Source organism: Vicugna pacos, chromosome 7, assembly GCF_048564905.1.
Source record: "Vicugna pacos chromosome 7, VicPac4, whole genome shotgun sequence".
NCBI lineage: Eukaryota > Metazoa > Chordata > Mammalia > Artiodactyla > Camelidae > Vicugna > Vicugna pacos.
This window is the reverse complement of record NC_132993.1, coordinates 72,217,205-72,361,383: the sequence shown is the minus strand read 5'-3', so window position 1 is coordinate 72,361,383 and position 144,179 is coordinate 72,217,205. Positions and strand designations below refer to the sequence as shown.

The 144,179-nt window shown below is 37.7% G+C and overlaps 1 protein-coding gene and 1 long non-coding RNA gene across 2 annotated transcripts; one reads left to right on the top strand and one right to left on the bottom strand.

Moving 5' to 3' along the window:
- Positions 1-21,040: 21,040 nt before the first annotated feature.
- On the bottom strand, positions 21,041-51,166 carry LOC140697446 (uncharacterized). The gene is made up of 4 exons (XR_012074552.1): positions 51,031-51,166; positions 49,803-50,753; positions 21,919-21,992; positions 21,041-21,281 (listed from the first exon to the last, which is right to left on the bottom strand). It is a non-coding gene; the product is annotated as an uncharacterized lncRNA (long non-coding RNA).
- Positions 51,167-67,847: 16,681 nt separating this feature from the next.
- On the top strand, positions 67,848-138,707 carry GNAI1 (G protein subunit alpha i1). The gene is made up of 9 exons (XM_072965144.1): positions 67,848-68,259; positions 112,420-112,462; positions 112,557-112,698; positions 120,610-120,767; positions 124,258-124,386; positions 129,998-130,127; positions 131,015-131,168; positions 136,663-136,868; positions 138,504-138,707. Exons 1-8 carry the CDS (start codon positions 68,142-68,144, stop codon positions 136,851-136,853), a joined length of 1,065 nt encoding a protein of 354 aa, XP_072821245.1. The 5' UTR covers positions 67,848-68,141; the 3' UTR covers positions 136,854-136,868; positions 138,504-138,707.
- Positions 138,708-144,179: the final 5,472 nt, after the last annotated feature.

Genomic DNA, 144,179 nt, shown 5'->3' with positions numbered 1-144,179 from the left:
AAATGAAAAGATTCCTAGGTTCTTGATTTGTCTTTGGAAGGGTTTTCTTTCCCTCTGGGTATATAGTTTCATTTCACTGAGGGAAGAAAGCCTAAAAAAGTTTCTATCAGGGCCTAATATCAGTTCCCAATTTTAACAAGTCCTGACGATAGAGCTACTTTAAAAAGAAAAAATCCTTTCAAATATCTTGTCAGGTTTGAGTTGGTACAAATAGCAGACATTCCTGGCAGTATTGAATGACCCCGAGGATGAAAGAGGTGCACAAGATACTATCCTCCCAAGATCCAGAGCCCTTCTAAAGACAGCCAGAGGAAAGAAAGACTTAGTGCCCCCAAGAGCTGGCAACAGTCAATAGGACACTGGCTGCTTATGTAGTGCAACCCACATTTCTGTCTGGCTGTGTTTTGGGCAGGCGCAGTGAGAGCTGAGCTGCCTGCATGTGCAAGAACCAACAACCTGTATGCCTGGGGCAGGCAGAAAGCCAAGCCAAGTTCTCAGCACACAAATGAGACAAACAGGAAAACAATAGCCGTCCCCTGGATGGAAAGGATTGATAATGAATGGGCACCCCAAAACCAAGTTCACAAGAGCCTGGGTTTAGAATGGAAGGGACAATGTGAAATTCTACCTTCCATCAAATGACAAAACTAAAACAACTTAGTAACAAGTTTGATGTCCTTTTTTCAAGGGAAACAATCCATAGATTCAGGGAGTACAGTGTCTCACAAGCAGTGGAGCGCTCTTCCCCAGCGATTTTGCGCAAGAGCGAGTTTTCTAGAATGTTGGAGGAGGAAATGAGCAGCAGGACATGATTGGCCGGGAGGTCAGGCTTTTCTTTAGAAGACTAGCAGGGCGTATTTTCTAGGGTATGGTGAGCTAGCTGTTGGCCGCAGCCTGCAGGCCTGCAAGCCCTGTACTTGCCCAGACTCAAGATGGAAGAAAGAACCCAGGGTCAGCAACAGAGACATCAGCAGTTTAATAGATGAGGAAATCTTTCATGTCTGAAGGAAGGTCCTGGAGTGACATCCCGTCGTGTGTGACAAAGGGCAGGCAGAACAAGGCAATAGTCTCCACTCTGGGGGTGGGGGGAGGGAGGTTACCAGGTACAGAGGAAATCTGATGGTCAGATTGGCTTAGCAGTTACATGGGAAACCAGCAGAGAGGAGTGTCTCTCATAGCCCCTCAAGGTAATGACCTTTACCTCGAATGTGTCTTCCCTTTGATGAACTATCCTAGTGGAGTCATTTTGTGGGTCCTGATACACTAATTTTAGCACTTCCTTTCTCCACCAGGTACTGCAGAGATCTACCAGAAATGACTCTGGTAAGAATTTTCACCCTTTACTGGCTTCTGCCCATTTTTCCAGAATCCCATCTGTAGGCTTCCAAACAAGTGGCTTTAAAAGTAGAAAATGTCGCCCTGTTATCTACCAGAATCTGGCAAGGTTTTCCTTTTTTTTTTTTTTTCTGCATCTGACTTTAAAATTATTGTTACTTTTTTAAACACAATTTTATTGTGGTATAATTTCTGTACAACAAACTACACATATTTCAGACTTCCAATTTGATGAATTTTGATAGATGTATATATACACCTATGAAACTGCCGCCACAATTGAGATACCTAACATTTCCGTCATTCAAAACAAGATTTTACACTAATTTTAATTTTTGTTTCCCTTTGGCTGTGTCGACTGAAATAAATGCGCAGCCTAAAAGTTGAGAGTTCTGTTTTATTTGGCAGGAGGACTCCAGCCGGGATGACAGCCTCTCAGGTCGCTCTGAGGGACTGCTCCAAGGACATAGGGGAGAAGCTAGGATATATAGGAGCTTTACAACAAAGACCAGGTAGTTGAAACAAAAAAAAGATTACTTGTTAACTAAAGAAAACCAAGTTAAAGAATTTAGTGCTTTTCTGTGTATGGGAGGAAGCAAACATTTGGGCTCCTTGAATTCATTCCTTTGACAAGCACCTAGCTGTCTAGGGCCAGTATCCTGTCCTTTCTTATTCCGAGTCCCCTCAGGGTGCACCATTATTGTGAGTGGCTGCCGAGGCTGGGCTGCAGGCTTGTCTTCACTGTAGGGGGTGGCTGCTGATGACTTGGCGGTTTCAGCATTCTTTGCTTACTAATATGGTTTGCAGTATTTTTCGTTTACAGCTGTTTAAGGGATTAACTGGTAGCAGTTTATTGACAAATCCCTCAGAGCCTCATCAGTCCTGGGAGGGGCCCCATGGGCCCCTCTTTTGAGGGTAGATATGAGGGCATTTGAGATGGTATGAAAGAATTTGACCAAATCTTTGAGGAAGGTCTTTCTCCGAGTGTCCCAGTTGATTACAAATGAGACACCAGTTTCTGGGCTAGTGTTTTTCAACTGGGGAGGCCCAGGAGTTTTAGGTTTCTGGTCTTGGAGCTGTTGCAGTTGTCAGCCCACTAACTTGATGAACTTTTGTTTGTGGTTTCCGGAGAGGAAAGGAAATTCAGACAGAGAGTAAGCAGACTGTGGGCACTTCGGTAAAGGAGGATAGAGGGGACTAGTAGGAGTCACGACAGTGTTTTGTTGTAAATACCTGGGTCTTTAATTTTTCCTTAGCTTTTTGCAGTGAATCTTTGAGTGATGCTGTTTTGAAACAAGCTTTTTGGAGGCTTCTGCATACCAATTAAAATATGTTATGATTTCACTAATATATCAGCAGTGTATTTTCAAAGATAGGAATGCTTAGCTAATAAAATTGACTTACGTTTCAACAGATATTATGCCCACATGGTAAGCAGTGGACTCATTTGAGATATACTTTACGCACTAAGACTCTTATATTTTAAATTTTGTTTTGAACTCTACGTGTTTAAAAAGCATTTCAGAACACTAAACAAATATGATAGCTTTCCTCTTCTATTTAGTTTTTAAATTTTTTTACAATTATTGTATATTGTTTCCTTTAGAGAAGCAAAGCAAAGCAAAAAAAGACACCCAGTATTTCTAGATATCTTAATCCAGGGGAGGGAAAATAATGATTCCAAAACTGACATATGCTTATATTTTTTAAAAAATGCTTTGAGGCAGAGAAAGTATACACTCTAGTCCTCTTGCCTCTGATCACCTCACACACCCTTCCAGTTATCTTCCCCATACTCTGCTCCATTCAAACCACAAATTTCTTCAAAATTTAGTACTCTGTGCATGTTGGTTGACAGGGACCCAGTAAAACTAGACGCTCACACCAAAGCCTGTGTTCAATTTAGCAGAAATGAACGCTTAACACACCATTAAGATAGCCATCAAGGCTACCTGTGTTCCCTGCGTCCCCGCTGCCTCACATGCCAGGCGGAGATACTGAAGTGTTTCCAGGGAAGGACGCACATCCCAGCAGCTGAGCGACAAAGAGCAAAGACGAGCTTTGGACGGTGGTTGCTGGGTTGGAAGAGCAGTTGGCTGCCCTTAGTGTTCTCTGATTCTGTTTGAGAGTAAGGTTCAAAAAGAAAAATGTATGCGTAAGGGTGGCTCAATGAAAAGAAAGTAAATATTTAACTACATCTTTCCTTTTTCTTTGTGTTCAGAAGTGCTGTGTTTATGTTTTCTGTGCGATCAAGGACTTGAGCTGTAAATTCCCAACAAGCTGTATTTTGTGTATGAGTGATTGTGTGCGAAAATACACCCCAGCTGGGCTTTTTCCCCTATAGTCACTATAACACAGTCTACAATTATTTGATAAATAAGCAAGGAAATTAATAATGACAGTATTAAGTCACCTTCCTGACACTAGGCTAAGGTCTATAATCTGACTTTTTAAATGCTCACAAAAATTTTTTTTTTTACAGTTTCAAAAATGTTAAATAAGTTTATCTGAATTACCACAACTAATATGAACAGAATGGAGTTTTGAAATAAGATTTATCTGATATTATTTCTTAAAGCATCTATGATTCACTCAGCATCCCCTTATTTCTATTTAAAATGTGTTGTTTAATCTGATAGCTATGTATCAAGTTGCTTTGTCTGCTGAGATCAGATGCTAAATATCTACAAATATATCTAATTTGATATTGAGCTTTATTGATATACTTCATATCCCATACAGTTCACCCATTTAGAGTGTACCATTCAGTGGTGTTTACTATATTCATAGTGTTGTTCAACCGTCACCACAACCAATTTTAAAACATTTTGATCTCAACAAAAAGAAACCTCATGTCCTTTTGTAGTCACCCCATCATTTCCCACAGCTCCCCAAAACAGCCCAAGATAACCACCAATCTACTTTCAGTCTCTCTAAATTTGCCTATTGTGGATATTTCGTACAAATGGAATTTGAAACTATGTGGTCTTCTGTGGCTGGCTTCTGCCACTTGAACATAATGCTTTCAAGGTTCATGCCTGCCATGGCATACATCAGAACTTTATTTCTCTTTATTGCTGAGTACCTTATTCCATGATATTGTTGCTAAAAGATTGGTGCCCATCCCTGAAGAGCCAAATAACCCAGAGACAAGGTCTTGGAGTTTAGAAGAAAAGAGGCAATTTTATTGCTTTGCTGGGCAAAGGGGACTCACAGCAAGCTAGTGCCTTCAAAACTGTGAACCCCCCTTGGGGATAGGGTAGGGTGGTTATATAGCCATAGCTCAAACAACAAAGCATCCGTAACAATAAACAGAATCATTTTCTCATCAGAAGACAGAATGGCGTCATGATGCCTCCAAGAGACCAATTCTATAGAGGCCAGCTGTTAGATCTCTTTATCTCGTAAGCACTCAAGGTGTGGTCTTCTTGGTAATTCAGGCTATTTTGTAAGGTTATAGTCCTGTGACCTTCTCCTTGGAGAAGGACTCAGAGACCAAGCTTCATTATTACTTTCAATTACTGGAATAAAGTAGAATCAGTAAGATCAATAGCTTTAGTTTTAACAATAGGCCTGGAACTGAGTAGCAACTGGTCAGTCAGGTCAGTTGACCCTTTTAAGGATAAGCAATCCGTTAGCCTAAGTGTGGCCATTTTATTAATCCTCCTTCAATATGGATATGCCACATTTTGTTTTCCCATTCATCATTTGGACAATTGGATTGTTTCCACTTTGGGAGTAGAGGGAAGACTGCTGATATGAACGTCCATATATAGGAATTTATTTGAATACCTGTTTTCATTTCTCCTGAGTATGTATCTAGGAATGGAATGGCTGGGTCATGTGAACACTAAGTTTAACCTTTTGAGGAACTACCAGACTGCTTTCCAAAGCAACTGAGCTCCTCTTTCATTCCTGATTCTAGTCTTTCAGGTCTTGTCCCCTTTTTCCTTGATCAGTCCAGTTAAAAGTTTATCAGTTATTTTTTCTGAAGAATCAACTTTTGATTTTGTTGATTTTTCTTCTCTACTGTTTTTCTATACTCTAGTTCATCAGTCTTTTTCTTTTCCTTATTATCTCTTTCTGCTTGCTTTGAGTCTAGTTTGTGTCTTAAGATGGAAGGTCAATAAATATTTAGATTGTTTGCATGACTATCTTCTCATCATCTGGATTCAACCTTCCAGGAATTAGGAGCCATAACTATTCAACTTTGTCTCAAGGGTCTTATACAGACTTAGGTCCAAACTACTACTGAAAATATGGGTAAAATATTGAAAAGCCATTGTTAAGTGCTTTGAGAAATTAACAAGAAAATAAGGGATAATCAAGACCAAAATCTAAGTTAAAGTAGGAAATCAGAGACAGGTAAGCAACAGGCCATTTTCACCTTGAGAACACCAGCCAGGTAAACGTGGACTGGGCTCGAGTTTTCACTCTCCTAAGGAGTGAAGCAGAACACTGCCTAAGGTAGGGCGCCTGCCAGGTATCCAAGGTAGGTCAACAAATTGTATGTAAATCTGCTTCCCTAAGGTTCTATTAAGGAAGTTACCCTTTACTGAGGGGAAAACATACAGTACAAGTACACCTATATAACATTCCAAGCATGCTGAAGTGTTTACGTACATTTGGGCATACAAACATATGTGGCCAAACCACGAGGACAAACAAGGGCATGATGATCACTAAATTCACGGTAATATCGCCTCTGAGCAGGAAGAGAAGGGGGTGGGATCATGTAGGACACATGGTTCCTTTAAAGAATATGGTAAAAATATTTTCTCAGATTGGATGATATAATGCAGATATTCACCATTATATATTTTAAAGAAATATTCTTTGATATTTGTATAATACTTGATTTTAAGAATTAAAAAATATATATTCAAATGGAAGGAAACTTATAGATCATTTTTCAAATAAAGCCTCGAGAGAATGAATAACTAGCTCAAGGCCAAACAGCTTGTTATTCAAGTCAGGACTAAGCTATATTTTCTCTAAGTAACTATAAAACTTCTTAAGAGCCTTCTACAAAGTAATGTAACTCTTAACACTAGAAAAACAACTTAAAATATCAATAATGTAAGTATTCATAATCTGCTTAACAAAAGTTTTTACATTAATTATCTTTCTTATTAAATCTCCTGTAAAGTATGGCTACAATAATTTGCACTAAAATTTATTCATTGTGGCTCTTTTGCTGCAACTTTGTAACCTCAGGTTTCCTTTTCCTATGGAAAAAAACCACTCTTAAAAAGATGTACTCTCCTGTCTCGTATTGTCAAGGTACATAAGTAACATTTATGAATTTTTGCTATTTTTCTACTAGTAATAAATGTAATCCCTTTGTGTGGTTAAAACACACACACAAATGTGGGTACATGCACATATACTTTTTTATTTGTAAGGAATCACAAGAATCTGGTAAATTTCATGGTATTTTACCACTTTTTTTTTTTTAAGTGGTTTTAGTCAGCCTTGGGAGCTCAAAGAAACATCATAAAGGAAAATCAGACAAATCTGATTCTGGTATTGTTTAGATCAGTACTTCTCAAAGTGGGTTCCTGCAATAGCAGTACCATTGTCACCTGGGAACCTGTTAAAAATGCAGATTCAGCAATTGTGTTTTGATGAGCCCTGTAAGTGTTTCTGATACAGGCTTTGAGAATCACTAGTCTAATAATTAGCCAAGGTTTAGAACTATGGGCTCTAGACAAGGCTCTGAATCCCATGATACATTAGAATCACATGAAGAAACACTGTAGAGGAAGCTACTGTTGCCTCCATTTATATAATCATTTAACTATAAATGTGTCTATTGTTTGACTTCTCCCTTGAATTAGTTGTTATGTTTCACCAGTTTCATCATTAGGTTAAATAAAATGAATACTTGTTGATTTTTATATCTCTAAAGGAAATATGATTTTATCAGTCTCTAAAAGTTATTATTTTTAATAATATGAGGGTTTCTATTATTCTAATCCTTCAAATAAGAAGAGCTAGCAAGAGACATTTTTTCAAAGGAACATTTGAGCTGAAAATTTTAAATTGCAAACATCCTGTTTGATGTTGTTCAATAAAAACATTTTACATACTATATGTTTACCAAAATACAATACAAAATATAAACTGAATTATTCCCAAAATGTTTTCATCCTAAATATAAATGTAGTGATTATCTTGTGGTATAAATAGTGCATATTTCATATATTACTTTAAAAAGACTAATGAATTTTTTTTTCTGAAGAAAATGTCAGGATGAACCACTAGATGGCAAAGTAGCATTTGTTATGTCAAATACTAAGAAAGGTCTGAAATCTGTTGTTCAATTTATTGCAGTTAAAATAGAGATAGTCACTGGATTCTGATTTGTAACATTTAAAAATTTTTCCCTTATTAAAATGACACTATCTGTAGTTCATATACTCAAGGAAAACTGGTCTTTGCAATAAACCTTTAAAAACAGCTTGAAAAGTTAAAAAAACATTGGCTTGAATCATCTATTCTAAAATTAGAGCTAAACTTAAATTTAAGATGAGTTTTTATATATGATATAATGAAATTCTCAAGTTGAAAAATGAGCTTTGATGTCATATAGACTAAGCTTTCTATGCTAAAACTGATTTTTAAGTATTCTTGATCATTAATTATTCAAGCGCCTATTAAACATTTTCACTTACAGAAAATACACTGTCTTACAAGGCAGCATAATCACACTGTTTTCTATATTTTTAATTAGGTTTTGTATAAATAACAAAGAAAAATATAAGTAACCTTCATTTATACACTTCAAAAATTTGAAAAATATTAACCCTCAGAGCTGATTTTTAAAGTTTTATTTTTTTAGAAAATTATGATTTATGTGGAGTAGAACTGTTAGCTTCAAAACTTCAGAAGAAGGATAGCCCATGGCCTGAAATTCTAAAGGAGAAAACATTTCATGATCTTTCAAGGAAAAAAAAAGGAGAGGTATCCAAAAATGTCAGGACATCCTGTAAGTGTGTCTGTGATAAGTCAACACATTTTCCCTTCTCCGCCAGAAATAAACCAAAACAAAAAGAAAAATTAATCTACAAACTGTGGTTTCAGTGAAAGTATGGCTCCATATGGGTGAAGGCTCTCAAACCAGCTGAGATAAGTCAGAAACAACATAGAAAGAATGGAAGTGATAAAACACAGGGTAAAGTAAAAGGGTCCTGCTCTATCCTACACATCTATCTTTCTTTAATTGACATTATATCTTGAGGTTTTATTTTTCAATTTGTTTTTTATTTTTCATTTTCTTTCTCTTCATTTAAGTTTTGGAAAATATTTAATTTGTCTTCTATGTCATGTATTCTGTTTGACACACCATCAGTCTAAATCTATTATTCTTCATAATTGGGGAACTCTAGGAACATTTCCACTAAACACAGGGGCAAGATAGGATGTCCATTGTGTTAGTTATTTACTGCGTAGTAATAAATTACCACAAACTTTACAGCTTAAAACAACACACATTTATTATCACACAGGAGTCCAGGCGTGGCTTAGCTAGGGCTTCTGCATAGGGTTGCATAAGATTGCAATCCAAGTGTTTTGAGCATAGAAAGTTTAATTTGTTCAAAATGGTAGCAAAAATCACAAGCTTGTGATCCTTTTCTTTAATAATGGCAAAGAAAGTGGCTGCCAGGATCACTGAAACTGAGTTATAGTTAATCTAAAGGTATTATGTGTAAAGTTCCAAATCATATCTGAACTCAACCAATAAGAGACAAATTTCAATAAGTTTATTGGTTTAAAAATCCCTCTCCCCCCACCACTCTCTCTCTCTCTCACACACACACACACACACACACACACACACACAAACACATACACATACACATTATCTTGCCTGCTTTTGTGTGCATGATGTTTTCTTTTTGGTATTATTCACCTTACTAGAGCACATCGAACCCATCCTCCCTTGCTGCACTCCTAAAAACAGTGCCATTGCCCTGTGGTTATTTTTCTGGGGGCAAAGAACTAGAAATGAGACAAATGAAAACTGTTAACATTTGCTTCCTCTTTCCAACAATGTCCAGACTTTCTCTGCCATGAGCCTGCTGGAACGCAAGACATCAGCATTAGGTGAGAGGACCATCCAGTGTCAGCGAAGAGCATTTATTCATCAAAACTCGACAAAATTTACATTCACAGTAGCTGAATTTTATTATATGGAAGCATGCCTCAATATACCTGCTAAGAAAAAAGGCTAGATATTGGATACACAAATGCATAAAATGAATTCTTGAAAATACAAAAACTTGAGCATAGTAATAGATGTTAATTAAGAAAGCAAAAGTAAGCAAGGATAAAGAGCAAAAAACTATCCATGTGGGTATATAGCTCTTGTATCCTTGTTAACAATACCTGTAAATACTAAAATGTTTCTCTTACTCAGAGCAGTCATCTTCCTTTGTGTCTTCCATGGATGCTGCCACTTTGTCCACTGCATCCCTCATTTCTGTACTTCCTATTATATGCAAAATCCATCTCTGGGTCTGTATCTTCCCTTTACTCCTGTTTCATCCCTTTATCCTTTTCCTTTAAGCTCTTTGAAAATTTCTCATTCATACCTTCTACGTTTCTCTCATATCCAATATGATGTCTGTTGTCTCCAGTACACTTTTAAAGACAAATCTGGCTATTCTGATTTTCACAGACTTACTTCATTTCAGACTGAGTATTTGCTCTAATTCCTTATATAATTCTACCGTCATGAACAACAGCCTCTTTTTCAGTGTCTGTCAATTGGTTTTACTTTTTCTCACCTGGCATCAAGAGGTGTATGCTTGCTTCTCATTGGTATTTGTAGCCTGTCAGAGACTGGTCGGGGTCCCATTTGGCTCTCCAGGTCCATACAAAAGGAAAGGGAGAGGTGGTCCTTTGCCATCCTTGTTCAAAGAAAGAAGTAGCTGTAATCCGCAGCAAAGAATTTTGTCACTATTTCTTTCACAAGTTCAGTAAAGACGCCTAAAATTAGTCAGGGAAGTGATTTCAGTGTTTGCTTCGTACGGTTGTCCTCGTTCACAGCTGGTGTGACGTCCTCCCACTTTTACTTCACCACCTGTTCGGATACAGGTGTTTCCCTCATCAAAAGGTCTGCTATACTGCTGAGTTAGGTGTGTCTTAAGAATAAAGGTGTGGAGGGAAAGGAGATGAAAGCCCCTTCTTATTTCCTACTTAACCAGAGAGCTGCTAATGAATAGGTGCTTAAAAATGTTAAGAATGCTTAATTCGAGCAGCCCATAGTGCAGTTAAAGAAGCATGGGATAAATCCTCCTTCATACTGGGAGAGCTAAGCCCCTTCCATTTTGCTTCATAAGGACCTGGGTTGAAACTTTATAAACACTAGAGCAAAATCAGGCAGGGCAAAGGGCTCTTGGAGCCCAGTCAAAAGCCCGTGACTACACTGGGAACTGATTGTCCTCTGTAATCTGAACTGGGGTTGAATCAGAGTACATTGACATGTGCGGATTTCACATAACTTCCAGTAGTCTACCCAAAGACAGTCTTCACAGTTTATCAGATACTGTATTGCAGAGCCAGGGACCTGTCTGCCATGCCTCTCGCTGCCTCATCGAGAGGTCATTGTGAAATACTGACATAGTCAAAGAGGTATCTTCTAAGATTTTGATATCTGTAGGGAAAAAGTGACTTACATACAATTAGGAAGTAAGTAACTTTTCCACGTGGTCCTCACATCCCAAGATCATATGATCTTCTGATTTTTATTAGATTTATATTTAAAGAATTTAATTTTGTGTACCAAGTGATGAAATGTGCCTTAAATTGTGCACATTTAAAAACCTTAAGAAATATTTGTTAAATTACCCTTTGAAAACAGCTGTTTTCCATTTAAGCCCAGCACTTTATTCTCCTTCTCTCTTGTTCACTCATTCTTTTCACCTCATTCGTTCATTCTGTCTCTCTCTCCCACCTCCTCTTCTGTCTCTCTTTCTCTCTGGCTTGGAAAAATATCTCAGTGATAGACTTGTGGTAGAATTATGAAATATTCTGTCCCTGTATAAATCTATTGTAAATAAGAACAAATGCCAGGATTCTGCCCATCAGCTTCTATAACTTTTTAATTAAGAAAAAAATTTTTTAAATCGAAGTACAGTCAGTTACAGTGTGTCAGTTTTTGGTGTACAGCACAATGTTCCAGTCGTGTATATACATACATATATTCATTTTCATATTCTTTTCCATTAAAGGTTATTACAAGATATTGAACATAGTTCCCTGTGCCATACAGAAGAAACTTTTTTTTAAGAACTTCTGATACTTAAAACATGGCAACATTTTCGACGTAAATTACTGTCTGAAGATGGGTTAGAGATATTTTCTAAGGAAGTTCAGTAGGTCTACCTTAGTATGTAAACCAAGTATTGTAGGAATTATTTTAATAAACACTTCAAAAATAAAATCTCAAAATTCAAATCAGATAGATAATCGTGTCTCTGAAATGATAAGGCTGTAAAGATTGTAGATAGTTTTCTATACTGGAAAGCATTTTTAAAAATTCTTACATATTCCATTAATAGAGAATCAAACTCATCGTATACCAATAATTAACTCTCTCTGCTTATTAAAAAGTGACTGGATACTCTCAGCCGCCCATGTAGCTGTGATACCAATGTGCTTCCATTTGTAATTCTGTTTTTTGTTTGGTTTTGTTGTTATTGTGAATGTCCTTGCTGATACTGGAGTAGACAAATCAGCTTGTGCCTGTCTTAACCACTGTCCTTTCTAAACAAAACAGTGCCATCGACAGCCCCAGCTGAAATAAACCAGGTGGCACGTCCCCAGGTCTCCGGTGTATGTGGCAGGGTCCCATGGCATTTTCTCACAGAGAGCTGGGCCAAGTATATTCTCCTTCACAGAAATTTGAATTGAAAACATAGTGGGAAAATGAAGCCATTATTAGTGAGAACTAAAGCTGAAATAATGCCATGAAGTAGATTTGGAGTCATTAGAGGGGTGCTGAATTGAGAAAGAAACTCTCAATGGATGTACAATATTGAGAATATGAGTAAGCAGGAGGAAGGAGGTAGAGAAATATAGAGAAGAGCTGTGTTTTCGGCATTTCTCTAATCCAACATCCTTGAGGTCTGTGAAAACCTTTAAGGCTTAAGTCTCTATGGGGAGGGGTTGTGGGGAGACCTGCACCTTATATGTTTCTAGGGGGCCTAGATACTATGCAGGTCTCCCCAGGGAACTTCTGCTATTTGGCATCACCTCCACCATCATTACTGTTTTCAACTATCTCCCCTAACATGATAGCACTTTGTCTGTGTATTATGCTTATTAAGCTAAAACATCATTTTTCCTTATGCAATTGCTATTTTTAAAATGTCATTTCGAGGAGGACACTAAACAAGAGAAAGCTAGTCCAGCAAAGAGTGAAATAACTTTCCCAGCTGATTTCAGATTTTCTTTCACACACCATGAGAAGGAAGTAAAAAATAATCCCTATTCAAATGCTAGTTCTTCAGAGAATTGAGACTTGAATAGCCAGAGGAAATAAATTTTACATCCAAGGGCAGGGTGATTCAAGCAGAGGAAGCAATGAGTATCAAGTCCCTGATGCAAAAAATGAATTGAACACCTTCATCTTGAGAGGAGAAGCCAAGATCCTGGGAACTGAAGATCACATAGCATAGCTAGGATTCAAACTTAAGTATCTTTACTCAAAGTACATCTCTCTTCCTAAAAGGATGAAAAACCAAGAGATAATGAGCATTGATTACATGATCTATAGAAAATGAAATTTACCTACTCAAATATTGTCAATAATTCCCAGTGTAGGGAAAAAAGACATCCTATAAAAGATAGAGCATTAATAAAATGAAATATCATAAAAGTCATATAGTGGAAGGGCAGTTAAAAATACAGAAAGTGTTAATTATATATTGTAAAGAGTAGATTTACAAAGAGTATGTACTTGTCTTTTCCCTACAATTCTTCCCCAAACCTTCTAAATGAGTCTGAACTACATAGGCTTTGGCAGTGGGGAGGGGTAGGAGCCCCAGTGGGGTGTCAGTGGTGTATGTATGGAGGGCAATGGGCCAGTGTGGGGTATGGGAATCCAGTGAGGGGGCATCTGTGTTGGGAGGTGGCCTAACATTGAATGTGGGAATCTGAGCAGAGTAAGGAGGGCTTTTGCATAGGAAGGTGGTCCAGCTCAGCGTATCAGAGCCCAAGAGGGGCCATGAGGACTTGCATGCAGGAATTGGTGAAGAATGTCATATCCTGAGTGGGGAAAGGAGGCTGTCTGTACAGTGACAGTGGTGACAGTGGCAGGAAATTACCTAGAAAGACTGATAAACTCAAGGAGAGATACCAATATGAAAAAGGAGAAAACTAGAAAGAATGTTACGGTGTTAAACAGGAATTGGAGGTATCAGTGTTAACTCATGGTTTTGGATGAATAGATCAGTAGACATGCAGCTGTAAGTAGAAATGTATCTGTATACACACACACACATGCACACACACACATACACACACAGTGTGTGATATGTGTACGTGTGTGTGACTGTATGTGTACACATAGCACCCAGTTCTTGATTTCTAATATCATTCTCTACTAAAAGGAACCAGGACTCCTCATTAAAAAAATAATAATTTTTTTTTAAATGGCTCATTTCAAGGCTGGAGAAAAAAATGGGTTAAGTGATCCTGGAACATATTGCTGTGTCAGAAAGTAAGGAAATACTCAAAGAATAAATGGGGACGTGTCAAAAGGGAATAGAAGCCAGATGAAAGGACTCCCACCAGCTACATCTGGGACAGTTTGATCCTCAGAATAAATAACTGTATTAATGTAGTATAAGCCTCTGAATAAAGTAGGAACCCACGAGTCTATAGTAATTAATTATATAAATCAGAACTTTTGATAAGAAACAAGATATTTATGTTATTCATTATAAAACTTTCTCTCCCCTCAGATTTTGTTTCTTGGTTCTCTGCCTCCAAACCCTTCCTGTTTGTATTCCCTGATCTCTATCCTTGGCCTTGAGCATGTCTTATACTAAACTGTCAATGAACAAACTCAACCAACCTTGAGATTTAGGAATTCTCCTTGATTCTACTTTTCCCTAAACCCCTACATCCAAAAAATAATCATGTTTATTAATTTATTTTCTTACCATTTCTCAACTCTCTAATATCTGTTCCAGCCCACTGGATCACTGCCACCTTTCCAGCCTCCTTGCCTCTAGCTGGGTCATTATTTACATTCATTCATAAAATATATACTTAAATTCTATTATGCATTAGCATGACACAGATATAGTCACTGCTCTCCTGTAACTTACATTCCAGTGGTGATTAATGAACTAATCTACAAAATAATTACAAACTTGATCTTCATAGCAGAGTTGGGATAATTGATACAAAGGAGAACAATGGAAGTTGTGAGAAGGTACAATTGAGAAAAAAAAGATCTAATCCAGAGGATTATAAACATCATCATCAAAGAAATTTGTATTTGAGCTGTGGTCTGAAAATGAGTGATTTGCCACTGTGGGTTGAGCGGGATAGAAAATGTCAGGCAGTACATACTGCACATGCAAAATCTTTAAGGCAGGAATGTACATTCTAAAGAGCCAAATGAGCCAGTGTGTGTAAAGAATAATGAAGGAGGGAGAGAAAAGGTATGGATTTGAGAGATACTTGAAGAAAATGTCAACCTGAGTCTGAATGCACTGGATCTGGTGGTGCTCAGGAGAGAGAGGTATCAAGGATGACTCCTGAATTTCTGACTGTAGCAGCTAGTTGAATGATCATGTTATTTGCTTTGAAAAAGAACAGCAGAGTGATTCCTGGCTTACCATGGAGGAGGAGGGAAGACTTCACTTTTAGGTATAATAATTTTTGTTTACCTCTTGAAGCTCTTAGTGGTGACATTTGGAGCTCAGAGGAGACATGTGAGGGACATATAAATTTGAAGGTAGCTCTAGAGATCATGTTCAGATGCTAAGCAGTAAAAGAAGCTAAAGGAAGACTTTCTAGATGCAGGAAGTGATAAACAGCCTCAATTTCTTCTGACACATCAGATGGAATAATAACTGAAATACATCCATTGGAATTAACCATATGAAGGTCACTGGTGCACGTAGAATAAATTACTTCAAACTCTTACACATGCCAGTCAGTGGGTAGGGTGGTGTCCTGGGAACAACCACATCATAGGACTTTCCTGACTGACTCACCTCTACCTCAGGGCACATAAACACATTGTTCCTCACTGCCCCCACCTATCAGTGCCCCTCAGAAACATTCCCATTCTTTTAAGCCCCAGTCCAAATTCTTTCCCTCAATGAACCTTTTCACTTTCTGTCATAATTTACAACACCCACCACTTTTAATGTATTGAGGTCTCTGTACCTCCTTATCTCTCCCTATAAAAACAGCTGTCTGAGGGCAGTGATCATATTTTGTTTATCCTTGCTTCCCCAGTGACTTGCACCTGGGAAACCAATGTGTATGTGTTTACTTGTATTTTCTTAATTTTCTATTAGTCATGAGTTGCTTTTCAATGGATTTCTCATTATCCTGTTCCTCTTTTTTAATGTGCATTTCTGAAAGAAGCTGACAAGATGTTTCCGAGTGAGCTTTGCCAGGTGTTGGCACATTCGTGGAGTCACCATGGATACCAGTTCTGCTCCTCAATTTTTAAGTCAAGAATCTTAATTTCACAGTTATTTAGCAGTGGCCAAGGTCTATTCACAACAACCAAGTTTACCAACCAAGTATAGAGTATACGGGTGTACGTGCATACTTGAAAGATGACATCTATTCATACATAAAATATTCCTAGTTAAACAGTTTGCATGATTATGAAACAAAATAATAAACACATTCATATTCAGCTTTTACATGATTTCCATGTTTGATGTTTTTGACAAAGGGAAGAGAAATGAGAGAGAAGACAGAATCTGAGATACAGTGAGGCAGCATGATGAAGTGGGAAGAAGAACAGGGTGTTTTTGAAATCAAACAGGCCAGGGTACCAATTCCAACTGTGGTTCCTATAAGCTTCTTTATCTATGAGCCAAGAATGACAAAGCCTATCAAATAGAGTTATTATAAGAATGAATTAGTCAGTTTAATGAAAAGTTCCTAGAATGCTATCTATAATATTATATAAAATGTAATATAAATATTGATTCTCATTATTTCACCTTTGTTTATATCAATATATCATATATGTTGTTTTGTCCCAATTCATTTATATTAGGAAATATATATTTCCTCCTCTCTCCAAATTCTTTTCCAGCTGAAGTACTATTTTATTGATAAACATTTTCTGGAATCATTGAAGTAAGAGAGTCCAGAGACTCTGGAGTAACAGAAAAGCAAACATTACCTTCTACATTCAAAATCAAATGTAAATTCACAACCAACTGATCCTACCTGACCTCCAAGGTCAGCTCATCAGAGCATGTCAGAATATCCAGAGGTTAACTCTGCAGGGAAAGCTGTGTGTGCGAGTCAACGTTTAGACCTTTTTCCCCTAGAGAGGCAGAACTGGGAGCATATTGTTATAGAAGATGTGTTAACAAGCAGTCTCTCAGGCTCTGCGTTTTGCTCACCTACAGTGATAGTTAATTTTTTGTGTAGACCTCCGTGGGCCACAGGATGCACAGACATTTCATCAGATGTTATCTGAGGGTGTTCTGGATGAGATTAACATTTGAATTGGCAGGCTGAATAAAGGAAGTTGCCCTCCCTAATTTGGGCAGGTCTCAGTCAACTGAGAGCCTTGAACAAAAAGGCTGACTCTGCCTAGAGTGAGAGAGAATTAACCTTGCCTGATTTCCTTAGGCTGGGACATCAGTTCTTTCCTGCCTTCAGACTCAAACTGAAACATTGACTTTTCCTAGGTCTTCATCCTGCCACCCTTCAAACTGGAACTACACCATTATCTTTCCTGGGTCTCCAGCTTGCCAGCTGCAGATCTTGGGAGTTTTCAGTCTCTATAATTGCATAAGCCAATTCCTTATAACAAGTCTCCAGATACAGAGAGAAAGAAAGAGAGATGTGTATGTGTTTGTACTTGTATTTGTATATGTATATGTGTATCTGTATCTATATATAAATCCTCATGGTTCTGTTTCTCTGGACACCCCTGACTAAACCACCTATCTTGGAGAAATTGGCAGAAAGAAAGATCTTGGTGAGGGTCCTCCCTAGGCACAGCTAATGATCGAGCTCAGTGTAGATTGTCTTCAGTATTTACTAGTTTCAATGTCTCCAGCTATCCTGATTGTCATAGCATGGTAAAAGTTATAATGACTAGGAATATTTAGAAGCCTTGGACAGTTTTTGCATATTTTCTAAGATATTCAGGTAGACAGATTTCTGGGTTGTTTCTGCACAAATACACATTCCAGGTTTTTTCTCCTTGACATATTTAGTAGTAACTTGATTTTTTTTCGTGTACATTTGTTAAGAAATGTTTAATCCACTCTGAAAGCAGTTGTTAAAAACACTGTGGAAGATAATGCATGCTTTTTGAAATTCAGTTATTTTTCAAACGTCCCCTCATGCACTCTCACTGTCTGCACACATGGGCACACAAACACTTATACCTTCCAGAAATGTTTAGGTGAGAAAAGGACTATCATGTTTTATTTACAACTAACATTTATTAATCATATTTTATTGAAGAGAGTTTAAATTTTAGTCAACCAGCTGCTTTCAAAATCAGCACCACACCTACTTTTTTCAGGTAGCTTATTTACCGTGGAATTTTCTCTTTTCTGTAGAAGAAAATGAAATGCTATCCATAGTTCATTTTGCACAGTCTTTTGGAATTTTAGCAACAGGTGAGCCACAGTGTTAAATTTTTAATATAAAGGGACTCCAGGAGCAACATAAATTTGAGACAGCTATTCATTATTATATGTATAAGCTTCAGTCAATAACACAATCCTTATTACAGAATTAATTATGTGACGTGAATCTTCTAACAGAACTGGATAAATGACAAACTTAAAAATTCTTTTTCTCTCCCTTATGTCTAAAATAAAACAAGTTTCTTCATTTGTTCTTGTTAACAAATACATCTCAGAAAAGATAACATCACGATTCTCATACAGACGTAGAAATGAAAAAGTTTTAAGGATGTTATTTAACTCATAACCAATGGGAGAACCAGGTAGCTGTTATAATTTGTTCACAGGAGAACCAAAAGCTTAGACACATTTATAGATCAGGAGGATTGAAGTGAACATGCAGATGGATGCAAAACTGGTTTTCTACTAGGAAGGAAAGAGAAAGTAGAGTCAGGAAATAATCTACCCTGACAGGAAATAATCTGTCTGTAGACAAGAATTCTTTTGCATCGTTGTCAGTTGATTATGATTTACACAGTTGCAAAATAGCTTCATAGAATCAGAATAAGATAACCAAAAGAGGTATCCTAGATAATCCATAGTTGTCCATTAAAGCCTACATTTTTCTTTACTTTCAAAAATGGAAGTTTTGACTTGTACCCATAGCTGTTGATGAGCAAAAATATTGGCATTTCAATCTGTTTGGCTTTTCTGGCATATACCAACCAAACTTTTCATAGAGCTTCAGAGGACCCCTCATCTAAAGTCTCACTCCACCATTTCAGTCAGAAGCATGCACCAGATTAAGTGGGGGGAAAAAAAAGAGGAAAGAAGGAAGAAAGAGAGAGAGGAAGGAAGGAAGGATGAATTTCTGATTTGTGTAGACACGTAAGACTAAATATTTTCAGACTGGTGATCTCTTTTTCATGCCAAGCATGTATGCATATATTTCTTAGGTAGAGATACTTAGCTTCTTGAATTCTTCTGTTTCATAAAGAAAGAAAAGAAACCCAGCTCCTTAATGTTGTGAAGTCGGACTCGGAGAAGTGGGCAGGGGTAACTGATGAGAGCTGGTTGGCGAGAAACGGAAAGGAGGGAGGTGATGATACCTTCTCTCATTTCTGTACCCATCCTGAACGAATCCAGTATTTAAAAATTTTCAAAATAAATAAAGGGCCTTTATTATTCAGCAAAATTACATTTATATAGGAATCTATTGCTTCTACATCCAGTAATCTAATCTTTTAAATTGTACTAGAATATACATGACATACAATTGACCATTTCAAGCATGAAGTATACAGTCCAGGGGCAGTAAGCCCATTAACATCCATGTTTATCCTGGATGCTTATGGAACATTTCTAAGAGGAAACTGGGATGAGGTAGGAAGAGGAAGGAGCTATAATATGTTTGACATAAAGAAATCTTCTCCTTGTCAACACGTATATTTTAAAACATCTATCATTAATATACTTGCCATCTGTGAAATTTCCTATGTCCACTAAAATTGGCTCCCCAAAATGTGAAATTTTGATAAATTATGACAGACCTAGAATCGGAGGCGTATTTGCAAGTGAAAGTTCTTCTATAAGGCCACGTTTTAAAAGACTCTCCAACATGTCTTTTGTCTGCTTATGTAAAAGGATGAACTTATTGCTATATGATCACAAATAATAGCTGAGACTCCATAACAAAGAGCGTGTGTGTGGATGTCATTGGCCATAGTGATGTTTACTGCAGACTCAGCAGAGGCCCGGTTAGCACCTGCCGCCATGTCTATGGGGTCTCCTGCCTATAGTTTCCTCAGTATGAGTACATCCTTTTACTGGTTCCTGGATGCTTTCCCCAGTTTGAGTCTCTGTTACCTGATTGGAGCTCACTACTTCTTTATCTACCTCAAATCAGATTCATATCATTCATTTAAAACAACTAATAATAATAATAGCCCTTATTTATAATGTGCTAAGCGTTCTCACAACTTATCAAGAAGGTGGTACCATACTGAAAACGTATAGATGATAAAACTGAGCCTTTGGTTAAAACAATTGACCTTTGTCCTGAAGCTATTAAGGGACTGAACTTTAACTGATAGATAATTCTTTTGTTTATTCACTAAGGTTTTTATAAAAATATTGCAGCTAGGCACTGACGAGACTCGAGAACACAAAGATAAAAACTCAGAATTCAGGCCTTACGTGGCTCAGTTGAATGAGTGAAGCAGTGTTATTTACAGAGAGATGGCAGTAAGATGACATGAAATCAGCTAGAGGAGGAGAAGAAATCTTAACTTAAAACCAAGTTGGCTTAATTTTGGAATTGATATGGGAAAAGCCCATAGGGATTTTAATTACCAAAAACAAACTGAAGTCAAGTCATAGCTCAGTATGGGTTCACGTGCACGTTCAAGGAAGGACATAGTCCCACTGAGTAAATTTAAAGGGGTGGTAGGAGTCCCGATGATAAAGTTGCTTTATGATTACAGTGCATGAAGTAGGACCATTCACTGTGCTTATGATAAATAGGCATATGTGTGAGCAAAATAAATTCTCATCCCTCATATTATATCCTTAAGTCATGGGCCATGTTAATAATCATAATTAGTAGATACCATGAGCTAGGTGATTTAAGATGATACATCCATGTTTATGTTTAAAGAAAGGGACTTCTCAGGAGGCTTTCCACTACAACCACGAAATAGTAACTGTAAATCATTATTTCACTGTTTTAAAGAGTGGAAGTATATTGTAGCTGTTTTTATACTTTAAAACGAACTGAAAATACTTTGGTGTCTTAGTTCAGGCTGGAGTAAGAAAACAAAGCAAAAACAGACTCTGGGTGGCTTGTACGCTATAGGTATTTATTTCTCACATTTCTGAAGGTTGGAAGTCCAAGGTCAGAGTGCCATCATGATCAAGTTCTGGTGATGGCCTTCTTCTGGGCTGCAGACTTCTGACTTCTGCAGTATCTTCCCATGGAGGGCACAGTCCCATTTGTGAGCGCTCTACCCTCATGACCGAATCTCCTCCCAAACGTATCATCATCTTGGGGGTTAGAATTTCAACATATGAATCTGGGGGCTGACACAAACATACCATAGCACTCAGTTTTGTCAAAAATAGGAGGGTTGGAAAAGTAAAAAGAATTAGAGCAATTTAAAATAGTCACACTATTTCACAGCCCAGTGAAGAGCCTCCTTGATGTTTTCATCAGTAATAGAGTTAGTCAGCAAAATGCATCATCTGAGGCCAGTGCAAGGGTGCTTCACATGCCAGCAAGTTATCTCCCACTCTAAAACTACAGTTCTAAATTATAATGTGATTGTTTAACCTTGAAAGCTACTGATATAACAAATATATATTAATCTAGAATAAAGGTTTTTGCTTTGTTCCTTTTTCTTTAAAATCTAGCATTCTGAGTATTTGCATTATGGATTTAGTTGTCAGGATCTGAGGAGCAGCAGAGAAATCCATTTTAAAGTTACAAAAACGTGAATATGAAGATCAGGTCTTATCCTCTGATCTCCAAGGAGTTTCTGAAGAAAAGATAAATGTAAGGGAGTTAATATCGAGGGCATTTATTTCCCCGCTTCTTTAGTTCATCTTCATTGTTGGAGGCTGTCTGGTAAACTAAATGGAATGCAGAGGTTTCTGCTTCTTCAAATCCTGACACATCAGAGCTCTTCTGGAAATAGCATCTTTATTATCTTCATTTTACCTGTCTCTTTTTTTTTTCTTTTTCTCATGCTTGTTATCTCTCCAGTAATCAATGGTGCCTTCAAGCTCTGTAAGCTAAATCAAGAAATATGACTTGGTAGGTTGCTCAAATGGATTGTTTTGTGCAAGGTGGTAGCAAAAGTTTGCCACCCTCTCCCCACCCCCACTTAATAGATTTTTTCAGAAAATTCATCCCCAGAAAAGCACTTATCTTCTGTGGTTTAATCTTCTTATGGGTACTATCAACATTCTCAATAATTACCATATTCTAGTTCACTTGTTTGATTGCCTTTTGTGCTCTTTGAGGAAGAACAATATGGCCTGTTTTTTCTTAGTGTTTTCCAAGAGCAATTTTGTATCTTTAGAACAAGCTTCCAAATATCTTCTTGAATACAAAGAACTCTATTCTTTCATGCAGTATGAAAGAATGGTACAAATAACCACTCATACACATCACTGGATTGTGAGGAATAAATAGCACCCTTAAAATATCAAACACATCATTTCAAATTACTCACATCAATCATTTAAAATCAATTGTTACACTTCAAACATTTGAATTGGAAAAATGTAAGCATTAACATTACAAAATATTAATGAAATACCCAGTGTGAACCATTTCCCGCCTTGTAAAATTTAATATTAAGGTCTACAAATTTCTGGAAGACTTCACATTTTTCTCTAACAGTTTTAATTATGGCAGAATTTGTACTTTTAAAATTGAACTTGAAAACAGAAGCCTCAACAGAACCTGATCTCATTTGTGAATTTGTAACAATACTGCAAGAAACAAATGAATTAGGTCTGAAGAGATGTCTAGTCAGACATAATTTTATGCATTTCTAAACCTTCCTCCTAGGTCACCGACATATTGACAATATTATCATGGATTATGTACCTATATTCCATATTTTCTATTTTAGTCAATATGTAATTCAGTATTTACATTTATCAGACACTAAGTTTGACCATAATATTTTTCTATTTTTGTTCAAATGAGCTTGCTTACATTTAACTTTCTGTTAGTAGAAAGCTCGTGTTTGAATAATAGGGCAAATATTAGGCCAAATATTGTGTTTGATTTTCAATTATAGGGACTCATTTACAGCCATTTAAGGTTTTTAAATTTTTCTTTTTTAATCATAACTGTTTGGAAATTTATAAAAAGGCATTTTTAAGACATCTATGTGTGTGCTGAAAGCCCGACAGAATTTGCTGACTAAACATTTCTTTCGAAAGTAAAAGGGAGATGGGAAGAAAAGCACTTTTACAAATAAGACATCAACCCAGAAAGGAGGTTTCAGTGGAAAAGTACGTATCTTCTATAGTATATTCTTCTAGGCTATCAGATTCCAGCCCGGTTCATTGTCTTTGAGCTATTTTTCAATCCTTGATAAATTGTAGGTAATTGACAATTGTACGTTTTATCTCCTCCAGAAGTGATTTAATTGATTTTCTCCACCTTGTGGAAAAGCTAGTTTTGTCTCCATTTGCAGTTCATCCTGACACACCTCTATTCCATACTGCTTTGTATTGTTTTGACTTTTACTTTGAATCAGTTGTAGCGTCTGCCTCATTCCATGAGTAAAATAAGTTCTTTGCTATATGTTCACTTTCACATCTGTATCAGAGCCATGATTTTACCATTTTCTGGAAATTTATCTTGTGATAGAATTTTCCAAACCAAAATTAGTGCCACAAATTGGCAGAAGCAGATGCTGAGGCTGAGACTGGGATATAAAATGTTTATTAGAGATTAATAGCTGAAAGAGGAAGAAAGGAAGTAAAATTGGGCCAAAGGACACGTGGGATTACAAAGCAGGCTGGTGACTGCCTCTGCTAACCCGGTGTGTAGCCCATTAAAGAGCCCTTAGGGACCACCTACCGCCTCCTGCCTCGGTCACGGGTGCAGCCTGTCCCAAGGAGGGTGTCAGCCAAGGAGGCTCTCTGCCACTCAGGCAGACCCTGCACTGATCCTTCTTCCTCCTCCACATGCATAGACTTGACCAAAAGACGCCTGCATATCACCATGTAACTTCGGATCTGCGCTGTTGAGGCATTTCACAAGGCTGGGTAAGCCAGCACGGGAGGCAGCTGGAAGCCATTTCTGGAACTGTTGGGCCAGCAACAACACAGCTGTGTTTGGAAGTGATTAAAGCTGGGAAATACAGGCTACTAATCCCATACTCAACATATCCCCTTAGCCAGATTCCAGAAATGCCTGCAGGTTCCCCCAAACCATGGACACTAGAAAAATCCAAAGTAGAAGGTGGCGTGGAGGGAAATGTGACTTATGCAGTTCCAGTTTTTAAAATTCTTACATTTGCCAATTTCACAAAAACATATGTGGCAGGATCCTCACTATGGTTTGGGAGGGGCTCATCTTGAAACTTAAGCATCCTGTTCTCCACAGCCAGTCTGTTTCCAGGGGTATGTATGCAGTGTCACCAGGGAGCAGTGAAGAGAGTGACTAATCCTGCCGGAGGGGATAAGAGGAAAACTTTACCAAGGAGATACTTGATCTTGCAGACAGAGAGGAGGCAGCAGGTAGAGAGGAAATATTGGTCTTAAAAAATCAACAGGAAACACTTATTATGGGTGTAGCTTTATATATCTGGTGTGGATAAACATTCTGAATTTGACTGTTTATCTCAACTCTAGCTGTTTTCTGAAAACCAACTATGTTTAACAAATAGGAATGTAAATACTCTGAGAATAGACTCTTTAATTAGATTATTACTTCCTTTATGATCTGTTGCCTGAAGAGCACTTGCTTTGCTTGGTAAACTTAGTAAGGATGAAGCAAGTAGGTTAATTTTTTTAAATGAGACACAAATTACCAATAATACTCTGCAGAGAAATCAGTGTATCTTTAGTTCCTCTCCCAGACTCTTTCCTTTACTGAGCTTATTTCTTTACTTCTCATTCTTCACCTGTTTCCTCTCTTTTTTAATACACACCATTTGTTATAGACTGAATGTTTGTGTCCTTCCCAAATTTTATATGTTGAATTCTAATCCTCAGTGTGAAGGTATTTGGAGGAGGGGCCTATGGGAGGTGATTGCATTGTGAGGGTGGAGCCCTTATGAATAGGATTAGTGCCCGAATAAGAAGAGGCCCTGAGGTAACTCTTATGTTTCTACCTTCTGAGGACACAGGGGAAACTGGCAGTCTGCAGCCCAGAAGAGGGTTCTTACCAGAACCTAACCATTCTGGGGTGCCTTGATCTTGAACTTTCAGCCTTCAGAACTGGGAGAAATATATTTCTGTTGTGTATAAGCCGCTCAGTCTACAGTACCTTGTTATAGCAGCCTGACCTAAGACACTATTAAATAAGAATTTCAGTTCCCCTCCGTTCCAGTCCTTTCCTAATATGCCCTCTGGAAAACCTCCTCCGATAAAGAAACTTACCTCTGTCCTTTTTATCTCCCTCCCATAGTTTTGCCTTAACTGAGATCTGATTCATTTTCCTTTTGAGGGAGATCATTGTTTAGCTCCTAAGTTTACAGTTTTAACAAAAAAAGCTTCAAAGAATTTGACAAGGTGAAGTTTGGGGTTGGGGTCAGGTTATACCAGGGTGACTGGCATAAACTTGAACAGTCTGGGGCAAACAAGGATGTAAGTCATACTACCTCAACCCCAAACAACATGGAACTAGAGCTGGGTAAGAACAAAATGTAGAGTCTCTTAAATCTTCATTGTCACTTCCAAAATATGTTTTCACTATGACTGCATTGCCAGCCTGGAGCAAGGGTAGGCAAACTAGAGCTCTCAGCCACATCCATTCCACTGCCTGTCTTTGTAAGTTAAATTTGTGTCAGAACACAGGCACACTCTATATATGGTCTGGCTAACTTCAGAGTTAATAGCAGAGTTGAGGAGTTGCAACAAAAACAGAGTGGTTTGCAAAGCCTAAAATATTTACTATCTAACTATTTACGAAAAATGCTGCTGATCCCTGGACTTCATGAGCTTCATGAGGGCTGGTGATACTTATGTCTACAGGTCTTATTCACCATGAATATTTAAATATGCCAAGCATATAGTAAGTGCTCAATATTTGTTTTGTGGGTGAATCTCAAAATGCAGAATAAAGCCACTGTAACTAGTAAGTAGAGTGAGGTATGGTATATAAACAGATGGATCAATTGAATAGAATAGAAAACGCAAAATATTATAGATTCCTCTCCATAGCTCTTTTTATTTTCTTGCAATTTATTTGTTGGGCGAGGGGAGAAAAATAAAAAACAGATCAGTAGATCTGTATTTCTCACATTGTGGATTTTGCTGATTACATCACTGATGCCACTGAACAAGTTCCTCTGTCAGGTGTCTATCTTAGAAACAGGTACTTAGATCTAGAATTTTGCTCAAATTCAGGGTCTGTGTTTTGGCAATAATATCTCATAGGCAGTATGGTGTGCTGCCCTCAGGTGGTACATAATACTGGATTGTCTGTCTTTTTCTAATGTTAACAGCCATTGATGATCAATGTGTAGATCTATTAATCATCATTGTAAAATGGTGATAGTCTAATTGTAATAGTTTTGCTAATATAAATAGCATATAATAGCTAAAATCTCATAGCTCAGTATTTGTTCCCATCAATGTACATTTTTATATATATATAAGAACATTTTCTAAAAATTAAATATCTGAATCAAAGTAAATGTACATTTGGAAACTTGTATTACCATACACAGCCCAGCTAGCCTCCAGGAAAGTTGTACAAACTTGCATCCCAGTGTTGGGTTATTATTGTTTTAAACATTTCTGTTCATTTGTTTGCCAACAATGAGAAACTCATTGTGGTTTACTTTGTAATATTTTGCTCACCAGTAGGATCAAGTGTTCTCTCCTTAAATTTAAATTTGTATTTCTTGTTTTGTGAATTGTCGGCTTTTGTTCTTTGACCGTTTTCCTGTTGAGTGTTTCTATCTTTTCTTTTCCTTTTTTTCCTGGTTTCTTCAATATATTTAGTTAAATGTTACAGAAACATGATCTCTGACAAGGCAGTCCTACCGTCATATATAAAGTAGTCACATACCTGTAGCATCCAGTTGTTCTCCAGGCTGTGTTTACTCTTTTTGAAGAAGCAGTCCTAATAAATTCCAGTACTCTTTTTTTGCCTCCATCATCCCAATGAACTGCTTCTCACCAGAAGCAGATGACTTAATTTCCAATGCCAAGGGAAATATTTCATTTCTTACATTTCTTGAGCATACTGCTGCATTTTTCCCTGTGAACTATTAAATCCACTTGGAACTCTATTCTCTCTTACTATTTGTAAAAATAATTTATTTTCATTGTTCTTTGCCTCTTTGGTCTTGGTCCCCTTTGTGGATCTTTCTGCTTCTGTCAAAGACTGTTATTCTTCAAATTTCTGACTGGATTCTCTTATCATTCAGTTCCTTCTCACTGAAAACTTAGATAAATAACTCTAACTGTGTATCTGCATCCAGAGTATGTATCTTTTGATCTTTGGAGTTGCACGTACAAATGCCTTCTTTATATATCTAATTGTAAAAGTCACAGATGCCTCAAACTTATATGCACATGTCACTCTTTACTTCCATCCAATATTGCAAACTTTTATTAATGGTCCCACCATTTACCTAACTGGTCAAGACAGAGATCTGATAGTCCTATTGTTACTTTTGTAATTTTGGAGGAATTATGATATAATGGGGAAAGTCTGTATTTTGAAAGCAATCTGGCTTAATTCTAGCTCTCCCACTACTTAACAGGTAATCTTTGGCATGTAAAAATATTCTTTGATCTTCAAGTTCCTCTTTTGTCAGAGTGGGGGCAGCACTAGATCCTCAGGTTTGGGGTGTGAGTAAATGGTAGCATATGTAGAAGTACTTAGCATGAAACACATAGTAGACCTTCAACAATTACTAATTTGTCCTTCTCTCTTCATTCACCACACATCCAATTCATCATTTCCCCAATCTCCTTCCTGTATCTTTTCAAATCCATTCCTCCTTTTCCATGTCTGTTACCACTTTTGTAGATTAGTCCTTCATTTTTCCTTGCTTGGATGGCAATGTCTTCAACTGGTCTTCAGATTTCCAGTCTAAACATTCTCAAATTTATCCTTTTTTTTAAAAAAATCAGAATGTGCTTTTGAAAATTTATGCCTGATTATATCATGCCATTGTTTAAAATCATCAGTAGTTTTTGATAACCTTCAGAAAGGTCAGTCAAAGCCTTCTAACCATGCAGTTTAAGGGATATTGTATTTGGGTCTCTCTTTCTCCTATTCACTTCTTGCCACAACCCACTCCCAACCTGTGTCCCCCCACCTCCAGCTTTCCCTATTTTTTGCACTAACCATACCCCTGAAATGTGCTTTACTGATTGATTATAACTAAAATTGCTTATCCTACAAAGCAGTATTCTCACATGATGGAAGAAAATTATCTCCAGAAAAGAGGATACCCCTCTGAGAGGTGGACTCTTTTCCAACTATCTGTCCCCTCCCCACTTGAAGATTATGATCCATTGCCTATAGGATGACACATCATCCCACATGCTTAAATGAGAATCATTGTAATAGAAAGCCACTGCCATAGAAAGAGAATGTGTTGCATCCTTCAGATGAGCTGGGGCAGAAAATAGTGTGAAAACTTTCATTATAAAGATTCAAAAAAAATCTCAAATGAGTTACCTATCTTAACCTCTCCCCCTTATATCCTTTTACATACCTCCATGATGTTATAGGGGAAATGAAATTATCTTTCAAAGTATAATCTCTCATTAGACTGTGAATTCGTTGAGTGTATCCCACCCTGTGGACCAGTGACTAGTATATGATGGATACTTCATATCAATTTCAAAAGTGAAAATTGACTCCAATAGACATATTTATCAAAAGTCCAATTAAAACAATTGAAATTATAATACATCCTGATACAATAAATTTTAAAAGATATTGTGAATTTTCACTATATCATAATTTCATTGTAGATATATTGCTACAGTCATAATGAAGCTCTCCAGGGAATGAGAATAAAAGAGCTGTCGTCCTACTTTCTAGACTTTTGCAGATGAAAATAAAGACTGCCTGAAATAGAGAAAAAGGAGAGCTTGTTAAATTCATGACACAAACAAGTCCTGGTTCTCCTGTGAGTGCTGTGTTCTTTCCATGGGCCTCTTTCGGGAGTAGTCAACAGGAGCTCATGTGCTTGAAGACCATTTCCCTGTAGTTTGCCCTGGACAACAATCAAAGGGTGCTGGATCCCTGTGCTCAAGGTAGGACTGCTTCACTGCGTAGCAGCAGGCTTCCTTCTACAGATGTCAAGAGAGACATAGATTGCCATGGAAGGAAGACCCTAATCTCCAGACATCTGTGCTTCCATGGCAAGAGAAAAATGGGAGCCCCGAAGTAGCATAGTCCTCCTAAGACCTCTCACCCCTCCCACTCTGTCTGCTTACAGCTCGGCCACCACTCTGCCTTGGAAATATTAGGACTAGACTCATGGATTTTCTTCTACTAGTCGATGTCGATCACGAGAAGAAACCTAAGATTCCAAGATCATTTGGGTTGTAGTTCTGCCTGGTGCCTTTTCTGACCCCATCTTCCACTCTTCACATCTCTTCTGGCTGTGATCACTGAAACTCATGGTGGGTTATTAATAAAGACTTCTATAGCCTCAGTCTTCTCTGTGAACCTTCAGTGTACCATGTTGCTTTAATGGAAACCTGTTTTTTCCCTGGAGACTTTCCCTTTTTTCAGTCTTCTCAAGTGATGACTGATTTCTTTTCCACTCTCTTCTTGCAGTAGGCCTATGGGAGTAGTAGGTGTCCTCCTTTCTCCTCTTTGCCCCTTCCTGCCCATTTTCCTGTTCTCTTCCCTAAAAGGCCCCAACTTTCAAATTTGTGTCATCAGTTTATATTTCCCATTATCTGTCCTTCTTGTCATCTGTAACTCCCGAGGTCAGCTCATCCTCCTTATCTTAAACGAGGATCATTGGCTCTTCAAATCATTGTCGTGCTCCAGCTTTACTCCTGTCAAATTTTTGTTGATTGCAACATCCATATAGATGACCCTTTTCATCTCCTGGCCTTTTAATTCCTGGACCTCCTCTCTGCCAGTGGTCTCTTGCAGCCTCCTCAGGCACTCGCTATTATGACTTTGTCAACACCAATAAGTTACAGCCTCGTATGTAGTCTTTATCCCTCTCTCAGTACTTCCCCAAATCTTTCATGATCACTCTCTAAACACCCAAATTATTTGCTTTCACTAGGACCAACAGTGAACTGAGAATACCACCCTCCCACTTCACTCTCCCAGCTCCCCTGTGCCTTTACTCCTCTCATTTACATAGTTTAAATCTTATGTTCAGTCATTGTAATTACTCCCATTTCTATATTCAATTGTCTGTCACTTTCTCATTCATTTAATTTGAATGGCTAATCCATATCACTAGTTAAAACCAATGATCTGCCTACTCCTTGTATGTAATTCCAAAGCTGAGCACAACTAGAAAAAAACATACAGTCATCTTTAATGCCCATGATTGCTATATTGTCAATTCATAGACCATTCATTCTCTTATTCACCTAGACACTATTTCTTCCTTTCTGCTCTATTCTCAAACCCAACAATTCCTTTTTCATCCTTACTCTCAGCTATTTGACTTCTATTTCATTAAGAAAATAGAAGCTGGTATACGTATACAATGGAATATGACTCAGCCATAAAAAATAAAATAATGTCATTTGCAGCAACATGGAAAGACCTAGAGATCATCATTCTAAATGAAGCAAGCCAGAAAGAGAAAGAAAAATACTGTATGATATCATTCATATGTAGAATCTAAAAAAAAAAAAAAAAGAAAAAAGAGAACACTAATGAACTCATCTACGAAACAAAGAGACTCGCAGACATAGTAAACAACTTATGATTACCAGGAAAGGGGGTGGGAAGGGATAAATTTGGGAGTTTGAGATTTGCAAATGTTATCATCGTCTATAAAATAGATTAAAAAAACAAATTTTTTCTGTATAGCACAGGGAACTATATTCAATATCTTGTAATAACCTTCAATGAAAACGAATATGAAAATGAATATATGTATGTGTACGCATGACTGGGACATTGTGCTGTACACCAGAAATTGACATATTGTCACTGCACTTCAATTTTAAAAACACTGAAGCAACCAGAAAAGACTGAACATGGGCTCACAAGACTAAAACTATAAACTGATCTGAATCTTTGCATTCATTCCTATTACTATGGGTGAACTCTTCAATTTATTATGGGCCAATTTTCAGTTGTCTGCTAGATACCATCTCCTTTTATTCCCTCGAGAGTATTGCACTGACAGTCTCCTCTTCCTCCCTTGAATCATCCATTTTTCCTTCTGTTCTGGGTCATTCCTTTCATATTTTTCAAAATCATCTTTGAAAAAAACTGTCCCATAACCTCATTGCTTTCTCCTGCTTATATCCCATTTTTTTCTTTTCCTCCAGACCAAAATGCCTTCAGTGAGCTGTCTATATACCCACTTTTCCTCCCCGCAGACTCTCTTGAATCTGTTCTAATGAACTTCTCATCCTCCTAACTGCATTCAGTCTGTGTTCTCAGTCCTTTTCTGTTTTTACTTGACTTGTCGATATCATTGAGTCCATTAGCTGACTTTCTCCCCCTTGAAACTTATTTTTTAATCCTCTTGGCATCTAAAAGATCATACTCTGAGTTTTTCTCCTAGTCTGTTTGCTTTTCCCTCTTTATTTCCTGACCTCTAGTTGTGGGAGTTTTCTAGGGCTTGGTCCTTTACGATCTTCTCCCTAACATGTGGCCTTTAGGAAACCTCATCCAATCTCATCATACGATATACTGTCTGTATGCGGGGATTCCTACATTTATACCTCCATCCTGGACCTCTCTTCTGAAATCTAGACCCGTATAACCAACAGCCTTCTCTTTATCCCTATTTGGATGTCCAATAGTTACCTCAAGTTTAAATGTTCAAAACTAAACTACTAATATTTCTCCACCATCACCACCAAAACAAAAATGTTCTCCACAGTCTATCTCGGTAAATGCCAACTCTGTGAAGATATATTTAAAGAATGTGTAGGTTCAGTTGTAGATGTGGCTAAATATTAAAGTTAAAGCTATTCCAGTTCACTATAAAGGATATTATTTGTATGGATTAAGTTTGAGAATATATTATTTCCTTATGTAACTTGAACTTCAGAAATCCCTGTCTAGTTTAGATTCTTTAGAAAAGAAATAAGAGTCTGAGACAATACCTACATGTTAACATGTTAATTACTTAGGAATATTATCTCAGGGCACCAAGAGTGAGAGAAAAAGAAGTGAGGAAGACAGTTGGAAAGAAGTTGCAGGTAGTGTTGCCCTGCTGGCCACACTATTTGCTAAGCCTTGAAAAGACATGCATGGAAAGCCTGGGTAATAGAACAATCCATTGACAGGAATATTGGGAAATTTATCCCCTGTCATCTTTGTGTCTCTTGCTAACCATTGGTCAAAGTTTTCCCCATGAGCAGACTTTCTGCACTTCTGTGTTGTGTCACCTGGTCTCTCTAGCAGCCTCTAGGGAAGGAGATCCCATATTTTGCAGTGGTGGCTGTGATGGGGCAAGCATTCCAGGGTCTGAAACTCAGAGGAGACATGTGAAAAGTGCTTGATAAATCCAGTATAACTGCCTCCACAGATTTGATAGCTAATCTCTCCTCAACACCAATGGAATCTGTCTCATCTCAGCAAGGAGTACCATCTGTGCTTCAATCTTTTAGAGTAATTTTAGGTAATTTTTTAATTAGAAGAAGGTAAGTCATATGGCAGTACTATTTCTTAGTTTTTTTTAAAATGAGTATCAAATTTATATGTGTCTCATAATTGTGAAATAGTTTGAAAATATATAGGCATTTCAGACCGTCAGCTTCTCATTTTATGAATATTTATGGCTGTTTTTGAATCATTTCCTAAACTTATTTCTCCCAACTTAAAAACTACCTTACTAATTATACCTTCTAATTATACCTTTCAATCTGTTTGATGTTTAGAATGTTGATGACTAAAATGAATCACACAATTTTATCATATCTAATCATAAAGCAATATATTCATAAATTTTTCAGTTTAAACTCCTCTAGCAAGGATTCTTTTCATTTCTATCTCTTCTATTTTTAGTACCAACTGGACAAAGACATTTTTATATGAATTAGTTGTGAGAGCTACACGTTTACAAATAAAATATCACTGTTAGAAAATCTACGTTGGCATTAAATTTTATTGTAGGCTACTCCTGAGTGGTCAATTAATGGTGAAGGCAAGTTGGAAACATCTAGGAGGAGGATTTTTATAGACCACTAGGTGCCGCTGTTTTGTGACAAACTCATTAAATGATATAACTGATCTCTAATTTATTCCTTTTTTTTTTTAAGTCACATATTGAATTGGGATACTGGCCTATCATAGTTATAAAATGAGTATAATTCTCTGCCCGGAATTAGTCAAACTCACACCAATATAAAAGTAACGCAATATTTGAAAAAAGTAGTAAAGCAAAAAAATTACCATTATCAATATAAATCTTTGGCTGTTAGAGCTGAATCATTATTGATCAATAATCAAGGGATTTATATAAGTTTAATGTAAGAGAAGTATCTTTGAAGCAACTCTCCTCAATACATCAATTGGCATTGACCCAAAACTAGATATAAATGGGCCCACATGTAAACTATGGAGGTTGAGATTATCTCTAGAAGTAACCAACTCATTAATAGCCAAGTACAGAAGACCCTTTTCTTATAAATATGCTAAGTTATAAGGGCTGACTCTGTTTGTTCCTCAGAATAAACCTTAATGAAATCATTACTGTAGTCTCTTAGTGTCAGGAAGAGTTACTGCCTTTTTTGCTCTGGCACAGAACGTGGTATTTCAGTACCTGTGGAGGTTTGGTGGAAAGTTGTAAATAAATGAGTTTTTATACTTTGCAAATAACTCAAAAGTCCAATCTAAGATCTCTATCAAGTGTCTCTTAAAGTGACTTAAAGGTTTTCCAAAACTGATGTTGAGTCTTAAGCTATCATCTGATTATTAGACAACTAATTTATTTTTTTGAATATTCAAGGTAGTATTGTCATAGTGTAAGGATACTGATTTCATGGAGCCTATAAAAAGAACCAGTGAGTTGATTCTGTCATTGTATCTTTGTACTATTCAGGCAGTTTCCCTTACTAACAGGAGTAAATAGCTGATGTAGAGTATAACAGTTTGATATTGTTTCCTGAAATCACTCAATACTTTTTACCGTGACTCTATTTATTACATACAAATAATAATTTTGGTGAAGTGATGGTCTATTTCAAGCCTATCCAAATATATGCATTTTATCTCTATAATATTAAAATTCATGATGAGAACTCTTAAAATGAGTGTTTATTAGCTTTATTTCTTAATAAACTAGACTGTGAGGGAGATCTGGCTGTGTTATCTTTTGTCTCCTGATTAATTCCATTGATTAGAAGAGTTTTCACTCTTTGGGAGGTGTCTCCCTTCCCAATCTGTGACTTGTATAGAAGCAGACAGTATTTCCAGAAAGTGCCAGTTAAAACTTCTGCATTTTATTTTCTTCATTTTTTATTCATATGAAATAATTTTCCAGGAAATTTCCCTAATAATCCTTGAGTAATACGATAAAATTGTGGCATATAATAGATAGGCAGCAGCTCTGTGGAATGACTGACTAAACATGCTAACCTGAGGACCAGTTTGATCCTAAGTACCCTTGCTTCCTTATCTTTTAAAGGACCCTTAACATCCTTTAAAAAACATCCTCGGGAGGTGGGAAGGGACAGACTGGGATTTCAAAATGTATAATAGATAAACAAGATTATACTGTATAGCACAGGGAAATATATACAAGATCTTGTGGTAGCTCACAGTGGAAAAAAATTGTGACAATGATTATATGTATGTTCATGTATAAGTGAAAAATTGTGCTCTACACTGGAATTTGACACATTGTAAAGTGACTATACTCAATAAAAAAATGTTAAAAAAAATCCTCTATACTTTTTGTTTGTTTGGTAGTTGCTATAGTTTTAGACTATATCTTACTTTGAACATCTAGTTATCCCAACAGCCCTTCCAGCACACGGCATGAATGCTGTGGGGTTGGGGTGCGGTGGTTTCTGTGGCCTCCCAGGGAAAGGTATAGGCCTAAAGGGGGTGACATTTGAACCTACTGGATGATGTAAGAATTGCCTGGTGGTTATAAATGTCACAAGCACGAAATTGGGTAAGGGTGAGAGAGACCAGCTCTGTCCCTGTGATCATTGCTGCCTTTGTCTAGGCTAGTTATGACAAGTTTGTACCCAAAGTTGACAAATTCAAGCCAGGTTCAGACCAGAACTAGGATATCAGAATCAGACTAGTGAGGTAAAGCACAGTGGTGGAGACAGAATTTACAGAGACAGAAAACTGGGGGGAAATGTGAATGGAGCTGTGATAATTATATACAAGAAAAACACGTGTAAATAGGGCTGCCATTCTTGTGTGTGTGTGTGTGTGTGTGTAAGTTTCAGGTGTAAAGCATTACAGTTCAACATCTGTATACACTGCAGGGTGATGGACACCACACGTCTAGTTACTATCCATCACCACACTGCTGACCTACTGTACCCATTTTGCTCACTCCCAATCCCCTTCCTCTCTGGCAACGACTAATCTGTTCTCTGTATCTATGGGTTTGTTTTTGTTTTATTTGCTCCTTTGTTTTTTTCTTAGATTCCACATACTAGTAAAATCATATGGTATTTGTCTTTCTTCATCTGACTTATTGCACTTAATATAATGCTGTCAGGGTCCATCCATGTTTGCTGCAAGTGCCATAATTTCATTCTTTTTGTGGCTGAGTAGTATTATGTGTGTATGCATATATCACAACTCCTTTATCCATTCATCCATCGATGGACCCTAGGTTGTTTCCACATCTTGACTTGTAAATAATGCTGCACTGAACATGGGGTTGCATATATCTTTTTGAATTAGTATTTTCATGTTCTTCGAATAAATACCTAGAAGTGGAATAGCCAGGTGGTAGGGTAATTTTATTCTTGAGTTTTTGAGGGATCTCCATAATGTTTTCCTTAATGGCTGCAACCTATTTACAGTCCTGTCAGTGGTGTATGAGGGTTCCCTTTTCTCCACAGCCTTGCCAGCATTTGTTATTTCTTGTCATTTCCATAGTAGGCATTTTAACGAGTGTGAGATGATATTTTTTTGTGGCTTTGATCTGCATTATCCTGATGGTTAGTGATGTTGAGCATCTTTTCACGTGTCTGTTGATCATTTGTATGTCCTCTTTGGAAAAATGTCTATCCAGATCCTCTGCCCATTCTTAATGAGGATTTCTGTTTGTTTTTGGTGGGTTGTATGAATTCTTTATATATTTTGGATATCAACCCCTTAATATAATTTAAGACATATAATTTTCAAATATCTTCTCATTCAGTAGGTTGCCTTTTTGTTTCGATAATGGTTTCCTTTGATGTGCAGAAGCTTTTTCGTTTGATATAATCCTGTTAATTTTTGTTCTTGTTTCCTTTGCCTTTGGAGTCAGATCTACAGAAATATTGGTGAGACTGACTGCAGTGAGGTTACTGCCTATGTTTTCTTCTAGCAATTTTAAGATTTTAGTTCTTATATTTAAGTCATTAATCCATTTTGAGTCAATTTTGGGGTATGATGTAAGATAGTGATCTAGTTTCATCCTTTGCATGGCTGTGCAGATTTCCTAGCAGTATTTATTAAAGAGACTGTCCTTTCTCCATTGCACATTTTTTGCTTCTTTGTCTTAAACCCACACATGGGTAAGTAAGTAATTTATTTCTGGGCTCTCAATTCTGTTCCATTGATCTATGTGTTTGTTTTTTGCCAGTATTATACTGTTTTGATTACTGTGGTTTGATAGTTATGTTTGAAATCAGAGAGCATGATACCTCCAGCTTTGTTCTTATTTCTCAAGGTTGTTTTGGCTATTCAAGATATTTTGTGGTTCCATACAAGTTTTAGAATTACTTGTTTTAGTTCTGTAAAATACACTGTTGGAATTTTGATAGGGATTACGTTGAGTCTGTAGATTGCTTTGTGTGGTATGACATTTTAAGAATATTAATTATTCCAATCCATGAGCATAGAATATCTTTCCAATTTTTGATGTGTCTTCTTCAGTTTCTTTCATCATTGCCTTTAGTTTTCAGTGTACAGGTCTTTCACCTCCTTGGTTAAATTTATTCCTAGGTATTTTATTCTTTTTATTTCTTTCTTCAGTTGTAAATAGTATTGTTTTCTTAATTTGGCTTTCTGAGCGTTTATTATTAGTCTATAGAAATGCCACAGATTTCTATATATTGATTTTACATCCTGCAATTTACTGAATTTATTTATTCTAACAGTTTTCTGGTGAAGTCTTTAGTGTTATCTATACTTAGTATCATGTCTCCTACAAATAGTGACAGTTTTATTTCTTCCTTTTCAATTTTGTATACCTTTTGTTTCTTTTTCTTGCCTAATTGTTATGGCTAGACTTCCAATACCATGTTAAATAAAAGTAGCTAGAGTGAGTAGGCATCCTTGTCTTGTTCCTGATCTTAGAGGAAAAGCTTTCAGCGTTTCAGCAATGAGTATGAAGTTGGCTATGGGTTTGTCATATATGGCCTTTATTATGTTGAGATATGTTCCCTCTATAGTATGAGCCAGGGACCACCAAGGATTACTGGCAACCACCAGAAACTAGAAGAGATAAGAAAGGATTCTTCCCTAGAGCTGATTGATTTTGAACTACCAGCCTCTAGAATTTTGAGAGAATAAATTTCTGTTGTTTAAGTCACCCGTTTTTTGGCACTTTGCTACGGCAGTGCTAGGAGACTAATACATCTTTCCTCAGTAAGATAAATGTATCATTTAGCAAAAACAGAAAGATTAAGTTGTGTTTTAAAAACTTGTCTAGATTAGTACCTTTTAAACTTTACTTTTTTGAGAAACAGAAAACACAGGCAGTTCCAAATCTAAAACCTACTCCCTGTGATCATGCAATGTTGAAGGAGTTTGTGTTGTCTCCCTGCTGAGTGGTTTCTCCTGGTTGGGTCATTTCAAGCAGCCAGTGACAAGTGCATAGAATAAAACAGTTCTTCCTATGCTGATAACTGAAGATAAAATTATAGTTTTATACATTCAGCTAATTAGAAGGGTAGGTGTTGCTTGCTTTTCCTATATAATTTTAGGATCCGGGCCATTTGATGCTTTTTTCTGTGCAGTCAGATTGGCATTTATTTTTCTTTATACCTAAGAATTGGTTCAGCTCTGCACATAGTATTATTGAAATATATTTTGGTTCAAGGCCAGTGAGAGATAGAAGGAAGTGTATAAACAAAAAAGAGAAGCCAAGAAAGGGATGTGTCCAAGAAGGGAAGGGTCAACTCTATCAAATGCCACAGATTCCGAGAAAATGCTGTCTGGAAACTGTTTTGTGTGGAGAGTTGTTGACATCTCTGGTGACTTGAGGAGTCCTGTGAGCAGAGGCCAAACTGCAGTAGCTCATGATTGAATTAGAGGTGAGGAAATGGGATGGGGAGTGTTCTTTTCTATGGAGACATTTAGTTTTAGAAGGAAGGAAGGAGAGTGGAAGTTATAGGATATTATTTTTAGAACAAGAGGCTCCGAGTGTTTGTATTCAGAAGAGAAATAGTGAAAGAAAGAGCAGGTGGAGCTGAAGAAGTCAAAAATACAGGAGGGAAAAAGATGAGACAGAGATGGAGAGAGAGAGGGCGGAGTGGAATGGGATGTGGGGGAGAAGATAACTAGTAATGATATTTTCTTGAGCAAAAGGGGACATATCCAGACAATGCTATATATTAGCACTAGCTTTGGATGTAAGCACAGCCCCTGAGACGAAAGAAAAATAACTGATGTGTTCTCAGTGAGTTCAGTGGGGAGGGGACAGGAAATTGAGAACTCTTGATTTTCTGTGAAGTTTGGAAAGAAAGTCATGTGCTGAGTATATTTATAGAAAGAGCAAAATTGAATAAGCTAAAGTTATCATTTTATCTCAAAATTGAAATTGGGAAAAATGACTAAACAAGCGCTCGAAGATCTCTCTTTAAAACATGGATATAACCAGAAACTACCACTTTGTGAATTAATTGTACTTCAATTAAAACATTTATTTTTTTAATATCATAGAAAGAGGATCATTGAGTAACATCGTGTCCTAAATACATGGCTTCTTAGGCCATTAACAGAACTTATGGATTTCACATAGCCCATCAACCTTGTATTTTTAGTTCATTTACAGAACAATAAATGACAGGTACAGCCTGTGGTTTCAGATGCTAAGAGACTGGTAAGTTCTGCTATTTTATCTCTGAAGGCTCTAAGTATCCTGTTTCGATTTAAAAAAAAAAAAAGTGCTTCCTCTAAAAGACATCCATTGAGGATGTGGCTTTATGAGACACACTTTCACTTTATTTGCCTAAGTGCTTGCTTTTCTGGGTGTAAGAAAAAGCTGCATGGAAATTTTATTTGACTTCATCTGGTAACACTGCCTTAATTCAGGGGGGAAAAACTGATAAGTAAATACATAGCTCTTGAAGATAAACTGAAAGTTCCTGATACAGATTTCAAAATCAATCAAATATAGTTAAGTGACTTACTGAAATATTTTATGTCAATCTGCTGATTTAGAAAAAGTGCTTTCATCAGCTAAGCATATAATTTATTCAGGCCTCTCAGTTAAATGACCAAATTCATAATTAAACATGATACAAATGTTTGCTAGAATACAAGAGACACAGAATAAGGCTCTTGTTTGGAAAAAAAATAAGTTGTATAGAGATATTTATGACACACACAAACTCAAGGAAAAATTGTGTAAGTATTGTAGTATTGCCATTAATATTTGCGCATTTTCTCTTTGCTTTTATGATTAGGTTTGTAAAAATCTTCTATACCAAAAGGGAGAGTAACAGCACAGGTGTACTTTCTGTATTCAGCTCAGGCACATGGCTGCTTGTAGCTGGTTCCATTTCCAAGTGAAATCACAGTCTTTGGTATAAACTTGGATAAAACCAATGTCTGTCTCTGTCATATTGATCAGTCCTGCCCTTGTGGTGAACTGCTTTGTGATGCTTTTCTTCCTGCCCTTTGGGTTAATGATGAAAAGAGTGGGGTAGCATTGAATGCGGTGCTGCCTTCTTGGTTTTTACTTTTTCTACCAAGGGTTTTTATTTCTGAATGGATTTTAGTTTTGCAATTTATAGCACACTGTCAGGTTCAAGAACACCAAGGAAAGAGAAAAAATTTATGACTATGGAAGTGATCCTAGCCACATGTAAAAATACTTATTGTACTCGTGTGAATGAGACTGCTTTAACTCTAAAATCAGATAGAAATTGAGGGTTCTGATTACCATAAAAATAGAATAACTGAATTTTTTAATGCTCCTTTTCTTATACAGCAGGGTAATACCAAGACATTTTCAACTGTATTGAGAACTACAAGCAGCAGCACATGATCTAAAAGATCGTGTATACTTCATTCAATATATAATTAATTGATAATATAACATTACATTCATGCTGTTTTATATTTTGTACTTTAATATTGGATTTGTTATTTTCCTATAAAAGGATGAAATAGTGATTTTTTAAAAAATATTTATTACACAATAGAAATTTTCTTTTAAAATATAATAATTAAGCCAAAGGGAAAAGTAACAAATATTAATAGTAATAATGTGTTAAATAGTTTGTAATAGAACAGGAACACACATAGGACATTAATCATGCTATTGTTCTCATATTCTTGACTATTTTTCATGTTTAAAAAAAAGTCCACAAGCATGGTGTACAAAATGAGTTTTGTGTTTGCACCTAAAAAACCTAGATAAGTTGTAAATGTTACCAGTTTGAATGATTAACCTAAATCAGTACATACCTAAATATTAACCTAAATTGTATATACCTAAACATCTGATAATACACAGAACGATTAACTTACTGGTTTGTAGTAATTTGGGTAAATTCTCAGTTTATAAAAACCCATTTCTGTGGTTCTGCATCTCTGGACATCACTGGGCCTGTTGCTTAGACCCTAAGGACATGCCAATATTTATGACCAAGATTATTTATCACAATTTGCATGTGTTTTTATTCATCAGAATTCTCTTTATAAAAGATTTTAAGTTGTTTGTATCTTGTCTGTCTTTTAGGGCCTTTATTATTCAAATATAGTCCCTGGATCCACAGTATCCACATCTCCACAAACTTCCGGAAGAATCTCAGGCTCCACCCAGGCCTGCTGACTCAGAATTTTAATTTAAAAGGATTCTCAGATGATTTGCATGCACATTAGAATTTGAGCAGAAATGCTCAAGGAATTAAAAACCTAGTATGCTGGAAGGTTTAAAGGTCCCAGGTGGTGTGGAAAGAAAATAAATTCCAAAGAAATATAACTCAAATCATATTCAACTCTACTTTTTCACATCTTAGGTTTTCTTTAGAATCAATATATTATAAATGGGCCATTGAGCTAATCAGCTTAAGCAAATGGGCATGAGTAGAAACAAGAGATTTTATTTGCATAATACTCTAAGTTGGAAAACTTTGGAGAAAATAGAAAATATATGAAGTATTTATTAGTGATATATTTTTCTGGTTAATTTCTTCATTATTTTAAATCAGAATTTCAAAAATATTCAGTATTTCACTGGACTAAATGTAAACATCCTTAAGTATTCAAGTGAATTAGCATTCTATTCACTTTCTTTACATGATTTGAAAAGATTTCCAAATCTAAAGAAGCTGAAGTAGCGAAAGTACACATGACTTGGTCCTATTTTGGCAATTCACTAGAAATGATAAAAGGTTTCCTCCCTTCACACTGAATCCTCAGCAAACATTTATTGAATTAGTGAATCAGGATTGAAACAGAGATGAAGGCTGTTCTTTCTAGAATAGACTGTAAACAGAAAAAATTGTAAAGTGGTATCCAATGACTGTTATAAAACCAGAAAGGCAATTTGTTACTTAAAAATGAGAATTACATTATCAAGAAGAAAGGATACTCATGTTTGCTGATCAGCACATTCTCTTCTGGGGCAAATATGTGTGGGAAACAATATTATAATCAGAAAGTTACTGTGAGACAAAGACATCAGATGGATGATTATAATGGCTGGTGCCATCAAGCCTGAAAAACTGATAAAAAGTGTTTCACCATTAGAGTAGACTAAAACCACAGAATAGGTATGTGATTTTCTGGGTTCAGGGTAAATTTTCATCTGATCAGTACAAGAGACATTTTATTGCTATTTATCCTACTCATTCTTCCTTTTCTTTTCTTTTTTTCCTTTCATTTGGAGAAATGTTTGGAATGGAAGGAAGAATGGATTGAGGGAAGCCAATGCAATTAGGAGTCTAATGCATGTGTGTTTTTGTGTATGTGTGGATATCTGTGTTCCAGTTTAGCTGGAACAGGCCTCATTTACACCTACTTAGCATTTGTCCAGGATTCTTTTATTTTTATTAAAGTATTAGTATTTATATTAAGGTAATCATGGATGAGTTTGTTAGATCTACTCTTTGTATTTCCAGCTCTGTCACTGTCTGTCATAAATATGGTTATATCTTTAATATAACCTTTGATAACCACCCACTTATTCGTGGGCCTGTTCAGATTCAGTATAAGGAGTTTCTCTCTTTCAAGAACAGTATACAGTACACTCACTGATAAAACCAAGTACAGTTGGACATGAATGGGTAGGCACAATTAAGTTTGCAGTTTCAGAGCTGATGGGAGAAGCTTTTGAAGTTGTGGTCTCTGCCAGTCACTTGGTAAGTTAGTTAGCTGTTTTGTGGCACATGTCACAGTCTGGAAGATGCATGAAGCCACCATCAGTAGTCAACAGGGTCAACAGGAAATATGGAAAATTAAAGGTTAAATAAACATGATACTTCTGCAGTGTAATGTAAAGAGAGTACTTTTCAATCTCTTGCTATAGCAGTTTGATCATTTATTAAATACTGTTAAGTACAAATATTTATTTTATAGTTTAGTAAAGCTTTTTTTATTTTGCAGTAGACTCTGGGCCTCAGTGAACTCAAAATATGAAAAGCATGTTTAATAAAAACTTAAGTACTAATCATCTACTCTTCAAACAAGTGGATATAATTTGAACTTGCACAGAAAGTTTATCAACCATTCACCCCAGGAGCCAGAGTAAAGCTAATACTCACTACAGAGCCAGAAAACACAATCTCTGAAGAAACACCTTCTACTTCAAAAGTTAATATTTGTTTTAAGAAGAGTGTTCCCAAAGACAACAATTTAATGTATAGAACTCATAACATTTCGTTCTGAGAAGCAAGACTTTTCATTTAGATCAAATGATTGTTCTTCTAAATGACTGAGTTTATTTTCAATCCCAGTTTTTCTTGAGCACATGTGGAAAGTGAAGCAATAACTCTTGTCAGTTTTATATGTCATTAGGTGCTTCAAACAAGAATTCATGTAAGTTAATTTACAGTAATGCTTAAGATTTCCACCCAATTCATGGAAGTAAAGTAAACATTTTGGAGAAGGTGAAACATCTCATATTTACAACATTACATGAAAGTTATAAATTCAGTTAAAAAGTTTAATATTTAAGATATGATTATTTATTTTTACAATGATAAAATGAATGCAAATTTTGATGGAGCAAAGCCCTGTAATAAAAACAATGTTCTGGCTAATTTAAGAAACCTCTTTATTAATTGGTTGTTGCCACATTAATGCTGCATAATAAATCATCTCAAAATTCAGTGGCTTAAGACAAAAGTGATTTATTTGCATGGATATTTGATTAGCTGACAGTAGGAAGACCAGCTAATAGATGAATGCAGCAATCAAGAGTGAGATGATGGTGGCTCAGGCTAGCATGATGGGAGTGAGGACTTGGGGCTGATAAGAAATGACCAAATTTAAATGCCTGGGTCAGCTTTACTTCAACTGAGCTGGGCTATATTTAGCTGCCATTTCATTTGCTGTGTCTCTTGGTCCCAATGGGATAGACAAGGACCAGTTCTTCTCATGGTGATGCCAAGGCTCTGGAGGGCAAGCGGAAATGCTGCAGACCTCTTAGAGCCAAAGGTCAGAACTAGCACATTATCAAATCTATCTACATGCCAGTGGCAAACATAAGTCAAGAGATGGGGAAGTAGATTCTGCTCAGATTGACAAGGGTTTGGATACAAAAAAGGATGCAAATATTTGGGCCAATCATACAATCTACAAACCCTTTTAGAAGCAATAAACTCAAAAACAGATATACTTGGAATTGGCTGTGGTCATACATAATTGAGTGCATCCCATAAAGCACAGTGCTCTATAGTCAAAACCAAGGATGGAGATGTCAGGCTTTACACTTCAATATGTTCACGGAGTAGATAAACTACAATATTTGGGGGATAAAGCTGATGTTAAATAAATATAAATGTACTTCAACCTTGAAGCATGTGCTTTTCCTCTTTGCTGCTAATCATGAATACATTTTTAAAAAAATATTTGAGACTTGGAGACAATTTGTAAAACAACCTTAAACGCCTACAATGCAATTGAACTTATAAAAAAGAAAAGCTTCTAATTTTTTGTTGTATTCTGTTCAAAATTAAAGTTGAAAACATTTAAACAAAATGTTGCAAAATGTTTTGCAAATGGAACAGTAAAAAACTTCAGCTTTTCAAGTTTTTAGGAAAGAAAAATTATTAGAAACAGTGCTAAAATCAGGACGGTCTTAAAATATGCATGTTTAAAAGCAAAGGAAAAACAGTAAATTAAGGGATGAGAGCTCAAGCAGAATACATACTTTAATTTTTGAATTATATAATTGCACTTTGAAATACCTCGATTTGTGGGATGAATCTTTTGACAGAGGTCTTATTTTTTTTGTTTAAAAAATGTTTAATTGAAGTCAGTTACAATGTGTCAATTTCTGGTGTACAGCACGTCTCATTCATGCATGTACATACATATATTTGTTTTCATATTCTTTTTCATTAAAGGTTATTACAAGATATTGAACATAGTTCCCTGTGCTGTACAGAAGAAACTTATTTTTTAATGTATTTTTTAATATAGTGGCTAACATTTCCAAATCTCAAACTCCCAAATTTATCCCTTCCCATGCCCTCTCCCCAGTATCCATAAGATTGTTTACTATGCCTGTGAGTCTGTTTCTGTTTTGTAGATGAGTTCATAGTGTCTTTTTTTTTTCTTGTTTTTAAGATTCCACATGTAAGTGATATCATATGGTGTTTTTCCTTTCTCTTTCTGTTACTTCACTTAGAATGATGATCTCTAGGTCAATCTATGTTGCTGCAAATGGCATTGTTTTTATTCTTTTTTATGGCTGTGCAGTATTCTATTGTATAAATATATGACAGCTTCTTTATCCAGTCATTTGTCAATGGACATAGAAGTTTCTTTCACGTCTTGGCTATTATATATAGTGCTGCTATGAACATTGGGGTGCATGTATCTTTTTTAATTAGAGCTCCCTCCGGATACATACCCAGAAGTGGGATTCCTGGATCATATGGTAAGTCTATTTTTAGTTTTTTGAGGAATCTCTATACTGTTTTCCATAATAACTGCATCAAACTATATTCCCACCAGCAGTGTTGGAGGGGTCCCTTTTCTCTACACCCTCTCCAGCATTTATCATTTGTGGACTTTTTAATGATAGCTATTCTGACTGGTGTGAGGTGATACCTCATTGTAGTTTTGATTTGCACTTCTCTGATAATTAGTGATAATTGAGCATTTTTTCATATGCCTATTGGCCATTTGTGTCTTCACTGGACAACTGCTTGTTTAGGTCTTATGCACATTTTTGGATTAGGTTGTTGGTTTTTTTGTTATTAAGTTGTATGAGCTGTTACATATTCTGGAAATTAAGCCTTTGTCAGTTGCATCATTTGCAAGTACTCTCTCCCATTCCGTAGGTGGTTGTTGTGTTTTGCTTATGGTTTCCTTTGCTGTGTGGAAGCTTGTAAGTTTAATTTAGCTCCCATTTGTTTGTTTTTTGCTCTTATTTCTATTGCCTGGGTAGACTGCCCTAGGAGAACATTGATGAGATTTATGTCAGAGAATGTTTTGCCTATGTTTTCTTCTAGGAGATTTATCATGTCTTGCCTTATATTTAAGTCTTTAAGCCATTTTGAGTTTATTTTAGTGTATGATGTGAGGGAGTGTCCTAACTTCACTGATTTACGTGCTGCTATCCAGTGTTCCCAACACCACTTGCTGAAGAGACTGTCTTTTCTCCATTGTATATTCTTGCCTCCTTTGTTGAAAATTAATTGACTACAGGTCTGTGGGTTTATTTCTGGGCTCTCTATTCTGTTCCATTGATCGATAAGTCTGTTTTTGTACCAATACCATGCTGTTCTGATTATAGTAGCTCTGTAGTATTGTCTGAAGTCTGTGAGGGTTATTCCTCCAGCTTCATTCTTTTTCTTCAGTATTTCTTTGGCAATTCTGGGTCTTTTGTAATTCCATGTAAATTTTAGGATTGTTTGTTCTAGTTCTGTGAAAAATGTGCTGGGTAATTTGATAAGGATTGCATTAAATCTGTAGATTGCCTTGAGCAGTATATCCATTTTAAGGATATTGATTCTTCTAATCCAAGAGCATGGGATATCTTTCTGATATCTTTGCATTTCTTAAAGTCATGTTTAATTTCAGAGGTCTTATTTTTAATGGCTAAATTTATAATTTCTACAAGAGTTGAATAAAAGACCTATAATTTTAAATATGGTGAAATATCCCCAAAATAATAAAAATAGATGACTTCAAGTTTTTTTCATATAAAATATACATCAAAGAAAGGTTTTCTGAATGGAGGTAAAAAGATAAAACCTGTCAAAATATTTAGGTTAAATATTTGCACATTTGAATGGCAACAATAAAAAAAAGAAGAATTGACAATATCCTCCATTTAGCAAAATTTGCTAGGGTCTTACCAGGCATCTTAACATTGTTAAAGACACTATTTGTTTAATTAAAAATGTCACAGTCCACAGAGAAATATGAATCTAAATTGTTAACAATTTCAAACTTAATAACCAGAATATACAACCTTGAGGCATATTGTAGGTAACTGTATGAAAAATAAAAATAATTAAGACATTCTTAAGAAAAGATGCTGAAAAATACATTCTTAAGAAAAACGCCAGTGGCATTATGTGACAAACTGATTGAACAACATGAATATAAGAATAATTATTCTGCTTATGTATTTTGATGTTTATATAATCAATATACATTGTTAAAATGCTTGCTTTAATGAACATAGATATATGCTATTTTTATTTTTAGAAATCTCTGTATAGTTTCAGCATTATACTAAAATAATTTTGGGGTTAAAGAGATGAACATTTCAAAACACTATGTAATTTATTTCGACTCTTTCATTCTCATAATTATCCTAGACTGAGATTTAAAATAAATGATCAAACTTCTATTTCAGGAGTATAGTCATGACATGATAGTAGTCTGAACTGGGTCGATGGTGGTTATCAGAGAAATGTGTATAGAGTTTAATTACGTTTAAGTAAAATTAATAGGAGGTGAAGTAGACATCTCTAGCTTTTATATTTTGATTAGTGGAACTAGCTAGTCAGTACACTTAGTTGGTTAGTGGAAGTCATCTGTTCATAGATGGGTTGGCCTTCAGAGATTAACAAAAAAAAGGAAAGCTAGAAAGAGATAGAGTTTGATAGGAGGCAAGTATTCAAGTGGGGAGGATTAAGATGAATTGGGTTGCTTGACAAAGGACTGAAGCCTCAAGAGATGAGATTTTGATACAAATTGAAGTGACAGCATTCTTCCTAAATGATCGTATCAAAGGCATGTCTCCTATCAAATGTACAGAGTTTTATTCATTTGAAAACTCTGAATGTAGTTATTTTAGGAATTTTGAAACAGTGTTAGGAAAGAGATAACATTTGCTATATTTATGTTGGTATGACAGGCTACTAACAAGTTAATAAACAAGAAAGAAAAAATACTGCTCTATAATCTAAAAAAAGGACAAAAATGAACTTATCTACAAAACAGAAACAGACTCACAGACATAGAGAACAAACTTATGGTTATCAGTGGGTAAAGGGGGTGGGAAGGAATAAATTGAGAATTTGAAATTTGCGCCTCTTGGGGAGTGATGGAAATGTTACCTTGATTGTGGTGGTGGTTTCATTGGTGTATACATCTATCAAAACTCATCAAATTGCATATCTGAAGTATGTGTAGTTTACTGTATGTGAATCTTACCATATTAAAGGTGTTAAAAAAAAAAGAAAAAATACTGCTTTTACATATTAATTTTGTGTGAGACCTTGTCAGATCAGTTAAGAGTCCAGTAAGATAATATAGAGAAAGGTAATTTTATATTTTCATTTACCCAGTAAACATAATGCATAATTCAACTAAGCAGTAAATCTGTTGGAATTTAGTACACTAAGGAAATTAAAAATTAATGTATTTGCATTTCCTATTAATTTATTACTTATGAAGAAAACACTTAGTTTTGTTATGTGCAAATGTACATGCACATACGTACACTGAAATCACAGCTCATATACTATCCCAGTTGAAAATGTACAGATATAACAGACAAAGATGGGGTAGTTGGTCATTTTAAAGCACTGACAAAGACTCTTTTAAGCTTTTGTCTGATTAATTTTATTCATCTGATATGTTTAGTAAGTCACTAGATATTGTTTTCTTAGTATTAGGTTTTTTATTTACATAATCTTATGGTTACTAAAATCCATGTTTTTGTGATTTCTGTCCTTCAAGATCTCAAATTATTTTATAGTTTATCTTATTCACTACTTGAATACTTTAAGAGAAATTTTCATGTGTGTGCATATGTATATATCTTAGAAAATCCTGGTGGAAAATATGATGTGGAATCCTTAAATAATATAATGTCTGAATTTATAGGACAGTAAATGGTATTTCTAACACTTGTCATTACAGCTCAGGGACTCTATTTAAGTGTCACCCTTTACTGAAGACAGACATTTAGTCTGGTCAGGTGTCAGTAAATGTAGATAATCAAGTGCTTGCCAGAACACTAAAAATGGAAAATAAGTGAACTAAATGGAAACAAAATCAATTAGATTCTAACAAATATTAGAAAGCTAATTCTAACTTTTACGTGGGGCCTTGTTTTCCTGAACCTTTAAAAATATGTCAGTCATCTCACTTGATGCACTCATCTTTCATATCTTGAAAAGTAACGCATTCATTATGACATTAAAATACGACAGAAACATCCCCTCCTTCTCCCAGTGAAAGTACCACCTTCCCACCCACCCCCAGTTCACTGTGGCTCACATTACCCATTTACTTTATACTTGCCTTCCCTCTCCCGCAGTCTTTAACCCTCAGCTGATGCACAGGCCACTTCATTGTCCACTGAGAAAAGTTACTACAGGGGAACTCCCTCACATTCCCAGCAACAAATCTGTTCATTGTCTCTGCACTCGTACATGGAGTAGGAGCGAAGTGTCCTAGCAAATCTCTCCTTGCGAGCACTGGGCTCCATCCTCTCTTGCTTGTCAAGGACTTCGTCTCCTTAGCCAGGCCTCCTCTCCCCTCCCTCCTCAGTCTCTTCATCTCTCCAGGATCAGGCTCTTCCTCTGTACTGGAATGAGTCCATCAGCAAACAGATATTCTCTACTGTTTCCATTTTAAAATCTCTTCCCAAAACCTTCATTTCCTCCAGCTACTGTCCTAATTTTTCTACTCCTCTTCCCAGAAAATGGTCTTTATTTAGTTGCTTTACTTACTTTCTCCAACTTCACTTCTTCAGTTCATCAATCAAACCACGCACATTTGACTTTATTCCCTTTTCCACTGACTCTGTTCTTTTCAAGGTCGCCAACCATCTCCGAGTTGCCAGTTCCAACAGGAATTTCTCTGTGCTTAACCTACTTGGCCTCTTGACAGTATTAAACACATTTGAAACACTATTCTGGAAACCTTACCTCCTGGATTCCCTGGCCTAATAGTTTCAGGCTTTCCCTCCTACCTCACTCATTGTCTACTTAAACTTAGTTTCCAATATAGATCTTCCTAAATGCCTTCTTAGGCTCCTCCTCTTTATTACATCATCTTCCTAGGAAGCTTCTTCTGTCTCATAGTTCTAGATAGAATTCCTGTTCTCCCACATTCCAAGTCTGTTTCTCCATGTCAGACCGACCTTCAAGGTCTGAATCCTGGCTCATGAGGTCTGGAGTCATGTATTTACCTGCCTATCTGACATCTTCACTTAAACACCTAATTGGTTGGACGTGTTCAAAGGTCACTGATGATTCTCTCCACTAACTGATTTCTTTCCCTCTTTTCCCATTTTATGCAGTGGCTCTGCCAGTTACTTAAGCCAAAAAAAAAAAATCTAAAAATCATACTAGATTCCTTTTTGCTCCACACTATCCTCCCTAAATTCATTGATCATCAAGTCCTCTTGGTCTAATTAATTCTAAAATCTGTTTTTGAATTTATCTAAAAGATGTCAGTTGTGATTCTGAACTATACCAGCCCTGTTCTAAGATATCTTACTGTGTTTCCTAAAATAGTGCAGAAACTCCTTATTTATAGTCCCTGCTCTCGTGAACAGTTCTTCCATTCTCCAAATTGTGGTGAAAGTGATGTTTTAAAATAAATAAGATCATATTGCTTCTCTCTTTACTCTTCTCTAATTTTTTCCCATGGCATTCTTTCCTGGCTCCTGTTTAGCCCTGCAAATACAGGTTTTTTGCATGACCTCTTGCTCACGCTCCATTCTTCAGCCACTTGGCCTCTGTACTGCTCTCCCAGTATCCAAGTTCCCTTTCTGTGCCTGAAATCATTTTCCTCCCACCCCTAACCTTCACCTGGCTCATTCTCATCCTTCATATTTCAGCTCAAATGTCTCCTTTTTGCAGAATTCCTCCCCTCCCCCAAACCACTTAAAGTAGCCTCTGTCTACTACTATTTATCCTCTCATTCTCTTTATTTTGCCCTACTTACCACTACCTGAATACATCCTATTTGGTTTCTTGTTCACTCTTTGTCTATTTCAATGTCCGTTTGAATAGAAGTTCCTGGAGAACAGGGACATTGTCTCTTTGGATCACTTTTGTATTTTTTTAGGTCCAGGCCAATGTCTGCCCTGTATAGTGATTGATAGGTAGTTGTTGAATAATTGTATGACAACATGAAGAGATTATTTATAAAGTATGTTTGTTATATGAAAAAGGTCAAGGATTGTGAAACTGGATGACATCACAATCTAACCCAAACTAAGTGGTCCAATACCCTCAACTTCTGAGAAAATTCGGAAAATATAAATAATCTAAGAACATATGGAGCAATAGCACAGCCGAGAGAATAAAAATAAAGCCAATATATTAAGTTTAGACGAACACATTTATCCTTTTTTGAAAAGTTATAAAGAAATGTATGTATATTTGCAGAAATCTTAGAAAATACATATAAGGAAAAATAATCTAAGATTATCTGCTAGCCCATCAACTGGTTAAAATTTCAATTAATATTTTCTTACATAATTTCCAGATTTTTCCCATGGAGATCTACATATGGTTACTGAACACCTGAAACATGGCTAGTTCAAATGAGGAACTAAATTTTTAGTTTACCTAGTTACTTACATATTTATTTTTAATAAAATTAAAATGAAAACTGAAGCAGTATAAAATATTTTTTCCAAATACTACTTTATTGTTTGGTATAACTACATTTAGCTTTATCAGAAATACAATGTCTAAATTGAGATGTGCTGTGAATGTAAAATATACACTGAGTTTTAAAGATAATATAAAAAACCCAAGAAATCTTAGTAATAACTTTTTTATGGATTACATGTTGAAGTGATAATATGTTGGATGTAATGGACTAAGTAAAATATATATTTAATCTGCTTATTTTTATTTTTTTTAAAGTGGCTACCACAGAATTTAAATTGTGGTTTACATTATACTTCTATTAAATAACACTTTATATATATACCTCTGTATTTACATGAGAAGGAATAGGTTGGGCTGGGCCAAGACTGGGCTGGGCTAACTCATGAATTTTAAGTCTCACCTTGCTAGACTGGTTTTGGGTCACTGCAAGCGACCCTTTGCTTCTGCTTTTATGATACTGCCTAGCTGTACTCACCCTATTGGTTGATAGACCCCGAGCTTGTAAGTGACCCTATAAAACCTTACTTAGATTTCCTGGAAGTGCTCAGAGCTTCAGAGCATAAGCCTCTCTGAGTCCGCCGGCGTAATAAACCTGAGCACTCCAACCCTTCAAGTGGTGTTTGTTTCTTTGCTGGCCTGCCATTTCTGTAAGATACATATACATACACATATATAGGTTTTTAAAAAACATGTTTTTTTATAAGTTACTTCCTTGACTTATTGATATTGTATAAAGCATCCTTTGAAGTTAATAAATACAGATCTATATTTAGTCTTTTTGAATGATTGTTTAGTGGAATATTAGATACACTTTCTATTACTGAACATTTAGATGATTTCTGAATTTTCACTTTTATATAGAATGCTAGGGAAATAATTCAAGAGATGTTTTTATTCATGAGGGATGGTTATAAAGGCCAAATACCTTCAATGCTAAATTTTAAAGGAATTAAAGAAGACAAGGAGAAATTTTTAGAAAATCACTAATGAAAATAATGGAAAGAAAAGGAATAGTGTATTATTGTGTGTGTAGGTGAAAGAATGGATGGAATCAGTCACAGTGGGTTCCAGGAGGAGCATGAGTGGGGGCAAGGGTTATTTTCAATGATATTGGGGACAGGTAACAAACAGAAGATAGAAGTGACCAAAATCAGGGGCATCACGGCTGTCTGAAGACACCTGGTCCAAATGACCTTACCAGCTCCTACACTTAACTGTTGTAAGAAAAGGATGCCTCTAAGAATAATAAACAAGAGATTCTATGTTTCATACCTTTTGTTTATTAAGACAGACAGTAAATAACATATATTACGAAGATTTCTATCAACAATTAAATTATTTTTATAAATTTTAAGACAGTTCTAATTTTCTGGGAAAATGTGGGATATGATGATTTCATGTCTCTGGAAAACTTTTTTTTGTATTTAAATAAATAAAATACCACTATTTTTTAAAACAATACAAGCTTGTGGATATAAGGGACTGAAATCTCTGGCCTACATCTGTCATTTTTGCTTGATTCTAGAAATGCTGTGAGTACAACGTCAGAAGACAAAGAGCCTGCACAGACAGGTACCCCGGGCCAGCCCTCCTGAGAAAGTGTGTGTTATCTCTGTTCTGATAACTCCTCAGAGTTTCCCCATCTAGGCCAGCCCCAGGGGGCTGCCATCTGGATGTGAAATGGAATTGTTCTCAGACCAGTTCAGGGAGGCCTTTATCCTTTGTGCTCCAGCCTGTTGAGATCTACGCCAGGTGTCTAGAATCTGTTAACAGTATTGTCTCCAGAGAACTTACACTACACTCCCACATTAGGGGAAATGAGCACAGTAGGACCACTTGATTTTCCAAGAGATTTGAGTACACTGTATGCTCAGTGTTTCAATATCATGTGAATTATAAATTCCAGTGTTTTCAGGCCACTGATAGGTTCCTAAACAGCAAAAGATTCCAGTCTAATACAGAGAAAATTACAGATACAAAAGAGGATATAGTTTATGGTGTTATATGGAAATAAAATATAATACTATATTTAGCACTGCTAGAAAAAGTCTTTGAAAATTTGAGCCAGTCATGCTACTTACCCCATAAATAAAATCATATGACTTTCTTGGTTAAGAGCAGTACAGCTGTGTCTTTTTCATCTGTTTATTTCATCAGTAAGGGTTTTGCCTCCTGTGTCTTCCATGGGAATTTGATAATAATTTCACTCAACTTAAACAGATACTAAGTGGGATCTAGGCATTGTTAAATTTCCAACAGCTACACCTTTCATTTACACACTCTGTAAATTCAGTTAGCAGCCGCTCCTCTCTACATTCATTTCTACCGTGTCACATGAGCACCAGCAGGTCTGTCCTCTCCTTCTGGCTTTGCCAGTTACTGATTATGAGGTTAATTTCCTCATATATAATATGGGGACAGTAAATCTTATGCTACCTACTGCTCAGTGTTGTGATGAGAATCAAATGCAGTGAAACATATAAATACATTTTGAAAACAAAAAGATATTCCTGGAAGCTTAGAAAAATTTTAATAATGATAACAGTGGCAGGTCCTCATTTTATAAATATTTCTTTTATTAAGAATCTTACGATTGCAAGCAATAGAAATTAACTCAAAGAAGCTTCAAGGGGACAGAACACAGAGAGGGGATTGTATTATAAGGATACAAAAGCATCTCTTGGCATCTGAAACCAGGAGCACCTCAGGATCTTAGGGAAGAACTAAAACCAGTTCCTTCTCTCTTCTATTCTCTGTTTGGCTGAAGCATTTTTTTTAATTATCCAAAGATAGATTTCTTCTGCTTCTCCATGAATGAAAATGTGGCTACCCACAGATTCAGAGCATATATTTTACAGATCCAGCCACCTAAAGACACTGATCTCTCATTTCCAACTACCGATTCTCAGGGAATCTGGTTATGCTTGGATGGCGTGCCCGCCATGCCCCACATTGTGATGAATAATCAAATACAAGACAAACAAGACGGCTGTTTGGTGAAAACTGCTGTTCTCCAATAGACTCGAAAGAGAGGACATTTTCCCTTCTGAGAAAAAGGGTTGGCAGACATAAACCCCTTAGGTATCTATTCCCTTAATTTTCCAAAGCACTTTCACATGTGAATGAGATGAATAAATGTATTCAGATAATATACAACAGCTAGAATTTCTCTGAGGTAAGAAACTATTTTTGTTGAGGAGAAAAAAATACCTTGGCAAGCAATCTCTTTGAAGGAGATGTGAGATCTTGAGGGTATGGGTGCTTCTTCAGTCCCAGGAACAAAAGAGTACTTGAGGGTGCTCTGTTCCAGAAAGTGAAAGGCATCGGATTTGGCTTCTAGGAGGACTGGGGAGGAAAAAGAAGAGGAGACGGGAGGCCAAGAGACCAAGAAATGCTGTGCATCAAAGCTGCATGGAATAAAGAACTTGTAAAAAATCTCTGTGGAGGAAGGATAAGCTTCAGCCCTAGCCTTCCCCAAAACATCCTTTAAGAAGAAAAGTAACCTAATCACCTAATGTGGGTTTTTTTTCAATTGAAGTATAGTTGACTTACCAAGTTGTGTAACTTTCTGGTATACAGCATAATGATTCAGTGATATGTATATGTACATATATATTCTTTTTCATTTTAGGTTATTATAAGCTCTTGAATATAGTTCTCTGTATTGTACAGTAGGACCTTGTTGTTTATCCATTCTACATATAGCAATTTGTATCTGCTAATCCCAAACTCCCAGTTCATCTCTCTCTGCTCCCCCGTTGGTAACCATAAGTTTGTTTTCTGCGTCTGTGAGTCTCTTTCTGTTTTGTAAATAAGTTCATTTTTTAGATTTCATATATAAGTGATATCATATGATACTCATCTTTCTCTGTCTGACTTCACTTAGTATGATAATCTCTAGGTCCATACATATTGCTGCAAATGGCATTTCATTCTTTTTTATGGCTGAGTAGTATTCCGTTGTATAAATATACGACAACTTCTTTATCTAGTCATCTGTCAATGGACATTTAGGTTGCTTCCATGTCTTGACTGTTGTAAATAGTGCTGCTATAAACATTGGGGTGCATGTCTCTTTTTTAATTGGACTCTTCTCGGAATATATACCCAGGAGTGGGATTGCTGGATCATATGATAACTCTATTTTTAGTTTTTTAAGAAATCTCCATACTGTTTTCCATAGTGGCTACACCAACTTACATTTCCACTAAACAGTGTAGGCAGGTTCCCTTTTCTCCATAGCCCCTCCAACATTTATCATTTGTGGACTTTTTGATGATGGCCATTGTGACCTGTGTGAGGTGATAATGTCATTGTAGTTTAGATTTGCATTTCTCTGATAATTAGCAATATTGAGCATCTTATCAAATGTCTGTTCAGGTCTTCTGGCCATTTTTTGATTGGGTTATTTGTTTTTTTGTTATTGAGTTGTATGAGCTGTTTGTGTATTCTGGAAGTTAAGCCCGTCAGTCACATTGTTTGCAAATATTTTCTTCCATTTCATAGACTGTCTTTTCCTAATGTGGTTTTAATTGATACTGCATAATTTAGGTTATATGTTTGCTCTGTGCACATTATGTGAATGAATTAAGTGTGTGTGTCTGTGTGTGTGTAAATTCTGTCTGGATGGAGTCAGTAAGGTAAGGAACAGAAGAAATGTGTGCAAAAGCAGAGGTAGAGGCAGAACGTACAACATCCAGGATCTCAAGGGCAGGGAGGCAGCAGCTGACTAAGGGTTATAAATGTATTATTTCCTATGCTCTTTCCAACAACGTAGCAAGTAATTAAAACAGATTATCAGTACTGTTCGACAGATGAGGAAACTAAAAATCATTTACTCAGCATCTTACAGCAAATTAGTCTCAGAGCAGGACTAAAGCCTCTATGTTTCCTCACTCCTGGGCTCACATTATTGCGCTGAATTTTTAAAATTTCCTTCAAATGTTATGATAGCAACGGAATAGGTGTAGTATACCATAGTGGCAAGAATCAAGAACACACTGCATTTCATGAAATGCTTTTAATGTTTTTTAATGCTTTTAGTGAACCACTAAGGATACCTCTTATTCATTCATCCACTCATTTGAAATATATTTGTTGAATTCCTGTTCTGTGACCCGCACCATTGTAGGTGATAGCCCTTTGCTTATGAATAAGAATAGTTTGACCAAAGTAATCTTAAAATTGTCAAAGAAAAAGACTGAATAGTAATGAGGGACCATTCAGTTCACAGTGTTCTTATTTGTTTTTGTTCTTTGTTGTTGTTATTGTTTTGTTTGTGTTAATCCTCTTTGAAACTGTAGTATCACACAAAGGCTGATCTGGCTTCAACAGCAGAACTGAATAGTTAAGATTCCGAAAGTAACCACATCAACCCTCGTACGCTGCTGGCGAGAATGTAATGTAATGGTGCAGGCAGTTTGGGAAACAGCTTGGCAGATCCACAAAAAGTTAAACATAGAGTTACCGTATGACTCAGCAATTCCACTCCAAGGTATATGCCCAAGGTAAATGAAAACATGTATTCAAACAAATACTTGTGTACCGATGTTTATATCAGCACTATTCACACTAGCCCCAAAGTGGAAACAACCCAGATGTTTACCAGCTGATAAGTGGAAGAACAAAATGTGGCATATCCATACAGTGGAGCAATGGTATCAGCAATAGAGAGAAATGAAGTCCTGTTATAGGCTGTAACATGGGTGGAACTTAAAAACATTATGCTAAATGAAGGAGGCCAGACACAAAAGGCCATATATTGTATGATTCTGTGTATATGAAATGTCTAGAATAGGCAAATGCACAGAGTCAAAAAATAGACTAGTAGTTGCCAACGGCTGGAGTGGATAGGGAATTGGGAATGACCGCTAAGGGGTATGAGGTTTCTATTTTGAAGTGATAACGATGGCTCGGAATTAGTGGTGACAGCTGCAAAATCTTGTAAATATATTGAAAACCACTGAATTGAACACTTTAAAATGGTGAATTTTATACATGAATTATATCCCAATTAAAAAAAAATAAAACTTACCATACCACATTTCTAGAATTCAGGATAATAAGATCATTCTCAAAATGAACACTGACTCCATGGCAATCACAGTACTTCCATTGCTACCTCTTCCTTTTCAGTGTTTTCCCATGCTTTCCAAAACTTCCTCAGGCAACCACTTTATGTTAAAAAGGAGTCTTGATGATCTTAAGGAAGCTGAACTTCTAAGGAAGAGCCAATGCCTTTCTTTACCTTTCTCAGTTTTCTAGCTCTGTTTTGTGATTTTTAGCTACTGTTCTCAGAATAAACTTTCTGTTGTCAAAATAGCAATTGCTAGTGACCCAACCTAATGTAGACCAGATGTCCACCTGTGCTTTGAGAATTTCAGAGGGTAAATGTAAAGCTTTGTTAATTATTTTACATTGTACTTTCTAGGACCAAGAAATGCTTGGAAGGTGCTTTGTGGACAGAGCGTGCTTCCTCACCCAGGAGTTCCCAAAGAGAACTGTTTAGAAAAGGAATAGGAGTACTTTGTGAATCAAAGCAGTCTTCAGTCAGCAGCTGTGCAGCCCCAGGGGTCTGAAGCAGAGCTTTGGTGAAAGGATGAAGTTGAACATGGAGCCGAAGCTTTGAGGGCTAAGTCAATACATATTAAAATTGTGTGGCCCAACTACTCAGGCTTGCTTGTGAGAAACAGCAGACCCCTGGCCGGCCTTGAGCCGTTTACCCTCCCAGAGCACATCAGATGGGGGAGAGAAGCTCTGCAGAGGCCCCCACCCCGCAGAGACTAGAAGCAGCACAGGCCAGGGCAGTGTGGATTCCATGAGGAAATCAGTGTCCTGGAACCCAGGCCATGTCTACAGAGTTAACTGAGTTTATCTCCCTGGGTATGAGGGGCAGAGGAACAGTCAGCTGGGAGCAGAGGGAGTTGGGTAGACCAGGTCCAGGGAGGGGTGACCAAAGATTTTCTGCCAATACGTAAGATTTGCCCCAGTCACTGTTCTCACAGAAGATTCAGGGTCTGATCCTTAGCATTTGGCCAATGGGCTTCCTATGCTGCATGCTACTGTGGTTGAGTATATGGAAAAATCTGGAAAATTTCGTGCCTTACAGCTCCTCAGTGTGATTTTATTACCATTTGATTACTCTGAATTCTTACAAAGAACTCCTTTCTTAATAACTGAATATAAAGCATATTTTTTTCCCTTTCAGTTCCTAATCCATACATAGCCTAATAAGGTGCTGATATTCAACAAATGCTAAACTCCTTACTACCGTGACTTGGAATAATATTGCCGCCGATACCTGTAATTAGCACAGGAAAGCTCTCAGTGCCTCCCCAAATTCCTTTGGTCTGGCTCCTAATCCCAGTCCTGATCAACCTTTCTGTTGCAGCTCCCCCTGAGCTGAACAGGAGAAACCGACGTTTCACGGTTTAAAGAGAGAGCTACAGTGACAGAAAATTAGCTGAGCCAGCAGGCAGCAGCAACTGAGGGAGAGGTGTCAACATAGCTATTTTTCAATATAATGTAGTAAGTAAACACACAGACTTTAATAAAGCCAGGTGGCTCTTTCCTTGAGAAGCTGGCCTGTGTTTCAAGTTAGGCCCAAGGTTTGCTTGATCCTTTTTTAGAACAGCATTTTGAAATCTTGGGAAGGTCAAATATGGGAGAAAAAAGACATGACCTCATTCTTAGGCTTATTCTCAAAAAGAGACGCAGGAAGTTTAAGAACCAGGAAAAGACAAGGCAGACAGGAGTCACAAAAATATATTCAAAATTTTAGCAGTGTTCCTCAAGGTACAAATAGACACTGTATCATGAATTTGACTACAGTGTCATTTCTCTTCTTGGGGTCTTATCCAAACCCTTCATCTTTGCCCTCAAAGCCCTCACTTGTCCTCCCCATCTTAAACTTTTCTCTCTTCTTTTGTGTAAAATACTTAAATTGTTAGATCTGACAAAGCAAAAAGAAAAAGCACTCTAACTATGAGCACATGATGTGCCAGGAACTGTGTTACACATGATGTTATTTAATCATCAAAACACATCTGCTGATAAATCCAGTTTTGGAGAAAAAACTGAGGCTTACAAATTCCTAGCTAAAATAAAGTTCAAATAGATTCTGACCACTTTAGCATGGTCTGCTCACCCCTAGAGCACCCGGCCCTACCTAGCTTGCAGTCCTCACTCTCTTCTTCCTCCCTCACTCATCATCTCTTTCATGCTTTCACCAAACTGACCTTCAGGTTCCTTGATTAGGCCAACCTCAGTTCTACCCTGGGGCCTTTGCACTTGTATTTTGCAATGAGAGAGACTGGACTCCTCTTCCCCCAAATCTGGTGCCTTTTTATCTTCCAATTCTCAGTTCAAAAGTGTCACCTCCTTGCATTGATCTCCCTGAACACTCAGTTGAAAGGAGTTCTTCCCTCAGAGTCACTCCCTGTTGTGGCCATGACAGTGTTTCACTCAGATCACACTTTAGGGGAGCGTAGTTGGCTGACCACCTCCAGCTGCCCCATTTTTAGTTCCACTGCAGTGTTCATATCCGAGGCTGCCCAGAATCTGTCACTGAGCAAGCTGGGGGTGCTAGACCCAGATTGTTTCTGCCCAAGGCCGGGCTCCTGTAATGGGCAGATTTACTTAGGGGTAGAGGAAGGGAGCCCTGCTGGCCCAGCCATGACTTTCTCAGAGTTGCACCATAACCTGAGGTTCCTCCTACCCAATCCTCCTTTCCTTCTCTCCTTTCCCAGGTGTCAGAGCTGCATCCCATTTGAAGATTCTCCCCACCTCTCCCTGTACCCCTCTCTGCTTTGGCCTTCACAGGCACTTCCCCCAGTAAAGCTCTTGTATGTCTAATTCTTTCTTGGCATCTGCTTCTCAGAAGACCTGAACTGGTATACTCTCATGTAAAACACTTTGTTTCGTTATCTTCATAGCTCTTACAAATATTTTTAATTGTATTTAGCATCTCTGTTTTACCACTACCCCCACCCCAGTGTAATAGGTTTTATTCACCACCTTATTCCCAGTGCTAAGGCTCATGATAGGTCTTCAACTACTATTGTTGAGTAAACAGATCAGTGGCATGGAAGAATAGAGTTAAACTCTAAATCCAGCTCCTCCCCTTTATTCATTTACTATGGGTATTTTCTGTTTTAGCAATTGGAGATAAAACTGTAAACAAAAGAGACAAATTCTCTGCTCTTCTGAGTTTATGTTCAAGTGAGAGAAGACAGACAATAAACAAATCACAGAAATATGTATGTGATGTGATAAGAGTTTTTTTTTTTTTTGAGTTAAGGTAGATTTATTTAGAGAGATACATACTGCATAGAGTATAAGGCAAGAAAAAGGCAAGGAAAGAGGTGTGGGAATTGGGTGCTCAGGTTAAAGTAAAAGTTGGTACACCATCCATAGACAGAGTGCGGGCCGTTTCCAAAGGGGAGAGAGCAAAAGGGGCCGATAAGAGTTATAAAGAAATGGCAGTGTGTAGTGAGGGGATGAAGAGTGACAGGTGGCTGGTTAGGTAATGTATCCCCCTGATAAGAAGGCATCTGAACTGAGATTGGAATGATGTAAGGGAGTGAGCCAAGCGGATACCTGACAGAAGTGTGTTCCAGGTTGGGGGGAGGGTGGCATAAGTACAAAGGCCCAGTGACAAGTGTGTTTGGCAAGTTCAAAGAACAGCCTGAAGCTCAGTAAGGCTGAACAGCAGAGAGCAAGGAGAGTGGTAGGAAGTAGTATGGAGGGTGAAAGAGGTGAACTTGATAAACCAGGTAAATCCTTGTATGTCATCATAAGAACTCCAGGTGGGGCTTTTCTCTAAGTAAGATGAAAAGTGAATGGACAGTTCTAAATAAAGGAATGACAGTTCTAAAAGGCTAACTCTGGCTGCGAGATAGAAAATAGAGGATAATGGTGGAGGCCAAGGGACCAGAAAGCAGGCTGTTGTGAGAGTCCATCAGTAGCTCAAGCAAGGATAGATCAGTGGATGGTGGTATCTGGCCAAATGCTGGATATATTTGAAGGCAGAGGAAACAGGATTCCCTCAGGTGTTTTAGGGAAAGGGATGAATCACAGATGAGGCCAGGTTTGGGGCCTGAGCACATGGAAGGATGGAGTTGCTGATGATTGTGTTTTTCTCCAGTGAAGCTCAGTTGTAGAGACACAGACTGGCCAAGGGTTGATTTAACCAAAGTTGAGGTTTTCTTGTTGAATACAGTGGTGAGGGTGTTTTGATCCTGGTACAAGATGCATCAGTTGCCTAAAGAGAGAAATGATCACATGACAGGGCCTGAGGGACACGGACAGGCATATGCTCCATGGATGGACGGTCTCTGTGGGATTGAAGAATTGGGGGTGATGAGGTGTCAGGGGGTGATGAGGTGTCAGAGGACGTGAGATGGAAAAGTCAGAAGCAGAGGTCAGAATGTGGGACAGCCATGTTGTTTCCTTTGTATGGTAACAGTTTCCTTTTTAACCTCTGCATAATACTTGAGAAGAATCATGGCTTAAATGAAACAGCAGCAAATCCCAAACCCACCTCTCCATCTACCATCCCACACCACTCTTTGTGGTTAAAATTCAGGAAAACTTCCTCATTAACCTCAGCGTTGACTCACTCCTTAACTGTACATGGTACGGCTTCCATTCACAGCAGTACATCAAAGTTCTTTGCTGTCTTTGCCAACATCTCCTGTTGAAATGATAGACTCATAAGAATTCAGAATTCCTGGGACCTTGCAGGTGATCTAATTCAACACATGCACTTTTATAGATAGGGCTATTGCAGTTTATATAAGTTAAGGGACTTTCAAGGACAGATAGACAGTTGAAAATAGAGCTTTAGATTGTTCCAAGGTTATATGATTACCCGCGTAGAGCTTCTTCTACCATAATACTGTTGCCAATTCCTTTTTTTCTATACTTGTCCCCTGGGGTGTTTTTTTTTTTTTGATGCATTTGAGAATATATTAACCTTTTTCTTTTTTTTCCTTAAACGTCTCTCCTTTACTTACATACTGTTGTATCTGTCAATTCTCCTTGCCCTCATGGACAGTGACTTCCAAGATTTACTTGCTTCACCAGGAAATTAAACATCCTAAAAGTGTTCCACAATGTTTCTGAGATTCCAAAGTAGCATCATATTCACATGTGCTCAGAAACCAGAGTGTTGGTTGAAGTCACTCCCTAATATCTTCATGTTTTTTCAGTTCCCTTTTTGCCGTGGCCACTGTCTATGAAGCTACTTGAGGGAAGCTGAGTATTTCCAGGGGTGCTATGCCATCAGGAGCATGTGATGTCCATACTCAAAGCACTGTGTCTGTATGCTTTCAGTCCGTCTGTGCACTGGTACCTGAGTGGTGGTATGTTCCATGCAGAAACAATGGCCTCCACATTATCTCTGCCCTACAGTGTTGTAACCTGTGCACCCAAAGAATGCTGCTCATCATATGAAGTCTTTCACTAATAATTTAATGAGCTTTTGTATTTCAGAATCTCACAACATCCCTAATAAAAATGGTTTTGGTTTGGGGCCTTCATATGTTTCACTATAGATGGGTACAGATGTCATCCTAGCCCCTCTCTTCTCACTACTTGTAGTCTCTCCCCAAACCAAACTCTGTCCTTATTTACAGGGCAAAACACTCAGTGGAGACAGTGGAGACAATGGAGAAAAGTCCACATCCCTTGTCTGCTCCCTGCTTAGGCAGATAAACATACACACTGCCCTTAAGGGTTATGTGTGTGTGTGTGTGTGTGTGTGGTTGTCCTGAATCCTCTTCTTCTCTGGTTCCTCCTTATTGCCACACTAATCCAGCAACACACCCAGCCAGCATATCTCAGGTAAACTCTCCTTTGCCATTTTTGCTTGTGTATCTGATGGCAGGATGGGTAGGAAGAGGGTTGGAGGCCTGAAGAAGTTTCTGGATTTTAATCTCAGTTTTGATGCTAATCCCATTTGACTTCTGAATGCTATAGAATGTCAAGGTTGGAAGGGATCCCAAAAGTTCTTCTGTCTCTAGATCCTTCCCAATACGCGATCATCCAGTCTAGATTTTTACATCTCAGTCAAGAATAAGTGAGTTTCTGAGTTTCCTTTGGGGGACATTGTATACTCTTTTTCTTTATGTCAAGGTAAAATTTGTTTGCTATAGTTTTCTTCCAATAGTTCTTAAATCCACCACCTTGAATCCAGACAGATGATGTTTTTTTCTTTGATTTATGGTATTTCTTCAGTCATCTGTAAATAACTATTATGTTACTTCATATCTTCCCACTCTTGATTAAGTATTCCTAGTTTCTTCAGTTATTCCTTATGACACAGTTTGGAGTTACTTTAAGACCTAGATGATTTCAGCTAAATGTGTCTCAAACTGTCTTTTTATTTTTCCTTTGGTTCATATATATATATATATATATATATATATATATATAGTCCATTTACAATGTTGTGTCAATTTCTGGTGTACAGCATAATGCTTCAGTCATACATGAACATACATATATTCATTTTCATATTCTTTTCACCATAAGTTACTACAAGATATTGAATATAGTTCCCTGTGCTATACTGTATGAACTTGTTGTGTATCTATATTATACTATAACAATTAGTATCTGCAAATCTCGATCTCCCAATTTATCCCTTCCCACCCACGTCTGCCCCTGGCAGCCACAGGTTTGTTCTCTATGTCTGAGAGTCTGTTTCTATTTTGCAAATAAGTCCGTTTGTCTTTTTATTTTTTCTTTAGATTCCACATATAAGTGATATCACATGGTATTTTTCTTTCTTTTTCTGGCTTATTTCACTTAGAATGACAATCTCCAGGGCCCTTCATGTTGCTGCAAATGGCATTATTTTATTCTTTTTTATGGCTGAATAGTATTCCATTATATAAATACACCACAACTTCTTTATCCAGTCATCTGTTGATGGACATTTAGGCTGTTTCCATGTCTTGGCTATTGTAAATAGTGCTGCTATGAACATTAGGGTGCAAATTGCTTTTTAACATGTGTCTCTGACTCTCTTAACGTATGATGCTCAGTAATATTCAGCAATAAAAAGAAATGAAGTATGATAGATGCTACAACATGGATGAACCTTGAAAACTTTATGCTAAGTTAAAGAAGGCTGTGAGAAAAGACCACATGCAATATGGTTCCATTTATATAAAATGTCATAGAGGTACAAAGTAGATTATTGGTTGCCTAGGACTTGGTATATTGGGTAGGGTGGAAATATTGGGGCATAAGGATAGGGGTTTTTTTTTGGGTGATGAAAATGTTCTAGAATTGATGTTGTGATGGTTATAGAACACTGTGAATATAACTAGAAGCCATTGAATTGTATACTTTTAATGGATAAATTATATGCTATGTGAATTATATCTCAGTATAGTCACTTAAAACATTACGTCCAGAAGGGAAAACAGAACTCTGAAGTAGATTGCTTTAACCTCTGTATTTCAGTTTCACTCCCTGTAAATAAATGAATTAATATTGTCTGCTCCATCTGCTTGACAAGGTTGTTGAATCACATTTTCAACACCATAATTATGTAAATTATTAATTTTAATGATTTTTTACTACCTCATATCTGGATTATTGACAAAATCCACTTGCTGATAAACCCCCATTTGGTTAAGAGCTTTTTTTTTTAAAACAAAACACCTACTACCCAACTCAAGAGACTGTAAGGAACACCTAGTCCCCATTGTATAAAGTCTAACTCTTCACCTTAACATTTAAAACTCTCTTCCAACTTTGTGCCACACTTCCTATCATTCTTCAAGCCAAACTACATTTCAATTATAAAACAATTATTATTTCTATCATGTACTTTGCATTTTAATCCTTTTAGCTGGTTATTCATCTCAAACAAAATATGTCCTGTTATGAACTGAATGCTTGTGTACCCCCCCAAATTCGTATGTTGAAATCCTAACCCCACTATGATGGAATTTGGAGGTGGGGCCTTTGGGAAGTTTGAATGAGGTTTAATTAGGTTTGGATGAGGTTATAAGGGTGGGCCCCGTGATGGGATTAGTGTCCTTATAAGAAGAGGAAGGGAGATTAGAGCCCTTTCTCTCCACATGTGAGAGCTCAGTGACAAGGTAGCCATCTGCAAGCCAAGAAGAGAGTCCTCAGGGGGAACTAAATTGGCTGGTACTTTGGTCTTGGACTTCCCAGCCTCCAGAACTGTGAGAAATAAATTCCTGTTGTTTAAGTCACCCAGCCTATTATATTTTGTTATGGAAGCCTGAGTTGACCAACAAAAGCCCCTCGAAACTCCCCATCAACCCCCAGTCATGGCTTCCTTCAAAAGGTTTTTAAAAACTTTCTCCTCTTAGAATTCCCTCTCATACTGATCACTCCATTACTCTGCATCCTCTCAGATGTTTAGTTTCATAATAAAGCTAATTTTCAGTTCTTATCCATCCATATATTTTAACTCCTCACTAGACAAGTTTCTGAAATGGGGGGGTAATGTGTATCATTGTTACACCTTCTTTTCTTCAAAATACCATTTTTTTTTAGTCATTTCCACTAGTTCTCAGTCATGATTACTTCCTCTTTTCTTGCAATTACTTCCTCACACTCTATATGGCTGGGAGCTTAAAGGAAAGACAATAACAGATAATCCAAAATGGTAATACACAAACACTATGTTGCAAGCTCACTCTGTCAAGTCCAATAACAGAGTTTCTGATGAACATCAGCATTTAGACTGCCAAGAAATACAAAGAGGCTAGAAGGTGATTTAGTACAACTTAAGGCTTGTTCCTTTTCGTTGTTATATTACAAAAGGCCATAGGAAAAGTTGAGGCAGTTCTTGAAATTACATCTCTTGAGCTCAGCAGGTTTGACTCCTGCAGGAGAACAGGAAAGGGCATGTCGCATTAGGAGGAAACTGGCACCCTCTGCTAGCCTACAGGCTTTGCTTAGAAGATCCACTCTAAAGCACTTCTTCCTGTAGTATCAGCTCAGCTTTACCTTTTTTGAAAACTCAAGCCCAGTTTTTAGAATTTTTTTTTTAGCAAGACTTCTAGCTGGAAATCAAAGAGCCATTTCCTAATTTGTTAACGCATCAGAGATGTTTTTCTTTGCCACCAATCCCATCCTCTAACCAATCAACATCTCCTGCGATGTCTGTAAGGGAAAGGTGTAGTAGTGCAAGTGACAGGGAGAGACCACATCTTAAACCTTCGCTTGTTCTTTGCGCGGTGGCTTCAGGAGCTATTTTCTCCCCCAGACCAGGTACAGCTGGGAGGAGGTGGATCCGCCATAATGTGGATCAACTGCATGTCAGTTAAAGCCAAGGCCTGCAAGAAGGAATGACATGCCCTGTGGCTTATGGTTTACTAACATGGTCATAAATCTTGGTTCAGAACTTGGTTTAAAGGCTTAGATGACGCTCCAGAGGAGGTCGGTTATGCCGTGGAGCAGAATGTTTGTGTGGGTATGTTTTATTGGTCTTGTCATTTAAAAGTATACTCTGTGATTCTTTGTTTTACATTTTCTCAGGTTTGGGGAAATCCTTCAAAATGTTCCCCCCTTGTCAAAAGGACTGTGAGAATGGATGGAAGGAGGGAGGAGAGAAGGAAAGAAAAAAACGGAAGAAAGGAAGAAAGTTGATCTGCTCTCCGCCCCAGGCTTTTCTGTTCCGAGCTGTCCCCACCTCTGCCTTCGCCGCGGCTCCTTTCGCTCCCCAGCTCCATTTCCCACAGCCCTGAAGACCGGCCGACAGGGGTTTACGTTTCGAAAGCCCCTGCGCGGCCGCCGGAGCTGGGCATGCTCAAACGCCCAGGACTGGCTTTTTTCGGTTTCCAACTTTGGCAGCTCTCCCACCCGCACCCCGAAGGGGCAGGTCCCCACACATCCCAGGGTGTGAGTAAACGGGAAGAAATTATCACACGCCCGCGGAGGAAGCGAGGTAGGGGAGATCGCCGGTCAGCTCGAGGTTCCGGGAGCGCGCCCCACCGGCGCGCGCGGGGGTGGCCGGTCTTCGGGGGCTGCGCGGCTCCGGGGTCCGCGGCTGCGCGGGCGCGCGCTCTGGGAGTGGTCGCCGGGTGGCGGGAGGGGCGGGCAGGGGCGGGGCCGCGGCGGCGCGCGGACGCCGAGCTCCGCCGGGCTTCTTGAGGCTGCAGCGCGGCCACCGGCAGGAGGGCGGCGGGCGCTGTACCCAAGGCTCGGAGCCCAGACTTCGGGGGCGCTGAGGGAGGCGAGGAACGGAACCCGGCAGCTGGGAAGAGCCGCGCGGCGTTGCTCGCTCTGTTGGAGACATCGCTTTCGTCGCTCCGGCTTGGAAGTGGGTGGGGGTGGTGTGGCTGGCGTCGGGAGGAATTCGAACGCCCGCATCCAGATAGAATTCACCTGTGTTTCGAGGCGGCGCGTGGGACTTGGAGGGAGCGGCGGCCGGCTCTCGCTCCTGGCACAATGGGCTGTACGCTGAGCGCTGAGGACAAGGCGGCGGTGGAGCGGAGTAAGATGATCGACCGGAACCTCCGCGAGGATGGCGAGAAGGCGGCGCGCGAGGTCAAGCTGCTGCTGCTTGGTAAGGGCGGCCGGGCCGGACGCCGGGCCAGGGGGCGGGCGGGGGCGCCCAGGGGCCAGGGGCCTAGGGTGTCGGGCGGGTGTGCCGGGCGCGACGCGGCGGCCGCTGCGGGCTCGTCGGCGTTGGGAAACCTGGAGAGAACGTGTTAGAGCGTCCGAGGGCGCATCTTGTGGCGCGGGAGGATGGTTTGGGAGCGCGAGCTGGTGCGGCACCGCGCCGAGGCGGGTACCCCTCTCCCCGGTGCCTTCCTCCCTCCTCGCTGGCGGGCGGGGGACTCGCCCGCGATGGGGCAGGAGCCTCCCTTCACTCGCGCGCCTTCGTGTGGATCGCGCGAGGAGCCGAGGATCGCGAGTAACGTCTTTCTTTGAAGTTACCTCAGCTTTACAAAGATGAAAGGGCATTAGCGACAAGAAAATAAAAGCACCGCCCCCCCCCACTAGGTGTCGTATCGAGGTTGTGGTTTTTTCCCATGTCAGTAGTGCCACGTTTTGTGAAATCAGTGCGCCTTTTGTGGGGCCTTCGTGGGGCTGAAATGTGTCTTCCTTGTGAACTTCCTGTGGCGACTCAGTAAGTGTTAAAGGAGCACTGATTATAGTTACCTTGCGTGAGGAAGTAGGCTATGCTGGATACTTGGTTTTTATTACTGTGAGGACCTGGAAGCCACCGAAGTTCGGTAAAATTGGCTTCAGTAAGATACTCGAGCGGTGAAAACCGATGTGAAAGGTGCGAATGGGTAACACCGGACAACTGGGTTCTCTCTCAGCTGCCACAGTTTGTGATGAATGAGATTTGCCAGGTACACCCAAGGCTTTTATTTGTTCTTAGTGTTCTTCAGATGAAACGCTATGTGGACGTCTTTTCCGGTTGTTTGAAGGGAGGGAACGTGAAAAAAGTAAGAATGATTGAGATACCTTAGGAAAATATTCACAGTTTAAGATGTATCTACATTCGTAGATGTATGAGTTAGGGCTTTCTTTTGTTTGCTCCCCCTTCTCCAGGTAGTTAAGTAGGTGAAAGATTTCTCGAGATCTTCATTTGCGCTCCCAGTGATTGCTTTTATTTTTATAACAGAATAAAAGAGAAATACTATTGCACGAACCTGTTTTCAGTAAGCTTCTGTTTCATTGGCTTAATGACTGCAGGAAAAATGGTGGGTTTTTTTCTCCATTACGAGTAGGTTTAGAAGCAGCAAACTTGGGATGACTAAAAGTATTAATGATCTGAGTCATTCTGCAAGCAAACTGTGAAATAGCTTTGCATTTTAAAGACCTGGTGGCTTTCTTCACCCCCCACCCCCAGCATAAATCCTTTTCATTTAATACTGTTTACTTAAGTTTTTACGTTAATAAGAAATACTGTCATTTGAGGAGGTCGGTGTATTTTTAGTGTATTAAACACAGAAGAGACACACCTTGATATGAAAACATGTAGATGTTCCTCTTTCGAATCGAATGTGCTTGAGATAAAAATGGAAAGGAAAAAAAAGGATTAAAAAGTTATTTTCCTACAATTTCTGCACTCCTGCTCTGGCATATTGTTTCAGTGTGTTGGGTGACTCTCAGTTTGAGCCAGCCATCCACCATGTTTAAAGCAATTGAAAAATGAGTCCTTTGGTGTTTTGTGCTTTAAATAGATATGTTAGAGAGATGGGAGTGGCATAAAGGTCCAAGGAATTGGATTTTGCTTATATTCAGAAGAGATCAGTATTTCTTAACCATAACACTTCAGGCATTTTGAATGGGATAATTCTTTGCTGTGCAGGCAATCCAGTGCATTGGAGGACGTTTAGCAGAATCTCTGGCCTTCACCTTTTAGATGCCAGTTGGCAGTCCCCTCCACCTGTGACCCTAGAAAATGTTTCCAGATAACCCCCAAATGACCACTGGGAGCAAAATTTAATCTTGGCCAAGAATCACTGTTCTAGACTAACAAGTATACTTGAATGTCTAACATAGAACCAAAAGTTGTATCTCTACAGCCAACTGTAGTGGGAGTCAAGATAAAGGTGTAGCACAGTCGTGATTTTTAGAAGTAGGCAATTTTTGTTTCTCCACGCCTGTAACATTAGAAAGCTTTCATAATGATTTTTTTTTTAATCTTTGGATAACTGAATTCCTTCAGGTCTCTTCTAGCTTTAGCCCTCTGCTTTTCCCTACATCTTTTCTCTGTAAAAATCCTGTCACATCCCTGTCTTATTGGCCCAACACTCTTCTCTTCCTCCCAGTCCTCTTCCCCTTCTTGCCCCTCCCTCTCCCCTTCTCCTCCTCCTTATCTGTCTTACTCTCTTTCTGCTCTACCCTTTTGCCCAGAGTTCCAACACTCTACTTTCCATAAATAGAATGCTGGCTTATTTCACAAATCTTAATTCTTGGAATGTTTGAAAACATTTCCCCCCCCTAATTTGACTTTAGCAGTGAAGCGTTAACCTTTGGTTCCTTTTTGGATGTTTAAAGTTGTATGTGTAAGCAGGTCAGTAAAATCATTCCATATAAAACTCAGCAACTGAATCAACTAGAAATATAAAATGGTCTGTAGGTAACTTACCAATGTCAGTTTTGTTTACATCAGGTCTCCTTCCTCTTAAGTCATTTTGTTTTTCTCATCAAATGATTTTTTTTTCACTTAAGGTTTAAAGCCTCTAAACTACTTTTTAAGACAGCATATTAAATAGTTCATTATATTTCATTTTTTCTTAAGGCATGTATTGTCTTTTTAGACACCTGGGTTGAGAAATTCAGATATGAGACAAATGTTATTAGTAAGAAGATTAAGGTACTGGATGTCTGTTATATATATGTGTATCTTTTAAATCAGAGGTACTTCATTATCCTTATTAGGAGCAGTGAATTAGGCCTTTAAAAAAAAAAGGACCTAGTCTAATCACTGACCTAAAGGAAATTAGGTCAGGGTTTGGGTGGTTCAAGCCTTTTAGATTTAGCTTTCAGGCTTTAGTATTAGAATATAATCCTAAATAAAGAAACATTTTAATAATGGAAGTTCTCTCTCCAGTATATATGGCTGATTGTCTCAGGGGAAATCATCATTATTGTTATGTCTTTGAGGATATTACAACTTATCCTTTTAAGGGTATACCATTAGGCCTAGGCTGTTGTTTCAGTGAGACTATGCTGTACATATGGGTACTTATTAAGTATTTTATGATAATTTTCAAAGACATGTGGGGTTAGATTCTATCTAAGTAAAATTTTCATGAATTAATTGTTCATAAGTCATTTCAGTGTGAAGCTTTGAGCTTGGTACTCTCCTTCATTCCACCTCATTTTCCTTCCCTCCACTCATTCCCACAAACAAATAAAAATCGACATCTTTTATCTCCTTTAACTCGGTTTAAATATTACAAGTTGGTTGAAAATGAGGTGAGGGACTTGATCTCTTGTGCTTGGTGAATATTTTTCCATTACTGCCACCCACCAGCTACTTGAGAAACTACACCATTGATCTTTTTTTTTGCTCCCTTTAGACTTGCCCTATGACTCCCCTAGTTGAGAAATTCTGGCATTGTGGGACTTCTGATTTTGCATTGCTTTAGCTGTTTCCTTAAATTGGCTTGGGATCTTAGGTGTCAGAAAGCCGCTTTCCTTAAGTGAGTGAATGGACCTGGTGTTTCAGCAGGTAATATGCCTCTCTCTCCCTCATCTGCCTTGTGTTAGCAGTTACTCTGATAGAAGCCACAGGTGGTGTTCACATATGTTTTGAAAGTGTTGACTTTTCTGTATCCTCTGTTCTTCACCCTCACTTTTACAGTTCACATTCTCCTCTGCCCCTGGCAGCCTAATTCCAGTGGACTCCCCTGCTTCTGGTCTTTGCCTCTAGCCTGTTCTTCCTGCTGTAGGTATCATTGCTAATTCTTGCTCAGAAAACCATTCTTGATTTCTCCATTGCCTGCAGAATAGAAACTTTCTTCTGGACCTGGCTTCCCTCTGTCCTTATCCTCTTTTCCTCAGGGCACCGTTCTCCTCCAAGCAGGAACAGTTGGCACACAGCAGAGCGTATTTGCACTGTGGTTTCTGGTGTTACTTAGCTTTATGCCCTCCTTCCCCGACTGGTGTGAGCACTTCAGGGGCAGGATCTCCCTGAGTCATCCGTTTCCCTAACAACCCTTATACTTTGTCATGTGCGTATTTAGTTCTTAATTATGTTAAGTGAATATCTTGCATAGGATAAGGACTTACCTAGAATATAAACCTTATACTTTACCATTTTCAGTATTGATGGGAATAAATAACTACCAGCCAAAGCATGCAAACAATGAGGAAGTGACAACCAAAATAAGCTCATGGTAACTTGTTTGGTTTAAGCAATTTTTTTTTATATTTATCAGAACTTGAAAAGGCAGTCATTATTTGATAAGTTAGATAAACTTGAGAAAATGACAGAGGATATTCATTGGAGAAGGGTCTGCTATGTTGTTACAGCTTTGTAGTGTTTTTCCTTAAAAGAATTTTTTTGGTAAGGATAGATCTCTTTTTTTTATCTTTACTTTTGGCCTTTTAGCTATAAATAAAGAGCAGGAGTCTTGTTAATTTATCAATGACAGGATCTAGTGGGAGGTATTATTTAAACCTGAAAAAGATTTCTGTAATTTTTAAGACAACAGTTGAGTATCCAAACAGTCTTAATTTTTATTTTGTTATGCGTTTCTTTCTGCCATGAGAAATTCAAGATACCACAGGTTCACATGGGAAGACCTGAATGTATTTGTCACATTTCTAGGTTACATATTTCTTGGTCACCTGTTCTGGCATGCAGTTACCCAGTGTGTGACTTCCCAGAGTGTGACATTGGTGAAGCTCGGATCTCAGATGTCATTTGAGTTGTAGGAGCTAGGGTCAGCTGCACCTAATCTCACAGTGCTTAGGCTGCTTCTGTCCTAATTTGTTAAATTTAAAACCTTAACAGAAATGGGCAAAAATAATTTTAAAATAAATGTTCATTACCATAAACTTAGTGGCATAAAACAATGCATAATTTATTAATTTATATTTCTGTAGATCGGAAAGTTACACCAGGCTAAAATCAAGATGCCAGCAGGCCTGCTTTTCTTTTGGAGGTTGTAGAAGAGAATCCTTGCCTTTGCCTTTTCCAGCCTCTATCTAGAGCCTGCCAGCTTTCATTGGCTCATGGCACCTTCTCCTTATTGAAAGCCAGCAATGGCTGGTGGAGTCTTTTTCTTATAGCTTCACTTTCTCTGCCTTCCTCCTTCACTTATAAGGACCTTTGTGATTACTTTGGGCCCACCCAGATAATCCAGGATAACAGTCTCATCTCAAAATCCTTATCTTAATCACATCTGCAAAATTCATTTGCTTCATCAGGTGACATGTTCACAGGTTCCAGGGACTGGAACATGGGCATCTTCGGGGGCTATCATTCTGCCTCCTGTGGTCTGCCCTCTGGTTCCCAAAGATTGGTGTCCGTCCCACATGCAAAATGCATTTACCCCATCCCAACATCTCCCAAATTCTCAACTTCTTAGAGCATCAACTCGACCTCTCAAATCTTACCTAGATCTCAGAATCTAACTCAGGAACGGCTAAGATTCTCAGTGTAATCCAGACTGGGACCAGATTCCTCTCTATCTGTGAACCCATGAAACTAGAAAACATGACTCCGGGAATACAGCTTACTGTTGGGCAGAATGGGAGGGCAGGCACAGGGTGCCAGTTATAGTCGGTCCTGTTCAAAAAGGGAGAAAGTGGAAAGAAAAAAGGAGTCATCAGTCCTCTGCACTCTGCAGACTGCATTAGGCTTCAAGGCCTAGGAATAATCCTCTGGGACTCCCTGTTTCACCCTTGGGCGCTGGACTCCTCCCTTCAAGTCATCCTTCTTTTTTAATGAAAGGTAACACATGCTTGCGGCTGAGTACATTTATCAGCCTTTTTTTTGCCTGTGTGATGGTGATTTTACAGCATTCTTTCATTTTGTAGTCTCTTAATTCATCTTTTCCTCTCCCATTTTTCTATAACCAGCAAGAAAAGAACAGGTCGCAACTTCAACAGTTTGCATGGAAAGCTCCTCATCTATTTATCCAAGTTCATACCTTCAGGTTCTGCTTTCCACTTGTAAACTGCAGGACATAATTGACTGAAGATTTGCTGCTCTACAGCAAGGATCCTCTTTCCTCTAGTTTCTAATAACGTGTTCCCCTCTTTCCCTCCAAGTCCTCCCCAGCAGCATGTAGAAAGTCTGTTCATGATGGTTTAGGTATTTTCTAAGATCGCATGAGTTTCTTTACCATGTTCCTCACTTCCTTCTGAGCCCTCACTAGGAGAGCCCTTAACATCTGTATTCTTAACAGCGTGTCAGGGCAACCTAGGCCTTTTCAATTGTGCTGCTCAAAACTCTTCCAGCCTCTGCCCATCGCCTAATTCCAAAGCTACGTCCACAGTTCTAGGATTCGTTGTAGCAACACCCTACTTCAGGCATCCTCGTTGACATCTCATATACAACGCTAGGGAATGCGTGAAGATGGTAATTTTATATTCTTTGGTCCTTTGTAATTTATGACTGTCCAGGGAACAGCAGAACCACGAGTTTCTGATGCTTCGTACTGAAATCATGGCATCTCACTCAGGACGTTGTGTGTAAGAGTAAGGCTTTGCTTTTGCCTCATCTTTGATGAAGTTTTTCCTGACTGTCCAGTCTAAAGTAGTCTTCCTTCCTCTCCCTTCCAGATCACACCGTTTTGAAATCACCTCATATGTTTATTTCTTTGTTGTCTGTTGCCTGTTGCATCTCTCATGGGGATTAGCTTCATCAGAACACAAATCCCGTCCGACTTGTTTATCACCTAATGAGGTGACACATACTAGTCTTTTCATAAAGGTTAATTAAATGAGTGACTAGTCAAATGATGAATTGTTAGTAATAGCCTTTTAAAGGGAAAAAGTTGCTGTATTTTCCTTGTGCTTTGGGTAATTTCAGTGAATTTTGGCCCGTTGCATCCCCATTTATCTCTTTCATACCTTGCTGATTAGAGTAACTGAAGCCTACTACGTTATTCCTAACAGAGTTCTAAAAAAATGAAGTTAATTTAGAGGACCAAATTCTTGTTTCGTGATGAGAAAAAATATTTTGATTCTTGGTAAATTAAATGGTGGAGTAAAATGTGGATTTTATATTTGTCTGTTCTGGACACACTGTTTTCAACAGGGCTGTTGCATTGCTAATTGACATGTTAATTTGAATGCTGTCTTAAAATACACACAGTAATGCAACCAGACTTTACATATAATATCACACCGTATCTGTCCTGCAGGACAGTGTGGGTGTGCATAACTTGGGCTTTTGGGAGCCAGCAAGGTGCTCAGACGTTCACTACAGTCTTCTTTACATCTTACCTGTCCTTCTGTGTTGAGAATTGTCATTCGTGGCAGTTGTAAATTGTGTCCCATGTTTTTGGTGTCCAGTTATGCCTAAGTTTACCAGATCCTTAAGAGAATTTACAGTTTACTTAGGGAAATAAATTGTACATAAAGATAACTCATCATCATGGGAAATGAAGGAGAAGTGGTGTAAGACGTAGCAGGAGAGGTGAGTTTTAATAGCAAGGTCTTCATTCTTACCTGTGGGGTGAGGGTGGGGGTAGCATGCCTCTCAGAAATGACTGGTTATAAATCTGCTCATTTCCTTCATGTGTTTCTGAGCTAACTTTGGCTCCTGATTGGCTGTAAGCTCTGTGTTGTACAGAAACCTACAATCCAGAAGAGACTTTGCTTTTTACAGTTTAGTTTTCTTAACATTTTTCACATGTAAGGAATTTTATCCCTCCAAGGTGTTTTTTGTTTTGTTTTGTTTTTATTTGTTTGTTTTTTTAGCTCTGCAGGAAGACTCCAGTTGGGAAAGGTGGTTGACCCAGAACTTAGGCAGCAGAATGGTTTCCTTGAGACCTTAGGCAAGTTATCCAATTCTTTAAGCCTCAGTTTTCTTTTCTATAAAAGCCAGATAATGAAGTTCCCTACCTCATAAGGCTGTGGGACAAAGTAAGCTGATGCAGCTGCAGGAGAGCAGGGCATGTAACTTCTTAATAAACAGAAGGTTGTTACTGTAAATACTTTAGAGACACTTTGGGATCAGCCCTCTCGCCCTGACTCCTTGCAGTTTGATCCATTTATGGTCACAGACATTACTTTTGTTGGCTCTTCTTAGCAAAGGGTGTATACTTAGCAAAGATGTCAAAAAGTCTGAAATCAGTTGTAATTACTAGTTTCTGATCCCACCACAGCTTCCTTGTGGGACTTGGATTTCTCTTAACAGACTCCCTACTGGGAATAGACCAGGTCAGTATCTGTGTTAGGTGAAGAGTTCTGTAGAGAGTGAATATTAAGTAGTTATAAAACTTTACAAATAATTTGAAAGTAATTTTATCTTGATTTTATTACCCATTTTTAGAATAAATATAATAATTTCCTGCATACTTTCCTTTTATCTTTCTTAAAATAGAACACAGCTGTTAGTGTAAATTATGAAACGTTGACTTGATTCAAATGACTGTGCCACTTATCAGGGAAGTTTATGATTATTTCCCACAAATTTTAAAACTTTTCTGAAACTCCCTCTGCTGATAACTCAAAGAGATTCCTAAGAAAACTCCAGAATTACCATGTACTTATTTTTAAGAGAAGCAGCATTCCGTGTAAAGTGATAACAGAAACAATGAAGCATTGAATCTGTGACAGTATTCATGCCTTTTAATAATTTTTCAAAGGAGTTCCTTAAGACTTAGCCTTGAGTTACCTGGAATGTCTCTATTTACCTTGCCTTTCTAAGGTACCTTCCAGATTTTTTTCCAGATAATATACTTATCTATATTATATTTTTTCTTGTTTGGACATACGCCTTTTGCTTGACAGCCTTTCATGTGTTTGAGAAGCAAGGAACCTGTATGCAGATGGCACTTAAGACCAATGTAATATAATAGTAGTTAGAAGTAAACTGCCCTCTGGTAGTTCTGAAGCTAATCTTACTTATGAATTACATACAATTCTGTGCATTTTTAAATTGATCTACTGAATTTTCACAAATTGTACGCCTCTGTCATCAGCAGCCAAATCAAGACATGCCCACAGGAGAAGTATTGTGAGAGTAAAAAGTGGTGATACCGGTCAGTGGAGTTGGCGGAACTGATTCAAGGCCAGCACTCAGCACTCGCCCCACCCCTTCATCCTCCCGGACCTTCCCGTCCTCCCTGATTCTCTCTGCCGTCTTTATACTTCTTTAAAGACTCCTGTGTCCTGGTCCATAAACATTCTCAGGACATGCCCACCATTAAAAGTAATAAAATCCAAGCAAAACTGTTCATACCCTCCTTGAATAATTTTAATCTCACATTTTATCATCTCAACTTTTTGAAATGTTAGGCTGCATTCCCTTCTTTACTTTTTCACTTTCCATTCACTCTTTAAACTGGTTTTTATTTTAAAATTGTGGTCTTTTTCAACGACTCAGAAGTACTGGGAAATACAACAGATACTCATGTAACTCATACCAATATTTTTTTTTAAAGAGACGATATCTTAGGACCATTCTCAGTACACTGGAATTTCTTTTATAATTAGTTGGGCTTCTTCTGTATCAACCTTTCTCCAGTTTTTTATCTCCCTATTTTTTTGTGCTACTTAGGTATCTGCTAGTTTACTTTCTCTCCTTAGTAATAAACTAATGTGCCTTTTAGCATAATTGAGTTTTTACTGTTAATGGTGACATTTTTATTTCTAGGAACTCTTTTTAATCGTTCTTTTAAAAATAGTTTATTGTATTTTCTAGCTCTTTAAAAAAAGTCACTGTCATTAATACTACACTTATTTCATAGTCTCTTTGTGAAAAATTGAATTTTGGGGGGTTTAGCTACTTGAAGTATCTTGACAGTCTCTCATGATAAGTAGGTTATATCCTCTTGGAATTTTCAGTCGTGAGCGTATATTAACCAGCACATGGTCTGTGTGAATCCCCAGGTTGCCAGCAGTTTTTCTTTTAGTCTTGCAGGTTGAAGGTGGAGGGCAGGTTTATTTCTAATTTTTCTTAACACTATGTTCCAAAAACGAAAGGCATCATCACTCACCCACTTAGTCAAACACTTTCTCCTTCTGTTTTCTTCTTTGTTTGTGGCACCACCAGTCCTTGACTTCTTTTCTGCATTCACATCCAGTTAGTCGGAAGCTTCACTGACTTCAGTTTCTTAATATTTTATTTTCCTGCCTCACTTCTTATCATCCAGCAACATGAAGCTTATTTATGGTTCCCTTTATTTCTGTGCATTTTTTTTTGCCTCCCTCCACCCTTTACTTATGTGGCCTCAGCTTAGGATTTGGGGGCTGTGTGTATGCATGTGTACACGTGCATGTGTGTGCACGCACACGCAGTGGGGAGGGTCTCCTGGACCTCTCCGGGGGATCCTCATTTACTTCCATCGTGCCTGTGACCCTGGCAGCCAGCTTGTTTCTTGTCTGCTGGCATCCACTGCTTAAGTGTGAACCACCTTGTTGGTCCATTATGTCTCATTTTTGTCACAGCCAGGACCATCTCTCGTGCTGTCTTGTCCCTCCTTTGTCTCTCTTGAATGCTGTGGCACTCCTAATCTCACTTTTCCCCAGCCAGCCCTTCGCTGCAGAGCCGGGACATGGTAGCCAGGTCTTAGCCATCCTGAGTGCTCTGCCTGCTCCAGTCACCTCAGGCATGTGGAAGGTTTTCTGTTGCATTGATTCTGCGGTGGTGCCGAGACGCTGGGGAGACTTGGTGAGCTCAGGTGTTCTCTTTGTGGAACCTCGCTTCTCCACCAGGCTGCTTGGATGTGTTGCTGCCTAGGCGACCTTGTTCTCCCAGGATCCCAGATAGGCCCCTCTGCCTTTGGCAGTCCCTTCATCTTCTCTGACATACCGTTCACCCTAAAACCTTGGCCCAGAGAGTGGATCAGGATGGAGGTGACTCCCGCCTCCCTTATCCCCACCTGCCTTGTGCAGGCACTCCAGACCACTGATCACACAGCCTCTGCCGTGTAGCGCCTGGAAGGTCAGCCTCTTGTCTTAATCCATGTCTGTCTGGATGGCACTCATGTATACCCCATCTACCTCTTTCCCATTTTTCATGTATATACAGAAGATAAAGAAACAATAATTTTTCGAAGTATTTCTCCATTACATTCTCTGTTGTCCTTTATATTCCTACTCTGAAGCTAGGTTTTTTTTTTCACAATTGTCCTAATTGTATATTCTCCGTGCTCCCTGTGTGCTCACCTTTATCTTCCTAACAGCTCTTCTTAAACTTTAATATGTGTAAAAATAAGTTGGAATCTTTTAAAAACATAGGTTCTCATTCAAGATGTCTGGACTGGGGCTGAGTGTCTGTGTCTCTCACAGGCTCAGAGGGGCTGCCTTGGCTGCTGAGCCACAGGCCATACTCCATAAAGCCAAGCCCTAGAGCACGTGATCCTCCTGGATCTTTCTGCCTTTTTTATAAGCATTTTTCAACACTTAGCCTGTCTTTGCCATATTTGTGAAGCCTCCCATAAACTTATCAATAAAGTATTTAACAGTGCCTTGCATGAAGTAAGCACTCATGTTTTATACATTCACATATGTGTGTGCACATGTACCCACTTATTGTCATGTAGTTAAACTTCTAATGATAATCTGGAACCTTGTTTTAATAGTGCATTTTGAGAAAAACTATTTGATCCTATCTTGCACAGAAATATGTGCTTCCTGGAAAGTGATCATAAACTGTAATTAGAGATAATTATCTTCTGTGTATTTAGCAAGACTTTCAAAGTGTATTTCTTCTTTTGATGACATTATTATTCAGGTCAGGTTGAATATGACCTTATAATAACTTTTTTATGAATGTTTTCATCTGGTAAAGTTCATGATGAAATTCCTTTGTCAGAAGTAAATAAAAGATGGTTGCAAGTTTATAGTCATTGGTATTTTTATATAACCTCGGCTCTCCTAGTCTAGATGCACATAAACATGATTTCCATTGCCCTTAAATGGGAATTCTGATCTTAGAAAACCATCCGTCACGTTAATATTTACTGACAGGTACTTACAAAATGTGATTAAATACAGGATAAACGTTCTGTAACTTATGCTTTCATCATAGTATCATTAGCTGGCTGGGCTTGCCTTGCGTTAGTTATGACATCTGGTTCTTATGAAACATGTAGATTCATTCAAGAAATACTTATAGAATGCCAACCCTATGGCCTGCATTTGGGTATCTGGGAATGGAGCAGTCTTTGGGAAGTTGATATTAATTAAAGTAGGAAAACATTCTTTAAGCATTTTATCATTAGATAAGAACAGTATGGTTATTTTGGCTTGTTTAGTTGTAAATTTAAGTATAAAAATGGGTTCTGTGTTTCTTCCTCTCTGCCATTTGTCTTACTAAGCCTTTGTAGTAGATCATTTTAACTTTGCTTTGGATGATTGCATTTTATATGTCAGGTTGAATTTTATTGCTTTTCGCCAAAAGCTGTTCAGAAACTTCCAGAGCAGAGAATAAGTAATAAGCGCCATGTAATTTATACCATGCACATGGTGGTGCTTAGTATTTCAGAACTAATTTCCTGAAAGGTTATCAGCCAACAAACGTAGCCCATTGTAGTTTTAGCAGTCACATCTGAAATAAGTTAGGCTCTAGTCTAAAAAGTAAGCAGTATAACAAGAGTGATTCTGAAAAATATGAAATTCTTCATAGAGGCTACGTTTTGAAAATCAGTAGGATTTATGCTTTACAATTCATAGACTTGTGTGAGTCTGAATTCTGTTTGAGTGTGTGGATGTTTTTGTTCATTAGTGAACAGACGTTATAATAAAAAACAAAAGTGTTAGAAAATTCAAACATCTGAATGAGGTCAGATATGCAACTTACTTTTTTTCTGAATATAGCAGAGGCTGGGAGAAATTTCTAGAATGGGTTCACATCCATGGGGGAGTAATTTGAGAGCTGAACTTTAATATTTTAAGAATTATGGTATGCTAAAAATCAGTTAGCATAATGGTTTGTCTCGATTCTGAAAGTTAAGATTGGGTATTTAGAATTATGATAGTTTCAATCATTAACTATCACGTGGATAAGTGTGCAGACGAGGGAGCCAGCTTATTTGATGAAACATTTTGACTAGAAATAGGTGTAATTACTTGTCACATGTTTCCCACATAGGTAGTCTGTGACTGAAGAGAAGTTGGTTTTTTTTTTTAACATTTTTTATTGATTTATAATCATTTTACAATGTTGTGTCAAATTCCAGTGTAGAGCTCAATTTTTCAGTTATACATGAACATATATATATTCATTGTCACATTTTTTTCTCTGTGAGCTACCATAAGATCTTGTGTATATTTCCCTGTACTATACAGTATAATCTTGTTTATCTATTCTACAATTTTGAAATCCCAGTCTGTCCCTTCCCACCCCCCACTCCCTTGCTCCCTTGGCAACCACAAGTTTGTATTCTATGCCTGTGAGGTTTTTTTTTTTTTTTAAGATTCCACATATGAGCAATCTCATATGGTACTTTTCTTTCTTTTTATGGCTTACTTCACTTAGAATGACATTTTCCTGGAGCATCCATGTTGCTGCAAATGGCGTTATGTTGTCAGTTTTGATGGCTGAGTAGTATTCCATTGTATACATATGCTACCTCTTCTTTATCCAGTCATCTGTTGATGGGCATTTAGGCTGTTTCCATGTCTTGGCTATTGTAAATAGTGCTGCTATGAACATTGGGGTGCAGGTGTCATCCTGAAGTAGGATTCCTTCTGGATATATGCCCAGGAGCGGGATTCCTGGGTCATATGGTAAGTCTATTCCTAGTCTTTTGAGGAATGTCCATAGTGTTTTCCACAGTGGCTGCACCAAACTGCATTCCCACCAGCAGTGTAAGAGGGTTCCCTTTCCTCCACAGCCTCTCCAGCATTTGTCATTTGTGGGTTTTTGAATGATGGCCATTCTGACTGGTGTGAGGTGATACCTCATTGTAGTTTTGATTTGCATTTCTCTGATAATTAGTGATATTGAGCATTTTTTCATGTGTCTATTGATCATTTGTATGTCTTCCTTGGAGAATTGCTTGTTTAGGTCTTCTGCCCATTTTTGGATTGGGTTATTTATTTTCTTCTTATTGAGTCTTATGAGCTGCTTATATATTCTGGAGATCAAGCCTTTGTCGGTTTCATTTGCAAAAATTTTTTCCCATTCCATAGGTTGTCTTTTTGTTTTACTTATAATTTCCTTTGCTGTGCAGAAGCTTGTAAGTTTCATTAGGTCCCATTTGTTTATTCTTGCTTTTATTTCTTCTAGGAGAAAATTTTTGAGATGTGTGTCAGATAATGTTTTGCCTATACTTTCTCTAGGAGGCTTACTGTATCTTGTCTTACATTTAAGTCTTTGATCCATTTTGAGTTTATTTTTGGGTATGGTGTAAGGGAGTGTTCTAGCTTCACTGCTTTACATGCTGCTGTCCAGTTTTCCCAACACCATTTGCTGAAGAGACTGTCTTTATTCCATTGTATATTCTTGCCTCCTTTGTCGAAGATGAGTTGACCAAAAGTTTGTGGGTTCATTTCTGGGCTCTCTATTCTGTTCCATTGGTCTATATGTCTGTTTTTGTACCAATACCATGCTGTAGCTCTGTAGTATTGTCTGAAGTCTGGGAGAGTTATTCCTCCAGCCTCTTTATTTCTCTTCAGTAACTCTTTGGCAATTCTAGGTCTTTGATGGTTCCATGTAAATTTTATTATGATTTGTTCTAGTTCTGTGAAATATGTCCTGGGTAATTTGATAGGGATTGCATTAAATCTGTGGATTGCCTTGGGCAGTGTGACCATTTTAACAATATTGATTCTTCCAATCCAAGAGCATGGGATATCTTTCCATTTTTTAAAGTCTTCTTTAATTTCGTTCATCAATGGTTTATAGTTTTCCATGTATAATTCTTTCACCTCCTTGGTTAGATTTATTCCTAGGTATTTTATTACTTTGGGTGCTGAGAAGTTGGTTTTTAATAACATAGATATCATTTACATTTATTGCATTTTCAAGGTTTAGTTTACTATAATTAAGTTTCTTAAACTTGATGCGTGTGCCTTAAATTGAAGCATTCAGCCAGAGCCTCTGTGTTAATGTAGTACTGTTCAGAATGTCTTCTAATAATGGACTATATGATACGGACCCAAGATTGTTTCATACTTTAATGCAGTCTACTGTTAAAACTTGAGTATAGCAACTTTATAAAAGACACATTTCACCTTTCTTGGGCATAACATATTCACAAAGTATTTTTCTTCCTTTCTAGCTGTTTTTCTAATTTTACATTTAATGTTTATATATCATCCTCTTAAAATAAAATGACATCTGTGCTGAAAGATACAGTAAATATCTGACAGGGTAAGTGTGTGAAGAACAGTTCTGTTTTTAGGTGGGGCTCTTTGCCAGCCAGGAAGAGATACTTCTCAAGCTCGCTTTGGCAAAGAGGGCGTCATTACTACAGAACCTCAGGTGAAGCCCACGGGTGAAACTGTTACAAGCTGTTGGGCCGGCAGCCAGGACTGGTACCTTTGGTTCTGGGGCTGCATGGCACTGCCTTCATGATTTCCATCCAGCTTCCGGTTTCCTCACTCCAGAGCGTTAAGCTCAGTTCATACCACTCGCTGCCCCAAACTCTTAGTTTCCCAAAGTCTGACAAATCGAATCTGCCCGTCTCAACTTTTGCCCCAAGCTGTAGAGTCCTAGGTCTTGGGTAGGTGAAGTCAGGCCACCTTTTGGTCAAGTATGCACTCTTCTGGTCCAGGCAGCTGTAGTGGGAGAGCAGTGCAGGGCCACTGAGCTTGCTTGTCAGTGAAGCCAAGGAAAGGGCTAGCAGACTGTTTTATATTTTCTAATTATAAAGTATTTTATGTGTGCACTTTGGACATATGGGAAAATAAACCTTTGAGTAAGTTTCTTTCCTTTATGCATTTTTTATTGAAGTACAGTCAGTTACAATGTGTCAATTTCTGGTGTACAGCATAATGTCTCAGTTATGCATACACATACATATATTCATTTTCATATTCTTCTCCATTAAAGGTTATTACAAGATGTTGAATATAGTTCCCTGTGCTATGCAGAAGAAATTTGTGTTTTTAAACCTATTTTTTATATATAGTGACTAACATTTGCAAATCTCAGACTCCCAGATTTACCCCTTCCCACTCCCTTTCCCCGGTAACCATAAGATTGTTTACTATGTCTGCAAGTCTGTTTCTTTATGCATTTTTAATAGCTGACAAGATACTGTGTATTTATGTAACTGCATACTTTTTTTTAGCTTAAATATTTATCTGTCATTCAGTGTTTTCTATAAATCTCGAGTTTAGTGGCTACATAATAATCTGTTTTATAGATCTGCTATAATTGGTTTGATCTCACTAATGTTGAAAATTGAGATCTTCTGTTTTGTAATCAGAGATGATCATATTTTATGCAGATATTGCCTGTATTCCTGAGTATTTCCTTAAATACTGGCTTAAAAGATTTGAAAGCTTATGTGTTATTGGTACAGACGTATATAGCAAAAGTATAAAGAAATGCAGGGGAGGGTAAACATCAAATTCAAAGTGCTCGTTATTTCTGAGAACGGAGAGAGGGAAGTGAATCAGGGAGAGGTATCCAGGGAGCTGTTGTGCTTTATTTCTCAAGTAGGGTCCTGGATGCTCCACACAGGTGGTGATTCTCTTATATTTCTGTATGACAAATATTTCATAAGTATACAGAAGCTTTGTAATTGTGGGCTAACTCATGTCAGTTTTGGCATCTTCTTTTTCTGTGCTTTCACATCTGTTAATTTCCTAAGCCTCTTTACTCTCATTTCCATTGCCTTGTCCGTCATCCTCTTTTTTTTTTTTTTCCTTTTTCATATAAGTTAATCTGTTGTCATACCTTCCTACCAGGTCTTCCTGCCCACACACTTTCCACCCTTCATTCTACATTAATCCTTCTGAATGATTTGATTTTATCAGTAACTGCTCACAAGTCTTTAGTAGCCCTGATTATCTCCAGGATAGTACCTTTATGACTTTGGTCATCAGGAGCTGCTGTGGTTTGGCTTCTCCCCTGCCCTTCCACGTTTCCTGTGACTGTCCCTAGGCACTCTCTGAGCACTTCACATGCCTTCCTGTATTGATACCCTTCCTCATGCTGTTCCTCTTTCTAGGAATACTCTTCCATCCTTATCTATTTCTAGTCCTGCCCATGTCTGTTCATGAGTAGAGTTTGGGACAACTTTTGTCAAAATTGAATATCTGGATTGTTAGTAAAGAGGAAACAATTCTTACAGATTGTTAATATTGATTTAAATGTATTGCAGTATCATTTAAGTATATACAATTATGCAAACACATAATTAGGCATAAAAATCACACATTTCTTACTCCTAAGCAACCACAAAGCCAAAAAGATTACAAAACTACGTATACAATTCTCATTAACGTGACTCGTTCTGTGCTGGTTGTGATATGAGTCAGCTGTATACCTGACTTTGCGTTTGGCATACCTGTCTGGCCACATGCCACCAGATGTCCCAGTTCTGCCTCTTACTTTCTCTGAGTTACTGCAAAACACTCCTTCCACCTTCATTGGAATAAATACCTCATTGAGGCATCATCTGTAATGTCATGAATCATAAGGCCCAGTACTGTTCCCACCAAGTAGCCTAATTTTATATGCGAAGACAGTATATCTGGACTTACATGCAGATATCACTCAGACATTAAATTAGCTGCTGTCTGCTATGGGCTGTGTCAAGTGTGTGGGTCCAAAAATGCATCAAACATGGTTCCTGCCCTCAAGGAGTTTAGTGACAAAACAAAGCAAGAGGAAACATTATTTATGGGAGGGATAAATGCCAGGGGGTGGTATGTGAACATATACAGGGAGGCACCTGGATTTCAGATTCAGAGCTCATCCCTATTCAGCCCTTAAGTTGTTAAAGGATGCATGCAAGACTGTTGGGATGATGTGTTTATTTTGACTTCATTTCTCTATTTTAATGTTTATGTTTTTCATTCTACCTTCATTGCCTCTCTCTATTTCTTTTTCATGGACCCTGTTTCCTTCAGTTTTCTAGAATTAAGGTGGATAATGTTAATCTTCTGGTACAAAGCAGAAAACAGAGGCTTCCACACGTATGCAGTTTGCCCCAGGATATACAACTAGTACGTGGCCAGGCTGGGTCTTATGTAGCTCCTTGTCAGGTTCCAGGTTCTTACCCCTCTGGGTGTGCTGCCTGACAGTGCTTTCTACGGTTAGATCTCAGGTAAGCTGCTGTCCTTCTGTTATCTCATGTGGGCTTTTGCATTTGTGAAATTAGAGTGTATTAGGGGGGCAGGGCTTGGTAAAGAGTTGACATTTAGTTGATATTGGTTGAACAAAGTAACAAATATGTCTTATGTGGAAAGAGGAACTATAATTTAAAACACAAATATTAACTGATATACATAAGTCTTTTAACTGGATTTTTTTTTAAGGGGAGACTAAATCGTACATGCACATTAAAATAGTGTCTGTTAAGCATGAGAAACCTACCTCAGGATATAATAATCTCAGTTTAGTATAGATTCACTGTCATCTATCCCATCTCTAAATCTAAGGCTGAAGCATTTCAAATGAAAAATAAAATTTATTCTTTTTTCAAAAACTGATTAAATATCCTGAATCTTTGAAGAAAGTTAATTATACTTACTATACTATATTTACCATAGGAAAATTATGGACTATTTATTTTAGAATGACCTTCTTCCTACATCAGTGACTTTCCCATTAGCCAAGGTAACTAAAATATTAAATTGTTAAGAATATGCCACAATCTAAAAATACCCCTCTCGCTGACAAACTGGCCCCTGCATGATGATGACAGACCCAAGAGGGCAGATGAAATCAATCAAGCTCATCATGTCTAGTGTACACTTCAAGAAGAATCAAAGTATTCATGCTAACTTTGAATTCTCTTTTTTTCCTTTGATACAGACGTAACGCACAGTTTTACATTATTTGTTTAAGGTTTTGGTTTTAAAATGTATATCTTAAAAATTGGTAAGCTGTAGTTAATGCTTGTATTTTTCTCATCTTGTGAGTATATTTGAACACTGATGTTTGATTATCAAATGGGAATTAAAACCATGTACATTTCTACAGATTAACCCAGGATTTGTTGAGGATTTATTTTTGCTCTGATTCTGTACAAGAAAAAACAGATGATTAATAAGTCAAAGATTCTTGGGAAGGATACTTACTCCCTCCCAGTTGCTAAAATACTGTAAATATGCAAAGGAGTGTTTCTGGTGATCTTGAAGGGTCATATTAGTTAATGGCCTTAACAGTCTGAAATAAGGCCATAGGTGCTTCACTCCAGAAACTGTCCAAAAGAGATACATCCCTTGTGCCGTGGTCAGGAAGGAAAGGAACAACTTTTTAATGAGCTGAAAGTAATACTTTATTTTCTTGCATTTAGAAGATTGTCTAGTTTTCCCACTCTCAATCTTTTGTGACTTCTCTTTTGTTTCTTTTAGTAAGATTCCTAGAAAAATTTAAAGCAGCCAGCTTTTCAAAGTTTCTTTGGAAATCAGGTTTATATAGTCACTAAACTGATTTTTTTTTTAAGGAAAGAAATGGAGAAATACACCTTTATTTTAATTGCTATTTTTATGGTTATAATGGCTTGTGCTTAATTGAATTCTGGGCTTTAATGTTAAGGGTGTGCTTTAAAGCCTCTGTGCAGACACAGTGAATTTTGTATTTGGTGCAGTTGCGATAAACTGCACTTAGTACACAAGGGCTTTAGAAATAAAGCCCAAGTCTTTCCCACAGTCTTGGGAGTTTGTCCTGGAAAGAGTGGCAGGGATGGGGTGACAAAACCTGATTCTGTGAACTCTTGTGTATACATTAATTTCCAGACAGAAGTTATCTGGGCTTTTGGTGTTTTATTTGGATACTTAGATAAACAGGCTTCTACCATCATTTGTATTCCTTATTAGAGTAACTTTATTTAGGATCACAGTTGAGAGATAACACACTTCAATTGTATCTTTTTAAAAAAATACCTTTATTGAAGTATACAGTCAGTTTACAATGTTGTGCCAATTGTATCATTTTTAAGGTTGTTTTCTCTTTATGGTAATGAAAATGATGAGTACATTTTACATTTAAGAGAAAACTATAAAATCTCCCTTGAAAATGATGTTTTCTGTAAGTTGCAAGAACTTAGCAAGATTTTGATTATTGTAACTAGATCTTTGGCCTCAGCAGTAGCTTTCTGGGCTGTGTTCCAGAATTATATATGGAGTCTAATTGTGAAAGACTTGGACTTATTAAGTTATAGATGTAACATCTTAAAAGTAGATTCTTTTTTATAAAATATAGTGTCATCTTTAATGAACTCTATTACTATGAGCATAAATACCTATTACACATTATAGGAAAAAATAAAGTACTGGTTATTCTTTATTTCATTTTAGCCTGCTTCTGAATTCGTTTTTAAGTGGATTGTCTATAAATGTATTTCTAACTAAAGTGCAGAGATTTTTCAAAATTACTGACTCAATAGATGGGATTATACAACTTTTGAATTATTGAGCTTTCCTTGGTAAAAGGAAAATTTTAATGCTTTTAATAGAATCTCTTTACATGAATAAGGACAAACTATACAGAGAATTGATACTAATTAAATACATGAATTATTTTGTTATTTGGATATTTAATTCATAATTGAATTGTTTTTTCCTACATAAAAAAGGAAAGAAAATTTTCTTTGATAGTACTATCAATTTCAGATAATTTCCAATTCTCTATTTCTATCAGACAATACATATATAAAGCAAAAAAATGATTTTTTTTTTTTTTTTGGTGTGTGCCAGGTCTATAATAAAGATTTTAGTGATTTCAGAATTTGGTTGTCGGGGTGGTGTTTTTGTTCTGAAATCAAATGATGTCATCACGGTTACACAAAAACTCCTATGTGCTTACCTTCCTTAAATACATTTTACATAGTCTAGTTTTCAAGACTTTGCACTCTTAGTCATTAAGGTGTCAAAGTCAATGAGTAGGCTGGTGTCTTTATTATTAAAGATCAGTGATTATAATTGAGGTTTTGAAATTTTAAGTAGCAATGGCATTCCAGAAAGAATGATAACAGCTATGCAGCTAAATGTCTAAGAGAGTAGAATTCAGCGTGTCACTGAGCAGACTATTAGGAAGTGAATGTACGTATGAGCAGGCAGGCTTCCCTCTCTTCCTGGTGACATTAAAACCAGGGCTGTTGGAGCTGGCCTTGCTCCTTTGCACAAGTCTCCCAGACAGTCTTCCCCGTCTTAAATAAATATGCTGTATTCAGTCAGCACTTACTGTGTGCTTATCATGTGCCATGCATCCTGTTGGAAGAAGTGAAAGAAAACAAGAAAAGAGGTTTTTGTACCACCGGATCTAGTGGTAGGTGATTTAAGATGTAAGACATCATTCTAGGGGGAAACAGGCCCCCAAGTATGTGCTGTAAGTGTACTTATTCTAAAGGAGGGCTTTTGAGTATTTAAATGAAATAATTTCTTTTTAATTCCAAAATTCTTAACAAGGTGTCTGCATGCATAATCAGTATGCTAATACTTAACAGTGTTTCTAGATAATTAAATTTTTCTTTTCCAAAGAGTGACCTTTAAATAAAAAGTCACAGTGCTAATGGCAAAACACTGTTTTCTCAATATGCATCAAGCTACTCTTGCCAGCCTCAGACAATCCATATCTTTCAAATTCCTCCTAGTCCATCCTGGGGTTTGTCAGGGAGAATCTCCCCGCTGTGTTCTCTCTCTTGGCTTCTGCATGGACACTGTCACTTCCCTGCGCTGGCCGTGGCTTGCAGGGGTGATGCTGTCTGAAGCTGTCCAGGTCAGCAATGGCCTAGCTTTTGCCACTGCTCACTGCCCACCCAGCCATGCTGGGACTGCTAGTGTCCAAGCTTGAATTCGCTGGTCTGTCTTGTGACCTCTCCATGTCTCTGGTGATGTTTCCCATGTCCAGTCGAGTACTGTCTTGGGCTACAGCTGCTGACACAAGTGCCCTGTGCACTCACAATCCCATGGAGACTTCTGTGAAAGTTGTTTTTATGTTTCACTCGCTTGTTTGTTGCAGTGCCCTTGTGCCCTATTCAGGCCGAGTCCAGGTAGGCTTGGCTAAATGACACCATGCTGAGAGGGACCAGAGCCCTGAGGCTGGTTCTTTGTTTTGGAGCCAGACTTGGTGGCTTGACTCCTCACCCCACTATTTCTTTTGTCTCCTGGTGTCTAGAAAAGCCTAAATCATAGATGACCACGGCTCAAGGTCGAGCAGTACACTCAGTGCTGGTTCCTAGGAGACAGAGAGACATTTCTGTTTGCTGTCTTCTTTTTCAGCAGACTGTTCTAACGTTTTGAAATATGCTTTGTTTCCTGTTTGGCCAGGAATCTTTAGTTGTGGTTGTCTCCAGGTCGATGTTCTCCATTTCACTGTTCTGTGCTAAAAGATCCTGGTTTTCATGCAGGCAGAATCCAGTTTGAATCTCAACTTCAACACTTTAACCGGTGGGATGACTATGACACATTTCTAAGTTTCTGGAGAACTTAATCTCCTCATCTGTGAAACCGGCAGAGAACATCTGTCTCATAGGAATTGTCATGAGGGTTAGATACGTGTCAAGTGCTGGGCACGAGCTTGCTGCCGATTACGTGGTAGCTCATGTTGACCTTCCTGGTTTAGGTAGATCATTCATTAACCATCAGCAAGTAAGTGAATCCCTTCTGTTACTTTCTTCATAGATCTGTGCTTAGAGGCAACTCTGCTGCAGATTAGTTCCTTCAGACTGTCTGCAAAATGGCTGATTGTCGTTTAAATGATCCCACCAACACCCGAGAAGTGACTTTTACATATCATTGGTTGACTCTCTTAGGTGAGCTCACTACAGACAATTTCCCTTTAAAATGTGGGGGAAAACATTAGAACTGTTTGCACATGATGTGAGCATGTGACAGTCAGGAGAGTTCAGATTAAAATGCAGCAGCTCACAGGTCCCATCTTTGTAGTTCTCTGGACCTCAGTTTGGTTTTTAAGAAAAATGGGAGAAATGAACCAAATGATCTTTTAGGAGCTTTTCCATGTTAAAAAAAAATCTTATTCTGTACGACAAGGTCTATGCTCAACTTTGTGTTTTAGGCAGGTGGTCTGCATGTAAGTGGACATATCCTGGTATTCCCATCATGGAGAAAGTGAGTATCCAGGAGAAACTTACTACAAGTCAGAGTGGGGAAACTGATCCAGCAGCTTCCAGCTCCTTTAGGTTGTTGCCTTTGAAGATTTTCAGTTCATTGTAACAATGGGTAGCACTTACGATACCTGTTCGCGAATCAGGGACTTCAAGTTATTTGCCAATGTATTATCTGGAGTGACTTTACCAGTTTAAGAAGAATATTACCCTGAATTGTTATAACACATTATATTCTTGAGAGCAGTGTGAAAATCTGTTAAAGAGGATATTTTTGTAAAACAATTTGAGTATTTCTTAAGAGAGCCAGGAAGTTTTGCTTTATTCTTTCCATTTAGTAATACTGTTTTTCAGAAAAAAATTTTGATAGCTAGCATAATAGTTGATATTGTGTAGTGTATCTTCCAACAGTTTTCCAATTTTCCTTAAATCAAGTAAAGTGGCTGTTCAGTTAATTACCTCTAAAAGGGCTGAGTTGAAGTTAACAGACCTAAGTGTAGGGCACTTTTGAGTCTTCAATATGCTAATGTGCATTGTGTGTCTCCTCAAAAAAGAAAGTATAGTACACATCTTATTCTGCTGTATAGCCTCGTATTCACAGAACACTTGTTGGCATTCTTCACAATGTTAGTGTTCCAGTGAGCTGTGAGAAGCTCATTCATACATAGTTCTTGACAGTGCATAAAGTACTATTGCATTAGTACCTTCTTTGATTTTCACAGCCCTGTTAGGTATTGTTTTACTGGTCAGGTGAACAACTGTTGGAGAAACCGTGGCTGTGTTAGAAAGCACGTGTTTACTTAGCTGGAGATTTATGTTCAGAAGGAAATAAGATCTTAAATCAGCAATAGCATGTTTTTTTGAGAAGTTTTTGAGAATTAATTGAGTACAGCTTTGGTGATTAAAGAGAAATGTGTTAGAAGATGTTGATTTAGAGCATGAGAGTTTTAAGAATGTCAACTATTAACCACTGGGCATGCGAGTGAAATTTTCCACTCCTTAGCTATGTTTGTGTCAACAAGAATTTCTTTAAATATCGCATGTTTTTAGAAGTACATTATGGGACTGCAGTATAAACTCCCTGGATTCTTATTAAAATAAAATTTAAAATACAAGTTAATCTATAATGTTATTGTTTGTTGAGGCAGGCTGTGTTTGTTTCTAAAGTATGAGCTCCACAATCCAAAACACTTGGAATCATAGACTCATAGGAAGTTGAGCTCAAAGAGATCTTCCATGTCCTTTAATCCATCCTCCATTTCCAAAAGCTGAAATTACCCTGCAGCATTCATACTGGATCATGGAATTGTGTAGTGTGGTTGAAAGTCTCTGGAAAGGTGCTCAGTTTATTAGAGATGCTTATACATTGCTTAGCATTTGCCAGGCAGTGTCCCAAGGGATCTGTAAATAACAGCTTATTTCATTAATAGTTACTGAGTGTCTGCTAATGTGCCAGGTAGTTTGCCTGGATTTTTAAGGTATTTTATTAAATCCCACAGCAACTGGCTGAGGAAGTTTGTGTTACTATACTCATTTTATAGATGAGGAAACAAATAATCCTCTCATGCCTATTACAGTGAGGGCACACACCTGAACACCGTGGTTAATACCAACAGCAAGAAAAGAACTATGCAGCCTGTCCTGGTGTTGGCTTTGCTGATGCACAAGCAAAATCAGCGGAATTCTCTCTTGTCTCCAGTTTCATGTTTTCAAAGAGGGTTTGCTCTCTTGGGCTGCCATTTCAGTCGCAAGGGTCAATCTCTCCACCTAGAAACATATCCTTCTTGGGTTGAAGGACTACTTTGAACAGCTCTTTGAGATTGGGGGAGAGATGTTTAAGACACCTGGGAGAAATAATAAATGGCTCTTTTTCAGCCACAGACTAGGATTTGGGGTGGTTGAGCCTGGTGGATGGATTTTGAGAAACTATGTGAAAAGAGAATTAAAGAGAGTTGGGGTGACTTTCATTGAAGAGAATCAGGGAAAGGAAGAATGGATGTGTGGGGGTAATATTGTTAGGTTTCTGGTAGGCATGATGTGATGCAACTCTTACTGCTTGTCTCCCCATAGAATCTTTAGTAAACTTAAAAAGAAAAAAAAGTGAAGCTGGATTTGTTTTCGGGGATGTGGCCAAGTCTTGACTTAACAGCTTCAAGGGAGACTCAGAGCTGACTTGCTGAGGTGACCCGAGGGAGGCTGACACATCTGGGTTCCGGGGGTCTCTGTGGTCCTTGTACTCATTTCCCTCTGGCAGTTTATGTGCCACTTCGCTTTTTATATAGCATCTGAAAGGGTTTTAGGTGTTTAAAGGATAGCATGATCCCTACCCTGGAATCCCTCAATCTTTTATTTAAGTTAAATAATTTTAGTTCTGTAATCATCTTGATCACATTGCCCCCAGACACCTTAGCATCCTGGTAGCCTTCTGTACCTGTTTGCAAACGCCAGATGTATTTGAATAGTAGCAAGTACTTAGACCCTACTTGATTCTCCCTCACTGTTTTGTGTTTAGCAAACTCTTCACTGTTGGCAAGTTAATTCTACTCCACTGAAATTCATGATGTAACTACTTAGCTCAAACCAGTAACACACATTTGAGAAATTGGACATTTTGTGTCTTAAGTTCTCTATTTTATATCCGCTTTAACATGCAGAGACAATTTGTTCTAACTCATTATTTCTGAATTTTGAGATAGTTAGAGGTACTGGTTTTCCTTCTACATTTTTGCCTACCTCATGATTAAAGTATACATTCTGTAACACACTAATAGTAATTCATTAATGAACACTGTTTAAATAGATACCAGATACAAACTCACCTGAACGAACTATAGTCGATCACTGTATTCTTGTGTTGAGCACAAGACTCTGATGGGACATTTTGTTAAAGCCTTGCTGAAACTAAGCTGCTCCTGGGCTCAGGTGTAGCCGTGCCTCTCCTTTCTGCCTCACAGTCTGACCTTTTTAGTGAACCTGTGCTACTTCCTCCTGACAATGATTTCTGAGTGCTTGTGATTTATGTTTTAGTGAGTTCTCCTCAAAATTGTTAGAAATTGATTCTAGGCTTACCTCATTTCTCTGCCCCTATTTGCCTGTTTTTTTTCTCCTCTTCTCTGGTAATTGCCACAATTTTTCAGCTTTCATTTGATGCCTTTACAAAGGTACCAGAGGTTGGAGAAGCAAGAATGATGGCTAAATAGCAGTGGGTTGACATGAGATCCCACCTACTTCCTCACTTGGCCTTTTAAGAGGAGTAGAGAGGGATCAGAGAAGAGGACGTACAACAGTTAGAAAATTAGGCCTATGAGAAGAAGCTAAACACAGCGTATTTGTCCCCAAAAAGAGAAAGCTGAAGGCTTCACATTGTAGTGTGATGGCCAGCTGGTTTGCTCATTCCACAAAGACCAAACAAAAGGAAATGGATTTAAGCCGGACTAGTCAAGGATTTATATTACATATAAATAGGGATTTTATGATTCTAAAATACTGTGGATTCATCTGTGGAATGACTCTTTAGAGGAAGCTGGAAATTTTTTTTCCTCCCCTCTAAAGTGTCTAAAAATAACCAGTTTTCATCTCTCACTAATGGTGTGGTCTTCCAGTGTTCTCCAAGGCCAACAGAGATCATCACTGACCTTTACGAGTCCTTTCTTGGCCCAGTGATCTGTCTTTTCACAAATCTCATCTCACGTCTAGAGATGTGTTGCATTAGAGTCACTCTTACTCTTTCTCTTTTGATCATTTAAAGTGCTGTTGTTAACCTTCCATCATGAATCTGCTAATGGAAAAGTGACTGTGCAGTTTAATGTGCCATTGTGTGTAAAAATAAAATGTTACTTTATTTATTTGTATAAAATATAAATGCTTCATGTAATATTTCCATAATTTAAATGGCAGGAGATACTTGATAAACTATTTTTAATGACAGTCTTTTTCAATTCACCTTAAGAGTTTTGGCTGAGCATTTTTCCTGTTCTGATTTTTTTTTTAATTATAGTTGATTCACAATGTTGTGTAAGTTTCAGGTGTACAGCAAAGTGAGTCAGTTTTACATATCTGTTCTTTTTCATTATAAGCCATTACAAGGAATTGAATATAGTTCCCTGTGCTATATAGTAGGTCCTTGTTGTTTATCTGTTGTGACATTAAATATGCCATGCATTTATTTTTACTTTATCTTTCAAATATTTCTTAAGTAGTTAGTTCTTCAGCTAAATTATTCTATAACTGGAGGTACTTTTCACTATGGTGATTTTTAAAAACTAGGTTACTGTTATGCAGGCCATATTATCTGTCTGTCTCAAAAGAAGGAATGCTATTTGGGACTATCATCCCTAATTTTATTGGATTTGGAAATAAAATCAATCATAGATATAATCAAAATACTGAAGTAAAATTGCACAGTATTTCTGTAACAGTTACTGTACCATTTGGACAGGCAGTGTCATCTCATTTGACCTTTATTACTTTGTACTTCATTTATTTACCTTTTCCTGATTCGTGTATCTGACTTTTATAATGACTTGCAGTTGTGGCTGAGCCACATACTGAAAATATACTATAAATTACTTTATTTCTCTTAATATATTATAGTTAGAGAAGGTAAATTAATATAAAACCTTTGACTTTTGGATCTCTGCTTACAAGTAGTGTGACCTTGGGAAATTGGCTTTGTCTTTGTTAAGCTTCAGTTTCACTGTTTATAGTATAACACAGTAGTGACACAATGCTTACCTATTTATAAAGTTATTTTCAGTTTTATTTCCCCCCCACTATTCTTAATGTCATTGGTTGGGGATGGAAGTGGATCTTCTACACATAATGCTCTATAAAATACATACCTGTGGTTTAAAAAAGTGATTTGCTATAGTTCTCCAAGCAAGTTCCAAATGCTGTTTCCTTTTCTGTTTTCTGGTTTATAGGCTGATATAGTCTATAAAGGTTGTCATGACAGGTTTGTCTGTCATCATTGGGGTATATCACCTGGGCATTGTGTTGCCTGTAAGAGCCTTTGTAGGGCATGTGGTCCTATTTAAAACATCTGTGTGCACAACTGGTCCATGCCAGATGGTTTTGGACAGGACCAAGTATCAAGGACCTTTAGGTGTGGACCAGATGTCTTAAGGACTTTTTGGACAGGACTAAATGGCCCTGCAAATATCCATGATCTTTTGGCATGGATCAGATGTCTTATGGACCAAATATATTATGGACATTTTAGACAGGACCAGATGTCTGCTAACCATGAGAGTTGATGAGGTGGTTTACATCATTAAAAAAAAAAATTCAGAGCGAGTGAGTTAATAGCTTGATGTTTCCTGGGCTTCCATAACCTAAAGTCATCTGAGAACCCTTGGTAATTTCACAGACTTCTTGGAGTTGGAAAGGAACTTGAAGCTGACCCTTGTCCAGCCTTCAGCTAAGTTAAGAGTGACCTTCATCATTCTGCATCTCTGACTGGTGGGCATCCTGCCTCTGAGCAGTGCACATGAATGGATGGAGGGAATAGAAGAAAGTTCTTCTTTGTAATGCATAGCATTCTGTGGAAAACAGACATTTACCATGTCTGTAACATAGAGTCTTGTGGAGTTAGCTTTTCTTTTTGGGACGACTTGACGTGGAGGTCAATGTTTGCTGAGGTGAGGATGGAGTTAGGTGTCTGACAGGAAAAGAGGTCTGTATGTCACTTGCCCTAGAGCAGTGGTTCTTACTCTTAGCAGACCCAATGCCCTCTTTTGTAGCAAATGATTTTAATGTGCCCCATAATCTGAAACAAAATTTGTGGATAATAATAACCTGTATTTAATAAAAATCAATCAATGTAACGCTCTTACCTCTAATATATTAAGAGAAATAGAGTAATTTATACTATGTTTTCAGTATGTGGCTCAGCCACAACTACAAGTCATTATAAAAGTCAGATACACAAATCAGGAAAAGAACTATAGAGCCCTAATGGAAGCTCTGACCTGGCACTGACATTCCATTAGTGAGGATGAATCAACACATATATTTCACTAATTATAAAATACACAGTTTTCACATTTAACATCACTGAAATCAGCACATTTTAAGGGAAGTAATAAGGTTTTAATGAAGACAGTTTGAAAAAAGAAAACCCAGTTTGCATTTAAGAAGTTTACTGTTTCTGGTCCATTGTCCTAGAGCAGCTGGTTCAACTAGAAACTAAAAGTATTCTCAAATTAGGAGCAAGTCATTCCCTCTCTTTCAGGTCACCAGATTAAATTTTTAAGTAACTCGTGATGTGAAGCCTCTTTGCTTTACATATGAGCCTTTTCTGATTAGGGTGTCAATACTTGCCAACCTATTATATCATGTCCCAGCCAATTATGAGGGATTTGATGCAATACTTATCCTCATTTTTAATACAAATAATTACCTATTTCCTTATAAAAAGTTAATTTATTGGATACTGACTGAGGAATCTTTTCCTGTTCTTGATCAACTTTAGGTCTGTGTATATCAGTTTGCATGAAGGAGTGCAGGAATTTAGTCAGAGCTGCTCCATCATTTATCATTTTTAGACTCACTCTTTGGTAGAGAGAGCTGATGAGAAAAAGCCATGAGGGCTTGTCTTTTATTGTTCTCTGTGGGACTCTGCCCCCATACAGAAACTGGCTGTGGCCAGAATGTATGAATTCAACAGAACCTTTTATTGTTGTTGTTTGTATGAAACCTATATTTTAACACAATTACATAAATCAGGGTAAATACAAATAATGATTTCCAGTAGTGTAATCCAGAGTTCTGTATTACCCCATTCCTTCCACAGCCCACCTCCCCCCCAACCTTTTCTTGTGGTAAAAACACCTAAAATGAAAACTACCCTCTTAACAAAATGTTTAGCATGCAGTAAAGTATTGTTAACTGTGGGAAGTGGGGAGTTGCCCCATTTCTTTTTAACTTAATGATGTAAAATGACATCTAACAAAGCTATATATATACACACACACATGCACACAAACGTATACATACACATACACACATATGTATATACACATGTGTACACACACACATATATACACATACACACACTTAGACACACACAGCCCTCCTGGAATAAAGAACTGGGAGGAAAACGGTCCTGCTGGCGGATGATGCTGTTTATAGATTCTGGCATCAGATTATTAATAGGTTATTCCTTTTATTGTGTTAGGTTTGCTTGTGTCTGATCTCTGTTACTGATCCTAATCCAGCCGTGAGTGTCACAGGATAACTTCTCTTCCCACGTGAGGGCTCTTCAAGTATTTACCAGACATCCTGTTTTCCCCAGTTTTTTTCTTCCCTAAACATCCCTCCCTCCTCAGCCTTGCCTTAAATGAAGTAGTTTATAGTCCTCCACACCACCTCTCTGGACATAATCCTGTTTATCTGTGTCCTTCCTAGCAGAGTGCTTAAAGAGGGTATTTAGAGGTTAGTGGACCAGTGAAAAGTGTAATAGGGCTGTAGCCCTCATGCTTTGGAATGATACGTGCTTTTACATGTTTTGTTTGTGCTAAACTTTTCCATAACCTTTTCCTGTCTTTTCTTCCTTTCAATTAACTCTTTGCCTGATTTACTAGATACATCAGTTGGCTAAGCTGTATTAGCAGGTGTTAATATTTTAAGTAAATGATCGGCATGATAATCGCCTCCTCTGAGTAGCCTTCCCTCGCCACGCGATCTGAAGTGTTTCCTGCCACCTGTTCCTCCCTCGTGAGTCGTGGGACCACAGCTCTTACTCCCACTCACTCTGTCCTTGGTGCCCTGTGTTGCGCCTGCCATGTAATGGGTACTTAATATATATATTTTTGAATGAAAGAAAATGTATAAAATTTGTTTATTTCCTTAACTGTCTCCTTTTATTCTGGATATAACTTTCTAGAGGCAGGACCCATGACTTTTCAACTTTGACCTGATTGCCTAACATAGTCCTCAACACGAAGATGCCTGAATCCTTGCTGTATAGATTACATAGATTATTTTGAAGACTTAATCTGGCTAGAGAATGACTGGAGAGATATAAAATAGGTGAGGCTAAAAGACATGTGGGTCCAAATCCTAGAATCCTTGGAATGCCATGGTCAGAAGTTTGCATTAAAGAGTTGATGCAAATTTAAACATTTTAGAAAAATAAGAGGAGTTTAACAATTGAGAGATAAAGGTAATTAAGTTCTGAATATGCAGATCTGCAGGGGGAAGTTTCCTTTGTAGAAGTCCTCTTTACTGATGGAATCAGAATTTATCTGTCAAATAGACTTGTCTTTAGGGGACATCTTTAAAAAAAATTTTTCAGCTATAACTTGAGTATTTTTGTTTTAGTTGAAAACATGTAGGTATAATTTTATTCAGCAATCTTTTGATGTAGGATCATGGCCTTTTTTGGAGAGTGTGAGTCACTGATTATAGTTCAGAGTTGTCTTTTTTGCATATCCAAAATGGACCCATAATTTCCAGTTTCTGTTTTTTTTCAAATGAGAATGTAAAGAAACTTACAAAGGAATCTGAATGAAGAATCCTTTTAGATTTAATTTTTCTGGTGTTGAACAATGTCTCACCCTTATCTAATTCAGTAGCCTTTTTTTAGCAGCTTGCTTTATTGCGTCTTTCCAAGGCATCCAGCTTAGTTTTCAGGAGGAAATCAAAACAAATAAAAAACAAAACACAAACCCGGCTCCTTTATTTTGTATATGTTGACTGGCATAATGTTGAATTTAAAAAAAAAAATTTTTTTTAACTTAGAGGTCGGACATACGGCACAGGAAAGGAAAGAATGGGCCTATGAAGTCAGCAGAGATTTCTGGCTGTCTCACAATGCCTGTTTTCTGGACACAGCCACACAGCTAGAGACTGTATTTCCCAGCTTCATTGGTGGCCAGGAGAAGCCAGGAACCTAGGTTCTGGGGAGGGGGGTGGGGGGGAAGAGAGTTACAGTTTGGGGGCTGTACCTTAAAGGGAAAGCACATTCCTCCACTCCCTCTACCTGTTGTCCCTCCCGCTGTCTGCAAGGTCGTGTCCCAGTGGGATCCTGAACAGATACCTGCTCCTGAGTTGGAAGCCATGTCATGAAGATGGCAGAGCAATAAGATAAAAGGTGCTTGGATCTCTCACAGTTATCACGCTGACCAAGAGCCCTGAACTGCTTATACCTGGACGGCTGTATGAAAGAGCGACGACATTCTTTCTTTCTTGTTTAAACACTTCCATTGTCTGAACCAGAGTCCTAATTAAAACTTTAAGGTACATGTATACGTGCCAAAAGCATGGCGACTCACAGAATTGATTTAATCTGAGTTGGTTAAAGTAGAAAAGGGAATGGTAGTCTATGCATTGGATTACTTACCAAAGGGAAGTGTTCAGGTGAAAGAATGATGTCAGCTCACATCAGGTGGAAAACGTGCTCATTCCTCCAGTTTGATAATTCCTGAGAGGAGGCTTGGAGATTGTGTGTAAAATCTGGGATGCTTGGTAGACGAAAGAATAATATCCAGGTCTTTTAAAAAAATATGCTTAAAAATCACTGCTTATATTTTAATAGTGAGGGTTACAAGAGTTAATTTAAACTATTTTAATTTTAATTTAGCCTAAAATCAACTTACCTCCTGCTGATTAGTAGGGAAAATTACAAGATGTTCAGTGTTACTTAAGCCTTAGTCCAACCTGATCATTTAAACTCTCCACTTACGTAGTGTCATCCTCCCCTCCTGCTGGTCTCCCTAACTGGTGTGGGCGACAGTGAGTGGGAAGGGAGGGGAGACTGAGTTTCTTGACCCCACTGCAGCAGGACAGGGTCTAGTCCCTTAGATACAGTGTGCTCTGCCTCCTCTGGTCTTGGAGGTGATGGCTCTCACCTAGATGCTCCTGGCATCAATATTTAAAGTCTGGTTCTATAACTCATGGCCTGCTTAGAGCTGGCCTGCTTGAGCTGCCTCTTGAGTGCAGGCCTGGAAATCTCTCACCCAAGTTTCTGCGGGGCTGCGATCTTGGTGGATTCCCGCCTGCATGTTGGGCCACGTTGCAGGCCAATGTCTGTCTGCTCAGTTTTCACACGCTCTGGAATTGGACGTGCGTTGACTGGGGGAGTGCAACCCCAGGTGCTCCCTGCCTAAACACGGTGTGGTCCTTTTTGGTGCCTGTGTTGATAAGGGGCTCCACTCGGGAGCAAGTATGGGGGAGGAATGGAGGCAGGGATGAGCATGAAACTTTTGGAAGTAAAAGTGATTTACTGTGATTAGAATGTGAGATTTATGTGCATGAGTGGTGAGATGGGAACGTGCGTTGAAACAAATGAGATTAAAGAAGATAGTCTTATTCAAGTTTAATCATGGGAGAGATACGACCAAATTTTTCTAAACAAGTTGCATAATTTTGGTTCAGTCTTACAGTGTAAAAATTTGGAATTATAGAAATGTTTGAGGCACAAAATTGCATTACTCAGATAAACTCTTCATTGTATTTCTTTCAAGGTAATTTTTTGGATGAATACATGGGTATTTATATCTAGTTTAAAATTACTATATATATGTCTGAGAATTATGTTTGTGTCTTTTGCCGTTTAGAGTACTGGTATTTTTCTTGTTAATCAATGTTAATTCATTATGAATTAAAGAAATCTGCATCTTGATACTCATTAATTACTGATAGTTTTCCCTACTTTGTAGTTTTCCTTTCACTTTATTTATGGTATTTTTTTAAAACATTTGTAGGTTTGGGGACCTTTTAGTTTGTCTATCTGCATGTCTATATATTTGCTTGTATATTTAAGCCCAGACAACTTTTAAAAAATTTGTCAGCATAAAGGCCAAGCTCTGTATCAAAGAACCCTAACCTGACCATGGCCTACAGAAGGTAGATGTTTGTTTCTCCCGAGTAACAGATCTAAGGTTAAGTAGTGCGGGGTGCTCGGCCTCACGTGGGCATTCAGGGACCCACATGCCTGCCTTCTCATTGCCCCGTCATCCCTGGACATTGTCTTAATCCACACGGTTGGAACAAGACCACACGGACGCCCATTTTCTGCCTCATGTATAGGAGCAGAAGAGAGTCCAAGGCAGCATTTTCCTTTTATGTTTATCACGATTTGGTGAGAAATGCGGTGATGTGGTTACACTTGGCAGCAAGGAAGGATGAGAAACGTAGTCTCTAGCTGCCCTGTTTCCAGCCACTCTTCTTATTACAATAGAAGGAGAGAACCAGTTTTAATAATGGGCAGTCACCAGCTTCCTCCACACTTCTTTATTTCCTCTGGTCTTTTAACAAAACTCTCTCTTCCCAAAGTTCATATAAAGATTTCGTTACATTTTCTTTAAACACTAAGTTACATTTTTCACGTGTTCTTGCTGGTGTATTCCCTCCCTCCCTCCCTGGGATCCAGCCGGGCAGTACGTGTGTATTGTGCTCCTGCCATGTGCTAAGCATAGGAGTGCCCTTTGGGGATCTCATGGTGATAACAACCAAGGGCTCTCTTCCCTCATAGCTTACAGTCCAGTGGGTGAGAAAGACATTAAGTCAACAGTTCCAGGAGGGATTCATGGATTCGGGGGCCCCGAGACCATTTTCATAATACTAAGATGCTGTTTGCTTTTTCTGCTGTGTTATTTGCTCTAAGGGCACCAAAGTGATAGTGTGTCAAACTGCTGAATCAGGTCGGCACCAGACTGTCCCAGTAGTCACTGTCATCTTCACTGCTGTGCACTTGTGATTAAAAAAAGGCTGAAGTCATGAACATCATTATTTTTATTAAATCTTGACCATTGACTGCACACCTCGTTAATATTCGGTGTGGACAAATGGGAAGTACACCCAAACTACTGCGTGTGCCAGAGCACGTTGGTTGTCTGGAGGAGGAGCAGTTGTGTGATTGAGCTGTTAATTGAACTAGTTGCTCTTTTCCTGGAATACCATTTGCACTTGAAAGAATGACTGATAAAACAAATTATGGTTAATCCAACTTGGGGATCTGGCAGAGTTAGCCAGTTTTCACTGGAAGGAAAATAGCTAACAGTATTTGTTACCAGTAATAAAATGTGAGTTTCAAGCAAAAAGAAAAAAATTGAAATGGAAACCTAAGAAAGAACCTTGTCCCTACCACTGGGACCTTGATATCATTTCAAGACCTAAAGTTTTTTTTCTGACGAAATTATGGGTAACATTAAAAAGGCAGTTTTTAAAAATATATAATTTTTAATATTGAAAATGTCAACAGTCAGTTCTCTATAATTCAGTGAACTAGTTTCCAAATCAGACATGGGTAAAAGATATATTCCAAGTACAAGATAGACCGATGGATTGTAAACAACCGGAAAAGAAATGCATTATAACTGAACTTTAAGCTACTCTTCAAATTTTGATATAGAATCAAAGACTACCCACACTTATCCACGAATGCTATTAAAATGCTCTTTCCTTTTCTAAGTAGGTAATGTGTGAAAATGGATTTTCTCCATTCAACCAGAGAATACATTTTATTATATTAAATGCAGAAGTAATTATGAGAATCCAGCTGTCTTTTAATAAGCTGTTTGCAGAAATGTAAAACAGTATTACTTGTCTCACTTTTGGGGAGGATGAGGGAAATATAAATATTTCATAAAAATAATATATTAGTTTTTTTATAGCTAGTCAGCAACTTAACAACTATAATTATTTTGATCACTAATCAAGAAAATAATATATTAGTTTTTTATAGCTAGTAAGTAACTTAACGACTATAATTATTTTGATCACTAATAAATCAAAATAATCATTTTGATCACTAGTCAAGATCACTAATATTCTATCTCTTTGGTTCTCAGTCTCTAGCTTGCGTCAGAATGTCTTGGAGTGGGTGTTTAAACACGAATTGCTGGGCCCCCCTCCCAGAGTTTCTGAGTCAGTAAGTTCTGGGTGGGACCTGAGAATGCATTTCTTAACCTTGCTGATACACTTGGTCCTCAGAGCATACTTTGAGAACCAGTGTTCTTGCTGTTTCTTTGGATTTGTTGGACAAACCTGTTTGAGCTGCCATTTGAGGGAAGAAAAAAAATAGTAGGTAAATGTAGAGATAATGGCTGCAAGTGTCCTTAGTTGCCAGAAATCTGGGAATTAATTAAAACTGAAGCGGAAGAGCACATCAAGAACTAGTCAGTACCTGAGGCTTTTCCTTTACCCTACTTAGAAACTAACAAGTCAGCCTACCCCCGTTTCACGGTTGCTGGCAGAAGACATGGGCGTACTGGTTCAGAGACAAAAATGACTTTATTATAATTGCATTTGCCAGAACATCAGCCTTTATGGCGATTTACCAAGCCCCAGTTCCCCAAGGGCAACATGAAGAGAGCCGTGGCGACACAAGCAGTGGGTTGTGTTGCAGTAGAGGAGCCCTGAACTTAGAGGTCCCCAGGTTTTTCTTTTTTCATAGTGTTTAGTAAGCCAGCTTTGTCCCAGAGGATACATTATCTTTTTTTTAATTGAAGTGTATTTGATTTACAGTGTTGTGCTAGTTTCTAGTGTACAGTGTAGTGATTCAGTGATACATATGTGTGTGTGTTTGTGTATATATATATATTCTTTCTCACTATAGGTTATTCCAAGGGACCGAATATAGTTCCCTGTGCTCTACTGTAGGACCTTGTTGTTTATCTATTTTATATACAGTAGTACGTATCTGTTAATCCCAAACTCCTAATTTATCCCTCTCCTCTTTCCACTCTTGGTAACCATAAGTTTGTTTTCTGAGTGTCTGTGTTTTGTAAATAAGTTCATTTGTATCACTTTTTAGATTCCATATATAAGTGACATCATATAATATTTGTCTTTCTCTGTCTGACTTACTTTACTTGAATAATAATCTCACGATCCGTCTACGTTGCTGCAAATGGCATTTCATTTCTTTTTATGGCTGAGTAGTATTCCATTTGTGTGTGTGTGTGTGTGTGTGTGTGTGTGTGTGTACACGTACGTACACCACAACTTTTTTATCCAGTCATCTGTCTGTGGACATTTCAGTTGCTTCCATGTCTTGGGTATTGTAAGTAGTGCTACTGTGAACATTGGGGTGCATGTATCCTTTTGAATATTTCCTCTGGATACATGCCCAGAAGTGGGATTGCTGGATAAGGGTAAATCTGTTTTCAGTTTTTTAAGGAATCTCCATGCTGTTTTCCATAATGGCAGCACCAAATTATTTTCCCAGCAGGCACATGAAAAGATGCCTAATATTGCTAATTATCTGAGGAATACAAATTAAAACTACAGTGAGGTATCACTTCACACCAGTCAGAACAACCATCATTAGAAAGTCCACAAACAGTAAGTGTTGGAGCGGGTGTGAGAAAGGGAGCCTCCTACATTGTGGGAGGGAACGTTATCTTTATTGTACACAGGACAGCAAACAGACCTGCTCTCTCTTCCAGAGGGAGGCGTTATCTCTGTTTTGCAAGACTGTTCTCTATATAAATATTCTTGACAAGATGGTTGAGAAAAGAGGCAGTCAGTGCCTCCACTGACATATGTTCAGAAATGTGAGAGAGACCCATGGAGAATTGTAGGGCAGCATGGGAAAAGTTGGGGAAGTTTGCATATATTACTTACCTATTGGTCCTTAATAGTAAACAGGTGAGCAAAAACATGAGCACAATTAGACTTGAGTTTTAGACAATGCAATGTGTGGCTCCCTGATGAAGGAGAACTTTCTCTGTTTGGGTTCTAAATTATGTTCATAAATGTGTGTGACTGTCACTGATAGCAGAGTTCCTTATGCTCTTCTCTGACATATAAAACAAAAATAAACTTTATAAAATAATATACATGAACATTTAAAAGTAAAATTAATATTTGGTGAGATGAATAATGACATATTAGTCACAATAAATTGCACTTACAGTACGACTCTTTTGGATTAGACATACCTCTTCTACAGTGGGCTACATCATGACTAATTTTCCCACATCTCTATCTGATCTGTAATTTTCTTTTATAACGCATGCAGTAATTCTGACCTTTATGTGTTGCAAATGTATCATTAACCTCCTTCATTTTCCCCTCATTAGCTAAAGATAATTAAAGTAAAACTGTTTGGCACAGGCTTAGTCCAGACTTTCTTTGGGTCCTTGTAACAAAGCAAACTCATAACTGACTCTCACAGCTTGGAGATCAAGTTGAGATTGTCTTCAGTTCTGACTAGAGTGATGTATTTTCTCCTTTTCCCAGGTCAGTCCTGGTTTATGCCTGTGCCCCCCTTTGGTAAATTGTGATCGTCACCCAGAGTATGACTACATGCTGTCAGGCTGCTCTCATCTGGCTTTCTCTCAGTCTCTGAGGGCCGCTTCCCTCTGTTGTGGCCCCATCCTTGAATGCTGTCTTCTCTGATGTCATCATGGAAAAGGCTTCTGTGGGCCAGATTTCACATTATCCTTCCAGGGCTGTGATTTTTTTTTTTCCTGACAGCTTTCACATAAAAGGTCAGGGAAGATCTCTGGCACCTCAATTTCATTCCTTTCTTGGAGGAAAAAAAGAAATCACTGCATCCAAAGTGATCATTTTATGAGTTTTTAAAAAAAAATATATATATATATATACACACACACACACACGTATATATATAAAATGTGTATATGTGTGTATATATATATAATGTGTATTTACATATATTAATTTGCAAAATGATTTATTTGATGGTTTGTATAAGCATAGGGAATTTTACTTCCAGACAACTGATTGGCCAGCTGGAAACAGATGACCCTTTCTTCGGGTAAGGGGTTGAGTGATTGACAGCCATACCAGACAGTGATGATGGATGGATGGATTCCCAAGCAAAGGTACAGTGTGTGGCACTTGCTTAAGCATCTTAGGCACCTATAACCACAAACTCCAATACAGAATCTGAAATTGTATGGCTTTGTTCAGCGAGATGGAGGTATTCAGGTGACTCAGAATTTCTTAAACTATTTCTTATTAATGTAGATAAAAACTAAATCAAAAATACTTGCAGAAAACTTGTAGACTACCCCCCCCAGCCTCCAAATATGCTTGTGGCCCCCATCCTCTATTCTTCTCCCCCTCACCTGTGAGTCTGCAGACTCAACGTGAAGACAGTGAGCTCTCAGTTCAGTTAGCTACTTATGTGGTCTCTCTGACCAGGCTACCAAGAAACAGCTTCCTGTGCTGCCCACAGTTCTCCTTTTGTCCAGTCTTTCTAGAACAGTCTTGTATGTGCAGTCATTCTTGGTCAGTGTAATAGTATGATACCTGCTTCAGGCAGGAATGGCTCAGGGAGTAATTCTATCGAGAGTTAATATTGGTGAAAGGGGATCTTTGGGGGAGAATCCAGATTGTGGTGTTTATAGTCATTATCAAAGTATTCTTATGTCCCAGAATGTCAGATATATTTAAATAAATATGTACATATTTATGGGATATAAATTCAGAGCTTCTTACAGCTAAATAGTAAAGATTTCTAGATTACCCATTATTGGGGAATTATAATTAAAAACAGAATCTTCTCCTAACTCAGAAATTCTCTTCACAAAGGTAATAGAGAAAGAAAACACTTATTTTTACACCACAGGCAGTCCCTTAAGAGACTGCAAAGACAGAAAGGTATCTCAGCCCTTATACAGCCACGCTGTTACACACGTTTTCAAGATAAATAGCGTCTAGTCCTGAGAGGCTTTACAGCCCTTATGGCACACCTCGTTCATCCTGACTTCACCTGGTAATTGAGGTGATCATCTTTTACTTAATTGGCCTTGTCCAGAGGAGAAACAAACTTCTCTTATCTTTATGACAAGAGGAAGCTTTGCAACTTAAAGCAAGGCACCCACCCAAGTTAGGTTCCTCCTCACCCACAGAAGCCAGGAGATAGGTTTTCAAAGAGATGGTTCCCAGGTCCTTGAGAAAGACATTTTGGATTGTAAAGCTGACCCCAAAAGGCCTGTTTAGCTTTCAGAGGGTACATAGTTGTCCCTTGGTATCCACAGGGGATTGGTTCCAGGACCTGCCACAAATTCAGACAACCTTGGACTATATAGTGCTGTATGAACTGACTGGAAAAAAAATTCACGAATAAGTGGACTCATGCAGTTCAGACTCATGTTGTTCAAAGGTCGACAACTGTATATACATTTCAGAAAGAGGAGAAAGTGCTTATGATTACAGTTTTTCTAAACTAAGTGTTCTAAAAAGTAAGAAGAGAGGGAAAATTTCCCTTACTTTCAGCAGGAGTAAATAAGCCTCTTATTTTTAATTTGTTTGCCCTTGCATCCTTTGTCTTTGCATCTAGCTCAAAAGTAAGGCCTTGATCTTCTTCATCTTATATAAGCATTATGATAAACAGAAGTGATTTTACATGTTCTTATAAATTTGGTTGTATTCTAGTTTAAATTGTAATTTAGTTTCATTCACTGTAAAAGTTGTTAAATTCTGCATGAAAGTTGGGTTTTTTTTAAAAGGTGTAGTGGTGTCAGGAATTCAGCATAAGGTAACTTGACTAAATCACCATTTTAACAGCTTGTGCTGCTGGGCAGCTTACATCCCCTAAAACCAGGAAATAAATGACATAAATGTTGACCTCAGCAGAGAGGTGGACAAAGAGTATTCTTGGGGGAAAAAAAGTCTTTGTTTTCTAAGGTCAAAGATGTTTTCTTTTTTTCTTTTAAACCTTGCCACAGTTAAAATTCCACATTTCCTAGACTGCCCCTCAGCAAAAATCGGAGGTAGGCACTACCTATCATTTTTATAACAGTAAATTATGTAATGCTATTCAAGGACCAAGACTCTAGCCACTTTACTTAGATCTTGATTTGGTTTTAGTTCTTCCCTTCCCTCCTCCCTCTCCCGGTCCAGGCTTGATGCATTTCCTTTTTCTGGGTCCTGTTAAGGAGCAGCCCTATGCCGGAGACCCTGGGTTGCAGGTGAGCTCCCTGTCCGTGTCCCTGTGACGATGCTCCTTTCCCTCTCACCATCCGTGCCAGACGCCGAGCTCCACCTCACACGCCTGCCGGCTCAGTGTTTGCTTCCATCTGCCACTTCCTCCTTGAAGATAAGCCTGGGGGATCCCCCTCAGGGGCTTCATCGTCCCTGGGCCACCGTGGCCACAGCGTACATGTTCTGTCTCCGGGAATCACACGCTCCCTTCCCACCGCCCTAAAGTCTTGCTCATTTCCCAGTGACCAGCTTCACCACAGTTTCTTGACAAGCCAGCCAGTCACCTTGACCAGCTTGGCTGTGATCGCAGTGGTCACACGCTTTGATCTTTCCTGACTGATATGTGTTCTATATTCATTGTTTCTTCCTGAAAGAAGGATGCTCCACTATTTTAATTTCTCCTTTGGATTAAACTGAAAAGCAGTAGCTGCCTCGCTGAATACTGCTGGGAAAATTCACCCTTTTCTCCCTTCTCCTGTCCCTTCACTACCTCTGAGGGGTTTTGTTTTGTTGTTTTTTTACAGTATCGCTTCCTGCCAGTCTCAGACATGACTGTGCCAATTGAGACGTGTAGAGAACAACTTTTAACTCTTTCCTGTACGCTGTGTGGAAAGAACACCAGTGTTTAGAATGTTGGAACCATAACCAGGCAGCATTTCTGATTTTCCTGTTAGGAGCCTGTCTGCATGGAAGTGAGAACTGAAAACTAATTACATAAATTGCTAACCTTTGAAAGATTTTGTTTCAGCATTTCTGCCTCTAGGATGTCTATTTCACAGAGTAGTACCTTGTGAGTAGCAAATAAATTAGGTAGACATTCAGCTAATAATACTGCCAGCCCCACTTTTTAATGTTAAACATCTTTCAGGAGTTTTTGAACCACAAATCCATTGACTAGATGCTGATTGCCCAGTAAGCTATCTCATATCACCAGTTGTTTGATGAGATATGAAGTGAATTAGAATTCAAAGATAATGTCTGGAAAATTTGCTTCTTATTAAGATTAAAAAATTCTCATGTGTACACATAGTTCAGCTGGTATCAGTCTTATTCTTTACTGTTTCTGATTTTTCCCCTTGTGTGGCCCTCAGACCTCACAGGCTTGTATCACATGAGCCCTTCTTGGAGTCACTGGGTTGTTTCTCTAAATATTGGGCCATGGATGGCTGTTCATCGAAGCTCACTGTGCCTAGGGAACCACCAGCCCTCTGGATGGATGTTGGGCTCTAGAATGTCCTGTCATCACATCATGGCTTCTGCTGAGTCCACTTGCTGTGCTCTGGCAATGCCAAGGGCCCTCTTGAAGACAGCCCTGCTGGAAACCGCCGGGGGGGGGGGGGGGCGGGGTGTTGCGTGGGTGGACCTCCTGTGAATTGGAGAAATTTGTGAGCCGTGATGTCAACAATCGTGCTTTTCTTAGAGCCAAGTATACTGTTGTTGATTAATAGATAATGGGTTGTTTATCTTGGAGTTGTTTGTATTGGCAGATGCCCTGACAGATTCAAAGGCTGTCTGTAAATGAAGAATGCCCTCACTGTTTATTCAGCTCCTGCTTTTCTATTTAATATGCAGCTATCTTGGGAAATTTTCTTGAATATCAAATCACAAGTAAAATTTAAGGAGTTTTTCCCCCAAATTTTTCAAATAGGCCTATTAACTATGACTTATTCTCAAATGCCTCTGATGATTTGGATGTGTGTATAGCTGGAGGGGGAAGGGGAGAAGGGAATAAAGTCCAGAAGTTTGCTACCGAACTGTACTGGCCACAACTGCAAAGAGTTCAAGTGCATTCCTGGTTGACGGTCGGTCTAGCACAAAGTAGCTGCTGAGCATTCAAAGAGAAACGTGCAAAGTGCGAGGCAGCAGGGCTTATGGGGGGATTGGGTCAGGAAAGGTGGATGAAGGAGGTGGGTTTGATGGTTGATACAGGATCACCAGGGTGGCGCATGAAAGCAGAGCAAATTACATTTTGGCAGGAAAACGGTGTTTTGGAAGATTTGTGGCATCATCAGCGGCAGGTGTTCTTGGAACTGTAAGTTCAGTAATCCTGGAGCATAAAACACGGAAGGAGTGGCCTTGGGAAGATGGGAATACAAGGCCCAGATAATGAAAATCCTGAGCCCTCTCTCAGACAGTAGTGACAGCTCCATGATGTGTAGCCCTGGCCAAAGACAGGGTGAAGCCAAACGATAGACTTGTCCTCTCTTCATTGTTTCGTCACCTATGCTCAGATGTTCTCAGTATCTGGAGGTTCTTATTGTATAAAAGGCCATTTGTTAATAATATTTTCATGTTCCAGTGGCATTTTTCTAGAGACTTGAGTTTTGAGGAGAGCCTGTATGTGTAGAGAGTGAAGGAGAGTTCTGAGAATGGGTTTATGACTTGGTGACAGGGAATATAGGAAAACAAAGGGGGAGACATCTCTGTCCTGCATACCATCGCTTCCCCAGTGCTAGCAAGTCATGTTGTCTCCGTGTCAGTTGCTTAATAATGGTGGTTGAATATATAATGCATGAGACATAGCTATTTTAAAATAATATTTTAAAATAATTTTCATGGCTTCTTGTCACCACTGGCCAACTACTTCACAGGAGGCAAAGGCTAAAATTACGATAATTGGTCAAACAGTTGAACATCTTCCAGTGGGGAAAATCTTGAATAAAATTAATTGATACTGCTTCAGTGTAAGTTATAGAAAATTGAATTTCTTTTAATGCTTTTAATGCTTTAGGGGAATACACACAAACAAGAACGAAAACTTTTTCAGTTGAGTTTAAGTATTGCAAAGTAATAAATGGATGGGGCTTATTTTTGAGAACTTTTCTGTATGCTTGGAAACCAATAAAGATCATTTTGAGATAAAAGAAAATTCAACTGTGAGAGAAGGGGAGAGAATGAGTGTGTGTGTACTGGGAGTTGGATATACATAAGTAATAAAGTTAGAAATCCCTTATTTTATTTTATTTTACTCTTTTTAGGTGCTGGTGAATCTGGGAAAAGTACAATTGTGAAGCAAATGAAGTAAGTAGATTTAAAACATTAAATGGTTTTTATGTTTACATGTACCCTTCCATCAAAGGAAGTAAGCGTTCTGTGTCTCCTTTTGTCTCATTAGAATTATCCATGAGGCTGGTTATTCGGAAGAGGAATGCAAGCAGTACAAAGCAGTGGTCTACAGTAACACCATCCAGTCAATTATCGCTATCATCAGGGCCATGGGGAGGTTGAAGATTGACTTCGGTGACTCAGCCCGGGCGGTAAGTGACTGGAGTCCTTGCAGCTGGCCTGATGAATGGAAAAGAATACACAACTTGCATGATAAATCTGTGTTACACAGTATGGTGTTATCAGCTATCTCAGGACCAAAAGGATAGTAGTGAGTGAAGCAGATTAGAAGCTTTAGAAGTTTTGCATAATTCCCTTTATTTTTTTACTGAAGCTCTGGAGATTGAGCCCAGGACCTCGTGCAGGCTAAGCATGCGCTCATCCACTGAGCTATACCCTCCCCCCTCATCTTCCCTTTAGAACTAGAATACTTTCCTTATCCATCAGATGATTTGGACAACTCAGTAACTATTACAGTATTTTCTTTATCACGTGGCGGATTGGGTACCTCTGTGTCTACAGAGCAATTTTTAGTAGTTACTCCTGAGTTTAGTAAACTGCCTACACTGCCATTCTTCAAAATTCATGATTTGGAATGCTGGAATGATCTAATTATTGGTATTCATGCCCAGACTAAAAAGCAGTCTAATCTCATGTAATGAAGACAGTATAGAAGTTTGCCTATCTTTGGATCAGAAAATATTGGCTGTTAGAAAACATCTTTCATAACTTCAGAGCTAGAGGCACAAGGACCTCAGGAGACAAGCTAGTTCCACCCCTTTATTTTATCAGTAAAGAAACCGGTACCCAGGAGCTCTCATGACAGGAAGAGTGCTGCACAGTGGCAACCAAGGCTCTGTGCCCATGCTTGCGTATTTGGCCCAGTGTGAAACTTGTGTTCAGTCTGACTGGAAGCAGCCCCAGCCCAAACCAGCCTAGCCCATAGGATATGTTCTATTTCTTCTTTTCCCCTGGCCCCAGTTTGTTTGCTTAATCTGTTTATTTCAGGTTTTATTTGTGTATCATTTTTTTCTTCACTTACTCTTTTTAAATAACTGAGGAAAAACTTGACCTTCCCCAGAAAGTCCCAGAAAACTTTAACTGAGTCTCTAGATTTAATTTTTAGTATTTTTGTGCAAAGTAGGTATATTATTCTACCAGTACTTTTTCTAGTTCCTTTTTAATGTGTCCAATATATGGTGTGCTATTCCCTAATAATACTGTGAAGATCTTTTGCACAGAGACTGAACCTTTTGTCTTCTTAGTATCTGCTAGATTTTTTTTTTTTAAACATAGAGGCTCAATTCATGCCTAATGGAAAAAAAAAATGAATGAAAGCACTACTTCGGAGAAATCTGTAAAACAAACCTGGTGTGTTTTTTATGTTACCCTAAAATTTCTTTATGAGTTGCTAGCCCATACTAATTTACTAAGCTTTTCCTTTTAAATAAAGATTAAAAAGCTTAGTGGAAAGAATTAAAATTTTTAAATAGATTTCAAGATCTTTTTAGTAATAATTCATAACATTCCTCTAAATTATCTTTTCTGAAATAGGATTTGATCATATCTAGACAATTTTTGCCTTATCTACTATCCATTCAGGCTGTAACTTACTCATTTATTCATTCAACAGATACTTTTTGAGCTTGGTGTTACACAAAAGAGAACTGCCCTTAGATAAAGTAGAGAATTGAATAAATTGTACTTTGCGTTAATTCCAGTTCACATATACAGTGTTCAGCATTCAGATCTTACATGTGATTACTGGAAAGGTTTTGTAGCCTCCATGCTAGGAGGTAATGTAGGGTCAATGCAAGCAGCTTTTTATGAGGTTTTATTTTTCATATTTTTCTCTGAAGGAATGTTGTCATTTTCTGTCCTTTTTGGGGCAGATTTGGGCTTAGTTTCAGGCCTTACTGAGAATAACTGCTCTCTCACCACAGGCTTTTGTTTAAAACTGGTTTTCTGATGGTTTGGAATCTACGTGTGGGCCTCTCTGCTCTTTGTTGGTCACTGGTGCTAGTTTCACTGCTCTTTTTAGACTCTCTAGCTGTGCCCTAGTAACTGTTTTCTTCCTCCTTCCAACTGTTCCTTCTCTTTGCCTTAGCCGCGGTTCCTAACTCATCCACATGAGTGTCCTCAGGCTCCCTCATTGGTTCTGACTGGTCTACTCCATGTCTTATGTCGCCCTGCCTCTACGCAAGCTTTAAGATACTGTAAGGCTCTTGAAATTGTGCTAAGGAAAACAAAGATGAATTCAACATGGCCTGGACATGAGGAGAGGATTTTTGAACTTGGTATTGAAATATGTGTTAAGAGTTTTCTAGACAAAAACACAGGAAAGGTATTCTAGAAGAAACAAAGGCTGAATGCATGTTTTCCTAAAGTATCAATTCCTGGAAGTATTAGCCTTAGTTAAAGGTTACTCCAGGTTTCAGTGACAGGTATCATGGATTTGTTTTCAGAAAAAACAGTGTGAAAATCTCTTCTAAGAGCTGCACATCAGTGTCTGCTTTCCCAGAGTCTCGTCACCTTAGATATCAACATTTTAATTTTTAATATATTAGTGAAAAATATTTTTTTCTTTTTAGTTTTTACTTTCCTAATGTTTAGAGAGGTTGAGAATCTTTTTGCCTTTTTGCATTTCTTCTGTGGACTCCTCTTAGTATTCTTTACCCGATTCTGTTAAAATTTTCATACTGAGTCTAAACAACAGGGATGTTAATTTTTTACGGTTTTTCTTGTTATAGAATTCTTAATTTTCTGCAGTCAATTCTGACTTGTGTGTACAATTTTTTAAAAATTCTCTTATTTTTCTAGAATGTTTGGTTTTCTGTGTTTTTTGTTTGCTTGTTTGTTTTTAAGGTTTCTCTCTTAACGCACCTGGAAATGTTATTTGCTGGGTGGAATCTAAGTGTATTTTATAATCTGATCATCTCTTGCCTTACATCCACATATCATAAACTCTGTTCCTGAGAGACTTGAAAATGCTATCTTTAGCACAGGGAAATATATACAAGATCTTGTGGTAGCCCACAGTGAAAAAAAAATGACACGGAATATATGTATGTTCATGTATAACTGGAAAATTGTGCTCTACACTGGAACTTGACAGAACATTCTAAAATGACTCAGTAAAAAAATGTTTAAAAAATACAAAACAGAAAAAAGAAAAGAAAAGAATGTGCTACCCTTAGATTAAATTGGGTGTGTTTCTGTACTCCATTTTTTCTCTCACTGATAGATTCTTTTCTTTCCCAGCTTAGCCACTTATTAAATTACTTAGAGAGGTTAAGTTTGTTTCATCATAATCAGATGGAAATAATAGTATCTACCTATGGGAAATAATGACAACCCTTTACTACATGCCTTGGTCAACAGATGCTCAGTAAATGTTTAACTGCTGTTACTTTATTTATAATGCTTATACTACTATTGTTATTTTCATCAGTCTAGTTATTTTAGTGTCTGTGGCTTCATAGGATGTTGGTATCTGGTAGGGTAAGTGCACCCATCCCATTGTTCCTTTTTCTACCAAAATGTCAAGGCTGTTCTGCATTTCTCTTCCAGATGAATTTGAGAATTAACTTAATTCCTCACATCCCTGTTGAAACAAAACAAACAAGAAAAAGCCTGTTGGTATCTTGATTGGAATTACATCTTTAATATGTAGGTTAACTGGAGGAAAATTGACTAAAAGAGGTAAAATTTTAAGAGACAGTGACTAATCTGCTGTGGTTTGCTTCATATTAGGCAGCTAGCAGATTATGCATTAGTTACTTAAAATGAAAGGAAACAAAATTGTTTCCAAAGCTGGCATAGAGCAATCAAATTTTGTGCCCAATATCTTTTCAAAACTTTCTCATAATGAGTGTAGTCAATCTGTGGATGACAGCATATTGATAAATTAGATTATTTTGTTTTTAATAATGTGCAGTTAAGGAAGCATTACACAGGGCCTAACAGCATGTCTTAGCACGCATTGCATCACTTAAACTGCTGCTCCGTGTGGTCCATGGACAGTGCCTGTGCACACGCCTGTGCACCACGTGAGTGCAGAAGTAAAGGCGAGCAATTAGACAAACTTAGAGCCATTGACAGAGTAATTTCTATATTAACTCCAATAGTTTACAGAAATGTATTTGTATTTGATGTCATCTAAATGACATTTTTTTCAATAGTATTAGTTTTGAAATAGACTAGAGACAAAATAAAATAGATACAACACAAGACTGGTCTTTAATCACAGAAAGCTTGAGAAGCACTTCCTCAGAATAAGCTAGGCTGTAAGGAACAGGAAACCTAGCCTTGAACTGACTTAAGCTCCCCTCCCACCCCCACCCCCCAGCCTGAGCATGCTCCTGCGTAATGGCCCCTTTTCTTTCCTCTAATTTTATAATTTCATTAGTCACATTATGTCTGCCTGCCGAATCTGCCAGATTGTTCTTGAGAAAGGTTGTATCAGTCTGCCTTCCTAGCAGCAGCACTTTTTCTTAGCACTCTGAGTAGCCAAAATTTACAAGTCTTACATTTTAAAAATATTGGCTTCAGTTTGATTTGCATTTTTGGTTTTTAAATGTGACTACAGTTTCCATGTCTTTATTTGCTCTATTTTTATTTCTCTCTGTTAGTGGCCTACTTTATCCTTTAGTTATTTACTGATTGGAGTCTTGGTGTTTTGATGATCTCTTTGCTTGCTTGTATGTGCATATATATTGACCCTCTGTCCAGCAATGTGAATGTTCCCTCACATTTTGCTTATTGCCTTTAATCTTACATTTTCTTTTTTTAATTATTTTTTAAAACACTTTTTATTGATTTATCATCATTTTACAATGTTGTAACAAATTCCAGTGTTCAGCACAATTTTTCATACATGGACATATTCACACTCATTGTCACATTTTTTTCTCTGTGAGCTACCATAAGATTTTGTGTATATTTCCCTGTGCTGTACAGTATAATCTTGTTTATCTATTCTACAATTTTGAAATCCCAGTCTATCCCTTCCCACCCTCCGCCCTCTTATGTTTTCTTTTAAAAAATCATCCCCTGTTATTTCTTCCATTACATTTAAATTTAAAAAATCTCTCAAAGATTTACCAGATATTCATGCTGTATTACAAGTTTTTTGGGGAGTGAATTTTAAGTGTTTCTGTTTCTTCTTTAATCCCTCTGAAATTTACTTTGTTGTGTGCATAGAATAAGGATCTACATTATTTTTTTCCCCTTCAGATGTCTAATTATTCATAAGTGGTTTTTTTTTAATAATCATATTCTTTCCTGCTGATTTATCTTGCCATCTTACATTACTCGAGATTGTGGGTTTTTTCCCCCTTTTGATCTGTATTAATAGCAGTCTGTTCTACATATTGTAGACTTTTTAGTATCTTATAATTTCAGCCCTTTTTTCCCTAGCACTTTTTCTCAAAATGTTTCTAGTTATTTCTACTTGTTATTTTTCCAGATGAATGTTTGAGCTATTTATAGTAGTAGTCTGGTGTATGTTTGAGAACTAAAATGATGAAGTTACTGTTTTTGATTCTGTGAGAGGCTATTATGTATCTCTTGACCTAATAACCATTTCATATCTTCTGAGTCTTCCAAACATACAGTTATGTGAACTAGAACTTAAATTCTTTACACATTTTACTTTCATTTAGTTCTTAGTCATCTGAAAACATACTAACTTGCCTACATCCTCGGATTTTTTTCTTGCTATTCACAAATAATTGCCTGGCAAATAGATTTCTTTCTACCACCACCAAAGAGCTCCTGTGACCTGCTTTACTTACCTAAGGCCCTTTAGCGACCTCTACCCTGTTTCTGCATCACACTGTTTTGGTACACTGAGGTTTGTCTTTCTTAAATGTTTTTACGTAATATTTTACATGAATCTTGAAAATACTTCAGTCCATGATGAGATAGGATTACTGTCTTCATTCTGCAAGTTTCAAATTTATCTTGTATGTAAACAATTACTTAGTAATTGTTGACTAATATGTATGATTAAGTGACTTTTTGGAACTTTAAATAAATTGCACAGTCTCTCTGTGCCTCAGGTTATTTTTATACAAAATAAAAAATTAAATTTAAGCAAGAAGGTACTTCAGAAATTATTCTAAGTTCATCCGCAGACACTGGAATGTCCTGGCTAATGACATGGAGGTGAATATTCCAATTTGCATTTTAAGGAAAAGAGACTATTATACATTTTGTGAAGAAACATTTTTGAATGTTGCAGAGAGGATGCAGTTTATAAATAGAGCTTCCTAAGTTTCCCATGTCTTTTCAGGCTTCTTTCCTAGAAAGTCTGAAGAGAACATGATCTTATGACCCATACCAGAGGGCGTTAGTCCTTTCTATCAAGAAATTTTATTGAAGTTGAATAAATATGTCATAATGAACGCTCATTTTAAAGCCCACTTGAGTGAAAAGCACTTTTCTAAAATGGATGGGGAAAAGTATGTTTGATGTCAGTTAAAACTGACCAAATTTAGAAGTTTTTCATATGTAAGTCATTATCTGGAAAACTGAACTGTTTACTGGAATTAGGTAACTGTTGCTAAGAATGACTCGAAACTGTGTTTTGTTGAGGTTTAAGGATGTTGTACACGTGTTGCCTGCTTGCATGCATTTCTCTTGTGATTTACTGAAAAGGGAAACATATGCTTGAATAATATGTTCCCATGCTGAGTGACTTAATTATTTTTCACGATGGGTTCCCATCTGAAAATTACAAATTGGCAGCAGAATGAATTTATGTTGTCAGCTAGTACCCTCTGCTAGCCTGTATCACCAGATGCTTCTCTTCTGTACACCCTACTGTGTATCTGCCATCACTTTATGAAGAGCACCTGCACCGTGTTGGAAAGATGACCCTAGAGAAAAACCAGAAATTGTCTACTCAGTTAATATAAAGCTGCAAACCTCAGGCCAGAAAGTAACTTCACACCTCCTTTAGCTGTGGATTACCTGTTACACTACCTGAAGACTACGGCTGTGTTACAGAGCACTGCAGCCACTACTACTGTGTGCTGCCGTTGAGTGTTTGAAATGTGTCTAATCTGAATTGAGATGTGTTCTATTAAAGAAACAGCAAAATCCAAAGACTAAATACACATAAAAATACGAAATATCTCTAACTTTATATTGATTACATGTTGAAGTGATTTTTATATATAGGTTAAGTATATTGTTAAAAGTGTTTTTTTTGGCACTTCTTAAAATGTGCTATTAGAAAATTTAGAATTGCGTCAGTGGCTCCTGTTTCTTTTGGACAGCACTGACTTGGTGGGGTTGATTACCTGTGGATCACAATAACGAAATACTTCTAGCCTCAAAACTTAGGCAGAATTTAATTTTATGTGCAGTATTTCATTTAAAACCCTTTGCATGCTGTCTTCTGTATGCATCATGAATATTTCTACTCCAAAGCTGTACTTACTTTCTTTTGCCTGGATTAGCAAACACCTGTCCCCACCTTCTGACCCATTGATTTTAATGTACATATCTTCAAGGTGTTCTGGAAATCGTATACCATTTTGTGGAACTACTGTTGCTTATTCCACATTAATTTCTCACTTCTCTGAGATTATTTTTGCATCTACAAAGTATATCAGAAAGTATGACCTTTAATTAGATTGTAAAAATAACCTCTAATGGTAGTAATGTGCCTCTTAGATTAGAAGCATTTTGAGGAGGGAGGGACAAAGCATACATTCCTCTTCTGTTTTCTTAGAAGTGATCATCCTCAGTGAACAGACTGTCAGGGAGTAGTTAGTTGGTTAATATTTTCTCTCATGAGCTGTGAGTGTAGTCATTCTTTCAGCTTTCAGTGCCTTGATGGTGTGACTCATCCCACAAAATGTGGACTCATGATTTAAGATTATGCTTTTTCAATTAAGCCAATTTTTTAAGCAGTGCTTTAGAGAATACCAAGTTATGACACCAATAAAATGCATAAGGGAAATTCACCATTGTATTTTTTTGTAATCTATAATGTACTTTATCTGTAATGTCTGCTTTTTGCCTTTTTAAAAAAACGGTCTTTGAATATGCAGGATGATGCCCGCCAGCTCTTTGTGCTTGCTGGTGCTGCTGAAGAAGGCTTTATGACTGCAGAACTTGCTGGAGTGATAAAGAGATTGTGGAAAGACAGTGGTGTACAAGCCTGCTTCAACAGATCCCGAGAGTACCAGCTTAATGATTCTGCAGCATAGTAAGTAATCATAACTTCAGAACTACACTATCATGAATAATTACTTGCAAGTCAGATATACCTCCAAGTCAGTTTTAGCGCAGAATCGGCTGACACGTTCTCGTACAGCTCAGGATATTCAGGATGACAGTATTTGAAAACATTTTGTCTTTTGTATGTGTGTGTTTGTAGGTAGCAGTGCTGTTATTTTCTTTGTGTCTCAAGGGACTCATGCTCTTCTACTTGAAACATGCAGGATGGAACTGTTCCCAGTATATTTCCAAGAAAGTAACTGGAACTTACCAAAGTTTACTCTGAAATCGGGTGTATCTCTAGTTTGCCTGAGGCTGGCTAAAGGGGAGGGCAACCAATTTGAGTGCTTTTCGTTTACTAATGGTGCCTGAGAAGAGTTACTTGTCCAGTGACCGGTGCCCCTTTTGAAGGGGTGCATGGTGACCCCAAGATAGTCTCTCACTGAGAGCAATATAATAGCTCTACATTTTGAAAGGTGTCAATTATATGTGTCCTGTTGGGTTAGACTTTGTTTACAGATATCTAAGTGTAGTTTTTTAGAAGAAAAATCTGCCCTTATTTTCCAGGTAGTGGCCCCAAAAAATCTTTAAAGTAAGTTGTGATTAAAAACGTCAGGGAGCTTTCTGCTTGGTGATCTGCACAGAATTAAAAAATCAGGGATTTGTTTCCGTTATTTGGTAACACACTCAGATGTCAGAGACGATATGATGAGAATCATGCGCCGTGCACTCACTTTACTTTCCAGAATTTGTCAGTTTTCTTGACAGAGCTGTTTATTGGTTGGCTCTTAGGGACACAAGTGAGGATTAGATAGAAGATGACAGGTACTGGAAGGTCTAGGTAAATACACATACTGGCCACAGTGAAAAACTAAACAGGTGTGGCTCCCGAGGACCCAATTACGTATAGCACGTCATGTACTGCACGTCCGAGTCAGTGTGAGTGAATACATAATACAAGTTATTATATAACCCATCACAGCTTTTATAATGCTGTATTTCTTGATATGAATTTTTAATGTTTTACAAGCATATGAACCACATATTACATACACTACAATCATTACATGTGGTTAAACGTATTAACTACTACACATTATTAAAGCATGTGGTTTACATGTGTGTGTTAGCATCTTCCTCTTGTTGTGTAGCCCGTCTCTCCAACTGGTGTCCTCACTTCTACAAGGAAATACTCCTTGACTCAGTGAGTAGGTCTCTGCCTCCTTGTTTTATGTACTCATGATAACCATGTGTTTTCTTTCATAGCACTCACAGATTTACATTTATTTTGAGGTGATTTGATTTATACTCGTATTGGGACTGTTTGATTCTTTTCTATCTCTGCAACCACACTGTAGATTCAGTAAGGTCTGTTTCTGCCCAGTGTTCTCTCTCCACTGCCTGACACACAGTCATCATGCAATACGCCCCTGTTTAATAATGAATAAATTCATAAACCAGATTTTACAGAGGCTAGAAAATCAGTGGAAAAATTACCTAGTGCAGGAACACAACTCTTAGTCCACAGTACTTGCTTTGCCAGCACCAGCACCAGCAGAAAGATCTAAGTGGAAATCACTTATGGTGAGAAGATTGCACTGAGCTGAGCCCAGCAAGGAGAGCTATTTCGGTAATTAAGAGGTGCTTCCCAAGGACGATAGATGGTGGTTCACTTCCTCACTTCCTCCATCTTCTTAGACCTCCTCAGTATATTGACCAAAACCCTATGTCCTGTGCACAGTGTTTGGACAAAAGGTGTCATTTTGGCTTCCTGTTATTTCATTACTAGTAGTTCTGACCTTAAGATGGGGCCATTTTTCAAGAATGAAGAAAGTCATAAAAAGTTTTTTCTTCATAGTAGTTATAAGGCATCTTGATTTCTGAGTTTTTGGCTGGAGATGTGGGATGCTGCCAAGTTGCCCGTTAAGACCATCCAACCACCAGTGTACATTTTAAATTTGTGATCATTTAAAACAATTGGAGTTTTTCACAATGCCTTTTTTTCTTTTTTGTAGTGTTGAAATATAAAGGTGCATTATTTTAGAGGCTAGTAGAACTGTACCAGTATTAGGCAAAGAAGTGTACCTGTGAGTAATCAGAGCACATTTTAAATAAGAACAACTCACTATTCAAAGGGACAGTCAGTAAAATCTTGCTGTGGCCTGTTTGTTTATTTAAAGTCAGATTTTCTGATAGTAAAGTGAATGTTACCTATATGGAACTGAAAACAGAGTACTAGGGGTTTATCACCAATGCAAATAAATATAATACGATTATTTTAAATTCAGTAAATATAACACAGATAACTTAGGCTGTCATCCCTATGTATTTCTAGTGTCAACATCACATACATACACTTAACTGTCTAAACCATTCTGATTACTAATTCAGTGGATAGCTTTCCAACTCCATCTCCACCCATCAAATATTTATTGAGCTCCTTTTGTTTGTAAGACCCCATTGTAAACGGCTAAGGAACAGTTTCAGAGTATGACATCAAAGTTGCAGTAATTGGTGCCTCTCTGTAATAAACCTAGATGTATCTTCTAAATTATATCAGGCCGGTCCACTCTAGAATTAGAAAACACCGCAGTGGTGCTCCCCGAATAATTCCATGCATAGCCTACTTGACAGACAAGATGTGACTGTTCCTACCTCCATGCTGTTTTACTGCATGACACTTCCTTTTATTCACTGTCCCGCTCAGATTTCTATTTATACCCCTCACTATCCATGAATCCTCCTTTAACCACTCAGGCTCACATCAGTTTCTCCATACCTGGATCTAATATTATCAACTCTACTGCAGAATTTGACACAAAATGAAATAATTGCATGGGATGACACCACTACATTTTTATATCACAGCATATTTGATATCATTGGCAGAGAGTGTTGAATGAGTGACAAATCATTGAGAAGTGAAATGTGAATATTGATTCAGAGAGCAAGTAAAATGCGGAGGACAGGAGCACATGCAGTGTGTGTCCATCTGTGACTTAGGGCTGGTTGGCGGGGAACAACATCGAATTCAGCCTTTCTCCAGAGGTTTCCTCACTGCTTTCTCAAAAGTGAAGGCTTTCTAAATCCTCAACAAAAGAGTAATGTCTGGAACATAAACAGTGCTACATCAAAAAAGTGTAATGAATTTTAAGGGACAGATTCATAGTGTGCAGTTAGTTTGGGCGTTTATGAAGTTATTACTTTGTTTTCTTTTCCAACAAGGAGAATTACTAATTACTGTCCTTAAGAAGCAAATTATACAACGTTTAAAAAATGTTTAAAGAGCTTTGTGGCTGGAGAAGTACATTTTCATTTCAGTGGGAGTTGTGTAAGATATAAACTTAAATTGGTTGTATTGCATCATTATACAGAAATATAACAGTAACTTGGCATACTGCATGCATCACAATATTTTATTCTTTGATTTAGATGATCCTTATTGACAGTATTAACTATTAACATGTTTATTTTTTCAGCTACTTGAATGACTTGGACAGAATTGCACAACCAAATTATATCCCAACTCAACAAGATGTTCTCAGAACTCGAGTAAAGACTACAGGAATTGTTGAAACACATTTTACTTTCAAAGATCTTCATTTTAAGTGAGTAACTTCTTTAAGAAAAAATTTATAATTTACAAGCTTAAAATATTTTAGAGTTGGAAATTACAAAACCGTTTCTCTTGTCACATTGGACAAGAGAATTTTGGGGTGAAAGAGGGAAAAACATTTTTAGGAGGAATGTTTATATTTTTATTTCAGAAAAAGTAGCCAGGCAAATTCCTTTTGCCTGTATTTTTCAGTGATCTAACTAAAAATAGTTTTTGGCTTTTATTTTTAAATAGAAACTACTGTTCTAATATTGTATATTTTGGGGAAGTGTTGCCATCCATTTTTATGTAAAAAGAAATTCAGTTACTGATAAAATATATGCTTATTTATGGAAATACTTTAAACAGTTACCCTCTAAAATTTTTCCATGATGATTTTTATTTATGCAAACTCTTGTTTGCACTATTTCATGATGAAAAATGTTCATTTAATTTTGGGTGTACTGTAACTTACTGAGGTCTGACCAGAGAAGCACTGAATTTTAGCCTATAGTAGTGGGTGGGATCCGGGAGTTCATTTTGTCCAGTCTGCTCATTTTGTACCAAACCAGGCTCAGGGAAGTTAAATGAAACATTACATTCAGTTTTACAGAACTGTGTTTACCTTTTTCTAATAAGTAACAATTTTCAAAGTATGAGAAAAACTGCTGAATTTAGCTCTACTTAACTCTACTGAAACAATATGATAATAAAGCAGAATTTCTGAAACCATCTTAAGAAAAGGTTCCTAGTCAGAGATTATAAACAAGTACTCACCAGCTCACCTCGTAAGCTGCTCACTGTGGAAAGCACAGTTAAATATATTCCCTCTGTAAGTATTTTAACTATAATTCATTTGTTATTATCCTTTATCACTAAGTTATCCCACATTCAGTGGTAATTGAATTTTCTGGAAAACTAAAATTTAATTTCAGTTTGCCATGGCAGCCTCCCTTCAGATGTACAAACATTGCCCTGCTTTCTTAAACAGAGATGCAGGTTAGAATTGGTTTAGCTGACCATGTGACTTTGGGCTTCAATACATGGGTACTGTTTTGCATTTGGTTTTAATTACTTTCTGTTTTCATCATTTTTTTAGTTGTCAGCCGGCTTTTTTTTTTTGGCTGCTGATATTCACTTATTGAAATCATTTACCTTCTTTTAGTTTGCCTACTACTTCTAGAATATTAAATAACCACTTAGGAATATTAAAATATTAAGTTACCTGATTTGTCTTATTTGAGAACTGTTACCGTATTTATTTAAAAATTATAAAGTGATTTTAATTATAAGGAAATTCACTTTTAAGAGTTAGGCTTTAAGGTTTGCTTGTTTTTAAACCTAGTACACCTTAAATTTTGATTTTGCTTTACCTTGCTTTAAGACTGTGTTCTATAGCAAACTTAAATTGTTATGTTCAGATTATAGCTTTATTCTAACCATGCAGTCCAAGAAGAAACATGCATGAGGTTGGGGTTATTATAAGGAGTCTAGCCTTAGGCCCGTATTAGGTAAGTGCAAACTTGTTTAACAGACTGTTCCGGTCTTGCCCATTGTCAGAAGTTTAAAGATAAAATGAGTTATTGTCTATAAAGGAAACAGAGGGGAGAGCTCTGTAAATGATGGGAAATGGTGGAGGTAAATGTTCTGTCAGTTATTTGGTACTTTAGGCAATCTAACTGTGCACAGTTCAGTTTTGTTCTTGGTTAGATGCACCCTAAACATTCACTTCCAGCCTAGGTTTCTCAAGGTTGTCATTTTAACGTCAAGCAAGTACTGGGACTTAGTAAAGTTGTCTCTCATCACGATCTTTCCAGAGCGTCCACTTATCTTGCTCTATTTAGTCTTCTTGGGTGAGGCGGAATTTCATAGGATGTTTTTAGTTACTGTTTCCACTTGCTGACTTAAACATAGGTTTGTCAAGAACTTCAAATAAGCTTTTTCTTATTTTGGATTTGAATTCTGTTAAATTACTATCATTGCTAACATATGGTTCCAGCTTTGCTTTTTATATGTTAAGTGAGCCTCAGAAGAATGAGGGCAAAAATATACTTAGAATAATTCTACTGGGAACCCTTTAGTGTATTTATCGTTTTGTGTTGTAATTCATTGTCTGATTTTAACTGCTGATACTCAGTTTTGTGGTATGATGGGAACTAACATGCAAAATGAGGCAATAATCAGGCATTATAATTTAAGAATATATACTATCACCTCTGACTGCATTTGTGGCAAGTGTCTGAATTATTCTGGTTTAGAATCAAGTTTTTATTGATATTTTTGTTAAATATAGAATTAAAGCATCTTTTCTATTAGAAAATTATAACAGATAAGATTCTATTCCTTTCCCTTAGTATTGTAAATGTGTGATTGGTTTTGGGGTGCAGTGTCACATTTATGGGGTTAATATTCATATATGGTCAACTAGCATTGTAGCAGTCTTGGTCACAGTGGTATAGATGACATTCTGCAGGTAAGTCAGCCATATCGGGATCTCCAATATCCCCTTCCACCTTCCCTCCATCTTTCCACTCCCCCTTAAAAAAAGAAACCTAAGAAAACTCGGTTTCCACTCCCTGTTCGATGCTAGTCAAAAAGTCTCATCTTTTCATGAAGGAGAGCGTATTATAAGGAGAACATATTATAACGTGTTCTGTTTTGGGTTAAAAAAAACAGATGTTCAGAATTGGAAGATAATGCTAATGAATGTGTGAAACAATGAATAATGCTTTGTGCGCTATCTGATCATTTGTCATGTTAGTTTTTAGTCATTTGTGCTTTGACTTTTTAATTAGGCCAGTGATATTCAAAGTGTGGCCCCTTGATTGGCAGCATTAACTTGTCTGCTTGGTGATTCTGATGCACTCTAAAGTTTGAGAATCACTGGCTTAGATTTAAGGTTGTTTATGACCAATATATGAATGACCCTCTTTTGCTTCTAAATTAAATTGGAGAGAATTACATGATTGTCAAGTTAAAGCTCTTTTATATTTAATATTCCCACAGCATAACTGGAAGATCTAGATCTTTAATATAGGAAAACTAGTCTGTTGCTGCTTGACAAAGTGTTTTTTAAAATGTTCTGTAGACACACAGTTCATTCTTCCATTCAACAAATATTTAGGAAGTGGAGGGGATATAAAATGGCCCAGACCAAGTCTGTTTTGTAATGTGAGCTGTTCTAGGGGTAGGAGCAGAGAGGAGATGACGTAACTATTTAAAAGCCATAGAGGAGGATGTACTAGTTTCCTAAGGCTGCTGTAACATATTACCACAAACTAGACCGCATAAATTTATTCTTGATGGTTCTGGGAACTAGAGGTTTAAAATCAGTACGTCAGCAGGACTATGCTCCTGAAGGCTCAAAGGAAGGATGCTCCCTTGCCTCTTCCTGCTTCTGGTGGTTGTCAGCCGGTCTTGGTGTTCCTTGGCTTTCATCACGTGGCCTTCTTCCCTACGTGTCTGGTTCCTCTTGCTTAGTACTTCACTTCTCAGTGTCTCTCTTTCCTCTTGCATTTTACTTCAGCAGCGCAGAGAAACAAGGCTGTACCTTGTGCTCTTTGCTTGGAAATTTCCTCAGCTAAATCTAAATATCCAAGTGCATCTCTTACATCTTTCTTATACCCAACAGTGGAACACAGTTAAGCCAGGTTTTTTGCTGCTGTAAAACCAAGATTACCTCTTCTCTGGTGTCCAATAATGGATTTCTCATTTCCTTCTGAGACTTCATCAAAAATATTTTTAACATTGACATCTCTTAACATTGTATTCATGATGAGATATATATATATATCTTAGAAGCTTTTCTAAACTATCCTAACTTTTTCTAAGTCTCCTCAAAATCACCTTTAATATCCAAATTTATGCCCACTCACCTTCTCAAGGCAATCTGGGCTTTCTCTGTCAAGTAACTCAAAATTCTTCCAGCCTTTACCCATTACCCACTTTCAGAGTCACTTCCAGTTATGGGTATTTGTTTTACAGAATTTGTATCAGTCAGGGTTCCCAAGAAACAGAACCAGTAAGGCTTGTTTATTTCGAGAACTGGCTTACGTGACTGTTGGGGCTGGCAGATTGGAAGTTTGTGGGGCAGGACAGCAGGCTTAGATAGAAACTGGTCTTGCACTATTGAGGCAGAATTTCTTTTTCTTTTAGGAAACTTCAGTTTTTGCTCTTAAGGCCTTTGAACTCATTGGATGAGGTCTGCCCTCGTTATAATCAACTGATTAAAAATGTTACTTGCAACTATAAAATTATAAAATACCTTCACAGCAGCACCTAGTGTTTGACTGAACAGGTGCGGGTGATAGCCTAGCCAAATTGATACTTAAAGTCAACCATCACAGAGGGAAAATGTGGGACACAGTGGGCTTGGTGGTTATTTTATATTGAGTAATCAGGAAATAATGTGACTTCTGATCAGAGACTTTACTTAAAAAGATAATATATTTTAGATAAAGTTGTCTTCAAATTATGTTCCTTGGCATTTTAACAAATGGGTTATCATCTTTTATCATTTTATTTTGTTCCTGGTTGATCTTTATTACCCCTTTTAATTCAGTGTGTATTGTACTACAATCATTTCATTACATAGCATGCTTAATGAACAATTTACTAGCTAAACCAACAGAAGGCCGCTGAAAATAATGATAAAAGTAACAGCACTAGTGGCTTTTGTAGAGCACATGTCTGATGGACTTGGACTTGGTTTATAGGCCAGTACTACTCTGCAGGGAAAATTCTTTTTCCCTGAGAATTAAATAGGGACTATTTTAATTAGTGCACCATCTAAATAAATGGAGCCTTTAAAAAATGTACCACTTTGCATAGTGTTTCATTATGTAAGTGGTTGCTTCTAGGTTGCATAACATAGTCTATGTGAATTTCAACTTTGTTTTAACAATAAACTCTTACAAGAAAAAGAGGAAAAGATCATTGTCGTTATACTGTTAATTGTGTTTCTCCCCTGTACACTGTCCTACAGTGGTACTGTGGTATATCATGTAAAAATGAGTTTACTCAATTTTTGGACTGTTGAGGAGACCACCCATTTACCTCACTGTTTTTTTTTCCTATACCATGGTTTTACTTTTTAATTCAGGCAACCTGTTCGCCCCTGTCTCAGTAGGACTTGCTTGCTCAGCTTTTTCTTACCCAGAGTGGTTTCTCCTGTACATCAAAGTCCTGCCTGCTATGTTGCTTCTGAGAGAAAACATTTTGTAGTGAGAAGACGGGACCATGTTCTCTGCCTCTAATGTTCCATGAATGTGGCAAATTGAATATACTCTCATTAAATGCTTCACGTGACTTCTCCATGTTTACACATAGTGCAGCCCTTTCACTGGTATTTGCTTTAATGTTCTGTTCTAAAGTGCTGTTATTTTAGGGTATTTTGGGTATTTTGTTTTGAGATTCCCTCCCTTCAAAGACTAAAAACCAGGAGATTTTTTTTTTCTTTCTCAAAGTCAGTTTGTGACATTATTTTCCTCCCATTAAGTCCTTTTCTTCTTTCTTCCCATCCCACATTCCCCATGTGATGTGGAGCTTTTGATTCATTTTATAGAACTCCTCAGAGCTTTTCAACATCCAGGATGATGTCAAACTCATTCTTTTCGTCTTAACAGAATGTTTGATGTGGGAGGACAGAGATCTGAGCGGAAGAAATGGATTCACTGCTTTGAAGGAGTGACCGCCATCATCTTCTGTGTGGCACTGAGTGACTATGACCTGGTTCTAGCTGAAGATGAAGAAATGGCAAGTAGAGCCACTTTGAAAGACGGAGCACAGAATATGAAAAGCTGGAGATGTTGCCAAGAAATTTTCTGAGAAAAATTCTAGTCCAAGACTTATGTCTCTTAACTTACTACTTGTGCCAGCTCAGAAACAGAAGTAGTAAGTTAAGAGAGTAGCTCAGCCTTGATCTATCTGATACTTTGCTAGTCATGTAATTTTCAGATGTGTATCAATGAGCCATTAATCTGGAGGAAATATTTTTAAATAGAAATTTAAAACTCTTAACTTTGGTACAGACTAGGGGGGAAAGCTATAAATGTCAGCTGCAGAATTTTAAAATAAGGTACAGACAGTTACTGTGCAGGAGGTGCAGCACACACGTTCATCTCTTGTCTTCTGGCACTACAAAATACATCACTGACTTTCTGAAACCACAAATACTGGAAGGGCAGGAAATTACAAGTTTCCTTCCCTAATATACATTTATATTTAGGGTGTTGGGCTAATTGTTTCAGGTTTTTCAGTTTGTGAATCTTTAGAAATCTCTGGTTATCTCTTAAAGGAAACTTGGATTAACTCTAATAACGAGGTCTCCTTTCAAATGTTCGCACTGGCATTTGTAGATCACAGGGCCTGCAGCAGGACACGCCAGGCACAGTGACAGCCGCGGCGCTCAGCGCGTTTTCTGGCTGAATGCCAAAAGTCATGAGTGACTTAGGTACTCATCTCACTGAAAATCAAAGTGTGTGTTCTTGTTCTTAAATGGCAGAAATGTATTTTTGTGGTATGTTATCTACTTTTCAGCTGACAAAGCACTATTTTATTACCACATTCGGTATTTTTTAAAAGTGATTATTTCTCAGAATCCTTGTCATTATGACAACTGGCTGTATTCTTTTCTATTACAGAACCGAATGCATGAAAGCATGAAGTTGTTCGACAGCATATGTAACAACAAATGGTTCACAGATACATCTATCATACTTTTTCTAAACAAGAAGGATCTCTTCGAAGAAAAGATCAAAAAGAGCCCTCTCACTATATGCTATCCAGAATATGCAGGTATTTTACTTTCTGCAGATAACTTGTCAACGCCTGTATTCTAAGTGAAAGTTCCCTCAGGCAAGATTTCAGCTGTTGATTTGAATCTCTGGGCTTAGTAATTCTTACCTTTAAGAGAAATTATTTACCAAACTGCATTCAAGCACAAATAATTCCTTGAAGTGTGGCTGAGATGATTAAAAATAACATACTCATTTTAAGGAAAAGCTAGTAGATAATTTTCTATGACGATTCCAAGTCTGGTTTGTTAACGGATCTGGTGTCAGGTATAGCATGATACACAATACGTAAGACATGTCTCTGCTCACTGACTGATCTGAGAGACAGGCATACTCCTAAACAAATACCCAGTGGTGGTGCAGCACGCGACGACTGGAGAATGTGAGCAGTAAGAGTAAGGGGAAGTTAAGAGAAAGAATGGGAAAGCAGGCCTGGGTTCGCTAACCACTCAGAGGAGTCAGGCGGCTTTCACAGGAAATCCATGCTTTGGTGATGAGACCAACTGTGCAGTAAGAAAAGGAGACCTGAGATGCTGTTCTGGCTTTTCCATAATTAGCTCTTTGATCTTGAACAAGGCAGTTACTTTCCCTAGTCTCAGTACCCATCCCTGAAATCAGAAGTTGGCCTAAACCATTGGTTTGGTTCCTTGGCACACCTCCCTGGCTGCTGTTGAAAGATTCATCCCCTTTTATTCCCCCACCAACGCAACTTCTCCCTCATTAAAGCAGAGTAACTTAGCTTTCATCTGTTTTACATATTGGGTTACTAAATAAGGTTTTATTTTATTTTAATGATGAAGGCTCTGTGCCTTTAAATTTTTTTCTTGACTACCAATAGTGTATATGATCTCCAAACCTAAACATTCTGAAAAGTTTGGTTCATTCAGCTAATTGCCCTTATTCCATACTAATTGTTTAAAAAAAAAATCTCAAGCATTTGTTTCATTAGAAACAAAATTTTAGTCAGTTTTGTACAATGAGTACTTACTGCCTTTTCACAGGCAGTGTTAAAACAACCATGTGATATCAGCGTTCATATTCCCACTTAGGCAGGTGAGAGCACCGGGGCTCAGAGATGCAACAGAGTCCAAATCCAGACCCAAGTCTGCTGTAGTCCTGCGTCCAGAACACTAACCACCAGAACACATTTAATTATAGTCACTGGAGCCAGAGTGGGAAAGTACTCATTAGTACAGCCAGCCCTTTTTGTGCATTGCAGTTATACTTCAAGTCAAAGTAATTTCAGAGTCACTTATTTTAAAACTTTCATTTTCTTTTGAAAGTCATGGTATCCTAGGTACCTTACTCAAACACTTTTAGGGCTTTAACTATTAATTTTTTAACTGAAGTATTATAGTCAGTTTACAATGTTGTGTCAATTTAGGAAAAAATGTTATTTATAGTTCTAGTTCCAAGATTGAAGTTATCCCGAATCAAGGTGGCTCAGTTTTATCTTTATTAGAGGACCTAAAAGAATCCACAAATATTACCTCCCTACAGTGATTTTAGAGCAACCAAGAACGTTAATAAATTTTTTTTAACATGTATACATTGTGCTCAAAATGTTTTTATGTTGTCAAGTTAATAAGAATTACTGATCTCAGAATAATTCTTTCACAGTCCCAGAGTTAAGACTGTAACTTAAAATCTTCATCTCCTGCTCTGAGTATTGATGCAGTGGCCTCTTGCTTTATCCTCAGCTCCCAGTTTCTGTGGCTGCTGTTTTCTCTGGAAGAACTCAATGCAGCCTCCAAACTACTCACTTGGTTTATTTCCTACCTCTCTCTGCTCTTATCGTCTTCACATTTATGTGCTAACATTTTACCAAATTCCATCTGCAGTCTTATAATCCTTTACCACTCCATTCTTTCTTAGTCATATTTATTCTCATCATGTTAAATTCTGTTGTCAGCTCTAATTTTTCTATTGAGACTGAGGCTTCCATTTCCAACTGCTTGTTGAACATACACAGGTTTTTTTTTTTTACCACCTGAAACTCAGACTGAACTCATGTTATTTTTTTTCTTTCAAATATATCACTAACCCCCCAATTCTCCAGTCTTATCATCTGTACTCAACCTTTATTCAAGACAGCTCTATCAACATTCCCACCTCCAACCCCAATTCAGGTCATTCTGTTCCAAAAATTAAAGTCAGATTGAGGAATATACTTAATTCGTTCATGTATCTTGCAGCTCTGGGGATTCAGTAATCTAACTAGCTACCCAAAATAGATAGATAGAGCAAACTGAACCATGCACTCAGTGCAAACTGTTTTCCCAAAACATATTTTTAATTTAGAGATTACATTAGCTTTGTGAGTCAACAAGAGACTATTTATTGACAGAATTTCAGAGCACCAACCTTACTATGCACTATGATTTAATAAGCTAAAATTTTGTTTGTAAAGTAGATGGTTTAATGTAAACTTACTTTGACAACCTAGAGAAAATGGAGAATTTCCAAGATTGAATCATGAAGAAATAGAAAATCTGAACAGACTGTAAGGATCAATAATGAAAAACCTCCCAACAAACAAAAGTTCATAACCAGATGGCTTTACTGGTGAATTCTACCGAATACTTAGAGGAGACGAATTACCAGTCCTTCTCAAACTCTTCTGAAATATGGAAGAGAGAATACTCCCTAACTCATTTCACAAGGCCAGCATTATTACCCCGTTACCCAAACCAGGCAAGGATGCCATAAGAGGAGAAAAAAAGTCACAAGCCGAAATATTAGCTAACTGAATTCAGCAATACATTAAAAGGATCAAACACTACAACTGAGATTTTTTGCCAGGATGCAAGGATAGTTCATTATCTGCAAATTAATTAATGTGACACACCACCTAAACAAAATGAAGGGTAAAAATCTTATGATCATCTCAATAGATGCAAAAAAAGCATCTGACAAAATTCAACATCCATTTATGATTAAAAAAAACTACAAAATGGGTACAGAGGGAATGCACCTCCACATAATAAAAGCCATATATGACAAACCTATAGCTAATATCATTTAACAGTGAGAAGCTAAAAGCTTTTCCTCTAAGATAGGGAATAAAAGATAAGGTTGCCCACTCTCACCACTTTGATTTAACATAGTAATTAGAAGTCCTGCCATAGCAGTTAAGCAAGGGAAAAAAAAAAAGACATCCAAATCAGGAAGAACAAAGTAAAACTCACGATTTGCAGAAGACATGATATTATATATAGAAAATCTTAAAGGCCACCAAAAAACTGTTCAAACTCATAGTCAATGAATTTAATAAAGCTGCAGGATATAAAAATCTGTATACAAAATTTGTTGTTTCCATACACTAGTAATGAACTATCAGAAAGAAATTTAGAAAACACTCCAATTTATATAGTTGCATTGAAAGAACAAAATTTCTAGGAATAAATTTAACCAAGGAGAGGTGAAAGACCTGTATATTCGAAATTAAGACCCAGATTAAAGACACTGAAGAAGACACAAATAAATGGAAAGATACTCCCTGCCCATGGATTGGAAGAATACTGTTAAACTGGTCCGTATCACCTAAAGCTATAAGAGTCAGTGTATTCCCTATCCAAATTTTAGTGGCCTTTTTCACAGAGAATAAATAACCATAAAATTTTTATGAATCACAAGACTCCAACAGCTAAAGCGATCTTGAGAAAGAACAAAGCTGGAGGCATCCTGCTCCCTGATTTCCAACTATATTGCACAGCTGTAGTAATCAGAACAGTGCAGTACTGGCATAAAAACAGACACATAGATCTGAGGAACAAAACAGCCCAGAAGTAAACCCACACATACACCATCAAGTAATTTATGACAGAGGACCCAAGAATATACAATGAGAAAATGACAATCTCTTCAATTAATGGTGTTCGGAAAACTGGATAGCCACAGGCAAGAATGAAACTGGACTACTATCTTGCACAAAAATAAACCCAAATGGATTAAGGACTTGAACATAAGATCTGAAACTATAAAACTAGAAGAAAACATAGGCAGTAAGCAACTGGACATTGGTCTTGGCTGTGATTTTTTTTTTTTTTAATGTTTGACACCAAAAGCAAAGGCAACAGAAGCAGAAATAGACAAGTGGGACTACATCATCAAACTAAAAAGCTTCTTCACAGCAAAGGAAACCATCAACAAAATGCAGCTTTAAGGAATGGGAGAAAATATTTGCAAAACATTTATTTGATAAGGGGTTAATACCCAAAATGTACAGTCAACCCGAGGTACCACTGGGGGACTGGTTCCAGGACCTGCCATAGATACCAAAATCTGTGGATGCTCAAGTCCCTTACATAAATGGCATAGTACAGTTAGGTGGTCCTCCATATCTGCTGGTTCCACATCCGTAGATACAGGGGACCAACTGTATAAAGAACTCATACAACTCAGTTAACACAAATCTGATTTACAAAATGGGCAGATGATCTGAATAAGACATTTTTCCAAAGAAGACATACGGGTGGCCAACATGGTGCTCAGTATCACTAATCATCAGGGAAATGCAAATCAAACCACAGTGAGCCGTCACCTGACACCTGTTAGGATGGCTATTATAAAGATAAGAAATAACAAACATATTGGTGAAGATATGGAGAAATGGGAACCTTTGTGCCCTGTTGCTGGGAATGTAAATTGGTACAGCCATTATGGAAAACAATACGGAGGGGTTCCTAAAAAACTAAAGGGAGAACTACCATATGGTTCAGCAGTTCACTGCCGGGTATTTATTTGGAGAGAGTAAAACCTCTTTGGAAAAGATATGCACCCTTCTATTCATTGCAGCATTACTTACAGTAGCCAAGATGTGAAAACAACTGGTGAAGTACGGGACAGGGGAAGCACTGTAGTAACGCAGGAGGCGGTCTGTATATAGGGTCCTCCCTGACCTGGAGTCAGCCTCAAATGTGGAATAGAGGGTCTCAGGATGGCTTTACCAAGCAGGCTGGGTAACAGAGGACCCTGAAGGCCAGGCATGTAATTTTGTATTATTACTGCAAAAGAAATAAATAAAATATTCATCTGAAAAAAGCTGTTAAGTATTATATATGAACATATATAAACGATATAGATACACACTTAGCACAAATGTGAAACTCACTGAATTTTAAAAAGTGAAAATCCTGATGTTGTCTACCACCACTCAAGTCATAGCCAGTCTACAGTTAATGAGCTTTTGAGTTGTTTCCTAAACAGTCTTTGTATGCCTTCTGGGGAACACAGGTATATAGGTCTGTCAAAGGCACACCTAGAAACGGAAGTGCTGGCTCGCAGAGTGAGTGTGTGATTACCTTTATGTACCGCCAAGTATCAAAGTCAGAAGTCTCAGTCCCCTGAAGAAATAGTTTTCTGGAAGGGAACAGTTACAGAGGCCACATACTTTATACAAATGAAACTAATTTCAGCATTTTAAGGTCCCTGTTGCTCAGCACTATACCCATTTCAACTTTTCACCTTGTGTTCCTTTCCTTTTCCCATCTCAGGCTCAAACACGTATGAAGAGGCAGCTGCATATATTCAGTGTCAGTTTGAAGACCTCAATAAAAGAAAGGACACAAAGGAAATATACACCCACTTCACATGTGCCACAGATACCAAGAATGTGCAGTTTGTCTTTGATGCCGTAACAGATGTCGTCATAAAAAATAATCTAAAAGATTGTGGTCTCTTCTGAGTTTTGCAGTTAATGGTAAAATGTATTTTCAAACCAAATGAGTACTTATATGTGGATCTCTCTAAACTAGAGTCTTGCAGCAACACAGAATGTAGTATATGGCAAATGCATCTGGGACCTGACCAAAGTTATTGTGTTTTTTAACTGAAAGTAGCAGAAGGACCTTTCTTAAATGTGAGAGGTGGTCTTGCAGGGTGAAACCAAGGGCAGTGTTAAAGCTGGGCTCTAGTGTATTGGTGATTTCTACGTAAGTGTAAATATGCAAATATATGTATACATGTATTTATGACTTTAGTTTTCCACATGACTTTTAAGTATTAAGAGTGATTATAGTGTGATGGCTTTGGAAATAACAGAAATATTAAGTACTTTGTACTGAATGACAGACCTATGTTTGCCAGTTTTAAACAGCTTTATTTATGTTCAAGTCCTGTAAATTTTTAAGTACAGTAATTAACAATAGGACACGTCGCAGCCCTTATCTTGATTATATGTATACTCGTAATCATAAAAATGTTATTTGTACAAACGTTGCACAGACTATTTTAATAACATGATTTGTTCTTCAAATTTAATGTGTTTCATTGAAATATTCTTAAAGATGACGACTGTACCTGCCTTTGGATCAATTAAACATTGTATGCATTTTAACTTTTAAGAGTGCATGCTCATCTGATGCTACTTTAGATTTGGTTTGAGAAGTATAAAATTGCAGATTTTTGAGGATATACTATCTTAGACTAATAAACACTTAATTTTTATTTAGTTGGTTTGTTTTCACTTTGAATTTTAATATTTGGATGGTATTCATGCATTGCCTTAAAGGTGATGCCAGATTAATTTTTATACACTTTAAATAACTACATTTTTATTTATAACTAAGTTTAGGTGGATGTGAGAGCATTTTTTGTGGGTAGAAACTAAGATAGCATAATGAATTTTGAGATATTCATTTGTGTATTTCCTTTGGGAAATCCCTTGTACCTACCATACATGATAGCTCCTTGTTTGGAAGATAACAAGAAAATCTTTGAATATTCTGCTGCTGATACAATGCAAGCTTTAAATTCACATAGGTAACTAGTTTCAAATTTAATCATCACGCTATATTAAAATTACTTTTTCCCCTTAGCTTATTCAAATTTCCTCCACTTGCTTGAGTTTATATTCTTTCTTTTTAAATTGTGCTTTTATTTCTGAGAATGAAATGGGCAATTACACTTAGAAAAAGATTAAGTATTCAGTGATTGTATGTATACTCAAATAAGTGTTACATATCAGCTAGATATTGAACTGTGATGGTCATTTTTTAGTTATTTAGTGTCTCTGTGACCTCATTTTAGCAAAATGAACAGCATTCCATACCTTACTTCTCTTTTATAACTCACCTTGAAAAAGTCAGGCTTTCAGTAAGCTTTGTGGGTAAGTACTTTCTAAATTTAGTTGTGTTCTATCATTTTGTTGAAGTCTATTAGTTGAAGTCTACCAGTGTGTATGTGTGTAACTAGAAACTACATTTACATCTGTTCACTTTGGGGATTTGTTTTTCCTCTTTGTAAAGAAATTCAGAGTTATCAAAATTCCTTAAATGTGTTAGTTTAGATTCTTTATGTGCCTTTCATGAAAGATATGTTTTCATTAATTTTACAGATGGAAGAACTGTTATATTCATATTATGAAGCTATATATGAAATTCAACTATCCTATGAATAAATTTGAATCATGAAAAATAAGTTTAAAAAGCCACAAAGAAGCACATATTGGTGACCATCATTGATGATTTCCTGAACTTTATTCTGTGTAATTGTGTTACTAATAAAACCTAATAAATTTGAATTTTTAAAATTTTACAAATCTGTTGGCTAAATTCATGTTTAGCTTTAGAACTTAAGTATCAGTCTATAGTCTCTTCATTTCTTCCTTACCTAACTGCTATCCTTCTGCAATTTCATCTACTCCAGAAGTTTGAATTTTCCTTGTCCCCAGTTTTCTCATGAGGTGTGGGGCCACATTTGGAATTGCCTGCTTGAGATCCCCTTCTGACGGCCCGCTCCGACTCAGCACACCCAAACCAGTTCATCGTCCTTTTACTTTTAAACCAGTTCTCACCCTCTGACTTAGCCGCACCAGCAGTCATGTACCCTCAGTGGGGGGTTTTTCGAACCTCTGGAACTCTTCTTCATCCCCATCTCCATCTCTGACAAGCCATGATTTGCTCACAAGTCTACTTTCCCAGTGCTTCACATGTGTTTTTTGTTTTTATTTTCCCTTTCTACTACTACCTACTGAATTCAGTTCTCTGCTTAACTTCCACTTAAAATGGCTTATTAATTAAAATCTCCACTTAAAATTTCTCCCTTCTCTAGTCCAGGTTATTTATCCTAATCTAGAACCTCGGCTGTGTTCCCTTCTGTGCACTGGCTCTGACTTGTCAACAGAATGAAATCTAACTTAGCTTTCTATTCCAGGCTTTTCATCATCTGAGCCCACCTCACAGCGTCCCTACTCTCTCCCACACTACATCCTAATCACTCTAACAGTGCTTGTGCATGGCCTGGGCTTTCCTCCAAGCATTGTACTGCCTGACATTGCTTTAAACAATGCCTGGACTATGGGATGTGTTCATTCATGTCTGTTAATGCTTTAATTATTTTTATTTATTAGTACTTTTGTTTGTGGTACTTTTTTTTTTTTTTTAAGGTAAATTGGCATCTGTTCTTCAATCTGCCCTCTCAGGAACTACAGGTTCTCACAGGACTGCCAGTCACAGTTTTCACGTCCCAGGTCAGAGGCTTGGGTCTGACCAGTCCTGGTCCCCATCACTGGGCGAGTGGCCCAACTGAACCAATCGTAGTCCCACTTCCCAGGCCTAACTTTCATAAAGCTGTTCTGGTTTCTAAAATCCCCTTCATTCATTTCATTACCCTTCTTAAAAAAAACAAAAAACAAAAAACAAAAAACTTATGCTTCATCTAATTAATTCAGGTTCAGTCTTCTACTGAAAAAAATTCTGGCTCAAATGCATGTTCTTACTACATGCCAGCAGTAACTGAGATAGATCCAAAAAAGCACAGAGGAGTTAATGAGCAAGATAAAGGTTTCAAACCTTCTGACTTCATGTCTGTCAGAGAACTAAATAATGCTACCTTATTTCCAGAAAATGTGTAAGTACTCTTTCAACCATTCCCACTCTCACCTCGGTTTATCTGAACCATATTTTTTGGATTAAAAATACGTAAGATAGAACAAAGCTGGATGCATTGTGCTCTCTGATTTCAACTTACATTAGAAAGCTAAAGTAAAGCAGTATGATATTGGCATAAAAACAAGACATAACAGTGCTGAGAAGCAGGTCAAGAGCCCAGAGATAAGCCCAGGCATATGTGGTCAATTAATTTATGACAGAGGAGCCAAGGATATACAGTGGGGAAAGGACACTTTCTTTGATAAGTGGTGTTGGGAAAGCTGGCCAACCACATGCCAAAGAATGAAACTGGATCACTATCTTACACTGTACACAAAAATAAACCCCAAATGGGTAAAACACCTGAAATAAGACCTGAAACCATGAAACTCCTAGAAGAAAACAGGTGGTAAGCTCCTTGCATTGATCTTGGTGATGCTTTTTTAGATCTGACATCAAAGGTAAAGGCAACAAAAGTGAAAATGAGTGGGACTACATCAAGCTAGAAAGCTTCTGCACAGCAAAGGAAATTACCAGCAAATTGAAAAGGCAAGCTGTGCAATGTGAGAAATAATTTGTGTATCATATCTTATAAGGGAGTAGTTAATATCCAAAATATATAAAGAACTCATACAACTCAACAGCAAAAAAGAACCCCACAATCTGATTAAAAAAGGCCCAAGGACCTGAAGACATTTTCCCAAAAAAGACATACAGATGGCCAACAGGCTTGTAGTAAGTTGCCCAGCATCACTAAGTATCAGGGAATTGCAAACTAAAACCACCAGCAGCTATCACTTCACACCTGTTAGAATAGCTATTATCAAAAAGACACAAAATAAGTGTTTATAAGGATGTGGAGAAACAGGAACCCTTGTGCCACTAGTGGGAATGTAAATTGGTGCAGTCACTATGGAAAACAGGATGGAGGTTCCTCAAAATATTAAAACTAAGACAACCATATTCAGCAATTCTACTGAGTACTTATCCAAAGAGAGAGAAAACAATGACTCAAAAAGACAAATCTCATGTTAATGGCATTATTTACAAATAGCCAAGATACAGAAACAACCTAAGTGTCTACAGATGAATGAATGGATAAACTGTGATACAGACATGCAAAGAGGAATATTATTCAGCCATAAAAAGAATGAAGTTTGCCATTTTTAGCAACATGAATGGACCCTGAGGAGGGCATTATGCTAAGTGAAATAAGTCAGAGAAAGACCAATAAACAATCTCATATGTGAAATCTAAAAAAAAAAAATCAGCTCATAGATGGCAGAGAAAATACTGATTGCCAGAGGTGGTATGGGGGGAGGGGTGAAATGGGCTAAAGGGGTAAGAAGACATAAATTTCTAGCTACGAAATAATTCATGGGGATATAATGTACAGAATAGTGACAGTTAATAACACTGTATAGCATATTTGAAAGTTACTAAGAGAGTAAATTTTAAAAGTTCTTATCACAAGAAAAATTTGGAACAATATATAGTGATGGATGTAACTAGGCTTACTATGATCATTTTGCAATATATACACATATTGAATCATGTACAGATGAACAAATGTTATGTCAAATATACCTCAAAATGCATTAAGACTTCAAAAAATATAAATACAATACTTACTGTATCTTATATCAAACCCATATTAACACCCATTAGATTTGAAGGTACTTAACGGGGCAGTTATGGACATTCTTATTCTTAACGTCATTATCTATAGAACTACCCATGTGCTTTGTGTAAATGAACTTAATAATGGGATCCGTATTACAGATGTTAGCACTTTCATTGTATAGTGTGTTATTTTAGAGAAAAGGAGTTGGGGTGGGGGTAGCAGAGGTGCTGGCATTCAGTCTGAGCTCAAACCTGGCTCTCTTATTATTAATTGGGTAACCTATGGCAAGTTACTTAATTTTTCTCAGCCTTTTTATCATTTGAAAAAATAGAGGTTAATAATTAGACCATTAATATTAATGGTTGTTAAATAATCAGACTATTAAGTTCACAATGCATGTTAAGCACCTGGAAGTGAGTCTGCCATGTGCTAAACAGTAAGTTTTACAGCTATTTGACTACAAAGACTATTAAATTTGGGGATAACTTTAAAATCACAATCAGTGCTTAACCAATAGTTGTTGATAAGAAAGAGCTTTGAATAAAATGTCTCAAAACAAAATAACTATCGTAATTCATTTTTATAGTTAAAACTTCAGAGTGTCTCATATTGATAACGACAGTGGAAAATTTGAGAAGAAAAAAGCCATCTTCTTAATTTCAGGACACTTTTCTGTTATTTTAACATAACATAAACCTCCCATATTTTTGGTTATGTTAAAGTTGGTTTGGGAAACTTTCTCTTGCAGTTGCTTTTGAAAACCCTATCTTAATAATTAAAATACCTTTATATCAAGAGTTTTATATTTCATAACTCCATTGGCCTGTTTCCATGGCATTTTCCCCATAACCAATAACTGCTTGCTTTGGTATCTGTTGTGATGTGTTGTATTATTTACTTGGATGTCTTAGTTACTTTAAAAATTATGAAACACATTTCATCAAGTCCAGAAACACCCAAATATGCACAAGCAGGAATCTACTGCAATCATGCAGGCCAGGACTGAGGAGGCCTGACCGGGGACAGTCTACCATGTTATAAACCTCGAGCACCATACATAAGGTTAAATGTTTCCAACTTCTTTGATTCACTGGCCATCTTCCTGGGGCTCCATACCAATGAACTGAATGGAAACACTGCCATTGCCAAGAGAGAGTTCTTCAAATTAAGAATGCATGGTAACTGATTACAAATGAAACAAAAGTATTTAGCAAAGCATCCACTGAACATAAATCAAAGCAGATTTTAACTACTATTTTAGCAGGTGACAGAGTGCCACTTTTGGCAAAAGAAGGTACTATATCCTTCTGAATTGCATATTGCCTCACCTGAAATAAAGTACATGGAGTAGGTCTCTTGAGAACCTTAGAATCCAAACCAAAGAAATTCCTTTTCCAACAGAGGCGTCCATGAAGAGATTCTTAAGATTAATTTTACTTTTGCACAAACACACTATATGTATGCTCTATCTTACTAGGATTTAAAAAATTAATTTAGATACATGATTCTGCAGTTAATATTTACCAAACTGACATTTGTACAATTTCACTGTAAAGCTATTCTTAAAAATAAGCCACTGTGAAGACTGGATATTACCTGGAATTTTGTTATGCCCTCTTGAATTTTAATTATTTTCTGTGAAAAAGTCAAAGTAATTTCAGCTTTGAGCCTTTCCTTACTTTTGAAAATCGAAAAATGAGTGAAGTCAAAACTACTTGTAAATAATTCTGTCTTTAATTCACATTAAATGAAGTAATATTGGGTTCCAGTTCAAGAGGGCAACATAGATCCTGAACTCATCTTCTCCTATGGACACGCTGAATTTACAGCTCCATATGGAACAATTTCTTCTGAAAATAACTGAAATACCAGCTGAGCAACTCCGGCTCACTGGGCAAATGAAAACGAAATCCACTGAAGCAGGTAGGAGAGTCTGAGATGCCATCTCACTGTGAAACTCACCTCCAGCATGGCAAACCAGTCAGGAGAGAACTCAAAACCCCAAGCTTCTCTCTGAGAAGCAAAAGGTTTGAACCCCACGTTGGGCACCCTAACATTTAAGGCATGCACCTGAGAGATGAACCCCCAAAACATCTAACTTTGAAAGCCAGTGGGGCTCACATCCATGAGACCCACAGGATGACAGCAAACTGAGAAACACTTCTTAAAAGGCAGGAGCACACAGACTCACCCTCGCCAGGGCCCAGTACAGAGGCAGCCAGCTAAGACGCACCTAGACTTTCTGTGAAAGAGACTTGCTTGCTTATCTTAAAGCAATGGGTCTGACAGGCAGGCATCTAATTTAATTCACATCTAGACACTACTCAACTCAAATCCTCTCCAGGAACAGAGAGGATTTCAGCAGGTGCCATCTTTGCGCTCTCCCTCCTCACTCCAGGTCACTGCCATCTCCTGGAAAGGGGCGTGCACCCTCATCTGGTGCCCCAATTTTTGCAGCTACTGCCCAGGGGACACCTCTAGAACGCCTGGCTCTGGTGGTAAGGTTTACACCCAAGGT

Excerpts from the sequence above, each read along its gene's own strand:
- GNAI1 (XM_072965144.1), top strand. The coding sequence starts at position 68,142 with ATGGGCTGTACGCTGAGCGCTGAGGACAAGGCGGCGGTGGAGCGGAGT. Across the intron at positions 120,768-124,257 it reads CTTAATGATTCTGCAGCATA|CTACTTGAATGACTTGGACA; the intron begins GTAAGTAATCAT and ends TTATTTTTTCAG. Across the intron at positions 131,169-136,662 it reads ATGCTATCCAGAATATGCAG|GCTCAAACACGTATGAAGAG; the intron begins GTATTTTACTTT and ends TTCCCATCTCAG.